Below are 144179 nucleotides of genomic sequence, written 5' to 3'. Positions count from 1 at the left end.
CAGAGTCGTGTGTCTGACACCGGTTCATCTGTTACCTGCAGAACACGAGCAGATAAGTTACGTCAAAGCTCACTGTTCGTGACCCCCTTTAGTAATAAAGTATTCTCTTTCATTACAGATTTTGACATTATTTCCCAGTAGGCTTTTAGGATTTCATACACCACAACAGCAATGCCTAATCACATAAGCGTATGGGACTCAGGCCCTCACTAACTTCACCCCGTTACTAACACACCTTTTCAACTGTTACATTTCCTTCAAATGTGTACTTGAAATGAAGAAGTCAAGTAACAAAAATTGTCATGACTCTCTTGGCAAAAAGAAATGAAAATCTAAAAATTATTCCGGAGGTCTAAAATGCCACGATGTCCAGTGGATGTTAGCAGTGACAGGAAAACTAATGTGAAGCTAAATTAGAACATAAAGACAATTTAAACATCACGCGGTGACCACAACGGATAGAAGCTTACGCAATAAAATTCCTCTGCAATGGCTTATGGGTACGCAACGAGGTCAGGGTCAAGTGAACATGGGCGCTCTACTGTAGGATCACACCATTGTCGAACAACACGCCATTGTGACATTTCTTTGGGCAGAGGGAGTGAAGCCTGCTGAAATTCAGCAAAGGATGCTGGGTGTGCAGATCAGTAAGCTGTTTGAGTACCCGGTGCCCCAAGTCATCACGCAGTGTGACATGTGCAGATACATAGCTGAGTCGTCGGTCTTCTGAGATGAAGGCGTCTGCCGTGCGATGTTGATGGTTGACCAGATAGAGCTTTGTTGGTTACACTTGTTCTTCCCACTTTAAATCTTTCTTCCCATTCATGAACTTTTCATTGAGACATGCTGTTTTCACGTCCATAGCCATCATCCTTTGGTGAATTTCAGCAGGTTTCTCTCCCCTGCTTACAGAAATCTCACAGCAGTTTCTTGTTCAACTAGATGAACGGCAGAGTGCTGCACTGTGCGTATTTCAACTACCCATAAGCCATCTTGAACATGTTGTATTGTGTCAGCTTCTGTGTAATTTTCCAGTTGCCTTTACTTTTTAATTTACTCTCATATTACTTCTAGATAGATAGATACTTTATTAATCCCAAGGGGAAATTCACATACTCCAGCAGCAGCATACTGATAAAAAACAATATTAAATGTAAGAGCGATAAAAATAACTTTGTATAATATTAACGTTTACCCCCATGGGTGGAATTGAAGAGTCGCATAGTGTGGCGGAGGAACGATCTCCTCAGTCTGTCACTGAAGCTACTCCTCTGTCTGGAGATGATACTGTTCAGTGGATGCAGTGGATTCTCCATGATTGACAGGAGCCTGCTCAGCGCCCGTCGCTTTGCCACGGATATTAAACTGTCCAGCTCCATGCCTACAACAGAGCCTGCCTTCCTCACCAGTTTGTCCAGGCATGAGGCGTCCCTCGTCTTTATGCTGCCTCCCCAGCACACCACCACGTAGAAGAGAGCACTCGCCACAACTGTCTGATAGAACATCTGCAGCATCTTATTGGAGATGTTGAAAGATGCCAACCTTCTAAGAAAGTATAGTCGGCATCTGTCCTCACTTGCACAGGACATCAGTATTGGCAGTCCAGTCCAATTTGTCATCGAGCTGCACTCCCAGGTATTTATAGGTCTGTACCCTCTGTACACAGTCTCTTCTGATGATCCCGGGGTCCATGAGGTGCCTGGGCCTCCTAAAATCCTTGGTCTTGCTGGTGTTCAGGTGTAAGTGGTTTGAATCGCACCATTTAACAAAGTCCTTGATTAGCTTCATGAACTCCTTCTCCTGCCCACTCCTGATGCAGCCCACAATAGCAGTGTCGTCAGCGAACTTTTGCACGAGGCAAGACTCCAAATCGTATTGGAAGTCTGATGTATGTTGGCTGAACAGGACCGGAGAAAGTACAGTCCCCTGCGGCGCTCATAAGACGCACATACGGAGGTCTGTCTGCAAGATAGTCCACGATCCATGCCACCAGGTGTGAATCTACTCCCACCTCAGTCAGCTTGTCCCTAAGGAGCAGAGGTTGGATGGTGTTGAAGGTGCTAGAGAAGTCCAAAAACATAATTCTTACAGCACCACTGCCTCTGTCCAGGTGGGAGAGGGATCGATGTAGCTATAGATGATGGCATTCTCCGCTCCCACCTTCTCCTGGTATGCGAACTGCAGAGTGTCGAGGGCGTGGCGGACCGGTGGCCTCAGGTGGTGAAGCAGTAGCCGCTCCGTGGTCTTCATCACATGTGACATCAGGGCGACAGGCCGGAAGTCATTCAGCTCACCAGGACGTGATACCTTTGGGACTGGGGTGATACAAGATGTTTTCCAAAGCCTTGGGACTCTACCCTGTTCCAGGCTCAGGTTGAAGATGCGCAGTAGAGGACTCCCCAGCTCCAGCACACAGGCCTTCAGCCGTCTTTAATATTTGCAAGAATAGTCTAATAAGTGATCCAGGGATCTTTCCTGTCTTTCTCTCAGTTTCTGGGATATTCTGGCAAGTGTCTGCTAATACAACAAATGTAGTGCTGTGCCTTCAGTTCTGTCTTGTTTTGAGTTGAGGCCTTGTGCCATAGCTCATGAAACATCTAAGAAATGCAGGCTAAATCTGTGAAAACTTTGTATAAATCCTAGTGACCTGCTGATTACATTTGGTGGGCGCTACAGTACCACCCTGAGGGGCCGCGTCTAAATCATGCAAACCCAACCATGGTAGGCTATAAAAGGTCCACATCTGCCAACAGTAAGCCTTGGCCTGTGAGGGACAGGTGGAGAGTTGCACGCAGCAGGCGATTCCCACCGTCTTTTCACTCAGAATCTGGGCAGACGCCGCAGCACACCGTGTTTCAGCTCTGTCCACTTACTGTTCTTGTGAATTGAACACGGTGCAAATGGCAGTCCGCATTTTGTTTCTTCTGTACTTGTTTCTCATTTTATGCTCTCATTAAAATATTTTCTTTTCATTGCCTCCATGTTGCATTCATTTTTATTACTGACAGATACCATCCTCCAGGTTTCCCTCATGTGTCCCTTCCTGTAACAAATCTTGTCTCCTCACCAACACACCAGACACTGCCAAGTCGTTTGCAGCAGGTCTCCCCATGGAATCTGAGAAGAGGAACTGAAAGTATTGAAGAAACAGAATGGCAGACCTGCATAAAGTCAAATAAAACGAGAAACGCCAGTTACCATTTTGAGATTGGGTCGTTTTGTGGTTTGCTTGATAGCAGCATCGCCAAGAATGGTTTGGCAATATCTTAAAAGAAGACGCTGTAGAGTGAACATTTTAGTGTTTTCACAGTCAATTCAGATGAAATTCAGCATTCAGCTCTTCTCCAGGCTTTACAACACTTTCCTCTGTACTTGTTGTTCGCAGGCGTTCTGTTAAAGTGCAAAGACACAGAGGGAGCCAGTGACGAAACAGCAGGGATGGCGAGCAAACACCCTGAGCAGAGCTGTGGAGGGGGATCGCAGCCAACACCAGGAAGTATTCATGCCTTGTTTACTGGGGGGGTGCTCATGGTAGTCTAGGATGATTACATGTGCACTGATGTCATTTTAGCATTTGGCATCCTCTGTACATAACCAATAAAGTCAGAGCCTTAAACAAGACGAACGAAATCTAAAACTGAAGAAAGAAAGAGCAGCGTGTGAAAAGCCTGAGATGTGTCTTTTCTCATTAATAAAGTAAAGTATTTCATATAAAGGTGTGTACTGTCTTTATATCCAGTTTATATCTGCTGATGTCTCTGTTTAGATCAGTGATATTCCTGGGATCATCAGGTGCTTCGTGCCTCCTTCTCCAGGTGACCCCACCAGACCCCCGTGTGTGTCCAGATGGCTAGCTACTCTGACCCCATGAATCTCCTCTCCTGAGCCACAGCCATCTTGAGGCTCTCCTGCCTCTTCGATGGTGCTGCGGATGGCTCTCCTCTCCCTCTCTCCTTCGATGCCCAAATTACTAAAGGCTCTAACCAGAGAACGGGCCACAAATTCCCTGCACCTGACCTGCACTGGGTGACACCAAGCTGACCATCCCAACTGCTGACCAGTTCCACGTTCTTGGAGAGCTTCCTTTTTGAAGACTTTGTCCAAGTGATCTTCCCACAGGGCTGTTGACTCCAGCAGCATCAGGCACAAAGACTTTATCTGGTTGCAGGATGGCGGCTGCAGCATGGCTGGGGAACTTCAGCTGCCATCCGAAGTCCACCAGTGCTGATGCCAGGAGGCCTGTGTGACGATGCGGGTTTGCTCCATGCACCCTTTCAGCTTCTGGGAGCCCCCGAACCCTTCACCGTCAGTAATGTTACCGATGAGCTTGGCAGTAAGGCATAACAAATCGAGCCCGGGGATGGTGTAATAGTGCAAAGTGCTCTTATTGAAAACAACAAAACAAGTTTCCAGATAAATAAAGTGCAGTTCCACAAAAAGTCACTAAATAAATAATCCATAAAATAGGTGCAGAGTGGAGGTTACAAAATCCAATAAATAGAAAAACAACAATCCTTTAAAACGAGATTAAAACAATGCTTTAAAATTCAAAGCCCTGTGTCTTCCTTTATCTGGCGGCTCCCCTGATTCTCCCATACGGACTTCTCAACAGGGGAGTCGCCTGACTACGTCCGGTTTCCTTCTGTTCCCTGGCTCTGTACGGCTTCCTTACCGGACCGAGACTTGGGTTCCTCAACGGCCAGGTCGCTCACGCTGAGGCTGACCTTCCCAAGACTCCACGACTCCCGCTGCCGTCTCTGCCTTACGCGGCCAACCGTCCTTCATCCCCGGTCACTCCGCTTCCTTCTGCCCCACCTCTGCTAGGGCTCACCGTCCAGCTGCCTGCCTGCGAGCTCTCGCTGTCACACCAGTTCTCTCTCCATACTGCTTCCTGCAACCTCCGGCTCTTTTCTTTCTTTCCTTTTTTTCTCTTTATAACGGGGATGTGATTCACCTGTGGCAATCAGCGGCTCCTGGGAACAATTACGGATGTGGACACCTCCTCACCTGTGCACTTAAGTAAGACTCACCCGCACCGCAAATCACCCCAGGAACTACTTCAGCCACAGACCACCACAACCCCTCGCTAAGCCGTGAGTGCTGTGATTATTTACTTAAAGCTGGCCCTTTGCCATGCGCTGTGGACCCGCTACACCACAGCCTGCAGATGATGATCTCTTGGTGAGATTTGGCTGCTCTCCAGCTCAGCTCTGACAAAGGTGATGGTCTTCTTGGAGGGTCTGCACCGCTTCGGCCACTAAACGTTCCTGTTTTGTCCACAAATATGAATGAGGAAGGAAAAAAGAAAAATCAGCCTGCATGCTATTGGTCAGGTGTGTTTTAGTTAAGTGTGGCTATTCTTGGTTTATTTGTTTATATTTTTCTAGTTTGTGGGGCTGATAAACGTCCATTGACTTGAAGAGTCCAAGATAAATATAACATTGTATTTTTACAGGGCATAAGTGGGTGACATTATGTCTGCCATCTGTGAACGCGGGTCTGAAAGCATGGCAAGACCTTTTCTGGCATTTTTTTGGAACTTCTGGTTTTGGTTTTGACAGTTTAACTTTTGAAGCACTCTTCGGATCCAAGTCTGGGAATGTTTGGTTTCCTTCTATTTTGAGTGTTATTTTGCATTTACACCTTTTATTTTTTGTTTGCTCTGTAGGAGCTACTTAACCTTAGGCAGACACTCGGCCTGACCAGGAAGGTCACCACTATAATCCAGGCCAGCTAGTGAAATGTGTTGTGTCTCCTGAATATTTCAGTTTTTCACGCAGGCTAAGACACGAGACGATGTGTAAACATTTCAGTTCACCAAACCAGTTTTTTTAGTCTGATGGTAAGTGAGCTACTCCACAAGACAGATCTGATTTTTGAGCAAAGATCCAGAGATTTCAAGACTATTTTTTTAGGCATATTGTTGAAAAAAAAACAGCAGGGTCTGAAGCTAAGAAGAACCCTGAGCACCACTGGCAAACCAAAATGTCTAGTAAAAATCTAGGGTCAGAAACAACAATGCAAAAGGTCTTAACTACCACCACAGAGCGAGCCATTCCTTAACTATTGTTAAAGTTCAGCAAAGATTTATGTAAACAAATCCATACACTTCGGAGGTAAATGTTGCCCGTCTCAATCCTAAATAGGAATGTTTGACAACATCACATGCAGCGCTGTAACAGCTGACCCCTGACCCAGACCGGCCACTACACTACCGAGACTTATTCCTTGCTTACCTGAGGTTTCTTGCTCTAATAACAAGTCGTACTCCTTACAAGTTGTCTTAATTTTCCCGCCATGACGAAATAACCAGAAACAGTAAACAGTAAAATTAAACACTGATATATGGAAAATGAAAAGGCAGACAAATATTCAATAATAAATATGTATATGCACGCAAACCACCACTTATCCCAAAAAAACCAGTGACCGATTACTATACTGCTCACAAAAATTAAAGGAACACTTTAAAGAAACACATTAGATACATCAGATCCCAATATGAAGTTGGATATCTATACAAATAACGACAGGGCAATGTCTTAGGAACAAAAGGATGCCAAGTCTTTTAATGGAAATAAAAGTTTTCTGCCTACAGAGGGCTCAATTGTGTAGACACCCTAAAATCAGAGTGAAATGAAGATGTGGCAGGCTAGTCCATTTTTTCAAAAACTTAATTTCTGCTACTCAAAATGCTTTTCAGTATCTTGTGTGGCCCCCACGAGCTTGTATGCATGCTTGACAACGTCGGGGCATGCTCCTAATGAGACGACGGATGGTGTCTTGTGGCATTTCCTCCCAGATCTGTATGAGGGCATCCCTGAGCTGTTGTACAGTCTGAGGAGCAACCTGGTGGCGCCTAATGGACCGAAACATAATGTCCCACAGATGTTCTATTGGGTTTAAGTCAGGGGATCGTGAAGGCCATTCAATTGTTTCAATTCCTTCATCCTCCAGGTACTGCCTGCATACTCTTGCCACATGAGGCCGGGCATTGTCGTGCATTAGGAGGAAACCAGGACCTACTGCACCAGCGTAGGGTCTGACAATGGGTTCAAGGATTTCATCTCGATACCTTATGGCAGTCAGAGCACCATTTCCTACGCAGTAGATGTCTGTGCGTCCCTCCATGGATATGCCTCCCCAGACCATCACTGACCCACCACCAAACCTGTCATGTTGAACGCGTTGCAGGCAGCATATCTTCTCCTTGTCTTCTCCAGACTCTTTCACGTCTATCACAGCTGCTCAGGGTGAACCTGCTCTCGTCTGTAAAAGTACAGGCCCAGTGGCGGACTTGCCAATTCTGGTGTTCTTGAGCAAATGCCAGTCGAGCTCCACGGTGCTGGGCAGTGAGCACAGGGCCCACTACAGGACGTCGGGCCCTCAGGCCATCTTCATGAAGTCTGTTCCTGATTGTTTGGGTAGAGACATTCACACCAGTGGCCCTCTGGAGGTCATTCTGTAGGGCACGAGCAGTGCTCAGCCTGTTCCGCCTTGCACAAAGGAGCAGGTATCGGTCCTGCTGATGGGTTGAGGACCTTCTACGGCCCTGTCCAGCTCTCCGAGAATAACAGCCAGTCTCCTGAAATCTCCTCCATGTTCTGGAGATTGTGCTGGGAGACACATTAAACCTTCTTGCTGCAGCACGTGTGGATGTGCCATCCTGGAGAAGTTGGACAACCTGTGCAACTTCTGTAGGGTTAAGGAATCGCCTCATACTGCCAGTAGAGATGATTACTCAAGCCAAAACTAGCACGAGTGGAAAACCAGCCAAAAAAGATCAAGAGGGAGAAACTTGAAATGACCTCCACATGTAAAACCAGTCCTGTTTTGAGGGTTTTCTAATTGTTGCCACTTTAGTGCACCTGTCGTTAAGTCCATGAACACCAATACAGCTGAAAGTGATTAACAATGACCTCAGCTGCTTAACCAACCAGAAAATTATCAGACAGGTTTAATTGATTTCATGCCAGGCCCAATAAAAAAAAAGTGTTCCTTTAATTTTTGTGAGCAGTGTATATATAAGAATACAAATAATTACATTAAAGCCTCCCTTCCCCCTAAACAATAAACAAAAACACACAACACAAATACAAACATGGATTGAATAAACACAGCAGTGTCCCAAAATAAAGTCTGGCGGTATTGAGACTGGCTGTAGTGATATTGTGTTTTCCCCCCGACAACAAAACGACCTCACCGTAAAAGTCCTGCCGGCAGTCGGACTGAATTCGAACCCCGGGGTTTCTCGGCTCTGGCTGTCGTTATGTAGGATCGGTAGTTGAAAAAGCAGGCAGTGGAATAAAGCAATAAACAGCAGTGATGAGTTTCTAGATGGGCGGTTAAATTGTCTTCTTTCCTCTCTCTCTCTCTCCTCGCCCCTCTGTTTTGCCTTCACTCCTCTTTTTTAAATGTAAAATGTCCCGGATGTATCTGGTGTGTAAACAGGTGATTTCCGTCTTGGGACTGCGGTCTCTCTCCATCATTCTTCCCCTCTGCACTTACAGGGACAACATTCACTGACGCACACATAACGGACAGTAAACGGGACGATGAAAACAAAACACACTCAGCACAAACATAGAATGTACTATTATGTAGCCCCGCTACATCGCTAATGGCCAGCCACTTGATGCTACAAATAACGTGGCCGTAGGAACAGAAATCAAGTCAATGGTGTCAGCCCCCACAAAGAAAATCAGCAACAAAATGGAGCCACGGTGACGTCATGGAAACACAGTTCAAAATAAACTTAACAAGCCAGACACAAAGAAAAGCCTGTGTTACAACAACAGTAAGCAGCCAATGCCTGCCTAGACTGCCCCCTAGTGGCGACCACCATGCACGCTGTTGTAGACTTCAGCTACAAATCTCAACAACAGAAGGCAGCACCCTAATAGAGGTGGGGCTGACAAATTCGATTTTTAAACATGTGATAGTAAGTTTATAAAGTCAAAAGTCGGGAACATGAAATTCTTAAACTTTGAGTTTTTATTTTAATGAACCTCAGGACAGCTTAGCAATTAGCTAAACAAACGAGCGCGATGGACTGAATGGTCTCCTCTCATTTGGCGGATTTCTTGTGTTCTCATGTTGTAACCTTTCCTTTAGTTTAATTCAGAGTCCTGCGTGAGGGCAGCACAGATAAGTTTAACTCTTTCAGGGCTGATGTTGACTTTTGTCAAAAGGAGGAGTTGACGATGGTAATTGACTGTAACCTGTGACAAAAGCAACTGTTACATTGGACTCTCGCTTGCTAGAAGGAAAGTTAGATTCATTGGTTTGACCGAGATTCCCTGCGCTCACGTGAGGAGCAAGGTGCACAGAACGGCAAAAATGGCACTGACATCTGGCGAGAGATCAACGCGAATGTGAAATGCAAAATACTCCGTGGACGATGTCTTGCCTATTATCTCTGAACTGGACTATGACTTGTCGGACTCAGATTTTCATACATGTGATCAAAAACGATTGTGAGGTTCCAGCTTCAGCTGATTGGTCCCCAGCTAGTCACGGTACTGACAATGTTCGCCAGGAAGAACTGCCAGTTAACAATGACAAGAGGTAGAATCCAAGTGCCACATTTGATTACCGAGAAGAGAAAAGTAATAGGTGAGGGTTAGTATCAAATTATAACAATCATGTTACTTGTGTTTTAGTGCTAATGACTGACAACAGAGATGCAGTCTGTACAGTTAATCAGCAGCTCTAGTCAGGATATGCTAAACTGAAGTAGTGAGTCTTCAGCAGGGACTTGAAAGCTGAGACCGAAGGGGCATCTGTTATAGTAGCAGGCAGACCATTCCACAGTTTAGGGGCCCTGTAACTAAAAGCTCGACCTCCCACTGTTATTTTATTAATTCTTGGAATCATAAGCAGACCAGCATCTTGAGATCTTAATGTGCGCTCAGATTTGTAAGTCATGATTAGTTCAGACAAGTAAGCCGGACCTTGGCCATTTAATGCTTTATATGTTAAAAGGAGGATTTTGAAATCTGCCCTAAACATAAAAGGGGGGCCAGTGTAAAGATTTAAGAACTGGAGTGATGTGTTCGTATTTTCTTCCTCGTGATAATTCAGCATTTTGGATTAACTAGAGGCTGTATAAAGAACAGTTTGAACATCCAGTGAACACCGCATTGCAGTAGTCAATCCTACTAGAAATAAATGCATGAATTTATTTCTCAGAATCCTGTTTATTTAGAAAATGCCTTCATTTCCCATTACATGGAGACAACAAGGACGTGCTGAGTGTACAGAGAGTGCAGAGTGCAATCCACCATTCAGCAAAAGCAGTGATACAAGTGGAAAGTGAAGTTACTGACAGGTGACCCGTAAGTGACGCGAGAGCACAAAGCTACACTCTGTGCCGCGCCACACTGCTTCATGGAAAGTGCTTAAGGAACCCTGGAAAATGGCCTTTACAGTACATGTTCATAGATGGCCTGCAAAATTCATAAAAATTTAAAGGAGTAGATTCTGAAAATGTGTGCAGCCATCAGTTGATACTTGCCCTGTGGCGTATACAGCACTTCTCACAAATGGTCTCCCCCCCATGGAAGCACAAATTCCGAGCCGAACACTTGTCAGTCCGCATTAGCCTTCAGTGTTTTCCATCCCATTATCAAGCCTTTCTACATTCAGTTCATTCTCTTCAGGCAGTAACTATGAGCTTCTTTACTAACAATGAACGTTTCGTCTTTCAGGTTTCAATCACATCTGGTGCCCCTTAACCAAGATGACCAGACCCTTATTCAATTTGTTTCTCTAAATTTCCCCGGCAGTACTGGGCACCTGTAGAGCTTTCACTTCTTGTACTTTTCCTTTTGAGCCCCTGCCGTCTGCCGTGATGATTTTCTTTTATTCCATCCACCCATTTTCACACCCGCCTATTCACTTGAAGGTCATGGTGTACCAGAATGAGGAAGGAAACCACTCTAAGCTGGAGCTGCCCGATTATGGGGCACAAACAGACTCGCAGTTCAGCATCGTGCACCCTCCTCCAGGTGACCCCAACGTGTGTCCAGATATTCTGACCTCATGAATCTCCTCTCCTGAGCCACAGCCGTCCTGGCTGCCACTTTATTGTGCTGCAGATGGCTCTCCTCTCCCTCTCTCCTTCGCTCTAACCAGAGAACGGGCCGCAAATCCCCCGCACCCGACCTCCACTGGGAGACACCAAGCTCTCCATCCCGACTGCTGACCAGTTCTTCCTTTAGGAAGGCTTCGTCCAAACGATCTTCCCATGGAGCTGTTGGCTCCAGCAGCCTCAGGCACAAGGACTTTATCTGGATTATCTCGTATTATAGTATCTTTAGATCAAATTTTAGGATTAGAAAGAACAAACCCAAATCGTTCCCATAAACTGGATTGTTTAATTAATAATTCAAAATGTCCTCAAGATCGGGGCTTATTTGTGCCAGTCCCCCAGTAATATGAGCGCAATGCTGCGAAGCGGGCTGTGATCTTTGGTTACGGCTGACAGCAGACACACCGCAGGACTTTGGGTGTTGTTGACCCAACAAGCCAAAGTGTTTCATTTTGTCATTTTATTAGCTGTGACGCTGTTGTCACCCAGCTCCTTATATTCTTATCTGCACAGAGCAGAGACTCCGCCACAGGACAGCGTGACTTGCGTTCAGTCTCCAGAGAGCTTCACAGACATACTTACACAGAGAAGTTCTCCTTCAGTCTTGAGGGTGTTGTACATAAATTGTAGTAAAACAGCAAACAATACAATTAATTAACTTTTATAATCACAAAAAGTGTCGGACTGAGCATCACAACCAAAATGCAAAGCACAAAACAAAGTTGAAAAGTGAAAGCCAGGAGGTCCTCAATGCTATCTTTAATTTAATTTATTCATTCTATTTGTTTGTTTTTAATCAAAAACAGATGTCACCATTTCCAATAGTGTGGCAGCGCTGACTTCAGATAAACCTTGTAATGCCAACAACAGGCAACATGGAAGAGGAACCAAGTTCAGGTCTGTGTGCAGAATATACACTGGAATGTCGGTTTGTTCCCCCTCATCTTTGACCAAGCTGTGCATAGTTACTCTCCCAGACCATATGGGCAAGACGGGCTGCCATGAAGCCTGGACATCCCACCTTCTCCCGTGATATCATCTCCTTGACGCATGAACAATGTATGAACTGATTTCGAACCAGTATTGGTACCTGGGGGGTTTCTCAAATTGTATTATTTTTCAGTTTTATTTATATTGTCACAGCAGGCTCTGTTTCATCTTATTGCTTTCCTAAATTCTTTGGAATCGGCTAGAATGCAACCACATGGGTTAACTTTGAAAACCGGACCACCAATAAATCAATAATGCATAATATTGACTGACCAAAATAATGCAATGAAACAAAGCTATGTGTGAAGAAACTGAGGCCCAATGGGCTAGAAGCGACAATTTGAACTGACAACGCTGAAGGAGAAGATGTGATCTCCACCGACGTGTTTTTTGGCTCTAAGTGTCTGCAGTATCCAGTGTGACTCGCTTTAGCTATGACCATAAATTAGGCTCCAGGGGAGCAGGCATTAACTTTGGAGGTCCATGTGCTTCATGAGGTCACCACTAGGCTGCTCACTCCAGAATGGGCCTTGTGGAACAATTAGATATAACTTATGCAATAAAGGGGAAAAATACGGAATATCGCAAATGTCACAGCCAGGAAGAGTCATGGAGCCCACAATAAACGCTGGGCAGTCAGCCAGTTAACCCCATTTAATAAAAAGTAAACGAAAGCATTAGGATTTGATGTAACCGAAAAAATGTCGTCAATCCAACCTCAAAATCCACTCTGCAGTCTGGGCCCAGAGGGAGACCCCTTTGTAGCTGACCCAGAAGAGGCGGGGCCTTCTCCAGTCTCCGGAGGCGGGGTCAGTTGCTGGGGCGCCTCTCATTACTGCAGATGGAAGTGAAACAACAGTTAGTGACAGTGCCTCCTCTCGCTCGGGGGTCACATCACGCACCGCTACTGAGCCCGGCAGGTGACCCCTAAACCTGCATGCATGACACAAAGCATTAGATGATACACTAAATGAATCTGTAAATGAAATATGACTGAATTAATCTTAATGTTACTATTTCATTTTCACATTTCTACAAATGCTGATGTTTAATATGTAAGGCGCCCAGGCAATGGCATTAAATAAAGTTTCTGGGAGCCCAGGATCTTTACAGTGCTTTTATTCTGTGACACATATTGTAGACTTCATATTTCTCAGCCCTCCATGTTGAGCTTTCACCTCTATCTGTCTTTTGGACTGCACTCTCGTTTAGTGATTTGAATACCTCTCACGTTTAGCGCGTTAACGACCCTCTCGTCGTTTTTATTACACTTTTCCATTGCATATTTGATGTGAGTTGCCGAGTGTGGCTGAGGAAAAGGGCGTTTGTCGTCAATGCTGAGACTGTTGGCCATGTGACCTAATCTCGGATAAGCGGTGGGAAATGAATGAGAACACGCCTCTTCGCGTTTGCCATTGCCCCTCCTCTTTTTTTGTGCCCCACCTCCCAATTACAAGGCATCATATAAAATGTTGTAATAAATTGATTTGGTAGACGGGCCTTTACAGTTAATATCGGCTAAACAGCCCCAAAGATTTGTGACTGTGTGTCAGCGGCATTCAGAAGCTTGTGCAGGCCGCCTGTTCAACTGAGGTGGGCACCACCTTGAGAACCCCTGAGCTGGCTGGTCTTTGTCTTTACTGTATCTCCCCTTTTTTCATTTTTGTTTTTCCAAATGCATTCTTTTCTTTATTTTAAAGGCTTATTTTTATTGACAAATATCTGCATTTGAGATCAATTTAAGCTTTTGGAAGTTTTGTTGGGCATTGTACCCTCAAGCCTGGTGGAACATTTTTCTTAAAGCTATAAAGAAGATAAAATCTGGATCAATTAACCAGGCTCCATATATTATGTCTGTTGTTTTTTAAGCAATGCCATTTAAAAGTTGAATGGTTATTTTATAAGGGAAGACTTTGAGAAAGAGCTCTATGGGCTCTGCATTTCCTGCCGGACCTGAATAGGTGTAATGCTGCATTTTATTAAAATTAATAACACACCAGTGTTTTATTCAAAAACTAAAGAATAGGAAATCTGAATATTGCCATTTGTAGTGATTGTGTTACTTTCCCAGTATTAAGAGAAGTGTTTTCTTGATAAATCGAGTGCGTCTGTTTGTCCCACTGGTGTTAGAAGTGGGATGATTTGTTTTTATTGTATGAAGTGACATTGAAATGGACGACTCGAGCAATAAAGCGCAATACTGGTGAGAGAGGTAAGACGGAGAGATCGCCAAGGCAAAAAGACAGCTAGATTGGAAGCGCCAGGCCGGGGAGCAAAGTGGTGTCTGGTGCCGTCCTTTTTGGGACCGTCTTAGCACCCCCTAAAGTGAAAGTGGGCTGGTATGATGGCACTGCTCCGTGGCAACCCTATTTTGTTCAGTTCCAGCTGGCAGCCTGGCATAACAAATGGGATTCCAAAGAGGCAGCAGTACATCTTGCTTTGGCACTGGATGGTCTGCTCACAAAGCTCTAGTAGAACTCGGACCTGCTGAATGTGGAAACCTCAACTACCTCGCTACTGATCAGCAGCATTTTGGCCGTCACTTCTTCAGTGAAGAGAAATGCCAGCGCAAGGTCCGGGAGACCGTTGGGGCGTTCACAGTGGCGCTAGATGCTTTCCTGTGCTCCTGAGAGGCTCGGCCATCGGCTTCGAGCATGTCTCTCTGCTCCTCACTCACTCTCCCAGGCTGTCTCCGAAGTTGAGCGTGTGGAGGACATTTTAAGAACGAGCACTAGAAAGCCACCCCACAGCTATCAAGTTGACGTTACATTGCAGTGAGGATGGCTTTACGCAATAAATGGCAGCACCCAATGGGGAAAAAAGGCTGCCAGATGTCATCGCTGCTCACAAAGACGCAGTAAGCGCTGTGACTGTGGGAATACTGAAGAAACAAGCACTGTAACATAATGAGGGGAACGCCATCTCCATCAGATAGTCCCCTCACTATACAGGTGGGGCGCCTTAAAGACGCGCTAGGACTCCTCTGTCTTCCATGCTGTGGGCTTGTGGACGTGGGCTCGACCATTTCTCTGGTGCACCCAGGTGTACTGCTGCCTCACACAGAATGCAGTCCAGTCAGCTTGGTGCTCAGCTTGCGCACCGTCACTGGAGCACTGACAGAAATGAGAGGACGGCGACAACTGGCTTTATGCCACCAGGTAGAGCATGAGTTTTGGCTGGCAGACATTGAAGACAAATGCATACTAGGAATGGACTTTCTTATTGCAAGAGAAGCCTGTTGATTGTAAAAGGGCATTCTACCCAGCTGTGGCATGGAAGACAACAAGTTGACAAAATTCACTTAACTCTCCAGTCACCACCAACTGCCCCTGGCACTGTTCACAGCCACTACCCAGATGAAACGCCTGCAGCCTGCCACTCATCAGCGTCAGCTTGGGGTATCAGCCAGCCACAGCCTGCTGCGGTGCCACTACCTGCAAGTTCGATCATCGACAGCAGAGACTGAGCACACCACCAGCCTGCCAATCCCCACCATCAGCTTCCGATGCCAGCCAACTGCAGCCAGCCAACACGTGACGGTGCCTGCCAACTATAGACCACTGTGTTATTGAGAATCAGAACCTCTCCAGACCTCAATCCCACCATTGAAGAACTCCGTAGTGGCAGCAAGGCTGGACTGGAGCTCTGCCAACAGCAGCCAGTTGATGAGCTTCTCCAGGAATTCGCCGTTACCTTCACTTTAAGGACAAAGACCAAGGCCGCAGCAACTTGGTTCACCACATGATTGACACAGGTGATGCAGCACCAATCAAGTGCCACCCTCATCACCTGCCTTTTGCCAAATGTGAAGCAGCAGCCTGGCAACTACAACAAAGGGTGAAAGCTGGCATCATTGAACCATCTGACAGTCCATGGGCAGCACCAGTTGTATTGGCCTGGAAAGAAGATGGCAGTTGGCGCTCCTGTGTGGACTACAGGCAGCTTAATAATGTGACTAGGAAGGATGCCTACCCAGTTCCATGCATTGCTGGTTCCCAGTGGTTGTGCTCACTGGACATGAGAGGTGGGTGCTGGCAGGTGGAACTGTCACCAGAGTATAGGCCAAAAACTGCCTTCTTCTTGGGTAAGAGGCTGTGGCAATTCAAAATAATGCCATTTGGCTTGTGCTGCACCCCCTCCACCTCTGAGTGCCTAATGGAGAGGGTCCTTGCTGGCATCGTCTGCCTGGATTACTTACTTGTCCACTCCCCAACATTTGAGGGGGCCATCTGGAATCTGAGAGAGGTATTCTTGGCCATTTGAAAAGCTGGCTTGCATCTGCACACTAAAAAGTGTTTTGCTCCAACAGAAGGTTCAGTTCCTTGGCCACATTGTGGGGCCCAACAGGGTAGCCACTGATCCAGACTGACCAGTTCCCTGCAACATCAATGAAGTGGAAAGCTTCCTGGGCCTTCTTTCATACTACCACCATTTTGTTCAAGGCTGTGCCACCATTGCTACACCCCTGCAACGTTTGACCCATAAAGACCAGCTCTTCCTGTGGAACGACAAGTGCAACGCTGTCTTTGAGGCAGTGTAAGAAGCTCTTGTGAGTGCTCCAGTCCTGGCCTACACAGATCCCAATCAACCCTTCATTGTGGACACGGATGCCAGCAATATTGGAATTGGTGCAGACCGCAACCGAGGGTGAGCGGGTCATAGACTACTACAGCCGAGCATTTTCTTTACCCGAACGCAACTACTTTGCCACCAGAAGGGAGCTCCTGGCACTCATCAGTGGCCTAAAAGAAGTCTGGCCTTATTTGTATGGAACAAGGTTCCTGTTACGCACTGACCATGCTTCTCTAACCTGGCTGCCAAGTTTCTAGAACCTGAGGGCCAAATGGGCAGGTGGCTTGAGAAGCTCCAAGGGTTTGATTTTCAAGTACAGCACAGAGCTGGGAGCCAGCGAGCCAACGCCAACACTCTGTCTCGCCACCCTTGTGCAGCAACTGACTGCCACCACTGCTCATGGCTGGAAGGAGGTGAACCACTTTTGACCAGTGCATCTTGTCTCCAGCCTGATGAAGGAGCCACACTGGTAGTACTGGACCTGGCTGAAGTAGGCAGAGCACAAGCTGTAGATCCAGTGCATTGCTTTCAAAGGTTCGAAACACCACATCATGGAGAGCTGTCACAGAGGTGGACCACAGCACAGCCTTGCACCCCGTGTGCTGGACAGTGCAGACTTTGACAACCTACTGTAACTCATTTCTCCAGCGGCCCACAGTTTTATTTTAAAACAAAGCCATTCTAAACTGGGCCGCTCTAAGTATCTAATAGGCTGTCCCACTACTGCCACGGAAGGCATTTACCTTTTTTGTATTCCACAGTTGAAGAAAATTCCAAACACAAGTAAACCGAAGCCCCTGGTTGTTAAAGGTGTTACACTTGCAGCTGAAGTGCTGCCATTTCAGAGCGTGGATGGGCCAAAGCAGAGCAGTGGGGCTTCACATTTCTTGACGTCGAGATGACTTCTAAGCCTGTGTTTCACTAAATAATTCTAAACCATAATAATAACTAAACCACATGTCCTAACATTTATTTTTATTAGATGAGGATTTCACTTTCTAGGTGCTGTACATTCAGCTAAATGCAGCGTCCCATGAATTCTGTGGAATTCACATCATTTGTCTGACGGTCACACGCCTTTTGTTAACTGCCTTTCTGTGACCTTCTCACGGTTTCTTCCCGTCAAATCACAGATAATTGAATTTGCACTTGCTACTTAAAATTGAATGTTTGAGCTTTTAAGAAGACGGGAAGATTCTCAAGTGTGTCCTGAGACGCTGAAATGGTAAATTTAGTAACATGCGGCCTCTTTGTAAAGCAGCAGTGAGTGTGAAGGTAAAGCTTGTAAAGGCTCAAGGTTGTCTTTCTAACTTTGACCATCAGCATAGCACGCATGAATATTTTAATACTAAGACTTAAAACAATAGAAAAACGCTCCGCAAACATCATGGCGCAGTGTCTGAGGTAATTCAGTGACGCTCTGGTGGTCTGAGGGTCTTATAAGCAAACGAGTGTCAGCCTGCGGTGAAGCGTCCAGCGCCCTGTCAGTTTCATTTATGGCTCCCTTAAAAATGGCGATGAAGTTACTGATGAAATGTGAGACTTGTAGCTTTTACTTAAAGATGGTTCAGGCTGACATAAACGAATGAGAGAAGAGATGGCGACAACACAGTGGCGCTCCTTCGATATCTGGTAGTGTCCTTCACTGTGGTGAACCGTCAGTCCTCTCAAGTCCATGGCTGGCATGTGATGACTGAAGGGGCTCTGGATTTGCTTTTAGTTTCAAATCTATACTGCTACTTTACACAGAAAATACAAACTCAGTTACTCTACCAACACAAAATTATGGACAAGGATAAAAGGGAGCTACACGCAAGTCAGCTGAAAGGGTGGGGTGGCGGGTCCACAAATCTCCTCTCAGCATCTGCTGCAATCTGTAATGGACCTTGAAAAGTCTACCGGAGCTGAGACTGCCATACACTCATCCTGTAGCAGGCGACCCTTACTCAAAGAGGACGAGATTCAGCCAACACTGCCAACATCCTTCCTCCAAACCACACATTTAAAGAAACCTAAGAAAAAGTCCTACATTGGGATTATATGATCATATTTGGAATATTTACACCACCTCCAAAATGAAGTAGAAGTAAACAGACACAAACCCTCAAACCAGGGCCAGGATAGCAGGAGATGGTCACGGGCAGATGATGGTGGTTTGCACCCCCCTGGTGAAACAGCCCCCCATAAAGAAATAGCAAACCAACCTAGCGGCAGATCTCAACGTGGTGTATGTGTGCGCTTCAGCAACATCGAACAGGTGAGGCACTTCATGACTTGTCCACCATTCATACTCCACAACTGCAGCTTTTGGCATTGAAGTCCTGTTTTCTGGTTGGAAATTCTTCATCGGTATAAGAATGTTAGTGTACTCCATGAAGTTAATAATGTCCACCTGAAAGACGTCACAAGCAGAGGATCACAGCGGCAGCAGGAAAGTTACAATGAAAAAGAAGCTTACAGTATTCACATCCCGTGGAATGAAGCAAGAGATGAATACAGTGATCCCTCCTCAATCGTGGGGGTTGCGTTCCAGAACCCCCCCGAAAGGTGAAAATCTGCGAAGTAAAACCCATACGTTTATATTGTTATTTTTATATTGTCACGCTTGGGTCACAGATTTGCACAGAAACACAGGAGGTTTTAGAGACAGGGACTTTAAAACACTGCAGACAAACATTTGTCTCTTTTTCAAAAGTTTCAACTGTGTTCCATGACAAGACAGAGATGACAGTCCTGTCTCACAAATAAAAGAATGCAAACATATCTTCCTCTTCAAAGGAGTGTGCGTCAGGAGCAGAGAATGTCAGAGAGACAGAGAGAGAAAAGCAAACTTTTAAAACTCAATAGGGCTGTTCGGGCTTTTAAGTATGCGAAGCACTGCCTGACAAAGCGGCCGCTATGAAGAGATCAATGTGAAGGTAGTCTTTCAGCATTTTTAGAGGAGCGTCCGTATCCTCTAGGCCAGTGTGCGAACAGCCCCTCCGTCAAGAGCAGAGAATGCCAGAGAGAGTGAGAGAGAAAAGCAAACTATCAAAAATCAATACGTGCTGTTCGGGCTTTTAAGTATGTGAAGCGCCAAGCAGGAAGCATATCGTATATCATTGAGGAGTTTTATTTAATACATAATACATGCTCTGATTGGGTAGCTTCTCAGCCATCTGCCAATAGCGTCCCTTGTATGAAATCAACTGGGTAAACCAACAGAGGAAGCATGTACCATAAATTAAAAGACCCATTGTCCGCAGAAATCCGCAAACCAGCGAAAAATCCGTGATATATATTTAGATGTGCTTACATATAAAATCCGCGATGGAGTGAAGCCGCGAAAGTCGAAGCGCGATATAGCGAGGGATTACTGTATATGGATAAGGCAGGCAGAATTGTAGCAAGGTAGGAGAAAAATGGGGAGCACACTGGAGAGACAAGACAAGGAAAGAAAGAAAGAAAGAAAGAAAAGTGAAGCAAGGTAGGAGAAAAATAGGGAGTAGACCAGAGAGACGAGACGAGACAAGAGAAGGAAAGATGGAAGGAAAGTAAGAGAAAAAAAAAAAGGCAAAATTATGTTACAGTACGTTGGAGTGAATTAATAATTCGATTTTTAACCAGGGTAAAGAACCTTGTTGGGGACAGGGAATTATTTGCACCAATAAGGACACCTTTTATATGAAAGAAAAAAAAATGTTTTTTATATAGTGCCACTAAAATATATTTGCTCTTTTTTCCTGACTGTGGTTCCTTGTGCTCTGGAGTCCACTCTTTTCCAGTACATTTTCAGCGGCTGCTTTTCAATGACATAAAGAGAAGTCTCGTTAACTTTACGCGGATGTGCGCATGATATGACCCCTCTTCCTATAAGGGGTCACTGTGCCTACTGCCAGTCAATGAAGTGGCATTCTGCAGAACAAAGTGAAGGATGATTTCTAAAGGCACACCTAAGTGATGTTTTCAGTTCTGGTCAAAGTGCTTTTGAATATTTTTGTATATGAAGGAAATCCTTTTCACTGGGCACAATTTGTTATTAAATCCTAGGCCCATATATATGACATTAGTAAAACTGACCAGAAATGTATCCAGATTTGATCATTTTCTTCTGTTTTATAAATATGTTTAGTCATTCATAGGCTGTGGAGTTAATAACATCCAACCCCAAAGCGATCCCCCAAAGATTTGCAGCATGAACACTGGCCGCTGAGCTTTATTAAAATTAAGCTGACACTTTATTTATTGGTTTCTGTTACCAGATGCACGTGTGACGCTATAGCCTCACCATGATGCTAATACACTATGGGACAGATAGATACTGGGGCGAGACTCCCAATATACCAGCAAGTTTACAACGGAAGGTTTTTGGTCTTACCCTCAGGTCGTTTGTTTCGTTTCTTTTCAGATGTTCCAGTGTTGGTTTCGGGTGCAAGCCTCGTGCGTAACATACCACTTTTAACGACCGGTGTTTTAAAGGTGGCGCCGAAGCTAAACACAGTCACAAGTGCCTGGGAAGGTCCAAAGACAGCTATAGGAGGAGTCCAGGTTGGACTAGTAGTGTACGTGTATCGTGATGTTTACGTTTGTACCTTAGTAACTTCGAGGATAGGTATAAATGTTTTTGTTGTTTTATTAAGTTATATTTTGTTGTCGGATATTTAGATTTATACTTGAAATGTACGATTTCCCCGGCAGGTCTTAAATGGTATCTTCCTATGTTTAGGCAAGCCAACCCTGGTAATGTAAAAGGCTTTATAAGTACAGTTGTGGCCGCAAGAGAGGCAGAAAATAAATAAGGGTTAGGTAGCGTAAGGCACACCAGACTAAGAGGTGCCTGGTGGCTTAGCTGCTGGTTGATGAAAAGGAGTGTGTTAGGCTCCTGAGGACCAAAAACGACTCCTGAGATTTTTTTTTTGAGGAGTTGTACTTTTGGCCTGGGCTGAAACAGAGTCCAGTTTTGTTTTATTTTAAGGCTGCTCATGCCCTTACATGGACTGGAATTGACTGTATATATATATATTAGGGTAAGAGCCTCTGTGTATACCAATTTCTATTTTCCGTCCTTTTTTTTTTTTTTATAATTAGATTTTGTTTTGTCACAGGATTATTTATGTTTTTGTGCATCCTTTTTACATCAACAACTGTTTTTTTTTTTCTCAACTCTATCGTGGAATAATAAAATGACCTTTTGTTTTGAACATCTGCCTCTCTTATCACCCCCTCAGTCCTCGTCGGTCACAAACTACTAGCAGGCCATCTGCTTTAGTAGACGGCTTGTGACACACACAGCATACTCTTTTCTGATTGGCCTGTAAAGGACCGCTGTACCGTCCACCACACCCAGTGCCGCAGCGATGATCATGCACTCCCTGCGACCCTAAAGTTTAAATGTGCACATATAACGTTTGTTCTGTTCTTGTCAATTGATTGCATGCTAACTACGTGCTTAACCTCTGTCTTCCACAGTAGCTTTCACCAGACAGCCGGCACTCAAGTGTGTATCTTGTTACCATATACAGTGATACCTTGAGATACGAGTTTAATTCGTTCCGTGACCGAGCTCCTAAGTCAAAATGCTCGTATCTCAAATTAGTTTTCCCCATTGAAATTAATTGAAATGAGATTAATTCGTGCCAGCCCCCAAGAAACCACCCCAATGTTTTGTTAAATGTTTTCAACACAAGAAAAATGTATTTATAATGAACAAATATTGTATACAAACAAAATAAAACCTAATACGAAAAAGAGAATCTAAAGAAATAAACAGATGTTGGCAGAGCCGATTAGCGTATTGTATTAATGTTTTCTTTCACTTCACTTTTGTTTAACTTCACTAGTTTTTTTCTTTTTAGCCACACTTTCGTCACTTTCATTCGCAGGGCGTTTCAATAGAAACCTGTCCAAGGAGCTTTGTTTAGTCCTCCCCTTTAGAATGTTTCTGAAATGAGTTAGGCAAGTGTCATTAAATAGCGCCGCTGCACGACCAGTTGCAACTTTTTCAGGGTGTTTCTTTTCAATAAAGTCCAAAACTTTTTCCTACATTGCCAACACTTGCTTTATCTCATTTGAAGAGATAACTTCCTCCACCTCTGACTCCTCTGGGATACCGATCTCCTGCAGAACCTCCATATGTTGAGGCGTCTGTAGTTCATTCAACTCCTCCGCCGTCAGTTCCTCAGACTGCTCTTTTGATGGCTCGTATTTTGAATTTTGGCTCGTAACTCAAGAAAAAAAATGTGACCTAGTGACAGCTCGTATCTCAAGGTACCACTGTAAATGTAATAATTCTGGGAAATAATGTAGTAATTTATTTATTATTTAGCAAATTGGGAACTGGCTTTGGTAGTAACGCAATAACACATATCTTTTTTTTTTTAATTTCTAAGGAACACAGGTGCAGTACGTTTACTTCAATAAAATATTCACTTCATTATGCTACATGTCAGATTACTTTTTAAAGTAACTACATAACGCATCGTTTTAAAGTGTTACCCTTAAAATTAAGGAGTCACAAGATTTTCGAGTCATTGCAGTTTCTTTAACATTTCTGGAACCTCCATTGCTCTTAAACCGTACCTTTAGGCTTTACCGTAATCCCTCCACTGCCACATTCCCTTGAATGATACCCTGAGAAATGTCCAGGTTCAGTTACTGTGCCTAATTGAATGGAAAGTCATCCCAAAGAAAGTATTTTGTGATCTGACAATTTAGAAATAAAACGCCAGGATCCCCAAAGTTTTTTTGTTTTTTTTTGTAATGATTGGTATAACTGCTCCTTTAATTAGCTCAAAGTTACCCACTTTTCACTTAAAAGCACTTGGAGATGTCAGTACGCGGGTATTGTGGTGCTCTTTAGAAGCTGGTTAGTGTAGGCAGGCACTCGCACAGGCTAGTGGTTGGTTACGGCTCGTCACAATCCCAGCTACAATCGCATCTCTTACATCATTTTTAAGAGTGTACTGTATCTTTGTTTTGCTGTATGTTTCATTTTTTGCAAATTTTGTCATTTTTTCCTCATTTCTTCTTTGTTTATGCTTTTTGTGTTTGTTTGTAATTTTACCTCAGCCTCTTTTCTACTAACAGGGCCTTCATGTGTGACCTGAGAGGCCTGAATAAGCCTTGCTTAGGCATTAGCTGCTCCTTACTTTGGTTGTTCAGATCCCATTTTTGTTCCTCTTACTGGCCACCTTTCTAAGTTTTTTTGATCACCGACTGTTTGGTTTGGATTGTCTGGTTTAAACCTTTTGTCTCTTGTTTATTTCTTTTGATTTTGTGGACTCGTATTTAGTAGTAATTTCTATGAACATTTCTTTTGCTTATTTAGCATTTAGTTTTCTTTGGAGGTTTTCGTTTTCTCTTTGTATATTTTGAATTTTTTGAAATCAAGTTTGTTTTGTTAGATTTTCAGTTAAATTTAAAAGGAATGTTGGTGGCTCCCCTTTCCCTTTTTGGTTTTGAGATATTTATACTTTGTAACATCTTTCGAGTCACAATACACTATAGCTGTGTTTTTGGCTGTAGGCTCCAGCTTTTGCCAGTTTTGTTTAATAATAATACTCAGTCAAAGTGGACGGTGCTGGTGGTCCAGACTTGAACTTTTGTGCAAGATGATAAATAAACATCCATCCATCCTTATCCAACCCACTATATCCGAACTACAGCCAACAGAGGGCACAAGGCAGGAAACAAACCCCGGGCAGGGCACCAACCCACCGCAGGGCGCACACACACACACACACACCAAGCACACACTAGGGACAATTTAAAGGGGGATGTGTATGTGACTTGGCCCACCTGGTGTAATGCCTGTAATGGTCAACCGAGTACCAAGTGGTTGACAAGTGTATCAGGTGGGTGGAATGGACTCCCTCCCTTTTTGGTTTTTAAAATTGAGCCAGCAACCCCATGGTTAAGAAACTCTGCTCTATAGGGTCTCACACAGGAAACCTGGCGTGAGTAACAATCTACACACGAAGGGGTGTAACTGAAGCTGCTAGACAAACACTGCCACTTTACTCACACTGACAAAGACAGGAAAGGCAAACAGCTAACTCTCTCTGACTTATTTTTCTTTTTCACTAGGGGGCTCTGCCCTCTGCTCACTTCACTCGCCAACCCCCAGGTTTGGTTTACCGATATACAATATAAAGAGATTATGTTCATGGGAATTGTTACATATGCATTATTTTCACTTTTACTTTAAAGCTTTAGTAAAAACAATATTTGGAATCAACTCTTATTCAACATCGCATTGAGTTTTGATTCCGTGTTTGGACTTACATCGTGACAACGCAACGTATAACTGCTTGTGAGTGAATATCGTTTATTTCTATCTAATAAGTAAAACTACTTTTTCTAATGTTTGTCCATGGTCTTTCTTCTTCGCTTTGTCGTTGATGTGTCATCTAGAGCGTATAAAATTTATAAGACCTGAGAGTGTTGGAATTGTGTCTGACAAAAGCATTGACACGACTGAGGTTAGATGACCGTGGTCTTGTTTGAAAATAGCTGTAAGTAGGGCGTGACTTGACAGAGTCTCATATTAACAGTCTCTGTCTCACAGGACTTCATACCACGCCAACGTTTTGGAATCTTTTAATTCTTGCTGGCAACGCAAATTAAACGATCTACAAGTCTCCGACTTAAAGTTTAAATCCAAACAATATATTCAATTTCTTTTCGCTGTTCCGTTATTTCACCGAGTAATAATTTCCGTTTGTTTGCGCTAATGCGAGCTTTCCTATTCTTTTTTTTGAGACTTCCAGATTTTCGTACTACCATTATCTCTAACCTGCTCTGCATGTGTACCACACCAACATTTTTGAATTCTTTACGACGTTCTACTTTGTCATCTACTCTTTGTCCTTTATTTCCGGCCCTAGGCGTGGTTAAATCTCTTTCTTGTGGGTTGTACAAGTGTCTCTCCGAGAAAATCACATCTTGTCTCATTCCAAGATTTTTTTTATAATGGAGATTTTTTTTTTGTAATAGAGCGATATGTACCATTAGGTTCAGTTTTTGCTTGAGAATCTTCACCAACCTTTGTGCAAGTTACTTATCAAACAGCAAGTGTGCGTTCTATTTTAGATTGTAAATGAATACAAGCACTAGATGATAGCAGAGAATATTTTCACCTTTAATGAATCTACATATTCATTTTTGTCCGTCTTTTTGGATGCAATTCTTACGGTATTTGCTGCAGGTCTAATTCTTTGCTTGGCTGCATTATTTGCCTCTTAATTGGCCTGTCAGAGTGTGTGTGTGTGTGTCTGACATTTTAGTAATGTGGAGGTGTCCGTAAAGCCCCTTCACTGTTTCGGAGATAACAGAATCTACAGAGTGAATTATGCACACTGATTCTGAATGCTGTGTGGTGGGCTTCTATGACCCCTGGTGGATATTTTTGTTAATGTTTAAAGATCTGCTAAAGCCTTTTCAGATTGCCCGCAGTGTATTACAGATAAATATGAATATTACCGAAAAGCAGAATTGTGCAGTATAGATATGTCATGGGGTCATTTAGAGGCCATTAGTCCTTCATAAGGCTCACCTTATTGTCTGCGGACTTTTCACTCAAGTCAATTACAAAGTTGAAACCCGCAGTATTTGTTCAGTTTAAGCAGCCAGTAGTGGGAGTTGAACTGACAGCCAGTAGCCATTGGATTGCCCTTTCATGCCACAAATATTTAACACATTTGAAGAAGCAATTGCTGCCCAATTAAGCTGTCAATTATTTGAAACCATTAGGGAAATTACTTAAAGACAGGTTGAGCGGGCAGGGTTGGGGGGTTTCAACAAGCCCTGAAATGCTGCTCACCTTCTAAAACCTCGAGCATATGTGTTAAATGTATGTGTGCCATCATACTAAGGTCCTCAGCATTCCTTTGTGTTTTCCATTTTTCTCGATCTGCTGCTGTCTGATTTTCAGGAGCTCAAAATGAGCCCCCCAAGTCGTGTGGCTTTCTTTACCAGCAACGTGCCTCTGATGTCACTCGACAGCTTGGTTTGAATTACTGTATAAGACAGGTAATATATCAAAGAAAGCAACAATCACAAGGGCTTTTCTCACTTAGTGTTTTGACCAAGAGAAGTCAGATTGTCTAAGGAAAAGCTTCAGCACACATTCATGTGAGGCCAGTGCAGGCCACTGCCCACCCGAGCCCTGGTCACCTTTCTTCACCCAGCAGGCTGTGTCTTCTGTTCAGTCTCTTTGACATTTTAGTCAGCTGTAAATGCAAACAAAGCTTGTGTAACAAAAGAGGGAGAGTTATTGGTGAAAAACTTAAGAAGAACACCATTCTTTATGAACATTTCGATTACTAGGGTGTGTGAACTTTCCTAACTTTCATAACCCCACAGACATTCAGGTTTGGTTCATCTGGGCGTGTGACTATGCCCCTTGATGGGCTGGTGCCCTACCAGTGCTGACAAAATGGCTTCTGGTGCCCCATGACTGGAAATTCAAGTGAGCAGGCATTAGATCTTATACTTTGTACATTCATATTGAATTCTCTACTCTTCGCAGTAAATCTAAATTTTGTACACCACACGATTAAACCTAACACAAGTAGTGGTTAGTGAAGCCGGAAAACTACAAATCCACGAGGATTTTAATCCAAATAAAAACGACAGAGGAAGAAGAAGAACCTCAAATAAAGACGTTATCAGTACAAACCTCCTCAGAACATGCCAGCCATCTGGTGAGGCACCAAGGTACACACATGGGATTTCTCCCTTATAACTTCATTTTACTTTTAATTGTAGAAAGTGAGAGGAATTCAAGTTTTGAGGAAAAGATTTTGGGAACAATTGTGACAAGAAAAGGCCATTCAGCTCATCTATCCTGTTAATCTCGACCAGGCACAAATCCTCTCTTGGAGGTCTGCAGTGGGTTCAGATTTTCATTTCAACCACTTTTGTGATTAGACGCAAGGCCTTCCAGATAGTGAAATTAATTATATGGCTTGTTACTGGGTTTATTCTTCCAACACAAATTTTTATCACATTGTTGATTTTTCGTTTTCTGGGAAGGTTTTTGTTCACTGGTAGTCCAGAACAGATTTGTACTTCTTGGTCCTTCCCTTCGGTCTCATTTAATAATAATACATTTTATTTATATAGCACCTTTCCCATTTCATTCAAAGCATTGTATTAACACAGATGATGCATGTACATGGGTTTAAATGGAAACACGTTAGCTGGAGAGTTGGTGGCTTCTTTGTTATTTTCACCTCATTATCAACTGATGGCTGGTTAAGAAAACAAGGAACAATTAAAACCTAAATGAAGCAGTTTAAAACTAAAATAGGGAATTATGGGTTCAGAATCGTAACAAACCCTTCATTTCTTGTTTTAGCTCTTGTCCCTGGTTTTTGTTGCTTCTTGATTTGTTTACCATCAGTCAGCCAGCAGTTCTCGTATGAGGTTGTTCCATTTACACCTGTGTGTGTTTTCAGCATCATCTGTGTAAAAAAATATTTGAAAAGAAACGGAAAAGAAAAGAGAATTCACCACCTACCCTGAGCTACAGATTACATGGGTGATATCGTCAGAAAAGGAAATATCTGCAAAAAGGAATAAAAACACTGACAAGCCCTAAAATTAAATAAGCTTCATTATTAGCAAAAATTGACTTCTAAATAAGCACTTTGGTTGGAACAAAAACCTAGAGCCACTGTGAAACCATAAGAAATTTGACAAATGAGAGGAGACCATTCAGTCCATCAAGACTAATAGCTAAGCTGTCCCAATGCCTCCTTCGGATTGTTCTTAAAGATTGTGAAGGTTTCTGTTTCATCTTCACATCTCAGTAGTTGTTTGTTCTAGAGTCTCTTTGGCTTCAGTTTTAAATGTACTTCCCCTTAATTTCCAAGGATGTCTTTGAGTATGTGAATAACCCTTACAATGAAAGAATGTTGCTGGATCTAATTTATTAATGCCTTCGAGGATTTAAAAAATCTGGATTAGGTCCCCACGCAGTCTCCTCTGCTCGAGTCTAAACAGGTTTAATTCTCTGAGCTTAGGACATGTCCTTAAGTCCTGGGATGTTGTGGCACCAGCAGAACTGAAATTGAGGACCCCACCATTTGTGGTGGTGCTCAACGTGCCGCTGTTGGCACCAGTTCTGTGCTCCTTATTGTATTTCCTATTACAAAAGGATAGAAAACTGTAGCTTCTCGACTGGGAGTGATTGATTGGCTTAGCTCAGAGTCCTATCTTGGTGAAGTCCTAAGGCAGTAGATTATATTCATGGGTGTAAGTGTATTGCAAGTGTGAACAGTATGTCTATAGAGGATGGTAAGTATAAGAATAGACAAATAGGGGTGTGACAAATTAATTCTGTGCATTTGATCAAAGGGAAATTATGTTTTATGGTAAGATGCCTTCCAAAGCCTTTCTCATGATAAAACATTTTGCACTGCGAGAAAGAGAACAGAATCATTTGACTTCACAGTGCGTTAGAACAACTCTCCATGATGGACGTGAAGCCCAGCAGTACAAGAGGAAATCATACTGGAACCTATGAGATGTGCAAGTCTAGAATTTAACTCCCCGAAAACCTTGGGAGAAGGTTACCACTTTACTCAGATCATTAATTGCTTACTAATTGAATATTATTTTGCTTACATATAAAAGTACTCCCTGACAAAAGGTCCCAGTTTTCGTTTCATTAAATTATGTCACAAATTGCAATTTTCTCATGAAGAACTAAACGCCAGTCCTTGCACGACTGAGCATTTGGCACTGCTGCTCTCAGGTTAAACCATTCCCTACTGCTTTATATCCCACTGCATATGCTCCCTGAAGATGTGTTCTTGGAGAATTTTTGCCATAATTCAGCCATGGGTAGAATATAAAGACAAGAAAATAAGCTACTAAAGAAAGAAGCCATTTACTGTAGCCTGCTTGTTAAATTCTGGTTTTACTCACATATACAAGCAGCTGAAGAATACCCATAGAACTGTAAAATTGTCCCGAATTAACGTCATTGAAGACCATACTGTGAATTATTCTCCTGGTCAAAGGCAGCATGGGATGCCATAGCTCAGTCCATAGGTGAGTTTCAGATTCACTTACTGTATTTCACATCCTTAGAGTGGCCAATGTGTTCCAAAAGGAATCAGTTACTGTAAATAGGACCAATACTACACATTACATCATTAACTGTAATGAAACTTTGAGAACATGTCTCAGCAAACATGACTTTACACATCTTTATTAAGATACATTTATTACTGTAACCTACCTCAGTTTTGTGTAGTTAATCCTATGGATCTCAAGTTATTTGTTTTCCATTTTTCTTTGGCTGCTCTAAAGCAGAAATGCTCTTCTGTTCTTCATTTCAGTTTACATGCCTTTACTGGAATTAGAAAGCAAAAGAACACCCGATTCCTTATCTATGTCAGTGGTCGACAGGCATTCTCATTCCCGTTCAAAGGCAACCAAACACACACATCACACTGACATTCATCTTTTTTTTTCTTTTTTAAATCTGTGACCACATCAAACAAATTCTATGATTTCTCCATGTAAAAACGAACTTACAAATTGTGGTTTTTAAACAGTCACTTGTGCTCAAATCTTTTGTATTAATTTGTGAAATCTGTTTATTAGTTATCTTCTTGTATGTCATCTTTAACTTATATAGAGACAAAGTGCTTAATAAATAAAAATTAAATTGTCACATTTAGAGCTCATTCACACCTTACTTCCCCACCTTCCTGTCTGAAATATTAAATATCACCTGCTGGACGTGACCCTTCAAACTCACAATGTTATTCGAGTATATTTTGACATATTTTAATTATTTGTTTAATTAAACAAGAGTTTTACAGGGTCGGTACATAAGTACATCTGGTACCTCCATATCAGTCATCTATAAGTATTCAGGTAGAGCAAGCTCTGTATGAGTGAATACATTATACTGAAGTGAAGGTCAACATGAAAAAATGCCTTTGTGATAGTCAACTTGGCTACTGCCAGCAATGAGCTCAACTCACAACAATACCAATTCTCCAATACCTCAGGACCACATCATCTGAGCTCCACAACATGCTTAAAAGTCAATAGGTAAGGAGGAACCAAAACGAGTTTTGAGCGGATGGTGCAGTGGTCTTTAAAGTGTTCTCGAGGGCTAGGAAAAAGTCTGTCAACTATGCTGGACTGATTATTGTCACCAAATATGTGATATGACCTGCCACTGTGCTCAAACAACAAAGGTGAAGAGTGAATGAACACCACAAACAAAATACAACAAATGGCCACAAACTAGCAATAAGTAAATAAAACATACGTCATTGCACTCACACACTCGGTCCATGAAGCGGTGGCATGGGACTGGCTTGTTCTAGTGTTTGAAGCGGACTCCAGGTGCAGCAAAGAATGTCTTTTTTGTTTTCCATGTATCCCTGCAAATGCTGTAAATTTTGGAGAAACGCCTTATATATAGTAATTATTTACATGAATAATTAGCCATGACGTGCTGTGCTGCCAGTGCAAAATCAGTGTTACCTATCTAGTGACAATCTTTGTAATATTCACAATGTCAGCTAATATACTGTTCAAATATATATATACATATACAGGAGGAGAATGAAACCTTTGTGGCCCATTTTTACCTTTTTGAGTTCACTATCCTACCACATACAAGGTTTCTGGTGGATTTGAAAAGTCCACAAGTAGAAAAGTGGGGGTTTCCTTTGGTGAAATGAGTGCGATTAGAGACAGAGAAAAATATCAAACAGCAATGTCTAACAATTTGGCTGACAGGGTGGGGAGGTGGTGGTCTCAGAGCATCTCAGTAGCATTCATTCCTTTTCTTTTTTTCCTCTCACCCGCTTGCAACCCATGGCATGTTTGAAAGTTCTGCCCATAGCTGACGTCATGCTGGCCTCGAAAAGCATCATAGGGCATGTAGAAAAAAGTTTGCCTATAGGGAAAATTTGTCTTTTTAAAGAAGCAGCATTGATCATAATGGTACTCAAGTTTTGTTTTAATTTTCTCACTTGCTACTTTCTCTGGGGGTGCCCAGAACACCGATGCATAGAAAGTGACAATGCCCATCAAAGATTTGTGGAAGATGTGAAGGATGTCATTTACCCCGTTAAAGGAACACAGACTCCTATGGAAAAAGAGCCTGCTCTGCCCTTTCTAATACAGTTCCTCTGTGTTCTGAGATTAGTTCAACCTGTGATTGATATGAACCTCCTAGAAGTTGTAGGTGACCACTTTTACATCCACTCTTGAAAAAGTGACCAGACGTAGAGGCTCTTTGGTGCAGTGAAAGTTAATAACCAGTTCCTTGGCTTGGCAGCTGTTTAGATGCAGACAATTCACTTTGCACCAAGAAACAAAGTCATCCAATCAACTTGTATACTCTTTGTCTCATCGCCCATGTCAATATTCCCCATAAGTTCTGAATCACCTAAGAATTTGTGCAAGTGGCATGATCTGGTATTATATTTATAGTCTGAGGTGTACAGAGAAAAAAGACAGGAACGTCCCTTGTGGTACTCCAGTGTTGCTCACGGTGAATGCCAAACAAGTGCACAGGTGAACGTAGCATATTCATTGTGGAAAAACCTCTTTGTTGAATTTTGCTGATTAATACTGAATAAAATCATAATATGACAAATCATTTTGTAATGATACACACAATTTTGTACATGACATTTTTCAAACTTTCATTTGGAAAGCTCAGAATTAGACCTTACTGTACTGGGAATGATCCAGTGGTTAATGTTGCTTGCCTTCTACAGCTTCAATATAGATAAACCTTAGCACCACCTCACAAAGGAAAAAAAACTCACGATAGGCTCAGAGGAAACGCCATTTAAAAACTGCTACTTTGTATCATTTATTTGTATTTATTCCCAGCCAATCAGATGACTTGTACACTATAGGTGATGCTTCTACAAGAAAGTAAGTGTATGCACTTTTGGGTATGGCCCATCCAAAGGAAATCGATGACTTACTAGAAGGAAAACAACTGTCATCTAGTCTGCAGCAACTGGAAAATGCAGTTGGAACACAGTGAATTACAACCCCGGTAACCTGGGGGAAAAAAAACAGATGACAAGTGAGCACATAACACTCACTTAAGATAAGATAAAGCTCATCTTTACTAGCTTAATAACCACTTTCATTTTGGCTGGCTGCCCACCTATTTTTCTTCTACATTCTCTGTGATTGCAGGCATCCTTAGGGCCAGATTCACAACTTTAATATCTGACACCATCTCCAACTAGGTCTTCTTTGGTATTCCTCTTGGCCTCATTATTCAACCCAGCCCTTTTTCCATCTTTGTACACCTCTTCGCACAATCATTTTCTTTTGCTCCTCATGCTCAAATTACTTTAGTTAGTATATCCTCAGCACAACACGTCACCTCCAGATCAAGACATTCTCGTAATTCTCATTCTTTAACACATATCTGCTCATCCTCATCTCTGTTCTTTTCAACTTTCATTCTCTTTCATTGAGCACATTTTCATACAGCTTTTTTGACCCTTTAACATAAACATAAAAACAGAACCCTAAAGCAGACTTACCTCAGGACTTTCACCATGCCCATACCTCTACTGTGTTGATCACCATTTCTGCTTCCTCAAATACAGCACCATTCATTCACACCTAAGGCTCGAGTCTTACTGCTATTTAAATATTCTACAATAAAGAGGCACATTTAAAGAAATGCACGCTAGGCACATTTTACAGGAAACTTTATTTACCAAAGGAAAAAAAAATAAAAAAAAAAGCTAATCGTAAAGGTATTCATGTAGTGTTTTATGCAAGCTGATATAAAGATAAAAATAATATACATTACTGCATTATAAAACCCAACCCAATAATGATTAAACAAATACATGCAAACAAATCAGTAATAAAGTCAACCACTGAAATTTAAAACAAATACTGTATATGTGCAACAACTGTTTAGATTGTCCTGTTCATTATCATAAATATTTTGATATTTCACTTTTTTTGATCAACCCATTTAAAGTTTATTACAGGTCTTCTTAAATCAAATTGGTCCATTTCTGATTATTTATGTAATTCAATATGAGATATTAAAATTGTTGCTTGAACACAAAAGAAATGGCAAAAATAAAACTGAAGGGCTATAATTTCTTAAAAATGTGTGCAACCATGGAAATGGCTTATGGCAAATTACACACATACATTTTACACTAAGGACTAAAGACATTAAAAGATATGTAAATTGTATTTATGCAAGCATTTTGCGAATTAGCATGAAATGTTGCATGAAGGGATGTGCAAAGCAGGGTTTTACAGATACAGGCCTGCTGAACATTTTAAATTCCTCAAGTCCATTAGAAAATGTCTGCAGGACTTATTTTGTTACATTAATTTTTTTTTATACAAGTCTTTGGTGAGCCTCCTAGCAAATGCTCATAAACTATAGCAGTCACAAATTAAACAGTTCTTAAGGGTTTAAGCCATCATTTGAGAGTTAAAAAATTAGCGACCAATATGTGCTACACAAAAGTGAAATTCAGATCAAGGAATGTAACGCCAATAATTCTGTTACATTATCAAACAGTCTATATTCCAAATCAACACATTCAATTTTTCTTTGTGATAAGAAAAGATATTGCAGCGGCAAAGCTGAACATATTTCTATGACACCTGTCACATGATTGCTTTGATTCAATATGGCTCGAAATTGGAAACAGCATTTGCTGATCAAAAACCAATATGCGTCATACTAAGTGCTGGGCTCTATCTGGAAAACAATGAAACAAATATTTGCTTATGGAAGTTACAAAGTGGCACAGCCAACATTAAAGAAAAAAGTTTTGCTTTAAAGAGAGATGTGTAGCATTTGGAAGCAGAACTGCATATTATTATTATTATCATTATTAAGGCAAAATCCACTGAATGGCAAAGTGCATTACTGGCGGAGCTCCACATAATTAGCAGGGAAGAGCCCGTACGCTCCTTTACATATGCCTCTCCACCAGCCCTCATCGATCATTTCAATATTAGTAATGATGTCATCGGGATCAAAGGAAATCTCATCATCACCAGCTAAAAAAAAGTAATGAAACATTAATACAAAATGAATCATAGTTCTCATTTAAGTTTCTGTATAAAGGTTTCACTCAATAAACCATTACATGCATTATTGAGAAACTTACTTTTGATTTCAAGCAGCTGTAAATTAAGCAATTACAAAAACTGCTCACATAAAGACAAAAAAGTTAAAAGTCTAAAATTTTTATGACAATATATTTATTCCATGACATATTTACATAAGCAACATCTAAGCATATGCTTTGTCATTTCAAAGATACATTTTTGGTGTTTTGGCAATTTGTTTGAAATTTGTTTGTTTACCTTTCACTGGTCTGCAACAAAAAGCATCTCATTTTGCTAGAACGTCATGACCACAAACTCTTTCAAGGAAACATCACATTCAGTGATGCTCAAATATTTCATACTCAGAATATTATTTTAAGTACATCTTGAGCTAAAAAATGGCAGTCCTCCTTGTTCCAAATATTAGCTGAGGTGGAAACAATCCAAAATGAAGTATTTACTAAATAATGTTTGCTCTCAATCAGTATTTTTTCTCTCTCTTTTCTTTCTCCTTCAAAATAGTCAGGAAAATATATTTGCAAGGTGACAAATATGCCTTTTTATTGTCCAGAAAAATTAAAGTTGTAGTTTGTGGTTATTACAGTAATATGCTAGGTTGGATTGATGCATCCATTATCTTGCCCATGTACTGTAATAAGGTAAGCAAACAGAAAAAGAATATAATCCTTCCTCTGAAAATAGGAAAAAAAAAAGCATGTGCCAAATTTTCTTTGTTGTACAAAGGTGGAAAACTATGAGATGCTAGTTAAGAAGCTCCTCTCTTCCTGCCTAGCACTTGGGTGCAACATGACCTTAAAAACTCCTTTCCTACACCCACATGTTTTTCGAAAACAAAAACCCAAATGAAAGTGCTTTCTGATGAACACGGGGAGACGTTCTACTAGGAAATCACTCAGATGGAGAGCCTTAAAAGTGGAATGGAGAGTGTATCTTTGTGGGTCATTCCATGCTGAAATACTTTCAGAAAATCATAAGGGGAAAAAACCAAGTGACTAATATATAAAACAACTAGCAGAATACCCACGCTTCGCAGCGGAGAAGTAGTGTGTTAAAGAAGTTATGAAAAAGAAAAGGAAAAATTTTTAAAACGTAACATGATTGTTAATGTAATTGTTTTGTCATTGATATGAGTGTTGTTGTCATATCTATATCTATCTATATACACTCACCTAAAGGATTATTAGGAACACCATACTAATACAGTGTTTGACCCCCTTTCGCCTTCAGAACTACCTTAATTCTACGTGGCATTGATTCAACAAGGTGCTGAAAGCATTCTTTAGAAATGTTGGCCCATATTGATAGGATAGCATCTTGCAGTTGATGGAGATTTGTGGAATGCACATCCAGGGCACGAAGCTCCCGTTCCACCACATCCCAAAGATTCTCTATTGGGTTGAGATCTGGTGACTGTGGGGGCCATTTTAGTGCAGTGAACTCATTGTCATGTTCAAGAAACCAATTTGAAATGATTCGAGCTTTGTGACATGGTGTATTATCCTGCTGGAAGTAGCCATCAGAGGATGGATACATGGTGGTCATGAAGGGATGGACATGGTCAGAAACAATGCACAGGCAGCCCGTGGCATTTAAACGATGCCCAATTGGCACTAAGGGGCCTAAAGTGTGCCAAGAAAACATCCCCCACACCATTACACCACCACCACCAGCCTGCACAGTGGTAACAAGGCATGATAGATCCATGTTCTCATTCTGTTTACGCCAAATTCTGACTCTACCATTTGAATGTCTCAACAGAGATCGAGACTCATCAGACCAGGCAACATTTTTCCAGTCTTCAACTGTCCAATTTTGGTGAGCTTGTGCAAATTGTAGCCTCTTTTTCCTATTTGTAGTGGAGATGAGTGGTACCGGTGGGGTCTTCTGCTGTTGTAGCCCATCCGCCTCAAGGTTGTGCGTGTTGTGGCTTCACAAATGCTTTGCTGCATACCTCGGTTGTAACAAGTGGTTATTTCAGTCAAAGTTGCTCTTCTATCAGCTTGAATCAGTCGGCCCATTCTCCTCTGACCTCTAGCATCAACAAGGCATTTTCGCCCACAGGACTGCCGCATACTGGATGTTTTTCCCTTTTCACACCATTCTTTGTAAACCCTAGAAATGGTTGTGCGTGAAAATCCCAGTAACTGAGCAGATTGTGAAATACCGGCCCGTCTGGCACCAACAACCATGCCACGCTCAAAATTGCTTAATTCGCTGTTCTTTCCCATTCTGACATTCAGTTTGGAGTTCAGGAGATTGTCTTGACCAGGACCACACCCCTAAATGCATTGAAGCAACTGCCATGTGATTGGTTGATTAGATAATTGCATTAATGAGAAATTGAATATGTGTTCCTAATAATCCTTTAGGTGAGTGTATATATATATACATATATATATATATATATATATATATATATACACACATACATACATACATATACATATATATACATATATACATATATATATATATATATATATATATATATATATATATACACACATATATATAGATATATTTATATATATATATATATATAGATATATTTATATATATATATATATATAGATATATTTATATATATATATATATAGCAAAATACCGTGCTTGGCAGAGGAGAAGTAAAAGTATATATATATATATATATATATATATATATATATATATATATATATATATATATATATATATACATATACACACACACACATACATACTGTACATGTGTACATATATACACACACACACACACATCCTATGGGGTGCCAAACAGGCAAATAAATTGATTTTGTGAATATATAAAGTCGGCGTCAGAATATATAAAGTCAAAACTTGAATATATAAAGTCAGCGTTGGTATATTAATTCAAACTTGTTTCTGAATATATAAAGTCAAAACCTGATTATATAAAGTCAGCGTCGGAGTATATAAACTCACTCCTGAATATATAAAGTGAAAGTCAAGATTTATTGATTGAAACGACTCTAAACTGAACTAAGTTAACAAAAACGTATTCAGAAAAATAAATTAAAAAAACACTGTTTGGTTAATGTTTTGAAAATGATGCATGTGCCCTGCCCAGGATTGGTTCCTGCCTTGCGCCCAGTGTTGGCTGGGATTGGCTCCAGCAGACCCCCGTGACCCTGTGGTCGGATTCAACGGGTTGGGAAATGGATGGATATTCCAGCGCTGACTTTGTATATTCCGACGCTGACTTTATATATTGAAGTTTTGACTTTATATATTATTCCAGCTCTTTATATATTCCAAAATATTCCAACGCCGTCTTTATATACTCAGGTTTTGATTTTATATATTTGGGAATGACTTTATATATTCAAGTTTTGACTTTATTTATTCCGACAGTGACTTTATATAATCAAGTTTTGACTTTATATAGTTAAATTTAGTCATCATTGCATAACTTTTTCTTTACCATAGAAATTTAAAGACTAAATTCAACTTCCATTCCTAACAAAGATATTTCTGGCAACTAAATAGAACCTACTTACATCCAAATTCGAGCTATTGAGCTGTCGCCTGCCTGCCTAAATATGTCACCCTCGCTTCGCTCTTACTTTTTTACCGTTCATTTAATCATGGCTAGTGGCGGAAAAATTATAAAATGGAAGGAGGATTACACCGAGTATGGCTTTACCAAAACAATTATTGATGGCGAATCGATTATTCATAAAGCTTCAATCGGTGATCTGTTTTTCTGTGTTAACCTCATATTTTTTCATACTACTTCTCAAAGCAAGAAGGGGCGCGAGGCTAAAACGAATCGTGAAGCGCTGATCAATGTAATCGGTGTACCAGGAAATCATGCATTGACAGAAGTTCCTCTTTGCTTGGAATGCAAAGTGTGATTAAATGCGTGATTTTTTAACGCGTTATGGAGCACATGCATCGAAGCTTCTCAGCTGTGCTTGTGCGAAGAAAAGAAACATTTTAAAAATAACTTAATACGATTGTCAATGTAACTTTTTGTAAGTAGTGCCTGGAGGATTCAGTGTGGAGAAACTGTAGAGACAGCGTGTGTATTAACTTGTGGATTTTTCTGTATTTGGTGGCAGCATCACAAAATCGATTCCGTAACACTGCGTTAGCTGCGGAGCTCAGCTCAGAGCGAAATGAGGTGAATGGGAGGAGAGATGATGACATGACTCCCCCACCCGACTTTACTGTCAATCCCTCACAAACACAGTCTCTCGGAATTTGCATAGGCACAGCCCTTCACCTGCAATTTTAACTTAGATACAAAGTGATCAAAACTCTCGTTTATATCCTGCGTCCTCTCATTAAACTTGTATCCCGTATTACCCGTGGGCATGACAACGCCAGCGGCAGCCTGTCTATGAACTTAATTTAAACTTTAGGTTTACACCGTGCTTTGTTTCTAAAGTAGCAGCACTCATGAATATGGTGGTATATGTCACTCGCTCGCTTCTTATTGTTTCGCTGCCTTCTCAATTGTATAATGCATGTTTTCTTCAGTGCTTTTTGGAGCTCTTCCTGGTTTTCTACGTATTGCGTTGACAGTCAGTTCACGTGATTACGTGGGAGGTGTGATGATGTCACACGAAACTCCTCCCCCCACGGCTTTCGAGCTCAACTCCATTACAGTATATAGAGAAAAATAGCTTCCAGTTATGACCATTACGCGTAGAATTTCGAAATGAAACCTGCCCAACGTTTGTAAGGAAGCTGTAAGGAATGAGCCTGCCAAATTTCAGCCTTCTACCTACACGGGAAGTTGGAGAATTAGTGATGAGTCAGTCAGTTAGTGAGGGCTTTGCCTTTTATTAGTATAGACTAGCAAAATACCCGCGCTTCGCAGCGAGAAGTAGTGTGTTAAAGAAGCAATGAAAAGAAAAGGAAACATTTTGAAAATAACGTAACCTGATTGTCAATGTAATGTAATTGTTTTGTCACTGTTGTGAGTGATGAGTGTTGTTGTCATATATATATATATATATATATATATATATATATTTACACACACACACAAACATATATATATATATATATATACATATCTATACATATACACATATATAAACACATATACATACATACACACACATATATACACACAAATACATATATATATATACATACATACACACACACATATATAAACATATATATATATATACATATACATACATATCCACATATATACACACACAGCTATTTCGTATCAGTGCAATACTCTGTTTGTTAAAACGGTTGACTCCGCTCTTACGTGCAATAACAAATCAAATCATTCAGTTGTCTTTGCTCATATGTCATTTTAGAGCTGGACACCTGGCATCTTTTTGGCCACAAGTTCGTTTCTGTTTGGTGTGAGGTTCTGTGTTGTGGAGATTCTCAGGATGGATTGCAGGTGCTCATCAGTGAGGCGACTCCTGTGTGCTGTTTTGTTAGTCTTTATCACTGAGAAGAGCTTCTCACACAGATATGTGCTACCAAACATGCACAAGGTTCGAGCCGCATGTAGACGGACTTTTTTTGTTCTTCAAAGTCACCAAAGCGCCGTGCAAACTCAGTGCGCAATAACTCTAGCTTCGCAATAACTTGCAGCATCATAAGGTAGACTTGATTAACGCGTAAGTGTTCGCAAGGCAGCTGAAGCGCTGCATTATGGGATCTGTAGTTTATTGTGTTACCAGCGCTTCATATACCCGGCTTTAATAACAATAATACAGTATATAAAATGATCTCGGGCGGATATAATTACGCCGGGCGGATGTGGCCCGCTGCCCTTGAGTTTGACACATATGGACTAAATAGAACTTGAAAAGATATATTTTTCAAATGTGATCGCGCAATTCAGATAGAGTTGACGCCAAGACTACAGCCTGCATGCCTCAATGAGTCATCCTCCCTCGCTCTTACTTTTTTACCGTTCATCTAATGAATACACTGAGTATGGCTTTACCAAAACAATCATTGATGGCGAATAAAGTATCCATTATTCGAGTATGTAGAGCGGGATATATATATATACATATATATATATACACGCGTATCGCAGCTGAGAGGTAGTGTGTTAAAAAGGTAGAAAAGAAAAGGGAACATTTTAAAAATAACGTAACATGACTGTCAATATACAGTATTTGTTTTGTGAGTGTTACTGAGTGTTGCTGTCATCAAGGATTTGATTATCATTATTTCTTTCAATCAGGTTCGTATTTGTAGGATGTGTTGTGTTCAAGTTACATTCCGTGTTTGTCAATCGTTGTAAAGATGACAGGTTTCATTCATCGATTCGTTTCTTACTGCATCAATAAACAGCTCGTCTTCTTCTTTATCTGAGACCTGACACACTGCATGCACAGGTTTTTACACTGTCTTCCTTTAGCGGGACATTGACTTTTTCCACCGTGTGCTTTTTTTCCACAGTAGCTGCATTTATGAATATGCTTATCAGGCGCTTCATATTTTTGCTGCCTTTTCAATTGTGTAATTCGGTTTTGTTCAGCTCTTTGGAACTGTTGCTTTTATCTGTGCACTGCGTCAGTTCCGTGAGCCACTCGGTGTACTTGCATCGAAGGTTCCCAGCTGTGCTGGTGCCATCTCGTGCTATGTCCATAGCTTTATTTAATGTTACCTTAGTCCTGGCACTTAAAACTTTCTCTCGCAGTTTCGCTGAGTTTGTGTCAAACACCACCCTGACCATCTCATCTTCCTCTCCATAAACACAGTCCTTCACCCGTGAATATTTACCCGTGGCAGTTTGCTATTGGATTGCCGCTGACGGACGGCCTTATATGGGCAGGCACTAAATTACAAACGCCAGCGGCAGCCTGTCTATGAACTTAATTTAAAGTGTAGGTTTACATCGTGCTTTGTTTCCGAAGTAGCAGAACTCATGAATATGGTTGTATATGTCACTCGCTCGCTTCTTATTGTTTCGCTGCCTTCTCAATTATATAATGCATGTTTTCTTGAGCGCTTTTTTGAGGTCTTCCTGGTTTTCTATGTGCTGCGTGATTACGTGGGAGGCGTGATGATGTCACACGAAACTCCGCCCCCACAGCGTTGAAGCTCATCTCCATTACAGTAAATGGAGAAAACTGCTTCCAGTTATGACCATTACGCGTAGAATTTCGAAATGAAACCTGCCCAACGTTTGTAAGGAAGCTGTAAGGAATGAGCCTGCCAAATTTCAGCCTTCTACCTACACGGGAAGTTGGAGAATTAGTGATGAGTCAGTGAGTCAGTCAGTTAGTGAGGGCTTTGCCTTTTATTAGTATAGATTACATCTGTAACTTAACATTTTTACGTCTCAATAACAAATTTTAAAAATATACTACTTGTTTCTCTAAAGTGTTTTTTGATTTTGAACCATCATCTGTCAAAAGGAATTCTGATGCCATATTTGGATTCAGCACCCTCAAAAAAAATCTTTCAAAAACAAGCTGGTAATTCGGCTGATAAAAGTTGAACTATAACTACTTTGTCTGACACTTGCCTCCTCTAAATCCTACATTAAAAGCAGTATGTTGTCTCAATTATGCACAGGAATACAAGGCTTGTGCAACAATATAAAAAAAATCAGCATTCTACACTCTACATTCAACCAATAAGGGCAGTAGCCTTAAAACCACTGTAACATTAAAATTACAATCTTCACTTCATATGAATTATGACTACATGGCTTTAAATTAGGAAAAACAATCCTTGCACTCAAATAAAGAATGACAATAATGCATTGTAAACAAGTACAGATACTGTCAATAGTACTTTTTCTCTTTCAGCTGAAACTGAAGGAACTTTTAGCAAGCCTGGATGCAATGCACTGCAGAAAATCTGAGTACAACAGGGGCTCTAAAGGAAATATTTCAAACCACTTCACATAAGAGTGAAAATCTGCTTATAAGAACATCTCAACACCTTTGAAATATTTATTATCTTAGCAAGACATTGACTTTTATTTTTTTTCCTCCATTCTATGAGTTGGGACACTAAAGTCAACTTCCCAAATGCAAACCAAAATACATTTTTAGAATAGACATGCACATCTTACCAGCTTGGTAATCATACAGTGCTACTGCTGTCAGTCCAAGTTCATCTGCATATTCTTCGTAATTCTGTTCTTCTATTAAATAAAATACATATATTATTTTTTCATGTACATGCTTTTAAAATATAACCCTTTATTCTTAACAATATTTAAATCCGTAAGGGCTCCTTAGTAATTTCAAGGACCTCTACAAGGAATATTCTAGGTTTTTGAAGATGAGGTGGTCCCTTAAAGAAAAACAGCTGTTATGGTTATTTCAAGTACATAGGGGTCTATTTAAATTCCCGCTGGCAAAAGCCCTTCGGTTATTACTCATCAGATTTTCTTTCTTGACGCATAGTTCTAGCCCTCATGAAAAAAAGAACATACTGCAGATAACAGCGCTGCAGGGAAATTCTATACTCAGTCTCTACAAATTGTTCAAAAAATACAGCACACAAAAAAGGTTATTTAGTAAACAGATTCTGATTTCATAATAACAATAATAATACCATTCTGCAAGTTGCATGTTTGTATCAAGTTTTCATTATTAAAGCAAAAGTATTTTTAATGTTTAATTGTGCAAGCAAAAGGAGTATTTAATTGACTTCAGCACTCAACTACTAATGCATTATCAAGCAAGACTAAATCATGCAGAAATCTTAAATCTGTGAACAACAAAGTTGAGACCAATAAAATCACTTCTGTGTAGTAATGGTCTATGGTGTTAATTCAGAAATGGAGAATGATAAGCACAAAAGATCCAGCAGTACCATGAGTGCATGAGGAATATTTTTGTAGTCTGAAGGTCAATGAAGGGCACATCTGTTAGGCAATATCACTTACAAAGCAACATAACGGAAAACATATTTTCTCAACAAATAACACATCAGCCATGATTAAAGTCATATGTAAAGCAAATTTATATACAAAGCAATTACAAAATCTGAAGTTCTGCAACAAGCATTACACATTTTCTAAGAAGAAATTTCGAGGGTTAATTTGATGCCTTGCCAATAACGAGCTGTAGGTATACATTGGTATAATTAACGGATGTTGTACTGTATATCCATTGTATATTTAGTTTACTTTTCCCTCCTATTTGGTGTCTGAGAACAGATTTTAGGTAATAAACTTCTGTCTGGAGCAATTGCTTAAATAAGCATAACTTATAAAAAGTGAAAATTTATTTAGTTTATAAAACTTTTAAACCAGGAATGGCAGAGGACTCTTGTTTAAAGAAGTTATATTTGAGATTAAAGTTGGATTAATTCCTATTCATTTATAACAACAAACATAACATAATTCTTCTGTTTTTACTGTCTGTAACTTTGTGTCCATCACCTCTAGCATCCTTTCAACCATACTTTGGATCTTGCCTTAACCCTCGTTATAAATCTGGAGTCTAGCAGTTCTGAGGGTCTGGGTATTTCTGACTGCCTTTGAACTCAGGTCTTGTCTTGCAGAATATGAACAGCTCTTGCATCCTCAAACAACTTTCTACAGGTCATTTTCAGGAACTTTTTCAGCCTGCCTCTAACTTTTTTTCTAAAAAAAGAGATTTTATTCTTAGGATTATGTCCACTACGGTAAATTAAATTAGTAGACATAATCATATCTTATTTGATACTATCAGTAACATTTTTACTCCTGCAACCCATGTACCTATCATAGTCTTCATTCAAGGAAATAATTTCCTTTTCATTTAGTACAACTAAGATTTGTATTGTTTGTGCAAGCATTCCTACCTTAACTAATCATACTCCAATCTACTGTCAAGCTATTTTGTTTCAAACCTCTTAACATTTCACAATTATTAAGGGCACTATATCTCTTACTTATAGAATAAGTTCAGTATTTTTCAAGTCAATATTTCTTCACAATCATAGCATATATTAATTTGCCACACAAAACTTCAGTCTAAAATGAAGTGTATTTTATAAACTTTAAAGGTCTGTTCTGTATTCTTGCAGCTTGCAATGGGGTTAATGGATACACAGGTTAACAGGTGAATGAAAAAGCCTTAAAACTTACCAAATACATTTTTGGGTTGAAAAATGGATGTATTAATCTTTGTCATGAGATTGCATACATATTGCCAAAGATAGTATCCATGTCAATTTAAGAAGGAAAAAATATTGTAACATTGTTCTACCATTTTAAAAGGAGACCATGCATTTTGCCCTAGCTTGCTTTCTTTACAATTTGAAAATTTCTCCAATTATTACCATTATCTACATACTTCAACTTTGACAAAATGTGTCATTTTCTTTCCACAGTTAAGCTGGTCAGAAATTTCACTTTAACAAATCTCTGCATTTTAACTGAATTTAACTGAATGTGAAACTATCTTCCCTTTTAACATTTTGCCATTAATTTAAGTGTGGTCATATAAAACTATTGCTAGCTGTTGTGTCCAAATGGTGGTGGAGAAGGAGTGTCCATGAAAATTATTTTCTCATGTAAAAAGTGGTGGATTTTACGTATGTAAAATGAAAAGCACCTTGGCAGGAAGTGTTCAGCTAAAAGGGAAAGAACTTTTAAAACCACCTACCTCTTACATAATGCCCATCTTCTTCTGTGTTCTGATAAATGTCTTGCTGATATGTTGACTCCGACTCTTTCTCATAGCTCGGCTCTTGGTGCTCTGACTCTTGCATTCCATAACTGGGTTCTGACTTGTAAGCTTGAGATGAAGAGGATATACTTTGATCGGACTCATCTACATAAACATGTTTTTCCTGGTGAAAATATATAAAAGCAGAATTCAGTTAACCATGGATATAATCTGCAATTAAAATAGGTGATTTTTTGGTTTACAAGCAAATTAATATACCTCATATGAAGGGCTGGCAGGTGTTTCTTGGAAATCTGGTTCTGATACTGAAATGGGAGTCTCATTTTCCTTTATCGTACTAGCCTCCTTCAAAATACAGTAAAATCCAACTATTAAACTCAGAGTCTCTCTCTATATTTAAGAAGCTAACAAGACCAACAAAAATTATTACTTTAATTAGATAATTAACAGCAGAAAGCTCATCAAAATGTTTTTTTTCACCAATAGTCAGGTTTTCAGTTAATATTAGAGAATACTACTGACATTTATAATCCAAACCACAGTAGCAGAGATTTTAGGTGTAAGATGCAGAAAGCCCTTTTCATTATTTGGTGGTTGTGTAATTAAAGATGAAAAATACCTCCTGCCTGTTCCTGGCTTCTTCTTGCTCTTGTTTTTCCTTAGCAAGCCGACGGGTTCGTTCTTCTTCAGCTTTCCTTCGGTCATCTTCCTCTTTTTGTTTTGCAATATTTTCAAATCTGGCTTTTATGCTGCTAGTGTTGCTTGAAGCTGTGTGTGAACAAAAAGTAATGCATTTAAAAGTCCATCAGTTTTAAAAGCAGTTATATGCAAATTTGTGCAATCTGGATTACATCCTTTAAAAATCAATAGCAGATGCAAGTTTGCATAAACATCTGCATATTTGAAAGGCATCCATCAAAATATATTTGATCATATACTGTATCTGGTATATTTTTTGCCACTAATTAAGCTCTGCATTTTGTTATCTTCATTTAAGTGTTTCTACATTTAATAAAATACTAATGTTTCAAAAGAAGGTTCATTTTCCAAGCGCTAACTCTGCAACAACCAAAATTATGCTTCACTTGTATTTAACACTAAAATCCCTGAAGCCTATGAAAAAACTTATAATCCTGGGCCACCTTAAATTCCTTTGCACCTCTCCATCAATGTATTCTGTTTTGCAAATTTGTCAATCAGCACAAGCAGCCTGCTATCCCATTCCCCCCACCGTCAGAGCAGAGTCTGTCAGAAAATTTTCACAGCTCAGGTCTCTGTATCTGCATGTGAGGTGCCTGGAGTTATATAGGGTAAATAATATATACTTATTTGGAATAAATACATTTCGTGTGTGTTCCGTGTCTACATCAATCTGTGACAGTGTAGGATGACAGCAACTGCTGAACACATAGCTAAAACAGAAACTTTTCCATGTTATACTAATAATGATTATGAAGTGTATAATGTGTGAAGACTTTTGTCCATATATCAAATAAACATGTGCATTTTTATTCAATAATACACTCACCTAAAGGATTATTAGGAACACCATACTAATACGGTGTTTGACCCCCTTTCGCCTTCAGAACTGCCTTAATTCTACGTTGCATTGATTCAACAAGGTGCTGAAAGCATTCTTTAGAAATGTTGGCCCATATTGATAGGATAGCATCTTGCAGTTGACGGAGATTTGTGGGATGCACATCCAGGGCACGAAGCTCCCGTTCCACCACATCCCAAAGATGCTCTACTGGGTTGAGATCTGGTGACTGTGGGGGCCATTTTAGTAGAGTGAACTCATTGTCAAGTTCAAGAAACCAATTTGAAATGATTCGAGCTTTGTGACATGGTGCATTATCCTGCTGGAAGTAGCCATCAGAGGATGGATACATGGTGGTCATGAAGGGATGGACATGGTCAGAAACAATGCTCAGGTAGCCCATGGTATTTAAACGATGCCCAATTGGCACTAAGGGGCCTAAAGTGTGCCAAGAAAACATCCCCCACACCATTACACCACCACCACCAGCCTGCACAGTGGTAACAAGGCATGATGGATCCATGTTCTCATTCTGTTTACGCCAAATTCTGACTCTACCATTTGAATGTCTCAACAGAAATCGAGACTCATCAGACCAGGCAACATTTTTCCAGTCTTCAACTGTCCAATTTTGGTGAGCTTGTGCAAATTGTAGCCTCTTTTTCCTATTTGTAGTGGAGATGAGTGGTACCTGGTGGGGTCTTCTGCTGTTGTAGCCCATCCGCCTCAAGGTTGTTCGTGTTGTGGCTTCACAAATGCTTTGCTGCATACCTCGGTTGTAACAAGTGGTTATTTCAGTCAAAGTTGCTCTTCTATCAGCTTGAATCAGTCGGCCCATTCTCCTCTGACCTCTAGCATCAACAAGGCATTTTCGCCCACAGGACTGCCGCATACTAGATGTTTTTCCCTTTTCACACCATTCTTTGTAAACCCTAGAAATGGTTGTGCGTGAAAATCCCAGTAACTGAGCAGATTGTGAAATACTCAGACCGGCTCGTCTGGCACCAACAACCATGCCACGCTCAAAATTGCTTAAATCACCTTTCTTTCCCATTATGACATTCAGTTTGGAGTTCAGGAGATTGTCTTGACCAGGACCACTCCCCTAAATGCATTAAAGCAACTGCCATGTGATTGGTTGATAAGATAATTGCATTAATGAGAAATTGAACAGGTGTTCCTAATAATCCTTTAGGTGAGTGTATAACCAAAGAAAAAAAATAATTAGATTTTCATGAAGCTGTCAAGGAGTTAAAAACCCATTTGTCAACTGACAGGAAGTTGATATGCATACTTGAATGGTGTAGAGACTGCTGCCTTATAACGCAAAGGTTCCAGTTTGAAGGCTGGGCGCTCCGCGTTTTGGGTAGTGAGCAGCAATTACTATTACTATAAGATAATAAAAACATACATTTGATTTGAGTCTAACACACCCAGTGTAAATTTTGGATACTTGTAAAAGTCAGCACTTGTTTGTTTATTATTAAGTTTTAGTCTGTCACTGACATTCACATGGCACAATGAACTTGCCTCTCCCTTTTCTGAGTAGATGGCATTTACCTCCATTCTTTTCACAAGAGCAGTGATGACCACAGTGCTGTGATTGATGCCTGCTCAGAACTATTTGTTGTACCAACAATCAAAGATACAATGTCTCGTGACAGCTATCAGACTACAATGAGAGCTCATCATCAGGCACATTCATAAACAATTTTGTGCACATTCACATGCAGCATAAGCTACTACAAACTGTTATATTAATAACATTAATTATTACTGCTTATATGGCATTTCACATTATAAATTTGGATGTATTAACAGCTCTATTTTCCTTTAACCCTTAAAGTGCCACATACCTGGGGGTTAATGCACCCCTGGACGCCAAGTACTTTTTTGATGCATTTTTTAAATAAATGTCACAATTCATAAAGGAAAAGTGAAATTTTAATGGAACACATTTTTTCATGCAAAGAGGATTACAATTACTTGCAACACTGATCATTTTACACACTGCCAATGAACTGCAAAAACTAATTAAAAAAAACTACTGGAACAATATATACAAGGTGCAACTGACGCCATTGATGAAATTCAGTAAATCACCGACCCAACTGCACTTGAACTGGTTGCATGCAAGCACACAGAGATAAATGATGAGGCTTGAAGGCTAGTCTAGTGCAGCGACTGAATCCCATGGACAGTAACGCTGCAGGGCGGCAGTGGACATGAGCTGGCTGCTCAATGAATGTATGGCACTGATTGATTAGCTCCGGCGTGCTGGCCAATTGCACAGGGAAGCAGCTATAGCCGGTTGCGGAGCTCAACAAATGCATGTTGCCGAATATACTCAGCTCTGGCGTACTGGCAAATTGCACTGGGAACCAACTTTAGCTGGTTGCGAAGTTCAATGAATGTACTTCGCCGAATGTATGTCACTGAATATACTCTGCTCTGGCATACTGGCAAATTACATTGGGAACCGACTTTAGCCAGTTCCGGCGGTTTAAGGGTTAATATGAAAGTTGAATGGGACACATTTTTTTTGACATAAAAAGAAACTTATTTAAAATCACTACTTTAACAAAAGAGAAAAATAAACCCATTTGAGCTACATTATTTGTATGAAAATCCGCTATATAAATAAAAATTTTTCTTAAATTAGGGTTAGGGTTTGATTTTTCACAGTTCATGCAATGTTTTAATTCACTTTTTTGCATATTTAAATCTTCCTAACACATTCCCTTTCATGGTCTTATAACAAACAAAAAGACTCATTATGAGCAAGAAAAACAATTGATAATTAAGGGTATCTGAAAAAGCCCATTATTTGGAGCCTATAAATTAAATTACCTGCTTCCAAAGGTTTTGTTCTCTGATAGGCAGGACTTGGTTTCTGAACATCATCAAAGGTGCCTGCACTCTGAGAGGAAAAAGCAAATGATTATTATCTATAAATGTCAGAAGTCATTTGTTTTGTTTCATTATTTCATTATTAAGATAAAGTCAAAGCAAAGAGCTACTTGTGACTTTGTGTAAAGGGGCCTTGGTTTTTCTTTTTGTGTTTGTGACAAGTGCTTACATAGTTAACTGTTGCTCATTTGGAGGCAAAAGAACAATGGCAAAATATTAATAATAACCTCTCTCTTAAATGGCAAAGCTTCTAATTATGTTGTTCACTTCTGAAATAAAGCATAATCTTTGCAAGTGTGCTTTATTAAAAACACCCTATTGCATTTGCACCCTGTATTTCATTTAGTGTTACCAATTAAAACATTTTATTGATTTTTTTTAAAAGCAAATAACATTCCATACAAGCAATTCAAATTTTACAAAACTAAGTTCACATCAAATCAAGCCCCAATCAGGAAAACACAGAGCTAGGCCAACAGAGTAAAACTTTAATAGTAGGAAAAATAAGTAAATAAATAGATAATAACAATAATAATTAAAATAAAGGAAGAGAATCCACTTCCTCAATTTAAATGCTTATTGAAAATGTTATTGATTAAATCCCGCCAGATTTTTAAAAAGTTCTGCACAGATCCTCTGAGAATCTGATTTTTTCCAATTTCACATAATATATAACATCAGTCACCCACTGACCTAAAAAAGGTGGTTTAGGATTCTTCTAGTGGAGCAAGACAAGTCTATGTGCCAATAGTGAAGTAAAGGCAATTACAGTTTGTTTGTCCTTCTCCACCTGAAGTACACCAAACAGCTGTTCGTGGATTAGGAGGGACTGTGACACCAAGGCTGTCTGAAAGGCATTTAAAGATTTTGATCCAAAATAATGTTAATTTGGTGCAGGCCCAAAACATATGACCTAATCAGGTTAGAACTTGATTGCAACATTTGCAGGTTGGATCTTGCCCTGGAAACATTTTGGACAATTTTAAACGAGACAGATGTACTTGACAGATGATTTTTAACTTGAATAATTGTATGCTTTGCACATATGGAAAAAATAGAGTGAATTATGTGCATCACTGCCTTCCACTCTTTTTCTGAGATGCTGTGTGAGAGATCCTTTTCCCACTGTACTCTGGAATCTTTGAAAGGAAGGGACTTTTAGTTTTGTATATTACCGAAAAGCTGTCTGAATCCTCAAGATTGATCAACATTTTTTCTGGAATAGAAATAGGTGGGAGGTGAGGAAAATTGGGCAGGTTTTGTTTAGCAAAGTTTCTAATTTGGAGGTAGTGAAAGAAATTTGTTGCTGGAAAGTTAAATTTGGAGTGTAATTGTTCGTAGGATGCGAAGATGTTGTCTATGTACAGATATCAAAGTGATTTTTGCCAAATGTTTTCCAAACATTAAAAATTGCCCTTTGCAAGAGAGCGTGGAAAAAGGTGGTTAAGGTGCAGTAGTGGCACAGATTAAAGCTTCTCTGTCTTGAAATACTTCCTACATCGGTTCCATATTCTGAGGGAATAAAGCATAATTGGGTTTTAAGTATATTGGTGATAACTTGTATTTACTGGGGTACAAAGCAAGGAATATAAAGAAGCGCTGCAGAATATTTTTTCCATTGCAGACCAAGCCTGTGTATATTCAACTATTTGTGTCAATGTCCAGGTACAGTGGGTACGGAAAGTTTTCAGACCCCCTTCAATTTTTCACTCTTTGTTATATTGCAGCCATTTGCTAAAAATTTGCTAAAATTTAAATTATTTTTTTTCCTCATTAATGTACACACAGCACCCCATGTTGACAAACAAAAAAAAGATTTTTTGAAATTGTTGCAGATTTATTAAAAAAGAAAAACTGAAATATCACATGGTCCTAAGTATTCAGACCCTTTGCTCAGTATTTAGTAGAAGCACCCTTTTGAGCTAATACAGCCATGAGTCTTCTTGGGAATGATGCAACAAGTTTTTCACACCTGGATTTGGGGATCCTCTCCAGTTCTGTCAGGTTGGATGGTAAACATTGGTGGACAGCCATTTTTAGGTCACTCCAGAGATGCTCAATTGGGTTTAAGTCAGGGCTCTGGCTGGGCCATTCAAGAACAGTCACAGAGTTGTTGTGAAGCCAATCCTTCGTTATTTTAGTTGTGTGCTTAGGGTCATTGTCTTGTTGGAAGGTAAACCTTCGGCCCAGTCTGAGGTCCTTAGGCACTCTGGAGAAGGTTTTTTGGAAAGAGGTGTGTGGCACTTCCGATATCTATGGAAAAAGACGAAGGGCCAAGTCCTGGTGCTTCCTGTTTTGCTATATGATTATGAGACATGGACACTATCCAGTGACCTGAGGTAAAGACGGGACTCCTTCGGTACTGTGTCTCTTCTGAGAATCTTTGGCTACTGCCGATTTAACTTTGTGTCAAATGAGCAGCTGCTCACAGGGGAGGGACCGTCAGTAACGGCCACGTGGCACTATTCCCTGAGGTTGATCCAGCTTGCAGGATCCTCACTGTTGAGGACTCAAGCAGCTGGACCAGGCCAAGGGGGCGCCCACATAACACCTAACTGTGGCAGATAGATGGTAATTTCCGGAGGGTGTAACTGGACTGCGAGTCTACCTGGAGGGTGGCGAACCAGGATCCCAAGCTATTTCGTTGTGTGCTGGGTGCGGCAACACGCTGTACCAGTGCATGCTCCCCAACCTGACCCAACTCCAAATCCTTTTGAATATCATCATCCCCAAACCACACTTAACACTACAATTACCACAACCTAAGGAAAAACTCATAGATTTGGCCTACCTTAAATCCATTCACACCTCTCTGTCAGCATCTTTTGTTCTCTAAATGTACCGATAAAGACAAGCTGCAAGCAGCCGGTTATTCCATCCCCCCAACGACTTAGAACATGCACAAACTTCTCACAGCTCATGTCTTGATTGATTATCAGGGAGTGAAGTGGAGTTTTAGAATGGAAATAATAGATTGTTATTTGGAACACACACATTTCATGCGTGTTCCATTTCTACAGTAATCTGTGTAAACACATTTATAAAACAGAAACGTTTTTCATATTTTAGTAATAAATGACAAAATGTAGGCATAAACTATATAATGTATGAAGCCTGAAGTCCAAAGATCACAAAAGGTTCAACAAAAAGACAACAGCTCCCGTGGTGTAAAGGTAAGATTTGCTGACTTGTACTCAAGAGTCCCCGGTTCGATCCCGACTCACTCTTATATTTGCCGTTTTCAGTAGTGAGCTACTCTTATTGTTAATATTATACTGTACACACATATACTTGGTTTGCATCTTTAACACACGAGGTACATTTATAGGACTTGTAAAAGTTAGTTTTTCATATAGCGCTGAACTTACTGCTCTGTACTATTCTGTCCTCTGCATGTTCTGGAGCACAAAAGAAACAGCATACACCAACATGTAGGGACTGGAAAGATCGGGGAACATGCGGCCACCGATTACAAACCGCAAGATGAAAGAAAGAGACAATATATGTGAAAACTTCATCACACTAATGCAATATAATTTGAAAATGAACAGTGTCAGATCGAGTTTTAATATATACGCCCGATCTGACGCTGTTCGTTTTCAAATAATATTGCATGTACTGTGCGTTGATCCTGCTGCACTGAATAAGCTCACTCCTTCTGTAACAGAGCCAGCATATATTCAAACCCGATCTGACGCTGTTCGTTTTAAAATAATATTGCATTAGTGTGATGATGATTTTATACCCAATGTCCCATATATTTGTTTCTTTCTTTTTTCTTCATGCTGCGTCAGCATTGTGCACCAGAAGGCGGGAGCTTATTCAGTGCAGCAGGAACACTCAATCAAAAATAAAGTGACGGTGAGATACGAAGAAGGCAGATTCAGCAGCGTTTGTGTGTCAGCTTTTATCCCTCTATATCAGAGAATGTCCAGTTCCATTGCCTCAAAACACCACTCACATCCACAGTTATTCTCAGTTTCAAAAAAAAAAAAAAAAACTAACAGCGTCAGATCTCTAGGGCGATGTATGTATGGTGATCGTGACTGGGACAATAAAAGTGGGAAAAAAAAAGGTAACTTTTACGAGTACAGTACTATAAATGTACACGGTCTGTTACAGATGCAAACCAAATGTATGTGTGTACTGTATAATATTAACACTACTGAAAACAGCAAATACAGGAGACAGTCAGGATCAACCCAGGGACTCTTGATTACATGTCATCAAATCTTACCGCTACGACACGGAAGCTGTTCTATTGTCCTTCAGCCTTTTGTAAAAAGTTTTTATTTGATCTTTGGACTTCAGGCTTCACACATTCTATAGTTTATGCCTACATTTTGTAACATTTATTACTAAAATATGAAAAAGCTTGTGTTTTAACAATATGTTTACACAGATTACTGTAGAAACGGAACACACATGAAATGCATGTGTTCCAAATAATGATCTATTATTTTCACTCTAAAACTCCAGCAGTTCACTCACTCCCAGAAAATCAAACAAGCCATGAGCTGGGAAAACTTAGTGAACATTCTGCGACGGTGGGGGATGGAATAGCCGGCTGCTTGCCTTAATCAGCACAATTACAGGACAAAAGATGCTGATGGAGATGTGAGGACAGATTTAAGTTTTCTTGTAGGCTCTGGTAATTCTAGTGTTAATAAATCCTGAATGCTATTATCCTCCATTTTGCTGTATTCAGCTCCATCTTTACCAATAACTTTCCAAACAACTAATAGCACCAGTATTTGTGGTCAACCCATCAGTACAATTCATCACCTAAGCCACTCCCACAATAGTTCCTGTTTGTACGAAATGGACATACAGTACTCTCTCGCTATATCGCACTTCAACTTTTCCGGTTTCACTCCATCGCGGATTTTAAATGTAAGCATGTCTAAATATATATCACAGATTTTTCGCTGGTTTGCGGATTTCTGCGAACAATGGGTCTTTTAATTTATGGTACATGCTTCCTCTGTTGGTTTGCCCAGTTGATTTCATACAAGGGACGCTATTGGCGGATGGCTGAGAAGCTACCCAATCAGAGCACGTATTACGTATTAAATAAAACTCCTCAATGATATACAATATGCTTCCCGGCGCGGTGCTTCACATCCTTGAAAGCCCGAACAGCACGTATTGATTTTTGATAGTTTGCTTTTCTCTGTCTCTCTAGACTCTCTCTGACATTTTCTGCTCCTGACGGAGGAGGTGTGAGCAGAGGGGCTGTTCGTGGCCTAGAGGATACAGATGCTCCTCTAAAAGATGCTGAAAGACTACCTTCACATTGCTCCCTTCCTTGCAGCTGCTTTGTCTGGCGTTGCTTCGCATACTTAAAAGCCCGGACAGCCCTATTGATTTTTGATTATTTGCTTTTCTCTCTCTCTGTCTCTCTCTCTCTCTGACATTCTCTGCTCCTGACGCACACTTCTTTGCAGCGGAAGATATGTTTGCATTCTTTTAATTATGAGACGGAACTGTCATCTCTATCTTGTCATGGAGCACAGTTTAAACTTTTAACTAAAGGGTGTTATTTCATGTCTAGAGGGCTCTAATAATGTTAAAAAAGCATATTTAGAAGGTCGTAAACAGGTTTTCTATGCTCGAACTACGAAAATATTCGATTTATAAATAAAGAATCCTACTTCACAGAAATTCATTTATCGTAGTAGAGTCCGGAACGGATTAACCGCGATAAACAAGGGTTTACTGTACAGTAATATGAAAAAGTTTGGGAACCCCGCTTAATTCTTTGGATTTTTTTTTTATCATTGGCTGAGCTTTCAAAGTAGCAACTTCCTTTTAATATATGACACGCCTTATGAAAACAGTAGTATTTCAGCATTGACATTAAGTTTATTGGATTAACAGAAAATATGCATCATAACAAAATTAGACAGGTGCATAAATTTGGGCACCCCAACAGAGATATTACATCAATACTTAGTTGAGCCTCCTTTTGCAAATATAACAGCCTCTAGACACCTCCTATAGCCTTTGATGAATGTCTGGATTCTGGATGGAGGTATTTTTGACCATTCTTCCATACAAAATCTCTCCAGTTCAGTTAAATTTGCTGCCGAGCATGGACAGCCTGCTTCAAATCATCCCATAGATTTTCGATGATATTCAAGTCAGGGGACTGTGACGGCAATTCCAGAACATTGTACTTCTCCCTCTGCATGAATGCCTTTGTAGATTTTGAACTGTGTTTTGGGTCATTGTCTTGTTGGAATATCCAACCCCTGTGTAACTTCAACTTTGTGACTGATGCCTGAACATTATCCTGACAAATTTGTTGATACTGGGTTGAATTCATCCGACCCTCGACTTTAACAAGGGCCCCAGTCCCTAAACTAACCATACACCCCCACAGCATGATGGAACCTACACCAAATTTGACAGTAGGTAGCAGGTGTTTTTCTTGAAATGCAGTGTTCTTCTTCCGCCATGCAAAGCGCTTTTTGTTATGAACAAATAACTCAATTTTTGTCTCATCAGTCCAAAGCACTTTGTTTCAAAATGAATATGGCTTGTCTAAATGAGCATTTGCATACAACAAGCAACTCTGTTTGTGGTGTGAGTGCAGAAAGGAAACTACAAATGACATGAGTTTCTGCTGTGGAAATGTTACAAAAGTTCCTAAAAAAGTTTCTAAAAAATACCTGGATCCTGAAAAAAGTTCCTGCAGTTGGAAAGTACCTACAGAATAAGTGTTTGCTGTTTTAACTTTGTAAAGCAGCATTCTGCCACAATTCTCAGTTGTCAAACAACCGCTTACAGGACCCTGATCAATGACTTACAAAACAGAAAAAAAAAAAACCATGTGAACTCCCCCAGTCTCCCCTCCAATAAAAAACCGCCAAGACTCTGATCCAAGATATTAATTGTTAAGCGCTCAATTCACTTTTATGGTACCCAAGTGTACTTTTATTTAACAGTAAGAAGAGGTCAGAATCTTAAATTTTCTTGCATTTTATTCTGAAAATGAAGCTTATGGCTACTGATTGCATTTTAATTAATACTGAGACTGAAACTGACAACCATTAAAAGAATTGCAATATTTTCCTCTGGCATATTTAGTGTTTTTATAAAGCAAATAAAAAAAAAATGCCAACCAGCCCTACTTCTGCAATCAGCAGTATTAAATCATTACAGCTAAGTGATAGTCATAATAAAAAAAAAAAAACTTGATGATTGTACTGTAAGTACTTCATGAATAAATTTGCCTGTGTAATGTTTATGAATGATGGTGGAACTGTAACAGCAGCAACTAATTTAACTTAAAAATAGAAAAATAGAGTCATATAATTTACTTTATGCCGAGGACATGAAACATACATTAAAGCTTTTTTGTAAGGAGATCAGCACATTTATCAGTTAATTATCTCACCATGTCTGAAATAAGAAAGCAAATGCACATAAATACCTTGTCCATTCTGTCCTTCTGCACTCCATATTTTCCACCAAATCCCTTAGCATAGTCTAGAAACAGAGGAAGACATAATGCTTTTAGTAGGACATTTAATGATAGTAGTGTAAAATCTTCTCAAAAACAATATTAATCAATGTCAGGAATAAAAAGGTTTTACTGTGATATTACAAGCTATAATTTTGAGAAGACTTTTCAAAGAACTGCTATTATACACCATATGTTTAAGTGGGGCTGTAAATACAGTACATGCATACAAGCATACACAAATATTCAAGAGACAAAGCACTAGCCCCCTGAATCCACTTACAAATGTATATTCGATACTTCATTCTGATCAGTAGCCTTGGACAAACTTTAATGTCTAAAATACTATGGAACTTCAAACAGCAACATAACATTATTACTGTCAACAGGCTTTGGCCAGAAGAAAAATGGAGCAATAACTTTCAGTTATTTAATTTGGATATTTACCATATATACAGGACAGTAGAGAACTGTATTGGTTATTGGCAATGTACAAGAACTAAAATTTTTTTACTGAACTATAACAGACATGGGGCCATGTCTGCAGTTTATAACCACACTGAATAAAGTCATTTATTGACTGACAAAGATTACCCTTTAAAGACTGAAATGCACTTAGCCTCAGGTTCGTTAGATTAACTTATTAAAATCAACTACTGGAGGAAACTACAAAATAGAAAAAGAAAAACAGCTTTCAAATACAAGTATTATAACCAGACAACCCTTATGGGTTTAAACTGGAAGGAGCTTCACTAAAATACAGACAATTTATAAGGAGCCAAACATATACAGTAAATACTGATTATTTTTCCTTACATTTCAAAAACTAACTTAACACAGGAGGATAGTCATTTAACTATAAGAATCATAGATTCAGGGAGTGGTGCAAAGAACACAGAAGATTATAATAAAAAGCACTTTTTTCCTGCAATGGGAAGGTGGCGCAGTGATAGCGCTGATGCTTTACAGAAAGAAGTTTATGGGTTCAATTCCTGGGTCCTCCCTGCCTGTACAGCGCATTGAGTAGTGAGAAAAGTGCTATATAAATGTAAATATTATTAATATTAAGCATACTGGGGCTGCAACACTTATAATTCAAATAAAGTAACTGGATAAAAATTTAATAAAAATGCTTACGTTCCAAGTTAAAAGGAAATAAGGAGGATTAGGAAATATCAAAGTCATCATAACCCATGCTGGGCACAATTTTAAGGGAGACAGAGTTTGAAGCTAAAAAGCAAAACACACACCAACAATATTAGAGTCCTAATTAACTACTAAAAAATGGCGGTATGAAGTGCAAGTTTCAACATGTTATACTTAGGCTGAATAGTGCACTTGTGAGACCACATTTAGGATTGTGTCCAACTGTCATCTCCAAATTATTAGGACAAAGTCTTAGACTATTTCTAGAACACAGACACTATAACTGTTCTGGCAACTAGAAAAAAACTGAAGGACCAGAATTTTTAAGCTTGAGCAAAATAAGACTGGACAGAGACAAGACAAGAGAGAAATACCAAAGCTAAAGGAAATGCTTAACCATTTAACCTGCTGTTAAAACCAGTTACACATGAACACAGGGAAACTGATTAAAAGCTGCTTACTTGTACATTTGTTGCAACAAATTACTTCACACAGAGAATAGTATATGCACTGAGTAATGTGTGTATCATCATACTTAAAAAGTAGCATTTTGCACAATTGTCAAATTTTGGCTCAACAAAACTGGGTGAAAATGAAATGAATTCTTAGGTGGAATGCCCTGTTTTGTATCAAAATGGCTTAAACATGATGATACATTCTCAAACTTGCTTACTGATTTGCCTAATTCAATTAAAGAACGTGAACAGGTCAGAGCCTATGCTGGCAGCACTGGATGCAAAGTGGGAAACAACCCTGGACAAGGCACCATTAGATTACAAGGTCCACTCGTGTACACATCTAAATTAACAAATGGCCGTGTAATAATTGCCATTTAACCTAGCACACATTGTTAGTGATTCTAGTGGCAAAACAGAGTATCCAGAGGAAATCCAACGCAGGTACAGAGACAACATACAGAACCACACGGATCACAGGGTTCAAATACACAATGCAGAACCTATCATTATGTTAATTCTTAAGACTTTTTACATATAACTTTACACCAATATATAACAACATTAATTGTTGTTTTTGATGTTTGAGTTATTATGTGTATTTTCTATTATGTTTATTATTACGTACAGCTCTTTTAAAAGTTCCTGTGTTTGTTGTAGGTGAATCCCCAAGAGGCTGTGGGAGCTCCAGCTGCTGATCAGTGAAGCTGCTGGAAGGAGTTAAGGTATTGGTTTTCTGCATTCTTTTTTTTTTTATCGCTTTGCTCTGTTTACTGGATGGTGTTTTGGACTTGTTTGCTTGGATATTGCCTTTTGGCAACTTCTTACTCCTTATTGTCATTTTAAGCACCTTTTGTGACTATATTTGCTCTTTAATAAAATATTCCTCATTAATTAATGATCCTTGTTGCCTTTTGGCAACAAGCAAGAGATTTTAAGGCCCTCCTTGAAAGCACTTTGAGACTGTTTAGATTTATATTGAGCTGTTTAGACAATTTTCCATATTTGTGCCAGATTGATGCCTCCTACAGATTTCCAGGGCAAGCTGGTCTGAAGGCAAGTCACTACTGGGCTGGCTAGTGAAGGTCTTAGCCTGCCTTATATGGTTTTGTGGGGGCATCACATGCACTTTTGTCCTGTTCCAATTTCCTTAACACAACAAATGCAATGGAAGTTAAAGATAAAACTACTACAGTGTTGCATTTCCACTCTCCCTTCAAGTCTGAGTTTACATTTTTGTTGGTGTTTCATATATAATTCTAAACATGTTTCTTAAACTGTTATTCTTGAAAGCCTCCTTCAGCAAATGCAGTAAAAAAAACAATTTAAGAGTTCTACTATTGGATATTCAGTAATAATTATTGCAGTAAGACAAAACATTTTGCAAATTTTACATGCAATTTCTTTAAAATAAGCTGTATCAAGAAAACAAATTACATGCTATAATCCCCTAGCTAAGAACTATTCTTTAAATTCTGTATGAAAATAACAGCTTTCTTTAAAAAATTACTACCTTAATACAGTATACTACCTGAAAAAGCTAACATGCGGCATTATGCAAATAACAGAAACATCACACTTAATTTATCATTAAAAGATAATATAAAACAAGTGTCAGTACTTACCACTTATGAAGGTCTTTCTAGAGCAAATACCAGTATTGACATTGACCAAGAACATTAACCAAAGTCCTTGAAATTCTCAAAACTAACTATTCATAAACTAGTAACAAGTTACTTACAAAAAACTCAAGAAAAAGAAAAAGGAAAACAGACAGATGATCCCAATAGCCAGTAGCTGAACGACACCATAAAGAAAATACCTTTCTGAGACTCATGCAGTTGAAGCTTTTCTTGATGATCCCAGCCGAGGGCAGACTTGTCCTGTCTGTCTGTTTGGACACCAAACTTCCCTCCAAACCCTTTAACATAGTCTGCACACATAATAAAAACATTATGTGGCAAATAGGAAGATGAGAGAAAGAAAAAGAAAAAAAAAAAACAAACATTCACCATAGCAAAATAATTACATGCAAGTAAGAAAGAAAAGTCAGAATAAGAAAAACGTTTAGTTATATATATTAAGAATTTAAGTGCCTAGTAAATACCATTTCCCCAACACCAGCAGAACAAAAGCATGCTTCCTCACACCATGCATTTCAACTTCAGTATGGCCCAGAGTATAATATCCAAGTACTTTTCACAGTTCCCAGTATAACAATTTCTGTATCTTTTTCGAGGGAGCCCAGGACCCTTCTTCAAGCAATGTTCAGACAAGAAGAGGGCCTGAGTTCCCTTAATAAAAGCTTGCATATTGTAACCTTTATAGTTAGCCAATAAAATGTGTCATTTTGCTTGACTCCTCATTGCATATATTTTTTACACCAATTTGTGCATTTTGAGCTTAAAGCAGGAAGTCAAAAGGCTAATGAAATAACTTATTAATTAGTACCCAAGTTCTTAAGTACCAAAAAAAATAAATGTATACGTAAAATGTAAAAATAAACTGTATAAATATACATATACACACACACATAAAATATATATATCAAAACCTGAACATATTTCAGTTTAATATACTGAATAAGCTGTTCAGAACATAGATCCACAAAAACCCAATTTCCAGAAATATGGTATACAACAGAAGTGACACTGACCACCAACCCTGAGCTACACATGACACTTTATTCTGTCTATGATAAATCCATGTTTTCCTGAGGGCAAATTAAGTTTAAAACGGTAGGAGTATGTAATGAAGTTCATAGATCTAACCAAATGGCTACTAATTGCAAGCTTTTAAACAATATAAAACAACATTTCCTCCCTTAATAATTTAAAAATTTGATAAACTGACAAAGAAGTGTATTTTGATACCTATAATTGCATTTGCAATGCATAATATGCATAATACCAAACTGTATAAATCCTGTAAGAAGCAACATACCAACAGCACAGCATGCACAAGTTCACCTAATGGATTCTCTACCACAAATATTTTGAGTTTAAGCAAATCTTTGTCTGCAAAATAGATCATTGGGCCCTACTGAAATGAGCTTTAACAATATGAAATACACCCCTTTGCTGTGCCCAGAGCTACTTTTTATAAAGCATATGAGAATGCCAAAAGACTAAAATACAAAGCAAACTCTAATGGGATACTGCAATTCAATCTAATTTTTGAACACTATTATTATGGTAAAATAAAATGCAGCTTTCACGAGGCATAAACACACCAACTATATAAGAAACAAAGAACACACCTTAGATTATGGGCACCTACAGGTTGCTTAAATTAAACAAGTTTTGTGAATTAATATTTGGAAAATTTGATGTTAATATTGACAACTCTGTATTTTATTATACAGAGTTTTCACAAAAAATTACATTAAAAACTTCATGCAAGTGTACCCGGTAAACTATAATAATGCTTGCATGAAGGCAAGACAAAAATCAGTTAAAATACTTATATAAAAAAGACAGAACAACTTCTTTAATAAATTCATCAACAAATTGTGCACACTGTTGAACGGGAAAAAAAAAAACCCACCAATCTCTTTGGTTCTTGTAATAAATTATGCAGCTACAAAAGTAAACATAAAATAAAAGTAATGGGGAACATGGGCAGCAAAAATATAAGCATCTGGCACATCTGCCAACATTTCAGCTAACAGCAAAGAGACAAAAAGTGAATCATAACCAAGCCTCTTTTTTCTGCAGGAGGTATAAAAGTCAGAATGAACAGTTCCCACTGTGATCAATACCTTTCTTTCTACAGCTTAGACATTGCAATATAACAAGCTTTAAGAAAGGCTGATTATGACATTTACGATTTTTGAAGATGGAAGTTACTTTTCACAATTATGCTCTTTTACCATTTTGCCCAGATAAGTGAAGCTGCACATAATTATAAACATTTCCCTAAGCATCCTTAAGATGTGGACAAGAACCGCACAAAAGTCAAAATGTGAAACAAAGTAATTAAAAAAAGAAAAAAAAGTCATAAACACACTTTGACAGGAGATCAAGCACTTGGGGTATACTTTGCTTTTTCAGCATGATGATTTTATTTTTCAAAGGCATAATAAATAAACAAAAAAAAAAACCCATGCACTGGGTTTTATGTCTGCATCTATAGAGTCAGCAGCATTATGATTGTGTCTGCATTTTTCCTCCCAAAATAATTTGGCATGATTTGCAAGATGGACTGGTGTCCTGTTGAGTGTTGGTTTGTTTTAATTTCATGTTCAGACTGGAGATAAATTAGTAATCTGCTTGGATAGACACTTTTTGCCTTTATAGTGAAATCCCTAAATTATTCTTCAATAAGACAGCCTAAGTTACAGAGCTGATTTATGTTGCTCAACATGACTGAATTTGTATTGATGTATTTTATTTGGAAACACTACAAAAATAAAATTGATAAAAATGCATTGCTCATCAGTATTTAAAAAACTGCTTTGTAAGAGTTAAATCAATTGCTAATTACATGTGTGTCAATCATAGTGCAGACTGATGTACAAACAACATAACATGTAAAAATGCTAAAAAAAAGTTGCACACATTTTAACAGGTATGATGTCCTATGTAATTTATAAACCTACTCAGTTAATGCATTTGTTGTGAAAGATGCAAATGGTAAGATATATATTATAATTATTATATATTTAAAACAGACTGTTGAATCTAACCTACTCACTCTACCCATGTTTATTTTGATGTGCATGAAGTTTTTGCTCATTATTACAAAACTTGTTTTCCTTAATAATTCTTGGCAATGATCTTTTTTTTTTTTTAAACATGCCACTGATTTCATATTTAGCAAGTAGCAAAAAATTAGGTCTGATTAACCACTCACTTAACTGCAAAACCAATATAAAGTACTAAACTTTTTGGTTGGCAAAAATATATTATGGTGACTGGAAACAACTGACACCAAACACAGACTATATGATACAAAACTGAAAACGAAAGATTATAGTACTTTTAAAATTTCAGTGTTCTCTGCTAAACATTTCAGCTTTACTCATAACAGAAAGCAGCTGGAGTGCAACATCTGACACTCATTCCTCATGTTAGACTCAAGGCTGTATTGTATTTGAGAAGGGAAAAAACCCATAAAACGTTATTAAAAAAAAGTATTTATATTTTGGGGATACATGCATTTTAAAATATACATTGTACATGTACCACAGTGCATTTTCAATCCTTCACTATTGATAAATGTACATGTATTTTTAAGTAATATTATAAAATGGGGACATTAATATTTGTAAATTTACAATGGCCAATCACAGAAGATTACAAGTAATTTCACTCACCTGCTTATTCCAATGCAGGGCAGCAACCTATTATAGCAGCATTAGATATAAGGCAAGAAACAGCCATAGATGGTATTTCAGTCCACTGCAGGACACACTGATGCAATAAATTAGCCTGCATTTATTTTAAATATGGGAGGAAATAACTACTGTTTATGTGTTCATAACTCTGTATATTTGTGGTAGTGAACTACATGGTCTGCAAACACTCTTTATTTTCATAGAGAATAAGACAAACCACCCTGGATTATTCTGGAGCTATGTACTCTGATGATCCAGGATTCAAAATAACAAGTAACACAATGAAAAAGATGCTGCAACTTTTTACATTTTACTTGGTCCATTGGTAATTTTGTCCAAGTCTTGAATTTTACTCATTGTTATTCATATTTTTATAACATTACCAGTATGAGCCTACAAACTACAAAAAATATAAATTACATATTTGTAATAAATATCTGCAATACAAAAATAAGACAATGAATTACCAACCTTTTTGAGATTCATGCTTTTCTGTTTTACCCTGATATTCATATCCAACAGCACTTTTGTCCACTTTGTCAGCTTCCACGCCAAATTTTCCACCAAAGCCTTTTGAATAATCTGCAATTAAGAAATATCTGTATATCACTTAAATAAGAAGGCTTTCCAAACTGAGCAAAAATCACTTGAAAGTAGCTGATACTAAAAGAACTTATGTTTTAATAAAATGTTTATAAAGATGAAAAAAGTGAAAGACTGAGAAGCACTTATCTGCTTTGCTCCAACAAACATTTTAATGAAACTTCAGATAGAAAGACAGACAGACCTAAGCCTAAAAGTGCAACGATTTTATGTGACTTTTTATGCCACTTTTTGTCACACTTTAAATCGGACTTATTTTAAAACCTACATGTTTATGTTTGGTATCATTATTTTCAGAATTTATCGAACTTTAATGGGATGTTGTTAGATTTTCAGACTCTTATTCCATTTTTAAATTATAAACTAAAATATCAAGAAAATCATGGTTTTTATTTTTGATCTATTCATAACAGCCATGGTTGAATTTAGATGATTTAGATAGTTGAAGGTCGAGTTACAATGACCCACTGTATACCAATTTAGTTTTTTACGTCATTTTTCCTGTTATTTAAATGTAATTTTTTAAAAAAAGTTTTTTTATCTGTAAAAATGTCAATTAAAATGAATGGATCGTTTATTTCATCTCTTATAAATACTCATTGAGCATAGTGGACCTCAATTTAGCAGGAATATTTTGTTCTTATTTCATGATTTTTACTACATTAAATAATTTTTCTTTTGTACATTTACAGATTTTACTAATTGGGGGACTAGCCAACCTAGTGTGTGTGTGTGTGTGTGTGTGTGTGTGTATGTAAATACATATATACATATATATGCATATGTACAATTTTGGAACTGCCTTTGTGGCAGAATGAGAGCACTATAGACAGCAATACAATGAATTAAAATTTTTACTAACAGCTTCTACTCCTGGCTGAACATCTGCTAGCTTGCTCTGCATATTATTATTGTGTGGCTGCTTTGGAAAAAAGAAGCAAATGTTGAATCATAAAAAGGAAGTAATTTAAAATGAATGCAAAAGAAGCCTGTTACGTTTAGCGGCAGTAATTACCTAGTAATTTAAAAAAGTAGCTGTAAAAAAACCTGAAGACACTGCAGCCCTACATGATCTCCCCATTGCTTCATATATCACACAGTTATTTGTAATGCCAGCTAATAGAAAATATTAGCTGGCATTGCCTTGAGTATACTGAAATTGTAGTTTTATTGGGAGAGTTTAATGTTCAGCAGCAGAATAAACAGAGGGGCATGATAAGAATAAACAGCCAAATTTATTTTAATCCAAAAGGTGAATAGATACAACTATTTGTCCCTGGGAAGAAATTGGGCTTTTTACAGAAGCTTTTTAAATGAATAAATATATATGCACACACACTACACTACAGTCTGAACACATGCCAGAAGGAAGAAAACTTCTGATTTGGCAGTCACAGTTAAGACATTACACAGTTCCTTGGTTTTGATGATGTTAAACTGCAGGCAAATCTGACTTCTATACTCTGTCTTATCCCCCTTATTATTATACCCTCTCACATAAGTGAAGAATCATACGAGAATTCTGCAAGTGACTTGACCAATTGCCATATGTATAGTCTGAGGTGTGCAGAGAAAACTGGAGTCTGGAATATTCCTTTTGGTGCTCCAATACTGCTCGCATCCATATGAGAAACACAGACCTGGAGTCTCACAAACTGTAGTCTGCCCAACACAGAGACCATTATCTAAGACACCATAGACTCATTCACCTGCATATCTCTGAGCTTACTTCTTGGTACTGAAAAAACAACATGCTTAAAAACAATGTTGTTACTGAAGTATACTTTATACTTGAATACTTAAGCAAAATATGTGCAAGCAAAGCACTGATCAATTCTTACGATGTGTCTGGGAGAGATATACAGTGCAGCACACAATCAATCAACACAAGTGACCCACTTAATACTACTCCAGCTAACAGTCCTGCAGCTTTCGTTGTGAGGTCAGAAACAAGCTGCCAGAAGCCATGCTACAATTTCCAGTATTAAATAAACAACTCCATTCGAGAAATACAAAATATAACATAAGTTTTAGCTGACAATGAACTACTTTTCTTTTGTGTTCAAGAAAAGTACTTGTCTATTTAAAATTTCCTTTTCTTTTCGTATCAATGGTAGAGAACCAGCCCACAATGAAACCAAGCTACAACAGGATTCTGTTTCTAAGTGAATGAATTCTCTTGAATCATGCTTACCTAATGCAGTGATCTGGTGTGAAGTACCTGTGCCATGAACTTCACTAAACTTCTCATATCTCTTTAAAGTTTGAAACAGAGAATAACAGTGCAGAATTTATTAAAGTGATGCAAATTAAAGCCTGTTTTGCACCACAGAACTCATGCTTAGTATTAGAATTTGGATATTTTGAAGATGAATTTCAATATTACTCTCATCATTCTGATTTGGAAGATGGCCTACACCAGGGGTGCCTAATGCATCGATTGCCATCGACTGGTAGATCGCAAAGGTAGTGCAGGTAGATGGCATTGCATTAAAAAAAAAAATTTTAAGCGTTAGTCTATCATATATCCTCCCTGTGGCATTTGCCACTTGATTGACATACAGGGCAGCCAGTCTGAGATCTCTTTTCTTCTAACACACTGGTCATCACGCATACACGATTAAACGCGCAAGCTACTGCAAAACACCGGCTGTGATGTAGTTAGCCTTCCAATTTATATCAACTAAAGAAGGTATAAAAAAATAAAAAAATTGTTTGGGGAGGGTATGGGCTGGATGTGGAATTGGAAGAGGATTTTTTTTCTCACAATCGAAGTGCGTTTGTCTGATCTGTCAATCTATCATTGCTATTCCATAGAAGGAAAATGTGGAAAGGCACTTTCGAACTATTCATAAAAACAACGAAACTGACTTCCTTCCGAAAAGCAATCTGAGAAAGAGAAAGGAGAGGGAACTAAAATCACAGTTAATCAGACAGCCGTAATTTTTCACTCGGCTGAATTCAAAAGCTCCTTGACTGCATTATTCAGCTCTACTTATTTATGAGAGTCTGCCTTTTCCCACATTAAGATTAATAAATCCAAATACCATAGTGACCATAAATGTATTGAATTGTTATTGTGCCATAAAGGTTATTCAGTTATGCAAAGTACGACAACATATTTTATGTATAAAGTATACTCAATGTATGTCTGTGGGGAAAGTACTCAGACCCCCTTCAATTTTTCACTCTTTGTTATATTGCAGCCATTTACTAAAATCATTTAAATTAATTTTTTTCCTCATTAATGTACACACAGCACCCCATATTGACAGACAAAAACAAGAATTTTTGAAATTTTTGCAGATTTATTAAAAAAGAAAAACTGAAATATCACATGGTCCTAAGTATTCAGACCCTTTGCTCAGTTTTTAGTAGAAGCACCCTTTTGAGCTAATAAAGCCATGAGTCTTCTTGGGAAAGATGCAACAAGTTTTTCATACCTGGATTTGGGGATGCTCTGCCATTCCTCCTTGCAGATCCTCTCCAGTTCTGCCAGGTTGGATGGTAAACGTTGGTGGACAGCCATTTTAGGTCTCTCCAGAGATGCTCAATTGGGTTTACGTCAGGGCTCTGGCTGGGCCATTCAAGAACAGTCACAGAGTTGTTGTGAAGCCACTCCATCGTTATTTTAGCTGTGTGTTTAGGGTCATTGTCTTGTTGGAAGGTAAACCTTCGGCCCAGCCTGAGGTCCTTAACACTCTGGAGAAGGTTTTTGTCCAGGATATCCCTGTACTTGGCTGCATTCATCTTTCCCTCGATTGCAACCAGTCGTCCTGTCCCTGCAGCTGAAAAACACCTCCACAGCATGATGCTGCCACCACCATGCTTCACTGTGGGGACTGTATTGGACAAGTGATGAGCAGTGCCTGGTTGTCTCCACACACTGAGGAAAGGCAAGACACGACAGCCTGCATGGAGTTTGCTAAAAGACACCTGAAGGACACTGAGATGGTGAGAAATAAGATTCTCTGGTCTGATGAGACCAAGATAGAACTTTTTGGCCTTAATTCTAAGCGGTATGTGTGGAGACAACCAGGCACTGCTCATCACTTGTCCAATACAGTCCCCACAGTGAAGCATGGCGGTGGCAGCATCATGCTGTGGGGGTGATTTTCAGCTGCAGGGACAGGACGACTGGTTGCAATCGAGGGAAAGATGAATGCGGCCAAGTACAGGGATACCCTGGACAAAAACCTTCGCCAGAGTGCTAAGGACCTCAGACTGGGCCGAAGGTTTACCTTCCAACAAGACAATGACCCTAAGCACACAGCTAAAATAACGTAGGAGTGGCTTCACAACAACTCTGTGACTGTTCTTGAATGGCCCAGCCAGAGTCCAGACTTAAATCCAATTGAGCATCTCTGGAGAGACCTAAAAATGGCTGTCCACCAACATTTACCATCCAACCTGACAGAACTGGAGAGGATCTGCAAGGAGGAATGGCAGAGGATCCCCAAATCCAGGTGTGAAATACTTGTTGCATCTTTCCCAAGAAGACTCATGGCTGTATTAGCTCAAAAGGGTGCTTCTACTAAAAACTGAGCAAAGGGTCTGAATACTTAGGACCATGTGATATTTCAGTTTTTCTTTTTTAATAAATCTGCAACAATTTCAAAAATTCTTTTTTTTGTCTGTCAATATGGGGTGCTGTGTGTACATTAAATGAGGGAAAAATTAATTTAAATGATTTTAGCAAATGGCTGCAATATAACAAAGAGTGAAAAATTGAAGGGGGTCTGAATACTTTTCGTACTCACTGTATATAGCATTTTTAATGTAAGTAGATCACTTCGACCTGGTCATTTTAGAAGTAGCTTGTAAGCCACAAAAGTGTGGGCACCCCGGCCTACACAATGGTGAACAGAGGTCCCGAGCTGTCAAAAGATTACCAGTTTCATAACCAGTGTAAACTAAGAACAAACATGTGGACTTTAGTGCTGGTAGGGATAATTCTGCATACTGGCTGAGATCTGATCTAGTTCAAGACCTCAGCAGCAGTGGAAAAAACAGCACGAAAATTCAACCCAGAAGGTTGCTGGAGCATACCATGGAGGAAATCTTAAGATGCACAGGTACATGCCAATTGGAGAGTTAATATAGAGTAGCTTTATTTTGTTTTTAAATATGTGTACAAGTATACAAGTCTGTACACTTTTATCTATTTCCGGAGTGTGGGGATGGGATGAAGAGAGTCAGAAACCACCACTGAACAGGATACCATCAGATGCACTATGTATAGATATGAAGGGCCAATTTAGAGTCACTAAGCATGTGAATGGAAACCTCAGTAAAAATGAATGTGACATGCAACAACTCAAAAGAGTCAAACTAGTATCCCAGTGCAGTGAGTGAGTGTGCACACATCATGGATTATCCAGCACAGCCAACACCATAGCTGGGAGTATTCCCAATCCAGAATAGAACTCCAAATTGCAAGTTGTCCTTCACACGGTGAGTGAAAAATACTGCATTAGCCAGTCAAGACAGAGAGAAGTACTTTCCTTCAGTTAAATGTTTGCTCTTTTTTTTTTTTTTTTTTTTTAAGATGAAATGCAGCAAAATGTTTATTATATTCTGCAGATAAAACTTACTTAATTTAAATCTATATTTTTAATAATTAAACATGAAAATGATATCACGTATACATCTCAGTATTTTAATTATTCAGAGAGCTGTAATATCACGAATGTAATGGATTCTGTGTCCTGTCGGAGGAAGAGAAAGCCCGCTTAAGAAGCGCGTAATGATTCACACACATAGAGCACAAAATCAAATACTGTACAAAACAAAGCATTTAACGTGCTACTTTAGTTACGATGGGATTTGAGAAACTAGTAAATTAAACGATTTTAAGATGAAGTTTATGATGTTCTACTTTTTTTTTTTTTATTGCAGTCATTCCATACAAATAGATCAATTTTTTTACAAAAAAATAGGATTGAAAAACAAGTCCCCCCCACCCAAATGTTTGGTCTTCTGAATGAAAAAGCACATATTGTACTTGCAGAAGACTCACTTCTCTTAAGCACTGTTAAAAGTGAATGCAAATCCTGCTGAAAACCTGAATATTTTATGCATGCCACCTATTAATGCTGCCTAATGCTGGACTTTCAGGTCTTCAAAATGATCAAAGTCATTGAGTTCAGAGCAATGAAAAGATATGGATCATTAAAATAGCTGATTCATTCTTACTGTTTTAAGATGTCTCTGTCTTACTCTGTCATACCACCAACCACAAAATGTCCCCCTACTCCATTTTAACCCAACCAGAAACAATGCTACTATGTGAGCAAAAAGAAGAAAGTGGTATGAAAGAAACTTGTACTATATAAAATTACAATAATAATAATAAATTCTTTGCATTTATATAGCGCTTTTCTCAGTACTCAAAGCGCTCAGCAATTGCAGGTTAAGGGTTTTGCTGAAGGGCCCAACAGAGCAGAGTCCCATTTGGCATTTACAGGATATGAACCGGCAACCTTCCAATTGCCAGTACAGATCCTTAGCCTCAGAGCCACCACTCCGCCTTTTGTTTTAAAAACAAAACCAAAAAATGTAAAATATATATTTGACAATGAAAAATGAATATGGTAATATTCTACCCTTTCTGTGAACTGCATGTATACATTTATTTGCGGAGATGCAGTATATACACAGAATCATTCAGCTGCTTTCAAAACTAATCATGAGTGAGGGCACTGCTCCAAAATTAGATAATGAGCTTAACATAAATCTGTATAAAGTAAAACCAAATGTGAGGCTAAGATAGTATATTTCTACACTCAAACTTAAATTTAACTTGCACTACTGAAGTGACAAAAAACTTCAGGACATTCTTCCCATCTGATGTACTGAAGTCTAACCTTTAAATTAAAAATATTACAAGCACTAAATAATTACATACAACTATGACAGTTACTTAAAAAAAAAATTAAACTGCAATAAACTCATAAGATGTGCAAAAACTGTGTGACATTTATAAACAAACAGCTATTTTCTAAAATTGCATATATGACAAATGTGGAAATATATTTTATAAAGGACTGGAACTGCCAGGATTAGTTCCTTACTTGTGCCCATTGATGCTGCAACTATTGAAAGCAAAAACCAGGTTCAGAAAATAATTGATCGATTACAATGTGTCATTTGTTATTTTCTACATGCAATTATGAACTTGAGAAATTCATAACCTGCAGTTAGATGTCTAAAATTAAGTTATTCCAAAGAAATTTTAAAATAAACTTATAAGAGGAAAGAAATATTTTCATTTGAGGAATGGTCAGATGCTAGTGTCATTTTCCTTCCACCAGCAGCAGTATTTACCTCAGTTATAAGTGGATTAAGGGTATAATCATCACAATAGTAGTACTATTATAAAAAAGGAAATTACATATGCAACATATACAAGAAGCTTAAAATGTAAAAACTTAAAAGTATGTTAACCAGTGCTTGAGTGATGTAACAAAAAGGTAGTCAACACAAATTGCACCTTTTTGAGAAGCGTGCTTTTCAGTCTTCCCAGTATATTCAAACCCAACTGCTGACTGCAAAGAAAAAAAACATTGATAAAAAGCTTTAACTGACTGATTAAAAAAAAGTTAATAAAGTAATTTACAAAGAACTGCAATGCAGTAATTCCAAGTAAACAATCCAGAAATATGATCAAATAATGCAGTCATTTAGCCTGCTGGCCAGGAGGTGGATGCCTTAAACATACATATAGGTCCAAAAGTATTTTGGCAGTAATACAATTTTCATAAATTTAGCTCTGTGTGCCACCAAGATGGATTGAAATGAAGCAATCAAGATGTGATTCAAGTGTAGACTTTCAGTTTTAATTTAAGTGGTTTAACAAAAACATTGCACGGGCCATTTTTATACATAGTCTCCCCATTTTCAAGGGGCTCAAAGTATTTAGACAAACTAACAACCGTGAATATAATGATCACTTTCAATTTAGAAAGTTGAAAGTCCTTTCCAACCTATGACCATCTCTTAGTGCTTGGTTTCCAACCTACGGTTGCTGCTTGTTTGATGGACTTTCTGCCTTAAGCTTCATCTTCAGCAAGTGAAATGCACATCCAGTTGGGTTGAAGTCAGTTGATTGGCTGGGCCAATGAAGAATATTACACTTCTCTGCCTTGGAAATCACTTGGTTCACTTTTAAAACATGTTTCGGCTCACTGTCTATCTGTACAATGAAGTGTCATTCTATCGGTTTTGTAGCATTTGTCTGAATCTGAGGAGACGATATAGCCCTATACACTTTAGAATTCATCCTGCTACTTCTACCAGCAGCCATATCATCAATAAACACTAGTGATTGACTTCCATTGATAGTCATGCATGACTATGCCATAATACTGCCTCCACCATGTTTCACAGATGATGTAGTATGCTGCACATCATGAACCATTCCTTCCCTTCTCCATACACTTCTCTATCCATCATTCTGGTACATATTGATCTTCGATGAATTTGTCCAAAAAAAAAAAAAACTGTTCCAAAACTGGACAGTTCTTTTTTTCTGGTAAAGTCTAATCTGTCCTTCCTATGCTTGAGGCTTGCCAGTGGTTTGCACCTTGTGGTAAACCCCCTGTATGTACTTTCATGAAGTCTTCTTTTGATGTCGACTTTGGCAATGATATGCCTACCTCAAGAGATACTTCACCAAGGAAAGAATTCTGTGATCATCCAGCACAGTTGTCTTCCATGGTTGTTCAAGCGTGCTAGTGTTGCCAAGCTCTCCAGTGCGTTCCTCCTCTAAGGATATACCAGATGGTTGATTTGACTACTGGCATTCCTACTCTCTCTCTCTCATGGGTTGGTTTTGTTTTTTCTACCTAATGATGGACTGATTTATCTTGCATGGAAAGCTCTTTGAGCCTCATATTGAGAATTAACAGCAACAGTTTCCAAATGCAAATTCCACACTTGGAATCAAATGCACACCTTCCACCTGCTTAACATTTAATGAAATAATGAGACCCCTGTCACGTCTGGCTATGGAACAGCTTGTCAGTCTTGTCCAAACAGTTTTGAGAACACTGTAAATAGGTGACCATCTATAAAAATGTCTGTCATTCCTAAATGACTCAAACAATACTTTTATTAAACCCTCTGAATTATTGCTGAAGGCTTACACTTCAACCATGTAATGATTTCTTCATATCAAATCCATTGTGGTGGCACACAGAGGCAAAATTACTAAAATTGTGCCACTGTCAAAATACTTATGGGCCTAACTTTATGATCAGTTAAATGATGCAAATCAAAGAGATGAGATAAACATAATCACTTGAATAAACGCTCAGTTCTTCAGTAATCCTAACACTTGGCAGGTGATTCAAAGTTCCTTCCAAGTCTTATTCTCTCTGTCACTTAAGTCAGAAATTATTATTAACACTTCTAGATATTTAAAAATGACAATAAGTAAAAACAAACTGGTTATACTTTAGGGAAGGTGAGCTATACTTAACAGTTCACAGCATCTCCTACATTTAACTGTCATCTACTAATTGGACACTACTAGTTATTTAAAAATAAAACACTACACAAAATCAATCAAACTGGTATAAATATTTCTTGGCATATTACAGAGATATAAAATTACACTGAATGTAGAAGTTGTTTATCCATCCTGAAGCAATTTTCAACATTTTGTGTAGAAAAATCAATTTTACCTGGTCAACTCGATCTGCCTGGACACCAAATTTTCCCCCAAATCCTCTGGCTGAATCAGTCTGAGAACAATGTTTGGAAAGTTTACTCTGGTACTCATGGCCCACTGCAGACTAGAAAAAAATGTATTTATTTAAATTTCATGTCTGAATAATTAAAATACTCCAAAGAAATAACAAAACCTTGCAAAGCATAAAAATTAGACATATAAATGTCTACATGTAACAGTAATATATATGAACTCACAAATGGGAGTTGAAAAATGCTTGATACATTTCTTTATAGGAATTCTGATCCTGATTGGAATATGTGCAAATGTTATGATATCTAAACTAGAATGAATCAGCAAAATTTTTTAAAGCAAATATCATCTAGTAACAATTAAAATGACAGCTATTTCGCTGATGAAATCAATTTGAAAGCGACAGAAATTCTCACAAATAAAATGGCAATAAAAATAAAAACTAACATTTTGCAAAAAATGTGTTAAATATACAACATTCTATTTGTATTTCTGCATTATCTGGGATCATACAAATATTATAACCAAATTAATAAATCATTTGCTACTTTGTTCTAGGAAGGGTCATGTTCCAGCATTCACATGAGACTTAAGTTTTATTTAGTATCTCACAGGTTTCTAGGCCAAATTTATTTCTCTCTTCCTCGCTGCCCATTACTTTGAGCAGCACTCTTTTCTAAATGAATTGATGTTATAAATTGCTATAAATAAATAAATAAAATTACAAGTCAGTCATACAAACACTACTAAACCTTACTTCGATCAAATCTAATGTTCCCTCAAATATGAGATCCTAACAGATTTTCAGGTATGCAGTATTCTTAATTATGTCCAAATCTAGAAAGTTTATTCAATATGTTTTTAATTTTATGCAAAAAATAGGACACCCTTTTACTAATTGCACTGATGATAGCTGGGCTAGGATTCTTCAAGATGAGCAAGAGAAGCAATGTGCCAGTAATATAGTGTAAAATGCTACAAAACTGAGTGTATTTTAATTGGAAAATTACCTCCATTGATTAAAAATTCCCATTACCAGTTTTGCCTTAGGTTAGTGCTGGGCGGTATGATCAAAATTCTACATCATGGTATGTTTCAAAATTATACCGTTTCACGGTATTCAACGGTATTTTTATTTCCCCATGCATGAGTGGATGTTAACCACATTTTCCACTGTAACTACTGCAGTAGACTGGCCAAGAATAATCAATTCCACTGTCATGAGAATTGTATATTGTACAAAAAAAATGTTAATGTGCACACAAGTATTAATGCAGGTTTGCATGGCCCCATAAAGTGAAGGGTGTGGCACAAATGAAGAGAAGGAATGATCTTTACCAACTGAACCATCATTAAGGCAAATTGCATTAATATGGACCTTGCTTCAAGCTAGGCCAGCAGGAATGCACGGTGGATTGGCTGCCTGGCTATATTTGTGAGTCAGGTGCGCAGTGGTGACCGTTGCAGTGAGACACAACATGGTTTGTACCTCGTGTCACTGTAAGTTTCGGTCATCCTAGGCGAACGTTGCCATGGGTGCATCAGCTACAGGAATTTGTTCAGCACCAGGATCAGCTGGGGACCGATCACGGAACCTCACTTTCATTTTCAATCTCCATCTTCAAATCACTTGCTTCAAAATCGGAGTCCGACAAGTCAGAGTCTGATTCAGCGATAATACGCAAAAAGTCATCCACGGATTATTTTGCTTTGAGCATTCACTTTGGCATCTCTCCACATGCCATTTTAGAAGCTGTTTGCTACTCACGCATGCGCAGGGAAGCAAGGTCAAATCAATAAAGCTAACTTTCCTTCTACCAAAAGCGTATCGAAAAGCACAGTAACAACAAGATCAAGGATATCTATCAATCGCTGGCAAGACTAAGGAATCTCACAACGTGGGAGTTTCCGGCAATGTATCATATTGCATTGCTTGGCCCACAGAAACGTTCTCTTGCCACGCCAACTTGAAAATGTATATTTTACACAATTTTATATAAATTGTCTCGCTTTAGACATCGTAACTTTGAAAAATCTAAGTTGAACCATCGTAAGGAGAGGACTACCTGTACTGACTGATAATAGCGATAACAGAAAACTGATTATACACACATTCAGTCAATATTTCTTATTCTATGGTATGTTTTTACTGCCATTACTTAAAATGGTTTATTATTTTAACAACTATTACATACCTATGGCTGTGTGAAGCCTGTGACCAAAGCATGTTTACGGCTAAGGTGGTGCAGCAAATTGCTCCTGTTGCTGCCACCGGTGACAACTTTAGCATTTGTAGTAAATAGTTGTTTGGTACACATCCGACCTTTAAAAACCAAAGTATCTCCTTACAACAGAAATGGCTCCTTTTTTCGGCAAAAGGTCTTCTGTGTCATCATGTCTGCTACAGCTTCAGTTTCGGAATGTTCTCTGTCCATTTTCACCTCCACTAATGCATGTACTCCGTTGCATGTGTGTTTAGCGGTGTAGCAGTGAAAAGGGTCCCCCCTTAAACAGTTTCCCGCTGCACCACGTTCCGAACGTTGTTTAGGCTATTTAAACCGGTGTTGAGGTATAAGAAAAATCCATATCATAACAAAAATAAAAAAACGGTTTTCAGTATGAACCGGTATACCTCCCAGCACTAACTCAGGTATTCTGTTTTGAACAGAGTGCATGTTTTTGAAAAAGCTGGTAAAGTCTGAAGATTACGACTTAGTGTGTATCTGTCTACATTGGTGCTAGGTATTATTCACGGCAAATATTGAGGGAAAGTTACGGGGTTTCTTTTAGCAAATAACTTCCATGTACTACAGGAAACACATTGATGAAAGGTTACCAAGCAACAGGAATTAACAAATAAGTAGTTTAGGCATGGTGAAGTATGCAAATGATAGTTATATCTCAGCCTTAAAATGTCTCCAGTACTAATAATGTATTCTGAATAAGCAATGAACTGCAACATTTTTGCTTAGTAATAATAACAGCATTAGCGGTTACTGGTTTGTACAGCAAACAATTAGTTGAAGAATCTGGACAGAATTCCCTCTCTGTGGCTAACCATGCCAGCATATTTCTTCCGGATTCCTTCTATAGTCTCATCATATATTTATTTGCAACCTAGTAGAAAGGTTGGAAAAAAGTAACTGGCACCACAGCTTTATCTCTTTAAATAACTGATGTTTATCTGTGATTGCTCTGTTTCAAATGAAGTTACAATTTTATAGTTTTAAAAAACAATATATACAGGGAAATTCTGAAAAAAAGCCCATAAAATATGTTAGAGGGATATTCAGTATAACAATTGCCTATTCGACCAACTAATAAGAGATGGGCACCACAGCAACTAAAAACTTCTTGCATAACACCTTCCATTAGGTTAACGTACCCTGCAGCAATGTGGGAGGAAAACACACACAATACAAAGTTGTGTGCTTCAAATCCAGGACACTGGATTCATGACTCTGCAGCACTACTCACTATCCCACCCTTATTTTATTGATATTCTATTTGTAGCAAAAACCTTTATCTATGAAGACTTGAAGAAATCCACATACATGCAATACCACTTAACTGTGTATGCTTGAATGTGGCCAGTGAGACCTTTTAAAGGAAAGAATAGATTCTACCCTGTGCATCCTGATTAATCCTGCCTTTCTCTTCAAAAGGGCTAAACCTTCAATTTATCAACATGCAAAATATATCAGATTTCAATCAATCTTTATTTTATACACAGTGTTATGAAAATGTATTTGCCCCCTTCCTGATTTCTCTCTTTTTGCTTATCTATAACACTTAATTGTTTCTGATCTCAAAACAAATTCTGCATAATATAATAGACAACCTGAGTAAAACACCACGGTTTTTAAATGACTTTTTGATCAGCAACAACTGAAATCAAATGCTTCCAGTAACAAAAGACCAGTCTTTGGCATCTCTGTGGAGAAATTTTGCCCCACTCCTTTATAAAGAATTGTTTTCATTCAGTCAAATTGGATGTTGTTTGACTATGAACTGGAAATTGAAGGTCCCACCATAACATCTCAATGGTGTTCAAGTCAGGACTTTGACTAAGCCACTCCTAACCTTAATTTTACTTTGTTTTTCAACCATATAGAGGTAGACTTGCTCTTGTGCTTTAGACCACTGTCTTGCTGCTTAACCCAATTGTGGTAGAGCTGCAGATCCCAGACTAACAACCGGACATTCTCCTTAAATACTTTCTGGTTACATGCATCACTCAGTTATGGCAAGTTGTCCAGGCTCTGAAACAGCAAAGCATCCTCACACCATACCTCTACCACCACATTTGACTGTGGGCAAGATGTTCTTATTGTGGAAAGCTGCATTAGATTTACGTGGGACGTAACAGGACCTTTCAAGAACTTCCAGGTTTGAGTTCTCAGTCTCCAGAACATTGCCCCCAAAATCTTTAGGGGCAATGAAGCAATTTTTTGGCAATTCTTAGATGAGTCTTTATGTTCCACTACTGAGTGGAGACAATAATCTTACCACTCATTACTCCCAGTTTGAGTAGCTCACTCCCATAAAAGCACAACAGGAAAACAACAAAGTTTTAATGTATCAGATTTTGCAAAGTATCTTCAAACATCATAAAATTCTGTAAGTTTTTTGTTTTAACACGAGTTCTTCATTGGACAAACCTTCTAGAATTAATATATTCATGATCTGATGTTTCTTGCTTTTCTTGATTTAGTATCCCAATATGTTACTTGGATGAAAGGCCACATATTTTGCCAAACAATTTTTCTTGTCATTAGACTGGTTATTTGTATTCTTTTTCTGGAATTAGTTAAAATAAACTTTACAGATCTCTTGAATATCCTTCCCCTAAATATATGTGCATAAATTTACATACTGTACCTTACAAAATTATTTGGACCATTTAGAGGTTTTTAGAAAGTGACTGATGATAAATGATACTTTCATATAATGAGGAGTATGTATTTTTATTAAAAAGTGAATTGGAAAGAAAATGTTTAAAAAACAAAATAAATAGTCAGGAGATATCTTTATCAAAAACTAAAACATGTTTGGCGTTGTAGGTTTCCTCCTATTCTATCTTCAGTAAAAAGTGCTACATAAAAAACTGGAAATTAACTCAAAGTGCCACATATTCAATGGGCCGCATTTCACACCAACAACTGATCAGACTTACACCTTTGTTAAATAATGCCCTTTTTAATTAAATTATCAATCAACAGAAAATGAACACCTTTGGTACACCACTTTTCAAAAAATTACCTATACAAAGCCTCAATCAACCAGTAACTTTAAACAAAGAACAATAGTTACCACTCAAAAAACACCCCCTTTGAGCAAACAATTCTATAATGGAACTCTATAATGTTGTAAAACATGATAACACCAATATTCCCAACAAAGAGGCAATTAAATGTGTATGTGCTAAATAAACTTTCAATTCAAAATATCAAATAATGACAAGCAATTCAGCAGAATTTCACTACCTTATCCATTCGATCCTGTTGAATTCCAAACTTTCCTCCATAGCCATGGGAAGCTTTAGGCATATTTTCCAGCTCAACCTGCTTCAAACTCTGATGTTCTTCTGAAACATTTTCCCTCAGCTTATGAATGCTATAATTAAATTAATATACGATTTAAACCTTTTATTTTAAAATATTATAGTTCCACACTTTATTGCATTTTCTTAGTCTCTACATTAAACTTAAGGTTCATTTATTTAAAAAAAAAATACATTTTTACTAGGACGTTCCTGCTAAAAGCTTTTCTAAAACAGACTGTATATCCATAATTACTAAAACTATTAAAAAGAAATTAAAAAAATAATAATTTGCAAAAGGGAAAATTGTGAAGCAGTGCGAGTGCTACCTCATATCATGACTACTGAATGATCACTTTTTTTGTTCAATAAACAATTACATATATTAAGAATAGAACTATTACTAAAGAGTTACCATGAGATTAGATTGACTTGTTTTACAAATAAGGCAGAAACTTCATGATGAAGCAATACAACCATTTGATCAGATGGATGTATAATTTGTATCTATCTTGATAATAAACTTTTAAAATGTATGGTAAGAGGGGACTGTGTTTGGAGAAAAATAACTCAAGGTGTAGTGTGAGGATGGGTGATTTTAAACAATCAAAGATTAAGTGTTTATTCTGAATAAAAGTGTTTAAAATTATGAACGGAATAGGTACAGTAGATGCCATCTGTTACATTAAAATTATTTCTTTAACTATGACATAGGATACTGATGTAATAGGATTAAGAGTAAAGGTCATAAATATTAGAATGCATTTATTATCACAATTTATGCTTGAAATAAAAAGCAGCACAACAGACAGGTATTGTGGGATGCTACAATTCTTTTTTAAATATGAGATTAAAGAGCTAGGTTGAGCTAAATGGTTTATTCTCTTTAAAGGAGTTGTGTGTTATTATCAACTCAAAAGTAAAACAGACACAGGGAGAATGTGCAAACTCTATACAGATGCTGACTAGGCCAGGATCCAAAGTCTCCTGGTACTGGCCAACTAACACATATAAAAATGGGATGATTAATAAATGGATCAATGGATGGATGAAAGGGTTAAGAAAATAAATACCTGCAAAAGTGAAAAATAGTATCAAAACTGAATATTAAAAAATTTACACATTACAATGGAAAATTAGATATGCATATAATTGGGGCTATACATTAACAACAACTTTACTTAATGTGCTCTTGGTGTCCAGATCCCTCCACTGTTTTGGCACCCCATCGCTGTTCTTTCTCAGACACGTCATTCTATTTGGAGAAAACAAAAATATTAATTAACAACGCAATAACACCACTAAAATATTATTTGTGAACCAAACTTGTTTGGAGTTTCTTGCCTTTGACTGTAATGATCAAGTAGTTGCATAAGAAAACCCATGGGCTAACAAGATTGTGTTTAGGATCTTAAAATCTTCCTTTTTTACATATAAAGCTTTAAATGGACAAGGCCCATCTCTTCTGTCTAAGGTTGCCATTACATTCAAAATGTAGAACACCACAAAGATCACCAGGTGCTAGCCTACTAAAGATTCTTAGGACTAAGAAAATAGTAGGTCATCAAGCTTTTAGCTACAGCCATTGCTGGAATGATCTGCCTGCGTATATAAAAGATACCTCTTCAGTCACAGCATTTAAATCTGGGCTGAAGACTCGCTATTTTAGTTAAGCCTACCTTGATAAGAGCTGCTGATTAACTGAACAAATATAAATTCAGTATGTATTACAATAATTATGAATATCTACTAAATGTCCACTATTTGGTTTCTGTAACAGCACCTGTGACTTTGTTATAGGTCTTTTCGTTGTCACTCAGCAAGAAATAATATACAAACTGAAGTACACACATCAGTAATTATCTTCAAACTTCCTTTCATTTTCTTAATGCTTAGATCTTCATTCCCATTTTTACACAAAAATGTTTTTACACTAAGTTCAGCAAAATAAGAAAAAAAAAATATCTGAGAAGTGAAAGGCATCTCCTTCACTTAAACATTATATATACGATTGACTATTATTTTTGTAAATACAGGCAGTCCCCGGGTTACATACGAGATAGGGACTGTAGGTTTGTACTCAAGTTGAATTTGTATGCAAGTTGGAGCAGGTACATTATTTTAATAGATGCTATTGTTGACCGACTGTAACCTAGTGCTCTGCCAATGAATGATGGAGCTTCACCTCTCTCTGACCTCCTTATTATTTCTACTTTATTTTCCATGGTGATGGTTTTTCTCTTCTTTACTCTATCACCAGCACTTGCACCAGATTTGTGTTTCACAGACATTGCTGAAGGGTGAAGACAAAAGGTACAGATGACCTCTTCTGCACAGCACCGTACAGCAGGAAGGCACCCCTCGTCAGAAAGTATGATGTACTGACAGGAGACAACTTCCTGCTATGTACATAACAGTACAAGCAGGCTTGCTAATGAGAATGAAAGGGGGCAGCGATGGGCGGTTCATTACCAGCCCACCTCACAGTCACCTCCACTACAGTATGCTGCCTGCAGCGTCCTCTTACCGAGAACGAACATGGTGCGGCCACCGCTCCCATTCAACCGGCAGTCATCCGAGGCACACTACAATGCTATCCCCCGCCTCCCCTTTCACCTTTAATGGCCTCCGTTCAGCCACAACCGGGTCACCGCTTGCAGCATTACCAGCTGCCCACCTAGAATGAACGGGCGGCTGTGTGAGGTGGGGGGGGGGCAGTGAAACCGCTTGCCGCCGGAAGCCGCGAGAGGTACGGCACACTACACTGCACAAGCAGCGAAATTGCCCCCCTTCAGTCTCCGCCCAGCCACCGCTTGCAGCATCCCCAGGCCGAAGTTGATGGAGCAGCAGTTAACTGAGGCGCATGCGTCACAGCTGCAGCTTCGTTTGTAAGTCGTAGGTCGGACGTCCGTAACCTGGGGATTACCTGTATAACGTAGTAATATAACAAATGCTATATAAACACTGTATTAATCCCTGATATACTGAGTGCATACATTCACATGAACTGTATAGATAGTACACACATACATACTGTATATATGCTGCATTCTATGCAAATAAAGTATTATTCATCCAACCATTTTTGTATGTGTATGGATCTTTGTTGGTACAGGAAAATCCCTGTTCTTAGAAGACATACGTGATTACTTGGTTAACTGTTTTCAATTTAAAAACTCAATTCCATGAGACTTTAGTTTCCTGCTTATGATGTGTGCAGATTATTCTGGAAGTATATATTTAATAATATTTTAGCAAAAAAAGCATGTTTTAGAATATTTTGAGCATATAACTGGATAACAGACATGTTGATTAAGTGATACGAGTAATAGGATATATTTTTTTTTTGTTCCTCCATCAGTTTTTCGTATCGTTTGCAGTGGTACGGCATTGGTCATTTAAAAAAAATAAATAAATAAATAAAAAGCAGTTCTGCCCTAATTAAACAAACTACTTCACTACGTCATTATTACCACAACTCCCTAACACATACAGGGCATGGTGTCAACATTTGTTGCATAACTTATTAAACAACTTCTTCCAGCTGCTACCATTAGGGGTCGCCGCAATGAATCATCTTTTTCCACATATTCCTGTTTTTTGCGTCTTGCTCTGTTACACCCATCACCTGCATGTCCTCTCTCACCACAGCTATAAACCCCCCTTCCTTAGGCGTTCCTCTTTTTCTCTTACCTGACAGTTCCATCCTTAACATCCTCCTCCCAATATACCGAGCATCTCTCCCCTACACATATCCAAACCAACTCAATTTCACCTCTCTGACGCTGTCTCCCAACCATCCAACCTGAGCTGACCCTTTAAAGTACTCAATTCTAATCTTGTCCATCCTTGTCATACCCAAAGCAAATCTTAACATCTTTAACTCTGCCACCTCCAGCTCCTGTTATGTGATTTTTGGACAGTGCCACCGTGTCCAATCCATATAACATAGCTGGTCTCACTACCATCTTGTAGACCTTCCCTTTCACTCTTGCTGATGCTCTTCTGTGACAAATCGCTCCAAACACTCTTCTACACTCACTCCACCTTGCCTGCACTGTCTTCTTTACCTCTCTTCCACACTCCCTGTTATTCTGTACTGTTGACCCAAGTATTTAAACTTATTAACTTATTAAACAATAGCCAGTTAATGAAATAGTATTATCTATCCGTCTCAATGCCAATATTCTGCTTTGAAAAAATTTTTTTTTTTATATACCAATTCTGGTACTCAACAAATAATAGACTGCTGATACTATGCAGATGTCCCTTAATTGTACACTGAACAAGGTGATGAGTAAGTGAATTTAATGCTGCTGATCACAGCTGTGTGAACTAGCTGGCAACAACATGATAATATAATGCATATACAATACAGATCAGAACTTTCAGAACAAACTTAGTTTTTATGGAAATACATACGTTAATATTTAATATTTCATGAAATCAAGGCATAGAACAAATAATGGCAAACAAAAGTGTACAAATGTTTATTCAAATTTTTGATTGATTACAGCAGCCACCTTTTGCTAATAACAGCCAAACACTCAAGTGTCATTTTTTTCTATAAGGGAAAGCAAACATTGATCAGAAAGATCTTCTCAACACTGCTGCAGAAGTGCCCACAAATTTGTTGCACTTGTAAGTTGATTTCTCTTCACACTTCTGTACAGTTCATCCCAAACTTAATGGGGTTTAAGTCTGAAGACAGGGCTGGCCAGTCCATGTTTTGAGGTGTACCTTCTTGTTCTTTTTGTTTAACATAGTTCATCCATAGCCTGGAGGTACATTTTAGGCGGTCTTATTTTGTCCTTTAAGGAATGGCTTTTAACTACTACTTGCCCTGTCAAACCTGCAGCACAAAGTTTCCTCTTCACAGTAGAAACTGAGACTTGCTAAGCTGGGCCTGAAGCTGTTGTGCTATGAGGCACCTAACACGCAAGCTGGTGACCCTCGGAATTGGTTGCGACTTTGGTCTGCTAAATCTCTTCCCATCAGAGTTTCTTCCAGTTTCCAATTGCCTTTGGATTGTGTAGGACTCCGTACCTTTATCAGTTGAGAGTGCACTGAAGTAAAATAATGCTTCCATACACTAACTAAATAAGATTGCCTAATCTGTTAAATGCACTTGCTAGTTTAATTTCATGTTTAATATTTACCCTTTTCAGATATTTATGCCAGGGTAAGGACTTAAAGGTGAACAAACAATGTTTACATATGTATCGTCATCCCAGCTCATCACCATTTTCATACATACAGTGGTGTGAAAAACTATTTGCCCCCTTCCTGATTTCTTATTCTTTTGCATGTTTGTCACACAAAATGTTTCTGATCATCAAACACATTTAACCATTAGTCAGATATAACACAAGTAAACACAAAATGCAGTTTTTAAATGATGGTTTTTATTATTTAGGGAGAAAAAAAAATCCAAACCTACATGGCCCTGTGTGGAAAAAGTAATTGCCCCCTGAACCTAATAACTAGTTGGGCCACCCTTAGCAGCAATAACTGCAATCAAGCGTTTGCGATAACTTGCAATGAGTCTTTTACAGCACTCTGGAAAAATTTTGGCCCACTCATCTTTGCAGAATTGTTGTAATTCAGCTTTATTTGAGGGTTTTCTAGCATGAACTGCCCTTTTAAGGTCATGCCATAGCATCTCAATTGGATTCAGGTCAGGACTTTGACTAGGCCACTCCAAAGTCTTCATTTTTTTTTCTTCAGCCATTCAGAGGTGGATTTGCTGGTGTGTTTTGGGTCATTGTCCTGTTGCAGCACCCAAGATCGCTTCAGCTTGAGTTGATGAACAGATGGCCGGACATTCTCCTTCAAGATTTTTTGTAGACAGTAGAATTCATGGTTCCATCTATCACAGCAAGCCTTCCAGGTCCTGAAGCAGCAAAACAACCCCAGACCATCACACTACCACCACCATATTTTACTGTTTGTATGATGTTCTTTTTCTCAAATGCTGTGTTCCTTTTATGCCAGATGTAACGGGACATTTGCCTTCCAAAAAGTTCAACTTTTGTCTCATCAGTCCACAAGGTATTTTCCCAAAAGTCTTGGCAATCATTGAGATGTTTCTTAGCAAAATTGAGACGAGCCCTAATGTTCTTTTTGCTTAACAGTGGTTTGCGTCTTGGAAATCTGCCATGCAGGCCGTTTTTGCCCAGTCTCTTTCTTATGGTGGAGTCGTGAACACTGACCTTAATTGAGGCAAGTGAGGCCTGCAGTTCTTTAGACGTTGTCCTGGGGTCTTTTGTGACCTCTCGGATGAGTCGTCTCTGCGATCTTGGGGTAATTTTGGTCGGCCAGCCACTCCTGGGAAGGTTCACCACTGTTCCATGTTTTTGCCATTTGTGGATAATGGCTCTCACTGTGGTTCGCTGGAGTCCCAAAGCTTTAGAAATGGCTTTATAACCTTTACCAGACTGATAGATCTCAATTACGTCTGTTCTCATTTGTTCCTGAATTTCTTTGAATCTTGGCATGATGTCTAGCTTTTAAAGTGCTTTTGGTCTACTTCTCTGTGTCAGGCTGCTCCTATTTAAGTGATTTCTTGATTGAAACAGGTGTGGCAGTAATCAGGCCTGGGGGTGGCTACGGAAATTGAACTCAGGTGTGATGCACCACAGTTAGGGTATTTTTTAACAAGGGGGCAATTACTTTTTCACACAGGGCCATGTAGGTTTGGATTTTTTTTCTCCCTAAATAATAAAAACCATCATTTAAAAACTGCATTTTGTGTTTACTTGTGTTATATTTGACTAATGGTTAAATGTGTTTGATGATTAGAAACATTTTGTGTTACAAACATGCAAAAGAATAAGAAATCAGGAAGGGGGCAAACAGGTTTTCACACCACTGTATGTGACAAGAAACGATCAAACAGTAAGAAATCAAATATCAAGAAGTGGTCTGCAAATAACCATATACCTGTAGAGTGTTGCTTCAGTGGGTATCATTTATATTTCACAAACCCACATGATGCCAAATATACATCACTGAATCTGCACATCAATAGACCTCCAATGATGAGCAAAAACTCTGGACAACGTTTTCCCTTGCCCGGACGCAGGTCACCGGGTCCCCCCTCTGGAGCCAGGCCTGGAGGTGGGGCTCAATGGCGAGCGCCTGGTGGCCGGGCCTGCACCCATGGGGCTCGGCCGGGCACAGCCCGAAGAGGTAACGTGGGTCCTCCTCCTCATGGGCTCACCACCTATTGGAGGGGCCAAGGAGGTCAGATGCAGTGTGATTTGGGAGGTGGCCAAAGGCGGGGACCTTGGCGGTCTGATCCTCTTGGGACGTGGAATGTCACCTCTCTGAAGGAGCCTGAGCTGGTGCGCGAGGTCGAGAGGTTATAGTCTGGAGTTGCCCCCGGTGAGAGGTGCCGAGCAGGTGTGGGAATACTTATTGCCCCCCGACTTGGAGTCTTTGCATTGGGGTTTACCCTGGTGGACGAGAGGGTGGCCTTCCCTCCACCTTTTATGGGGTTGGGGGAGGAGGGTCCTGACTGTTTGTGCGTATGCGCCGAATAGCAGTTTGGAGTCCCTGGAGGGGCTGCTAGAGGGCGTACCTTCTGGGGACTCCCTCGTTCTGCTGGGAGACTTCAATGCTCACATGGGCAATGACAGTGAGACCTGTAAGGGCGTGATTGGGAGGAATGGCCCCCCCGATCTGAACCCAAGCGGTGTTTTGTTATTGGACTTCTGTGCTCGTCACGGATTGTCCATAACGAACACCATGTTCAAGCATAAGGGTGTTCATATGGGCACTTGGCACCAGGACACCCTAGGCCTCAGTTCGATGATCGACTTTGTGGTCATGTCGTCGGACTTGCGGCCACATGTCTTGGACACTCGGGTGAAGAGAGGGGCGGAGCTGTCAACTGATCACCACCTGGTGGTGAGTTGGCTTCGATGGTGGGGGAAGATGCCAGTCAGAGCTGGTAGGCCCAAGTGTGTTGTGAGGGTCTGCTGGGAACGGCTGGCAGAGTCCCCTGTCAGAAGTAGCTTCAACTCCCACCTTTGGCAGAACTTTGACCACGTCCCGAGGGAGGTGGGGGACATTGAGTCCGAATGGGCCATGTTCCGTGCCTGTATTGTTGAGGCAGCTGACCGGAATAGTGGCCGTAAGGTGGTTGGTGCCTGTCATGGCGGCAATCCCCGAACCCGTTGGTGGACACTGGTGGTGAGGGATGCCGTCAAGCTGAAGGAGGAGTCCTATAGGACCTTTTTGTCCTGTGGGTCTCTGGAGGCAGCTGATAGGTACCGGCATGCCAAGCAGAATGCGGCTTTGGTGGTTGCGGAGGTAAAAACTCGGGCATGGGAGGAGTTTGGAGAGGCCATGGAGAATGACTTTCGGACAGCTTCGAGGAGATTCTGGTCCACTGTCCGGCATCTCAGGAGGGGGAAGCAGTGCAGTGTCAACACCGTATATGGTGGGGATGGTGCGCTGCTGACCTCGACTCGGGCGCTTGGGTCGGTGGGGGAGTACTTCGAAGACCTCCTCAATCCCACTAACATGCCTTCCAATGAGGAAGCAGAGCCTGGGGACTCTGAGGTGGGCTCTCCCATCTCTGGGACTGAGGTCACCGAGGTGGTCAAAAAACTCCTTGGTGGCAGGGCCCCGGGGGTGGATGAGATACGCCCAGAGTTCCTCAAGGCTCTGGATGTTGGGTCTTGGTTGACACGTCTCTGCAACATCGCATGGACATCGGGGACAGTGCCTCTGGATTGGCAGACCGGGGTGGTGGTCCCCTCTTTAAAAAGGGGGACCGGAGGGTGTGTTCCAACTACAGAGGGATCACACTCCTCAGCCTCCCTGGAAAAGTCTATTCGGGGGTTCTGGAGAGGAGGGTCCGTCAGATAGTCGAACCTCGGATTCTGGAGGAACAGTGTGGTTTTCGTCCTGGTCGCGGAACAGTGGACCAGCTCTACACCTTTAGCACAATCCTGGAGGGTGCATGGGAGTTTCCCCAACCAGTCTACATGTGTTTTGTGGACTTGGAAAAGGCATTCGACCGTGTCCCTCTAGGAATCCTGTGGGGGGTGCTCTGGGAGTATAGGGAACCGGACCCCCTGATAAGAGCTGTTCGGTCCCTGTACAACCGGTGTCAGAGCTTGGTCCGCATTGCCGGCAGTAAGTCAAGCCCGTTTCCAGTGAGAGTTGGACTCCACCAGGGCTGCCCTTTGTCACCGATTCGGTTCATAACTTTTATGGACAGAATTTGTAGGCGCAGTCAGGGTGTTGAAGGGGTCCGGTTTGGTGGACTCAGTATTGGGTCACTGCTTTTTGCAGATGATGTTGTCCTGTTTGCTTCATCAGGCCGTGATCTTCAACTCTCTCTGGAACGGTTTGCAGCTGAGTGTGAAGGAGGAGTTCAAGTATTTCTGGGTCTTGTTCACGAGTGAGGGAAGAATGGACCGTGAGATCGACAGGCGGATCGGTGCGGCATCCGCAGTGATGCGGGCTCTGCATCAGTCTCTCATGGTGAAAAAAGAGCTGAGCCGTAAGGCAAAGCTCTCAATTTACCAGTCGACCTACGTTCCTACCCTCACCTATGTTAATGAGCTATGGGTAGTGACCGAAAGAATGAGATCGCGAATATAAGCGGCTGAAATGAGTTTCCTCCACAGGGGGTCTGGGCTTTCCCTTAAAGATAGGGTGAGAAGCTCAGTCATCTGGGAGGGGCTCAGAGTAGAGCCGTTACTCCTCCGCATCGAGAGGAGTCAGATGAACTGGCTCGGGCATCTGATCAGGATGCCTCCTGGACGTCTCCCTGGTGAGGAGGTATTCCGGGCACGTCCAACCGGGAGGAGGCCCCGGGGTAGACCCAGGACACGCTAGAGGGACTATGTCTCCCGGCTGGCCTGGGAACGCCTTGGGATTCTCCCGGAAGAGCTAAAGAAGTGGCCGGGGAGAGGGAAGTCTGGGCCTCTTTGCTTAAGCTGCTGCCCCCACGACCGGACCCCAGATAAGTGGAAGACTGGGCCTCTCTGCTTAAGCTGCTGCTCCCACGACCCGACCCCGGATAAGCGGAAGAGGATGGATGAATCTGCACTCAAGATTAGAAAAAAATAAAAATGAAGATGTCTTCACAGCATCTATGAATAAGCACCAATGCACAACTTGATGCTTATTCATAGATGAGCTTAATTTTTTTTAATAAATGAGTAATGAATGTACATATACAGCATATTTATACTCACAGACCACTTTATTAGGTACACCTTTTTAACTTCTTGGTAATGCAGATATCTAATTAGCCAATCATGTGGCAGTAACTCGATGCATTTAGGCATGGGTGACACTGACTCACCAAAACTGGACAACACAAAAACGTTGCTTGGTATAACAAGTCTCGACTTCTTCTGTGAATTTCGGTGGTAGGGTCAGAATTTGGCATCAACAAGAAGAAAGCATGGATCCATCCTGCCTTGTACCAATGGTTAATGGTAGTGGTGGTGGTAATATGGTATGGGGAATATTTTCTTGGCACACTTTGGGATCCTTAGTACCAAATGAGCATTGTATAAAGGCCACAGCCTACTTGATTATTGTTGTTGACCATGTCCATCCCTTTATGATTGCAGTGTACCTATCTTCTGATGATTACTTGCAGCAGAATAACATGCCATGTCACAAAGCTCAAATCATCTCAAACAGGTTTCTTGAACATGACAAATTACTTAATTGTACTCAAATGGCCCCGAAAGTCACCAGATCTCAATCCAATAGAGCACCTTTGGGATGTGGTGGAACAGAAGATTTGCATTATGGATGTGCAACCGATAAATCTGCAGCAACTGTGTGATGCTATGATGTCAAAATAGACCAAAATTCCTGAGGAATGTTTGTACTACCTTGTTGAATCTATGCCACGAAGAATTATGGCTGTTCTGAATGCAAAAGGGTGTCCAACCTGGTACTAGCAAGGTATATCTAATAAAGTGTCTGGTGAAGGTATATAATCATTTATGTACAGTCACATTCACAAGGGTTAACGACAGGATATCCCTGTGAATGTGAAAATTATCAAATACTACTTGGGCCCTCTTTACCATGGTTTATTTATTAACTGTTTGTGGAGTCTATTTATTTATTTATTTATTTTTAAATGACGTCAAGAGACGCCAGCATTCACGTGCATTTAATGAATTGACTCCTATTTAACAACGCGGCAAATGCATGACCTCAGTTGGGGTTGAAAGCACAAATACAAAGAAGAAAAGCAAGTAAGAAAGGTGAGAAAGAAATCTGGAGAATGTAAATAAATAGTTAAGCAAATGAGTATAGGCTAAAGAAAGGCTGGGGAGTGTAAGCAAGAGAAAGAGGCTGTGACCAAGAAAGATAAAGAACGAGAGCGCGAGTGAGTGGAATGTGAACCAGTCTGGGAGGAGATGTCCGGATCTGCTGAATAACTAACCAAAACTGTGAATGTCAAATCCACAAATCTGTAGGGATAATTATAAACTGATTACATAAGATACATTTGTTTCTGAGCCTACATGTAATTTCTAAAAATGTACATCTTACACTTATCTACCATCTCTTTCAAAATATAAAAAAGGCATATGTCTACTTTAAACCATTTGGATAAAAATAAATGTTTGATTAATTCTTTAATCTGTCAACTATTTTATCAATTATTCATTTACAAAATAACCTTAGTGGCAACTTTAGATTAAAAAAAAAAAAAAAAGAGTTTAATTTTAATTCCTAATAAATGGAAAAGGGCAGCAATTAAGAAAACATTGGCTAGAGTGCTTGTAAAACACCAATTGACATATAAGATAATTAGTATAACTAAGTAACAAACAACTCCAGTCAAACAGTTTTTAATTGGATTCTAAAAGGCAGACTTTCCTACATTGATCAAAAGAATAACAATGTTCAACAGTATCCCATATTGAGCAAATACACACAAAGTTACGTACCACAAAATCAGGGTCTGTCTCCCAATCATCAGCTGCTTCATCTACAGTAACAGAAAGAGAGCGTCCAGCTGATGCTTTCCACATCTGGGAACATAAAATGCTGATGTAACTGAAAGCAAGTACTAATGCAAGGTAAAACAACAATTAGTGATGGCATTGCTATCGTAAAAACAAGTAATTTTACTTTAGATTAAAAAATTATGACTCCTTTTCAAATTAAATATCAATTCTTGGTCTTGTTTCACAAAAACCACTGTAGTACAACTATTGTAAGCTCAGACAACATACTGTTACAAATACTCTCACCCACTAGGGCCAATGACATTTCTCTCCTACTAAAAAGGCACTCACAAGTAAACTTACGTATGCATTTGCAGTCCAATGAAGGAAAAGTGTGTTTATTTTTTCGTTTTTGCGCATGATCAATGTACTTACTGTGTTATTGTAGGCTACTAAAGAGGAAGGCACAGCGACTTCCATTTCCCGTGACACAAACAATGACTAATGCTACATTGTGAACAGTGCTTGTCCTTGCACTCGATCGCAATCATTTTATCTTTCTGCCATGCAGCTACTGTCCATCAAGGAGAAGCTTCACACTAACAGGTTTTTTTTTTTTTTAAATATCTAAATGGACTGCATATGTGCATCTGTCCTTGTTGTTTTTGTCAAAGTTGAAAAAAATGTTAAAAGTACAGCACCCTATCTTTAACTGTGATTTCATTTTTATGACAAATTTAAAAAGTGTTTACGGTAGATGCACTACTACAGTAGATAACTTTTAAAAGGCAGTGATTGAAAGTATCAACTATTTGGTGGCTGAACATACTATAGCGTGCCATTCTGAACAAGTGTAGTAGACAGCTTTACTCTGAGGGTAAGGAGATGTTAATGTATTATAGTATTTAGACTCTGAAACATTAAACATCATTTCTCTACCAATTAATAAAAACCCTATTAATAATAAGATTGTCTAGTGTTGTCAAATTATACAAAAATAAGGGACTGAATGTTAAATGCACTCATTACATTAGTAACCGCACCCCGCCCCCTTCTTCAGCACCACCACTATATTTTTGGTTGTTTTTTTTTTTTGGATCTTTGGAGGCGAAAAAGTGAAGTCAGTGCCCATCTATATTTTATATAAAGTTCGAGGCACAGTGAGTCTATTTGTATTTCACAAATGGAGTTCCTAAATATTGCAAATGCTGTATTGTAATAATCTTTCACTTTCATTAACAGAAACTTAAAAAGTCTACTACTATGCAAAAATAACGTACATCAAAATTTTAAAACAAATCACAAGAAACAAAAACAATACTTCTAGGGCCCTGAAAATGTGTTTAAAACTGTTGCCCGTGTACCTGTTAACCAAAAAGAAGAGCAGTAGAAAAATCTTCCTGTTTTATAATTACCAAAACAAACTAACAAGTAAAATTTATAAAAATGCTGACCATGGAAGAGATATGCAAAACACATTGCAGCAGAGCATGCCTAGAGTAACACAAAGCCAAGATTAACCTGAAGGCATTATGGAAGAAGTATAGCACTATCTAAAAGAATCTCTAATACACAGTTAGTCAGGCAACCCTTCTGCGTGCTTGTGGCTGCAAGTTTTTGTTCCAACCAACTTCCGTTTTTTCAATTGGACTCCTAGCCTTATTAAATGAGTCATTATTTCCCACTTTCTGTGTTGGGGGTCAATGTAGGAATTACAAAACTAATTTTGGTAACGCTTTAGTAAAAAGCACTAAGCAGTTATATGGGGAATACAGATTTTTTTTTTAACAGTATTTTTATCCCGATTTATTCTGTTTTTCCAGGTGTTCTGGTCATTTAATTGATTACTTACTAATTAGCGGATCTGACTCTGAAGTAGGTGAAGCTTTCTTTTTTGCTTGTTGTTATCACTATTAGGGTTAAATGATGGGAACAAACTACACAAAAAGGGAGAAATAGGAATATAGCAAAAGACAATTAAGCATTTATAGCTTAAAAAATATATATTTCTAAAGATCTTTTAAATGTAAAAACCATACTGCTGTCCTTTTCTAAATGTAGGGTGTAAGGGATATACGGAATAAGTCTAATGGCATCAGTTGTTATCGATTATTATCACTTAAATTTGAATCTGGTTGGAACAAAAAACTGCACCCACAAGGTGTCTCCAGGAGTGAGTTTGGTTTAAACCAAGCGATACAGTATTTGGCTTGTCCACCATCATCAGTGCTCAGTAAGCAGGTGCTCGGTGTTATTGCCAGCAATTATGAGGACAAGATGCTCTCTCCCTCCATGGTATAACAACAAACATATTAAAATAAGGATAGATTATTTTTTCTCTCAACAACAGTAACTGTATTTCATGAATCCTTTTTGTTAATGAAATGTTCCTCAATAATCCCAGATTCATAGGGCTATAAATTCATATAGTTTTTTTTTTTTTGGCTGACTGAAGGACTACTGGGATGAAAAATTATATTAGTCCCAGCCATCCTGTAGTAGTCCTTTCTGTAAAATACATCAGACAAAATGTCAAGATAAAGAATATTGTTTAGTCTTTATGTTACACATATTTTTGCAGAGGTCAAAGTCTTACTGCATATGACAATACAGTAAGCAGTTTTAACATTTAATGGTGTATAAGTGTATTGTGATGAGTCAAATTGCACCTTAGATATCCAAGATTGAACTCTGGCTAGTCAACATACAAATATATTTTGAATAGTTAAGTTTAAAAATACATACATAATTCAATACTGAATGGTCAGAATGCAAACAGAGACATCTATAATGAACTTTTTTATTAAATGCAAAAGAGGAATGTTTCCCTTTCACCAATATGGAACTTTTAATTAGAGGAGTGGTTCTTGAATTCCGCTCTGGAGACCCCATGGTGCTGCTGTGTTTACCTTTTAATTTTATCTCTAACTAATCTAAATTGAAGTAGCAAGTCTTTTATTGTCTCTTATTCAGTGTTCAGAATAGCACAGCTGTGTGCATTTACAATTGATAAGTCATTTAGAAATATTTGTATTTTTGCTATAGCTTTAAATGTTTAACTGTCTCTTATTGTTTTCCTTTTAATTATCCCTTTTCTGTGTAGTCTGCTCCTGCAATTGTATTCTAATAAAGACAAGCAGAAGACATACCTGGCAAGTGACACTGAAAGGCCTCAGCCACTTCAGTGTCAGGCATATTGATATAATCATTATTAAATAATGGATTAAATAACCAGAAAATTTGAAGAAGCACAATAAAAATAAAATGAAGAAAATCTTAAAAACCAAGAAAAAAATCAAATATGAAATTACCTCCATGTAGCACACATAAAAGCTTGCCATATCCTAAAAAATTACAAAAGCATATATAGTATAGTAATTGTTACACTGAAAAATAACAGCTTATTTAATCAGGCTTGGAGTTCAATTAAAAACAAATATTTGTTGTAACAGAAATCCACAGCAAGAGGAATTTAAGTTTGAGAATCACTAAATTAGAGATATCTATAATTATATTTTGACTTTAATGTTCAAAAGAAAAATAAAACAGTTAAAGTGCAAATATCTATGGAACAGAAACTAGTGAGAATTGACCACTTACAAGTGAACATACAGGCATTCAAGGACAGACCTGATGTAAATAGAGCTTAATTCAGTGTTTCCCAACCTCGGTCCTGTGCACCCCCTGTGGCTGCAGGTTTTTGTTCCAACCAGCTTCTGACTTTAATTGGACTCCTGGGCTAATGAAGTGAACTGTTATTTCCCAAGTTCTGTGTTTTGGGAACAATATAGAAATTAGAAAACTAAGTTTGGTAAAATATATATATATATATATATATATATATATATATATATATATATTAAAATGTACCAAGCAGTTATATGGAAAAATAATGTATTTTTTTCTTTTTAACAATATTTTCATCTTGATTTTCATTCTACTTTTCTAGGTGTTCTAATTAATTAATCCATTATTTACTAATTAGTGGGTCTGATGCTAATGTAGTTGCAGCCTTTGATTATTCAGTGTTGTTTTCCAGCGTGTCTGCTCTGCTAATTTTTAATTGTCATTAATAAGATACAACGAAAGAGAAAAACTGCACAGAGAAAGGGCAAAATACAATGAAATCAACAAAAGATAGTTAAGCATTTAAATCAATAGCAAAAGCAGAAATATTTCTAAATGTTTTATAAATGTAAACTTCATGTTGCTATGCTTTTCTGAATGTAGAATAAGAGAAAACAAATACCAGCTAATTAAATGAGATCAGTGTTATCAGGTGTTCAACTGATTAGGAATCTGGTTGGAACAAAAACCTGCAGCCACAGGGGGTCCCCCAGGATGAAACAATTACAAATAAAATGTACTGGTGGCAGCTCAGGAAAACAGAATGAATCCAACAACATTTAGCTTTTTTTGACTGTTGATTAATTACTGAGGGCGGCACGGTGGCGCAGTGGTAGCGCTGCTGCCTCGCAGTTAGGAGACCCGGGTTCGCTTCCCGGGTCCTCCCTGTGTGGAGTTTGCATGTTCTCCCTGTGTCTGCATGGGTTTCCTCCCACAATCCAAAGACATGCAGGTTAGGTGCATTGGCGATTCTAAATTGGCCCTAGTGTGTGCTTGGTGTGTTTGTGTGTGTCCTGCGGTGGGTTGGCACCCTGCCCAGGATTGGTTCCTGCCTTGTGCCCTATGTTGGCTGGGATTGGCTCCAGCAGACCCCCGTGACCCTGTGTTCGGATTCAGCGGGTTAGAAAATGAATGGATGGATGGATGATTAATTACTTGAGAACTGCAATGCTATGGGTTGAAGATGAAAAATTTACCTTCCACAAAATTTGCTGTAATTTTATCAAAACTAAATTACAGCATTGTTGCAATAAGAGACTCCTTTGAAAAAAAATATTTTATTGGTACCTAGTTAAAAAGACAGATTATGAACACTTAAGGACTTACCCTGCAAACACAGCAAGAAAACACCTCTATCAATAGCAGAGTTGTTAACAGGAGATACCAAAGAATAATATTCATGACTTTGTTAGATTAAAACAGAGCTACATCACACATCTCCAAACACCTACCTGCACAAACCCCAGCCCTCATTCCTTGACCTGCATGCTATTAGAGCATACGATTTTGTAGTGCCACCTGTCCTATTCAGCTGATCTATCCATTTACGGAGAATTCCATGAATGGTCTATTTTAACAACATTACAAAGAATTCTGCAGGACCCTCATCAAAGGTTATATCACTGAAACATCATACTAGCCCATCAGATTAACAAAATTACTAAACTAACTAGGAACTTTTCATCCTCAGAATAGCCAACTACTGCTAGCCCTAGTTCACCCTTTTCAGCTGTACAACTAAAACGAAAAGAGGCAATTAGAAAGGACTGAAACCAAATGGTTTTATGTACATATTCAAAACAATTTGTGAGGTAAAAATTTTCAGAGGCCCTGCTTTATTCTGTTCTTGCCCCATGCCCATACTGTATATTTAGTTGATTGCTAATCTTAACTTCTGCTCTGAGAAAATATCACTGATACCACTCTAAACTTATATAAGGTAGTATAGTTTTGTCAGACTGAGGCAAAAATAGCCATTACAGATTACAGTATTCAAATCGAATGTGTATTTTATTTAGATTTTTGTTTTATTTTGGAAAAACAAAGAACTCTTCAGTTTAAATCAAAGCAGCATTTTTCCAGACACATATGAATATTGCTAGATTATTACACATGCATTAAACTTAAAAACCTGTCACCCATACCTGAATTTCACCATCTATCCATCCACCACCTAATCCTCTTATCAAGTTCAGAGTACAGAGGCTAGTGACAATCCTGGAAATATTAGGCCCAATGCTGGAAACACCACCAATAAGATACCAATCCATCAAATGGCAAACTCTAAAACACACCAAACACCATTTTAAAAATTACCGTATGGCTTAAGAAACTACAGGCCTTTAGGATGTGTGAAGCAGGAAAAAAGTAAACACCACAAAGAGATTCATTGTTTAGGCCCGGATTTTTCCTAAGAATCTGAAGCTGTGAGGGAGGCACTACAGTTAACCACTGCATAACCATACCACCTTTTATTTGTACTAACTCAGTCCTGAACAACTGCAGTAGTTTTTGGTCTTCAGCCATTAAACAAGTGCCTCTCATAAAAATTACAGGTTAAGGTTATTTTACCAGTAAAAAATAACACTATTTCTTTAACAGTACCAGTGTGAAAGGTGTCCTGATGGCTTGGGTAACAGGCACAGGGCGTCCATGCAACATTCAAATTGGAAAATTAATCTCACTGTATTAGCCTAGGCATTTTCCAATGAACCAAGCTATCTGGAAAGGAGGCTGATATTTTTCATTACTACCTTACATTTTATAAAAGACATCTACACTACCATTTAAAAGTTTGGATACACCAAGATACACCAAGATAGTCATATTTTTAAAAAATAATAAATGTTTTAATCAAGATATGAATACATTAATTTAACCACTTAGGCAGGCCCATGTTATCCTGTTGGCAGGACACATGCATTATTTTTCAAAACTGTTTTGTATGTTGCAAGAAACACACAAGTCAAGCAAAAGTATCAGTTGTATTTTTAAATACCCATGGTTGTCTTTTTTCACAAAAATCATGTTTTCAAGTGGTTTGTTCTCTTTCATTAGTAAGATATGCGATTGCACATGTATATACCAAAGGAGACAGTGCATCACTGCTGAGAAAAATTGCTTTATTAAAGACCCGACCTGTGCCCAGCTATAAAAAGTGAAGTTCTCATTGGTATTGAACAGCTGAGGTTCATGCCATTTCAAAGCTGTACAGTGGTCTATAATTTGTCATTAATACTACCTGTCACAGATGTGACCAATAGGAATGAAATAAATTGGGTTTCAGGAAGCTCAGCTCTATGCACCATTATGCTTGTTACCCACTAAGCTCCGGTGACAGTGCAGCAGTGAGAACATGATTGATTGTGAAATAAGATTTGTAGTCTGTACTACGGAAATAAACGTCTTTATAAAAAAAAAAAAAACAACCCAGAACATACAGTTGAGGGAGTCCTAGGAATGTTACAGAATGCCAGGCATACCGAATATGAAGGCCACGAATCAGGATCCTATCACAGTTTTGACTCTACTGATAATGACATGTTTGCCAAAGGACTTATAGCTATGGTTAATTTGTAAGTATTGCTTTTAGTTAAATTCTGAAGCTGAACTTTGGCAGGAGGCAGTCCAGGTATCATGGGTTTAATTACCATACATGGATGCTGCTTACTGCAAGTGCTCGCTTTGTAAATTTTCTGAGCAGTGCTCATCCAATTTCAACTTTGAGTAACAGCAATGTTAGCTTTTACACTGTACCCATGACACTTGAAATTACATGGGGGACCCCCACTGAGGCCTGCTCTTCAATTGAATGGCAAGGTGTTGCAGCACTCATTAAAATTTAACGGGAGATCAATGTTCTATCGAATTTACTCGTTTTGCGGCATTCAAAGTTTCATGGTGACACTCCAGGAAGAAACGTTCCAGTTATCTTATGTTCAATGTCTGTATTCTTTTGCCTATTTTGTCCTTTTCTTTTTAGTTGCCAGCTTCATCTATGGCTTTTTCTTTGAAACTCTGAAACTTTCAGTTATTTAGCAATCTGTTACATGGAATAACCTTTGATCTACAAAAAAAACTGACATGCTTCTTAAAAAAGTTCTTTCATTTTGGCCATTTTTGAGCTCAAAGCTGGAATGCCAGTACATTTCAACCCCAGGGAACAAAACAACAGGTTTCAGCAATGCTACTGCAATTTCAAAGGTTTCACTAACAACCAGTCAGAATTTAAACATGACTAATTAAGGATAATATAAGGGATTTTACCATATAATAATGATCAGTGAATAATAAACCAAAGATTAGTAATTTCAAACAGTCATAGCTATTAGAAACACTTGAAATGTAATGGTTGCCTATTTAAATCAATTTAATGGTATAGTGATGGAAAAAATATCAATTTCTTTCAAAATCATAAAAATTTCAGTGTTTCTCCAAACATATGACTAGTAGTGTATTTTTGTATATGAAACTCAATTTTTTTTAATTATACATTTGTGAAATTATACTATTACCCCCTTCCAGATTTTCACACCTAAAACTTGAATCACAGGCAGCATTAATGCTTCATAGCAAGGTTCAGTCTTCTAATCACCTTTCCTATTCCTCGAAGAGGCTGCTCTGTAACAGGAGATTTATGGAAGTGCTGAAGTGTTAGGGGAAATTCATTTACTATACAATTTAATATTTCACAAAGTCTTTAAATAGTAATTTGGGAAATGGAGTTCATCTACAGTTGGTAAGAAAGATTCCGCCTATGTGACTACATATTTGTTGCTTTTGTCACAACATGTACAAGTTTACTGTTCAAGAGTTACATATGGCCAGAGGCAAGTATTGCAGTTCAGCTGAAACATGCTCACACAAAAAAAAAAAAGCTTGAAGGATAATATTACAGAAAAAAACAAAAACATCTGTTTACATTAATTTAAAATTTAAAGACAAATCTTATCCAGAAATAAACCAGAAAAAGCAAAGATGCTCTGTTTTTACCTTATTTTAAATATAACAATAGAAAAGTCTAGAGACAATGCACTGGACATTTAGGCAGTTAAGAAAACACACACAAGGAGTGTAAAGCTGCATTTAAACATGTCTGGTTCACTAACAAAATTGTGCTGGGTAAGAGCTTCCAGACCCCTCAAACAGCAAGGCCACACTTTTGTAAAAGCTGCACATTTTTCAAAATGACTCAGCTCTGGCTTCCAAAAAAGGGGTGTGGGATGTGGTGGCTGTTTCTGGCTGCAATTCTAGCATTTATCTGCTATGGTATCCCACACCAAGAGACAGTAGAAATATTTTCAAAATGCATGTCTGAAAGAAAAAAATTCTGTATTTAGTTTTCCACAAGGGTTTTCTAAAAATATATTTCCTAAGGTTTTGTATGACAAGACAATACTAAAATTGTACAAAACAAATCTATGAAAACCTGTATTAGACTAAGCATGGATTTTTCACACATACTACTTCAGCACTGAACCAATGTACAGTATAATGAACCATTTTTTTTCCTGCCTTGTGCCCTGATGCTTGATGGAATAGGCCCCAACTTCCCCACAGCTCTATTCAGGATAACCAAGTTTGGAAAATGGATGGATAATTAAAGCTGCAGCCATTTTTTACAGAATTAAATTACAACCAAACCCATAAACCCTTGTCCCTTATTGCTTTACTCAGATCACATTCCCTTTTGACCAAAAGAAACCTGGCATAATTTTTCAATTTTCTACCAGCTGATGTAAACAAATACTGAGAGAATTCCTCCAGTGTACTTTAAAATAAATGATAAACTTGGTACATTTCTGAGGAATACTCCAACCAACCTTAACATCTTCACATTGTACTTATAGTCATTAATTTTTGTTTTACCTTTGGTAGCACAATCCCAGTTAATTCGGCTCATCCAATTTTTTCATAGCTCAGTCCTGAAATTGAGCCTTATATCAGATGCTTAACTTTGTCCAGTGCTGCCACGTACTTCTTGAAAAATGGAGACAAAGCTACACAGGATATTCTAGACATCAGAATATTAGAAACACTTTTGATGAGAACAGGCCATCCAGTCCAAAAAAAGCTCACCAATCCTATTCACTTAATTCCTCCAAAAACTACACTGAGGCAAGTTGAGTTTTGAATGGCCATCAAGTCCTGCTGTACCTCACATTACATTTAACTTATTCCATTGGTCCGTCGTAAAAAAAAACCTTCCTAAAGTTTATGCGTAATTTACCTTTAACAAGTTTCCAACTGTGCCACAGGGGGTTTCTTGAACTTGAGCCACTGTACTATTTCTTTTCCTTTTTAAAACACCAAACCATTTGTCCTCTTAATCTCCACTTGCCTAAATTGAAAAGTATCAGCTCCTTCGATTTTTCCAACTAACACAACCTCTAAAGTCCCATAATCAGCCTAGTCTATCTTCTCTGAATTTTTCTAGCTTGTCTAGGTCTTATTTTGAGACCAATACAGGAGGGCATCATAATGTTTCTGATAGATCAAGACCATTTAGTGACCAACACTGGACAACCTCAAATGATGTGAAAAACAATCATGGATAATATCAAATCCAACATCTGTCTGTCTGCCCACTTTTCACAAGAGAACTACTTAACGGATTTAGATTGGATTTTTTCTATAATTTGCTTGAACATTCTGATTGACTTTGTGACTTCTCTCATTGTGCGAAGTATTAGAGTTTGCTTGCAGCAGTGATTTATTCGTGCTAATCCGAGACAGGCTGCAGGCCCAGGAGAGGGGGAGGCAGGACCTCAGGATTAGGGAGCCAGGTGGAGCCCTCCTCACTCATGCACCAGCCTCTGTTCGACTCACTCTACCTTTCGCCACATGTTGGAGTGTACCTTGCCTCAGATTAGCTAGTGATAACGGCTTGTTTATTGATTTTTAAAGTTTGTCCTGTTTCACTACTACGCGGGGTTCAGAAAGTTCATATAACCCATGTCGTATAATACAGTTCTTTGCTCAAAACATGCAAAACGCATGATTTTTTGATAAAATATTAGTAGTTACTTCAAGATTAACCAGAGCAAATCATAAACGGGAAACTAAAAGCTTCATGGGAGGCATTTCTGAACTGAAGACAGGACTCAAGTTATAATTTGTTACTAACCCTCACCTATTCTGTTTCTCTTTTCAGTACTCAAATGTGACACTCGGTGCCATGACCCACCTGCCTAAGGTAAAGTCATTCCTGATGGAGGATTGCAGGAATCGTGCGGTAGAGGGGTCCTTTCATCGGATTGGTTGGCCCAGTGCTTTTTCAGCTGTGGAATGGCCAAATGGGGGAGCTTGATGGATGATGTCTCCAGGACTCTAAACAAATCCAAATCATATTTTATATCATCTACTGTTAAAATTCTGCTCCGTACTTCTGAAATTTTTATTTTTAAACTGTATTGAGGATTTGTTCTGTTCTGTGTATTGTATTGTATTGTATTGACCCCCTTCTTTTTGACACCCTCTGCACGCTCAACCTACCTGGAAAGGGGTCTCTCTTTGAACTGCCTTTCCAAAGGTTTCTTCCATTTTTCCCTACAAGGGCTGTTTTTCCTCGTCTTCTTAGAGAGTCAAGACGGGGGGACTGTCAAGAAGCAGGGCCTGTTAAAGCCCATTGCGGCACTTCGTGTGATTTTGGAATATACAAACATAAATAAATTGTATTGTATTGTACTCATGACCAAAGAGTGAGGGGAGAGTCAGGTCTTCAGTTCAAAAAGTTACTCCCATGAGGCTTTAAGTTTCCTGTTTATGGTGTGCTCTGGTTAATCTAGTAATCGAGTAACTATTTAACAATATTTTAGTGAAAAATGCATACATTTGACATGTGGATTATGCAGCATTAGTAATGCGAGTCATTCTCCAATGGGCGTCTTTTCCATCGTTTGGCATTGTCTACTGCTGGTCAGTATTGGGTCCCATTCTATCAGAAACATTAAGATGTCTTTTTCCCATGACAAGACAAGATTTTCTCATCTTTCAATAGAAACTAAGCAGGGTTGGTAACAAATTAAAAAAAAACAAACACTCTGGGTGCAGTTTTCTTTTAATTTCTTCTAAAAACAGCCTGGCAGTTGGAAATAACAAATCCATTATGCCTCCTAGGTCCTTTCTTTAGGCATGATTTGAAGTTTCAGACCACCCACTGTATATCCAAACTTAACATTTTTATTTCCTGATACTTTACATTTAGTTACATTAAATTTCTTTGCAACAAATCTGCCTAAGCTTGTATGTTGTCCCTGACCCTCTGTAATGGTTCAAGGTTTTCTCAAATATCTGCCAATTCATCTTAGTATCATCTTCAAATGTATCCAGCTTGTTGTTGATGTTCCTGTCCAGCATATAGATGTGGCCTTGTAGTCAAAGGTGTACAATATAGAGTACAATTTATTTTCCAATGGGTTTGCTCACCAAATCTTTTTTCTGAAAGTTAGTTTATACTCTGAAGAAGCACATCACCAAGTTGTAGATGTCTGCGGTTAATGCAATGAATGACCCCCTGCTACACACACACAGACCCTGCAGGAGGTATTTCTCACACTCACACACTGCTCAGACTGGCATCACACCCAACATCAATTTATATTCGAGGAGAGATTATTAGAAACGCTGGACAGCAATTCTGAATGAACGCAATACGAAATGACGGGGGCCATTCAATTGAACAATGGTTTCCTTTCAATACGATTAACATCGCGGGTGGGAGCACCTGGGCTACCCTAAAGCGACACGCACGCCTTCAGCGAAGGTAACTCTCCGCACTCGGCCCTCTCTGCGCCGCTCCCTGTCTTTCTGGCTGTCCCTCCGATGTATACGCGCAATCTCGGATCCCAACGCCCAATTTCCTGCTAGATAACTGAAGCGCAAACCGGGCCGGGGCTTTAATCAACGGTGAGCTCCTCTCACACACCAGCGACGCCCACATTCCAAAGTGTAGCTCGCCGTCACCTACAAATAAAAAGACAGCGCAGAGGCTTTTCGCTCCTTTCACCCTGTCATGCTGTGGTGGCCGTGCGCTTTTGTGCCACTCACCTTTTTTTGTCTTTCTTTTCCTTGGTGCACAACCGGGTAGGATAGATGCAGCACACTCTGCTCCGCTCCACTTCAAACTCCACAGTATTTCCCTGCTTGCTTGTCCCGCCGCTTCCGGTTTTTCCACAAAGCCAGCTTCCTGTTACGCGCTGGTTACGCAGCGACAGCGACAAGCTGGAGAAGTCCCTGGACTGGGAGGTGAGGCGAAGCGAGACCCACCCAAAATGTCAAAATGGAGGTCTTTAGAAAATAAGCGATCGTTTACACCAGTTCGGTAATTACTTAATCTTATGGACATTTGAGAGGCACAGAATGCGAACCACATGGTGGTGTTGGGAAGAGGCTCGTGCGCTCACTCATCTTTAGGGCGATGTGGTCTGGAGCTCCAGTACTGTGCGAAGCCGTTCTGTAAGGCACGGATGTGCTTTTGTAGAGGAGGTTAACCGGGCAGTAAGTCCTCATTTGCTATTCAAGCATGTAGCATTAAAATCCACGCAAACAAGAATGACAATGACATCTTATGTTTTCAAAGGAAGTCTCTATTTTACGTGGCCTCCCTAAAGATGTGGCAATTTTGGCACACTGTTATATTTTTTTTTCAAGCAATCCTGTGGCACAGTCAAGCAAGACTCCAGTTCAGGGGTGTCAAACTCCAGGCCTGGAGGGCCGCAGTGGCTGAAGGTTTTCATTCTGACCCTTCTCCTAATCATTGACCAGTTTTCACTGCTAATTAAACCTTCATTTTAATAATCCTGTTTTTAAGGATTCAGTCCTCTGAATTGATTCGTTTCTTCATGAAATGGCAGCCAAACAGAAATGAGATGTGAAACGAGCCAACAGATGAGCAGCTAAACTGGGATTTCAAACTCCAACCAATCTATTAATGAGAAGCTGATTTTTGCTGTTAATTAATTAAGCCCGTTATTTAATTTTGTGGTCTGTTGCTGCTCTCATTCTGCCACAGCAGACATTTCCAAAACTGTTGATTTTCTGTTCGTCAAAATGTTTTGGTGACTTGAGAGATCAGCCTTACTGAGACCTTCACTTTTCTTTATTTTCAGATATTGTGTGACGGGCACAGGTGAGCTGGTCATGGGGCAGCTTGTTTTATGTCTCATTATTGTTTGGCTGCTAATTAAAAAAAGAGATAACTAAGGGGCCTGAGTCAAGTTAATTAAAACTAAAGCAAAAGAAGTTAATTAGCAGCAAAAACTGGTCGCTAATGAAGAAGATGGTTAGAATGAAAACCTGTAGTTCGACACCTGTGCTCTAGTTGGATTTGTCATTATTCTTATTTTCATTCTGTTTTGTATTCTTATTCCCTATCCAAGCAAATCCACGCAATTTTAGTTATGTTTTCGTTTAGGCTGTTTTAAGATGGCCAGTCTAGTATTATTAGTGTTACATTTGCAGCTTATTGCTCCGACTAGGTTTTGATTTTATTTACAGTGTGTTAGAGATCATTATCATCCTGAGAGGTAACGTTTTTGTGGATAAATCTTTCCCCCAAAGAGATTAAAGACCTTTATTGTAACCTCCACTGAATAGTGATTTTTTTGGGCCACAATGACGCCTGGTGAGTATAAACAGGCAATAAAATAATAAGATGATGTATAATAAGTACGTTCAATAAAAAAGAGCCGCAGAATAATGGTCTGGCATGCACAGTACAAAAACACTGTGTTAGACGTATACTAGATTGTGTTACACAACAAAAAAAAATGTAGAGAGCAGTACACTTGTAACATACAGCAGAATTGCGTGTAAACCAGCAGGTGGGTACAGTCCAAGGCAGGTAAGTTGAAGTTACCAAGAATTCAATCACCTTATAGCCTGGAAGGCCTAAGAGATGGTTTATGGATGTTGTGAGAGAGGACATGAGGGTGATGGGTGTGACAGAGCAAGATGTAGAGGACAGAAAGACATGGAAGGAGATGATCCGCTGTGGTATCCTGTAATGGGAGCAGCCGAACAACAAAGAAGAAGAAGAAGATAGCCTGGGCAAAGAAGCTGTCCCAAAACGGGTGAAGCGTTTGCCGAGCCTTTTGTAGCAAGAGAAAACAGGATGAGCTGGATGGCTGGCATTAGTGATGCTGGATTCAGCTCCTCTCAGACATCTGGCAGAGTAGATGGTATGAAGCCATGGAAGGTCCACCCCAATTATTTTTGAAGCCGCACAAACAGTCCTTTGGAGGAGTGTACTATCTTGGGAAGTCAGGGTACCAAACCAAAGTCAGGGTGATGCATCGTCAGGATACTTTCAGCAGTGCAGCGTTATAGGTTTACTAGTACTGAATATTGCTTTCCATCTCAAAGCTCAGAGAAAAAGAGCCTTTAATAAGCTTTTCTGAGGCTGCAGGTGTGTTGACAGACCACGGAATACATTCGGTACCATCCAGGAACCTGAAGATGCTAGTTGGGGGAGCCGTTGATATTGAGTAGAGCGTCAGTCAGTCAGTATCCAACCTGCTATATCCTGACACAGGGTCACAGGGGTCTGCTGAAGCCAATCCCAGCCAACACCGGGCGCAGGTCAGGAAACAAACCCCAGACAGGGCTCCAGCCCACCGCAGGACACACACACCAAGCACACACTAGGGACAATTTACAATCACCAATCCACCTAACCTGCATGTCTTTGGAATGTGGGAGGAAACCGGAGCACCTGGAGGAAATCCACGCAGACATGGGGAGAACGTGCAAACTCCACGCAGGGTGGACATGGGAAGCGAAGCCGGGTCTCCTTACTGCAAGGCATCAGCGCTACCACTGTGCCACCGTGCCGCCTAAGTAATCTTCCTCTGTCCTATATTTTGGAATATCTGTCCTCTAACACTCCAAGTTGTAACCTTAGATTTCGAATGGAGGCCTGAATTCAAAAATGACTTCTGTTGTTTTGTTGACATTCAGGGAGAGCTGATGAATTAAAATCTATTCATATTCACATCCATTGTTTAATTGTGGACGTAATCTTAAGTGGTGTCCCCTCCGGTGCACTATGTTACTAAAATAAGTCCCAAATAAAGGATATTTTTTCCTCAGTTTCTTAAGGCTACAGTTAATGTAAATAAGTTAACAACGAATATGGTGCATGGTGAAGCATTGGGAACACTTCTGCCTCGTAGTAAGGAGTCTGGGGGTTGCTCACCAGGTGCTTCCTGTGTAGATTGCACTCATTTCCTCCCACAGTCCAGAGACATGCAGGTTAGGGTGAAATGCCAATGTGAAATTGTACCCTGATGTTCGCGAGGGTATGAGTGTTCACTATGCATTGGACTGGCGTCCTATCCAGGGGGTGTTCCTGCCTGTGCTTGTTCCTGCTGGGGTTGAGGTCTGTCCTGCCAAAAACAACTCTCTCTTGCATATCACCTGTCCACAAATAAAAGTTTTTCTGTACAATTTCAATTAGAGATTAGTTTACTCCTAAAGATCAAGCTTGAGAGAGGTCACTTTATCTTATATATTTTGTATATGGTCTTTTCCACATTTATACATCTGATAGCCTCTCTTGTCCACGTGGGCAATTGAAACAGCTGCAGGGCTGAATTTAGTTTTTTTTTTATGGTTCGTCTGGCCCCCCACGCTTAAGTGTGGCTCCACACATGGTTTAAACCAGATTCCCCACACAGCTGGCTGAAATGCACCTCCCCACCATGACAGAGCTGCCACTATGTTTTGGTGGCTTTGTAAACTAAAAATTCCACAATTGTACTCCTTTAGACTTTCTGAAACTGGTTGTTGCCCCTGCTTTAAGGTCTTTTCATGTACTATAATTGCATCTTATTGTTGCCTTTCAGCAAGAACAGTTTCTTAGCTGCCACATGCCTAAAGGCCAATTCTTTTTTAGACCTATTCACACGTTGAAGTGTGTACTTTGTTACCAGATTCCAAGCAAGCACTTCATTGGGTTTCCTTCTGTCTCAGAAGGTGGTAATGTTTACTGCTCATGAGATGCCAATGGGTTTTGAGATCTTCTGCTACATTTTCTTTGTTCTGCTAGACCAGTTTCTTTAAATGTCTGCATAACACCACATGTTGAAAGTCCTGTTTGGTATGTTGTTGCTCTGTGATTGCCGTCTTACATGATTACTGTGATGTTACTGTATGTCCTTCAAAGTGTCTTAGCTTAGCCATTTACAAGCCTCTCCTTGAGGTATCATAGCATTTGTAGTTACCATCTTATATACCATTTATTTTTAAAACATGCCTGGTCTGGTAAATTTGATTCTGCTATCCTATATTTTTGGAAGCAATTTTTAGTTTTTTTTTTTTTAATTTTAAAAGAAAAAAAGGGAACAGGTAAATGAGGAACGTCCGTGGAATTCCACTTCCATTCTTCCATTTGGTGATGACTGATAGAAGAAGCAGATAAGAAAGACACACTGTGCTAAGGGGTCACCATACTGCACATTTTCATTAAATGAAAAACAAATATTGTATTCCTTTATACATGCAACACCCTTTTCAAGAGATGATATGCTTACTGAAGAGGAGCGTTTAGTGCAAGCAGCTGAAAGTTCTGTTACAATATAAATTCAAATCAGGTATCCTGTTGATGCAATTTAACAAATAGGTAACTGCTAGGGTGCTTGAGGTAAGGCTTGGGACCAGAATCTGTGTTATTCTAGTCATCCTACAAGGTAAGTTTTTGGAAAGCAGAAGCAATACCTGTTAGATAACTAGCCTTATAAAGAATTTTCTTGATTAGCCTCTTAGACTTTTGCAAAGTACTCTGTTCTTGGTGGGATTGCATACAATGTCAAGTTTGTTTCAAGAGTGCGGCAAGCTAAGTAACAATTCATAATTGACTACCATGATAGGCGATTCCAGTAAGAAATTCTAGTCAATCTTATTTCTTTAGATTCCTGTAGTGCATGAAATCACGTCATAGTTGTTGTTTCAGGTCAGTCATTTATATTTAACCAGCCAGTTTTAAAGTTGTCCTCCAACATCACAAATTCATTACACATCCTTCAACAATGGACCAGTAATCTGTTTACCTTGGAAATATTTATGACATCAGTCATTTTTTTCTCCAAGCTTGGAGGATTTAGCATTTGTTTCTGTGAATGATAAAGGAAGGCTTTTTTTTTTTGGTCCAACAGATGATTATACACACCTTTTCATTTAGTCCTTCTTTATGGCATTCGAGGCAGTCTAACGTCAAAGCTAAAAAGCTGAAGATAAATAACTGCAGAATCTTGGGATGACAGCTTTGATGAAGTTCCAGAACCAACAAAAACCAAAGAAAATGGATCTTTCAGCAGAACCTTGTCTGAAACAGGGATACTGGAGCCCCCTTCTTAGAGCCCGGTGCAGGAGTGGTGCTCACCACTGAGTGCCCAGTGGCTGGGTGTCCCATAAAGTCCAATCAGGTTCAGGTCAAAAAAGTATCATATGAGTAGAGATTGGGTGCCATACTAGTCACGTTACAGCCAAGAGTAGAATGGATCCAGTCACAGTAGGCCTTGATAATGGATGTTAATCCCTGGGACATGTGTCAAGAAACCAGACCACCCTGGTTTGTGATTGGCACTTTTGAGCAATTACAGATTACATCATGGACAATGCAGAAATGACAAAGGCACAATCCTGGTCAAATTTATTTTCACGGGGATGTCAATTTATGAACCTTAGGGGTTTTTGAAGTTCCTCTGTTAAGGCCTGAACTGAGCAATTTTGTAACTTCTTGTGGTAAATAGCTTGAAAAATTTGAACTAAGTGGTTTTTCGGTTTCCTGTGTGGGATTGGAGAAAAACTGAACTGCTTTATTACTCAGACATTATTCTTTAAAATATGATTAGATTTAAAATCTAAATAGTGCTGCTTAAATAAACACAAGTGTAAAGCTTGAGATGCCTATAATCAGAAATAAGTAAATATTAACTATGCAAAGACATGAATATTATAATAATATATTTAATTGGTTGTTAACTATAAAAAGGATTTGTTTATTTCAAAGTAGTACCGAATATGGAAAGAGAAAGTCCAGGGTGGAACAAAAGCGAAGTAACAAGAAGGAGGATTTGAATAGTTCTTGACAGATTTTCTTACTTACATTTTACATTTAACTCTTTTTTTTTTTCTTTAATAAATATGTTAAATGCTTTTAATATTGTTCATATATCTTTCTGGTCTCATTGGTTCAGGTGGAGGGGAGCTGAGGGTGGGGTGGGTCACCCTAGGGTTTTCATTGAAGGACTAAACTGGGTGAGGGATGTTAAGTACATGGCTGTTGGACAATAGCCTTCAACAGATAACCACACTTGTTAAAGTCTCAAAACTAGGTACTAGGACCAGAGATCTGGAACTGCAGGGCAGACCTTACAAGCTCTAAAGACACCATTGGCTCCACATCTCTTGCCCTTTGCCCAGGAAACACAGACGGATAACCTGGGTAACCCTCCAGGCCCGGATCTAGACACACGGAATGTATTTTGGAACCAGAACTTGTGTAGGACATTGCAGAATAGCAGGTAGGCTAGTCTCAATTTACAGCACTGGTTCTGGATTCATTACCTAAAGAGGTGAGATTTGGAGGAACAAGTGATGAATCATTACTGGATTTCTGAAATAGTTATGGATCCCCCCTTACACACAATATGTATGTTCAAACTCAAAGTTTGCTCATACAGTAAGTGTACCTGGTATTAAGAGGACCATGTCCAAAGGCCATTGATCAACATTGTAGTTTTGTCATCTAATCTGAGCTTGCATGTCCTTGACACTCGGCTAAAGAGAGGGGCTGAGCTCATAGCCAATCACCAGTTGATGGTAAGCTAGGTCAGACAGAGGTATTTGATCGCTTGACAGACTTGGATGACGCAAATGAGAGTAAGCAAGGAGTTCAACTCTTAACTTCAGAGGAGCTTTTCCTGCACCTCTGGAGAGTTCAATGAACTGGGATGTAAATGGACAATGTTTGATACCAGTAGAGGTGGGGGCAGCTGAAAGGATTTTTTTAGCCTTTAATTGAAACAACCTATGATCTCTTCGTGGATACCAGTGGTAAAGGAAGAGGTCTGGTTAAAGAAAGAGGTCCAGTTATACTTGAGAGTTTCAGGATTTGGTTGAGAAGTAACAGTAGGCCAATCTACAGCAGTGACCAAAACAAAGGTACAAGTCTAATTGGATTTTGAGAGGCCAGAAACAATGACTTTCCAATGTACTTGAAGAGATCTGGCAAACCATTCTGTGGTTCTGAAAGGGTAAGCAGCATGTCCTGAACTGGGTATATTGTACATAGGTAGAAGGAGCACTTGGAGAAACTTCTAAACTTGGTGGATATGCTCTTCTGTTCAGTGGCAGCAGAAGCATTGGTTGGGGTGGGATCAGTCTCTGTGGTTTACCATCACTACAGTGTTCAAAATGCTCCTCAGTGGGAATGCTGCAGAGATAAATAAAATCATGTCATAAATCCTGGCTCTTCTTTTTTAGAACGGGCTCATTTGGGCTCTTTGTCTCACCCAGCCACTAGAAATTGTATGGTGGGCACCACCTAGGCTTGGCCCCAAGCAAGATTGTCTACCGTGGGGTGTTTTGCCTTATATGGCTTTTCAGTATAATATGGAAGGTGAGAAGAGTGCGTTGGGACTGCAAAATTGGGATGGTGGGCCCAATTTTTAACAAAGAGATTGCATTTCAGTTATTTTCCCAAGGAAAGCCAATCCCATTGTCTAACATATCATAGCATAGCTTGAAGTTTGGAAAGATCTGGTTTGTTAATCGAAGTGCTGCATCTCTGCTATTTACAGATGACGTTTGTCACCTGGCCACATCAGACTGTGATCTCTGGTACACTCTGGAACAGTCTGCCACTGACTGCAGGCGAGATAAAGGACCAAATCGGAAGCCGTGGTCCTTTCCCAGAAATGAATGTCTGATTGTGAGACTGACCAATGAATCAGGGCAGTGACAACATTTCTGCAGACCTTATACATGAAAGTGGTGTTTATCCAGAAGCTAAATCTTCTGACAAAGCTTTCAGTCAGTTTACCTTTACTCCCACATGTCATCATCGATACTCATCATTTGGATGAATCTCAAAGAACAATTATTTACTATTGCTAGTATTAGTTAGGGAAATGATCTATCAGAACCATCAGGGACTTTTTATTTGCGTTTTTGGCCTAAGAATATTGGGTGATGTTTTAATCTTGGCATTTACAACTTTGGTATTCCTCACCTAAGACTCATGATGTTTTTCACTATTCTTTATTTTCAGCCTTCAGATTCTGTTTATCTCCTGATCTTTTGTCAAACCATATTATCACAGTCTTTGACCTGCCGTTTCCACTTTGTCTTATCTGCATCTTTAAAATACAAATTTTTCCCCCATAATGATGTTATTTGTGTGCAGAACCAGAGCTTGTTGTTGTTATATGTACTAATGAAAAAAGGGTCGTCCTGAATAGAATACTTGCTGATGGACCAGGAAGTGCCATTGAAGCAGCAAACAGAAAAATGAAAGTAAAAAAGAAAATACCGAAAAGAAATAAGTCAGAACAATCTTCAGATGGCAGGGAAACGTCTCAACATGAGGTGAGAATACAATGATACCATGTCATACTGAAAAGAAACTGCAATCGGTCAAAGCAAGAGTTCTGAATGAAAAAGCAAAAATAAAATGTGCAGTTATATATCATGTCAGTTTCATAGGTCACATGACAAAAGTGTATCAAAATTGTGTCCATATCTATCTATTATATAAAAAAAAAATCCTGCAACGAGACAAGACTTTTTTTGAAAGATTTTCTCAAGTTCCGCGAGACGAGACTTTTGATATGAGATTGTTTCAAGTCATGCCTTCCTCTCAACCATATTCACACACACACACGGCCCTCTCACCTCTCATTCGTGTGAATGCTTTAGACAGACACATTTCCTGCTCTCTCAGCTCTTATAAATTTTTACATTTTTTTTCTCACTTTAAGTTTCCAATTAAAGAAGACGTATTATGTCCAAATATTATTGAAGAATTTCATCCCGAAGGGTTATCAACAGAAAAAATGAGTGCACAGGCAATCCTAGCTCCGAGAAACGATGAAGTCAAACGAGTTAACGCAAAACATGAACTAGCTCACCGATCAGGTATTTCTCAGTCATCACGGAGTTTCGCCATGCCAGCTGTATGTGATGGTATTATCCATTTGTTTCCAGATATATGAGAGATCCTTACACTGTGGTTGAACAGGTAAACATCAAAGCACAGTTTACTGCACACACATTTCTATAATGGCACCTTCAGCGAATGAATTTGCAAATGAAAACAGAAAGCATTTCCACTCTAATGTGCAAATTATCTGTGATGCAAAAGTACATCTCATTAATGTTGTGGCAAGATGGCCTGGCTCAGCTCATGATTTATTCATTCTGAGAAATAGTAATGGTGGGAACAAACTTGAAAAAGGTGTTGTGTGTGATGGCTGGCTTTTCGGTAAGACATTTAATATTACCCCTTTGGTCAAAATTGTGAGTTATTTGTATGATATAATCATGTAACATAATTACTTAGGTGACAGCGGGTACCGGCTGAAGATGGGGCTTCTCACCCCACTTGCCAATCCACTGGCCTCCAGTCTCAGGCCTGGGTGGTGGTAGAACGTACTATAGAGCATCTTAAGGGCCGTTGGCGCTGCCTGGATAAGACTGGTGGAGTGCTATTCTATAGTCCACTGAAAGTGTGTTGTATGGGGCAAGCATGTAGCTGGATCAAGTGACACACAATCGTGGCTTGCCCATACCTGAAGAGCTGTGGTACGATGAACCTGAACCGGACCCTGACCCACCAAATGATCAGCCAAATCGGACAGCGTTACAACTTTGGTTGAATGAAATTAGCAGAATGTTAAAACAGGTAATCCGATGCAACATTTTTTTAATCACTTCATTTAATTTGTGGTCAGTCTCACATAGTACAGCATGTATTGTACTGTATATTCCTTAGCATATTGGCCGTTCCTCTTACAGCATCCACTTTTGCATTTTGTGACTCCAGAACAGCATCCATCTGCACATGGCCAGAAAGTCACCCTGCAGTTTCCGAGGCAGAGGGGTGTGTGCAGAGCTAACGGCCAAAGTGCTGTTTGGAACAGCAGCACCGTCACTTGCTGTGGTCACCTTTTGTAACATTGTCCGAAACACAATAAACAGTAATACCGCATCTGCTGCCTAATTGTCTTATTAAACATGCAAATTATTTACATGAGTATGGAAACGGATAAGCCAAAAAAAAAATAAAAAAAATGTAAAACATCTACGGTAATGTCAGAGTTCCCATCACCAGCTGGTAAAATGCCAGTTAGAAGTGTCTTGTTAATAATTGTGTGAGCCCTGGAATTCCGGTACCTCCGCCAGTGGTGTGGACACTCAGATGGCAGGCTGCATCTCGCCTTTTCATGGCGACTGTGATATCAAAGCACTTTTTTTTTTTCTGGGCATGGTGCAACTTTGTGAACCCCCTAGCACTACATGCTAGCTACTTCGCGGATCTGCTGTTCACGTATGCAGATGTACAATTTAAACAGATTGTTATTTTCATGGGAATTGTTACATATGCATAATAGAACAAATCAATGAGTAATTAACCATAGTAAAAAAAATAGTAAAATGTAATAAACTGAAAGAAAATGTTTCATGTTGCATTAGAAGTATTCGTTGCGTTATACGTTTTTGTTCTGTTTGGCTTTTTTCACTCTCACTGTAAAATTTCAGTAAAAATTTTTTTTTGAATGAACTTTTTGTCAATATCACATTGAATTTTAATTCTGTGTTTGGACTTGCATTGTGACAATGCAATGTATAACTGCCCGTGAGTAAATATCATTTCTTTCTCTCTAATAAAAAAAGCAACTTTTTTGAATGTTTGTCCCTGTGATTTGTTAATTGTCAAAGCAAAAGCTATTCTAACAGGAAACTGTAAAAGTTTTAATACAAATGGCACATCAAGATCTCCTCTGGCATCTAATGTTATCTGTGGAAGATGTTCTACATTACCTTTCTTGTCACCTGTTAAGATTTTACATGTCAGAATTATTCGACCAATTTTGAGTACAACTAATCTTGTCCTATTGCAAAGCCCATCATTCATACATAAATTACACAACAACATTACGATACACCCTTCTATCAACAGTAATTCAGCTGCTGGAAGACCGGGCGGTGTTAATGGTTGTAGATTTTCCATGGGATATTGTAAATTGATGTTTTCATCTTCCGCAACATCACCACCAACTGTTTCAGCATTGATACGCATTTAACCAATTTGCCATGTAACCGATCCAACCATTTTCATGCTAATTCGTTTGACTTCATTGTTTCTCGGTGCTAGGATTGTCCGTGTTCTCATTTTTACTGTTGATAACCCTTTGGGATGAAATTCTTCAATAAGATTTGGACATAAGAATTCATCTTTTATTGGGAACTTAAAGTAAGGAAAATGTACAGTAAGAGCTGAGAGTGCAGGAACTGTGTCTGACAAAAGCATTCACACGAATGAGTGGCGAGAGGACCGTGGTTAAAAATGATTGAGACGAGGGCGGGACTTTAAAAATAGTCTTGCCACAAGATTCTTTTATAATAGAGAGATATCACTGCTTAAGCAACCAAATAGTAGGTTTCTCCTTGCCTCCACTTTAGTGAGCAGACTTCCATTTCACATTCAGTGAAATCTCTCTTTTTTTACATGTGCTTTTACTATTGTCTTTTAACAAAACACTGAACTGAAGGGGCTATTTATATTGATTTGCATATTCAAAAGTCACACGTGGACAAAATTGTTGGTACCCTTCAGTCAATGAAAGAAAAACTCAAAATGGTCACAGAAATAACTTTAATCTGACAAAAGTAATAATAAATAAAAATTCTATGAAATTTAACCAATGAAAGTCAGACATTGATTTTCAACCATGCTTCAACAGAATTATTTAAAAATAAACTTTTGTCCAGGCCTGGACAAAAATGATGGTACCCCTAGAAAAGACTGAAAATAATGTGACCAAAGGGACATGTTAATCCAAGGTGTGTCCACTAATTAGCATCACAGGTGTCTACAATCTTGTAATCAGTCAGTGGACCTATATATAGGGCTCCAGGTAGTCACTGTGTTGTTTGGTAACATGGTGTGTACCACACTCAACATGGACCAGAGGAAGCGAAGGAAAGAGTTGTCTCAGGAGATTAGAAAGAAAATTATAGACAAGCATGTCAAAGGTAAAGGCTATAAGACCATCTCGAAGCAGCTTGATGTTCCTGTGACTACAGTTGCACATATAATTCAGAAATTTAAGATCCATGGGACTCTAGCCAACCTCCCTGGACGTGGCCGCAGGAGGAAAATTGATGACAAATCAAAGAGACGGATAATACGAATGGTAACAAAAGAGCCCAGAAAAACTTCTAAAGAGATCCAAGGTGAACTTCAAGCTCAAGGAACATCAGTGTCAGATCGCACCATCCGTCGTTTGAGCCAAAGTGGACTTCATGGGAGACGACCAAGGAGGACACCATTGTTGAAAACAAATCATAAAAAAGCCAGACTGGAATTTGCCAAACTACATGTGGACAAGCCACAAAGATTCTGGGAGAATGTCCTATGGACAGATGAGACAAAAATTGAACTTTTTGCCAAGGCACATCAGCTCTATGTTCACAGACGGAAAAATGAAGCATATCAAGAAAAGAACACTGTCCCTTCTGTGAAACATGGAGGAGGCTCTGTTATGTTCTGGGGCTGCTTTGCTGCATCTGGCACAGGGTACAATGAAATCTCAAGACTATCAAGGGATTCTAGAGAGAAATGTGCTGGCCAGTGTCAGAAAGCTTGGTCTCAGTCGCAGGTCATGGGTCTTGCAACAGGACAATGACCCAAAACACACAGCTAAAAACAGCCAAGAATGGCTAAGAGGAAAACATTGAACTATTCTAAAGTGGCCTTCTATGAGCCCTGACCTCAATCCTATTGAGCATCTTTGGAAAGAGCTGAAACATGCCGTCTGGAAAAGGCACCCTTCAAACCTGAGACAACTGGAGCAGTTTGCTCATGAGGAGTGGGCCAAAATACCTGCTGAGAAGTGCAGAAGTCTCATTGACAGTTACAGGAATCGTTTGATTGCAGTGATTGCCTCAAAAGGTTGTGCAACAAAATATTAAGTTAGGGGTACCATCATTTTTGTCCAGGCCTGTTTCATGAGTTTATCTTTTTTAAATAATTCTGTTGAAGCATGGTTGAAAATCAATGTCTGACTTTCATTGGTTAAATTTCATAGAATTTTTATTTGTTATTACTTTTGTCAGATTAAAGTTATTTCTGTGACCATTTTGAGTTTTTCTTTAATTGACTGACGGGTACCAACAATTTTGTCCACGTGTGTATTGAAATTCTGGGTGGGGCTGTAGACTCGTGCAGGTGTGTTAAAATTCAAATTGATTGGGTTTTTTAAAGGGAAAGTGTGTGGAAATTTGCTAAAGCAGTTTTACACACCCAAGTTTTTTTGTTTGTTTGCACATTTCTAGTTTTGTCCAAATGCCACGTTTATAGTGTGAGTTCTACATGAGGCACCAGGTATTTTCACGAAGTTGCAATGGAGCACTGCTGAAAGACGCTCAAGGCCAAATACCGTGCTACCCACATAACTATATGGAAATACTATCAAGAACTTCAGCATTAGAACATTGTGACTGACAACAGGCTACTCAGTACAAAAAGTCTGTCCATACAATTAATCTTGATTGTCCAAAATAACATCACGTGGAGATTTGAAGCATCCTAAAGTCCTACTCTCTGCCACTCCACCTGGTAATTTATTCCATGGGTCTATGGTTCCCTATGGGAAGAAAAATGTAACATTTTTGTGAAATCAGCCCTTAAGTTTCAAATTGTGTTCCCATGTACTGTTGTGCAATTTATTTTAAAGTAATTTTAAAAAACTTCACTCCTGTTACCTCCCTTACCCTCCTTTGGCCTAAACTCAAGCTGGGGATGAACCCGTGTGGTGTGGTCATACTACATATTCCCAGTAACACGACTATCTTTGAGGATTACCACAATTGCAGCGTGCCCCACACCTGCAGACCAACAGTGGACAAAGACCAAGACGGAGTGCGAAGCCTTGGTAATTGTGTTAGCACCGCTGAAATATGCTATTCTATTCAATAAAGCACATAAATAGTCTTTACTTGGGTTTACAAGGTATTTACGGGTCTGCTTTTGTTTGACAGAATGGATGTTCTTCCATGGGACAGACTGCCAAGAAATGGACAATTTCATACAAATGTATCCACTACTATCTTGATAGAAAATGGTACACTGGATATAACAGGAGCAGAAAAGAAGAAGTGGAAGGCCCAGACACAAATAGGCAAGAGGAGATGTACATGTTGTACGGGTCCATGCAAGTCTATATGAACACATTTTCAACATAGTCCATGTCCAGTCATTGATGTCGCTTGCATTTCACTTAAATGCTTTGGACGAACTTTTAAACCCTTTATCCACATCCCAGTGGGTGAAATCACATCTATCCCAATGTAAAAATATCAACACCCACATTTTCAATACAGATTTATGAGAAAGGCTTTAAGCTGTAAGGATTAAAAATGAATTCCCGTCATTCAGAATCTTTCCATCTGATGTACTGTGTTTTTCATGTCCTCTACGTTTCCATCCTAACAAATGCTCTTTACAGTGAACACTATGCCAAGGAGGCTCACCAGTTCAGAGGTGCCATTCTGCTTGCACTGCTCCATGACTTGCAAATACAGTCTCTTAGCTCAAGGCCCCACAGCTAGCTAAGCAAGTCTGTGTGGTTTTTTAAATTAGTTTGCATTATAAAATCCTTGGCATAAAATAAATTAATCTCAATTTTTGTGAGGTTGTAATCTATTAATAAAATAATGCTACATCACAAAAGAAATTCCACCTGTCCCTAGTTGTTCAAACCTATGATAATATTCCACGATTTAATAGTCAGATGTAAAACAGAAATTCCATCCATCCATTATCCAACCCGCTATATCCTAACTACTGGGTCACGGGGTCTGCTGGAGCCAATCCCAGCCAACACAGGGTGCAAGGCAGGAAACAAACCCCGGGCGGGGTGCCAGCCCACCGCAGGGCGCACACACACACACCCCAAGCACACACAAAAAGGAACACTTAATGATAAATCAGTAAGTCAGATAGAGGTTTTACCAAAGACTCAGTCTTCTTTCTTTATTGGCAGTGGAAAATAAAAAGTTTCAGTATTTTATTGAAAGCAATAAATAATACTGTGATAAAAATAGCTCATAAGTACTCAGACTGTACATATTTTGTTACAAGTTTGTGAAATGTAAAAGGAGAAACAGAAAACATTAAATGGTACAATAACAAATAAATTGTACATATATATATATTTATAATCTTAAACTCCAAAAGTAATGGAAAAGAGTAACATCAGTATACAAAGAAACACATCGGGTCTTTTTCTATGGGATTGTCCGAAAAAATCCCCAACTTAAAGTAAAAACACTGAGGAAGCTGCTCATCTGAATGAACCAAAATACACATTCAGAAACACTTGAGCCATTAGTGTGATTGTGGAAAAAATGCAATTATTACAAGGAAAATATAACAGAATTAAAAACAATATAAGGCTTGATTAAAAGTCAGTGTACAATAGAAACTTTTAAAAACTGTGCATTATCTGACTCGCCTATAAAGTGAGGCCACAGTGAGTTGGAATTGGTCCGTTAAAGACTGAAAACCCATTGCATCAGCTACTTTAGGCAGGCTTTCAGTGACAGGACAGGAATGAACGTATTCTGCCTCTGTGGTGTGCTGAAGGTTTACTCCGGGGGAACTTGCAGCTGACTGGCATCTTCGGTTGTGTACACAGTATGCGTGGTCATTTCTCCCCCTTCAATATCAACTTCTTTGTATGGCTTTCCACAGGTACATTTTGGTATCACAGTGAAAGAGTTTATAGGATATAAAGAAGCAATGACAGGCTTAATACCGTTATTTGTTTTTCACATTATCCACAAATTTAAGGTATCTGAAATCAGACATACCACTTAGTAAAAAAAGTGCCTCAAAGACCAAAATAATTAGGCATTTCCTTACAATAGGCCACTGTATTGGCAGATTATGTAAAATAATGTATTTTTAATCCATAAAAACTTGTATAAGTAGAGGAAATGTGAAAACCATGGCTAACGGACAACCCCTGGTCACCCGCAAAAAATTAGTGTTATAAGAACAGGATTATTACTTTCAAAATTAACATCCCATTGTACATTCATTTTCCTTTTTAAAGAACTACATTTTAAAAGGTTAAATATCGCTATAAAAGTCAAAAAAGTCCCCCCTTAGAAGGTAAAGTTGTATGAGTATTTAGCAAATGGAAGCTCAAAATAGAATATTCCATCAATTTACATAAATAAAAGCAACATTTTTGTAAAATATTTTCTCTATAGTACTCAGGAGATTTGAGAACTTGCTATATAGACTTTGAATAAAATATTTATAGTGTCCTTATAAGAAGTATCATTACATCACAAACTCCTTCCTCCTGAATTCTGAAATGTCACTTGACAATGCTGTATCACCTATAGAAGTAGTGGGGATAAACTAGAAAGAAAGAAAGAAAGAAAGAAAGAAAGAAAGAAAGAAAGAAAGAAAGAAAGAAACAAACAAAGAAAAATGAATCCTGCAATATGAACCAAGTTTGTCATAGAAAAGTATAATTCTGCAGTACAAGCAAAGGGTGACATTCTCTGAAAATTACTAAAGATTTCAAATTTGGAGGGTTGTAAAGTACCGTGTGGCCATAAATCCTCCTGAAAAGAGCAGCGTAAGAACCAAACCTTACTACTTAGTAATAGTACTTAAACAAATTAATGCGTTCAATTCTGAATTCTGCCAAAGATGTTAGCAACCAATTATGAAAGAGAATAGTTCAATATACTGACGTTTTACTTTGATTTACTGTATAACTTAATTGATAAAAATAAAAAAAGTAAAATGCACCAAGGGAAGATGCTAAATTGGAATCACCTAATTGTTGGTGCAGAATTGATTTTCATTACTTTAACAGCTACAAATGGGAGGAGAAAAAAAAAAAAAAATCACATAATTATTAAATATTCACTCACCTACAGGAACTGTTAACAGGAGTAGGTCCTTACTGTAGCAGAATCCATTCTTGTAACCTCAGATACACAACCTGATTGCCCAACCAAAGGAGAAAAGCATGCAAATTTGAACATGCGGTTAATACATTTCAAAATGTTAGCAACCTACTAAATGCTTTCAGTACCTTATAAAATAAGCCACGCAGAAAGAAGAAGAAGAAACAGGATCGGGGGGACACAATGAAACTACCTGGCTGTTTGAGTTGCATAAAAAAGTAACCGATTCTGAACATTTCACTTCCTGGGTGAGATTTATGGATCCAAAACAGTGCAACTTTAGCAAGTAAACTTTGACAACACTCACATTTATCTGTGAAACAAAGGTTTACTGTTTCAGTGGACATTTAAGGCCTTTAATACTATTTATGATTAATTATACTGCAAAAATGAAGTTTTTTGTTTTGTTTTTCTACATCAAGTCATTAAATCTCATTATTGTAAGATTTATCGGCTTATAAAAATGTGTACTTAAGTTTATTTAGCTTATTTACAAAAAACCCTATCAAGTAACATCTGCTTACCCTGTTGGCAGATTTTACTGCTAAATAAAATCCTCCGTGTTTCATGTTTTTGCCTATGCATTTGTGTGGTGTATGCATTAAATTATACATTACCTACAACAACAAACACACTGCAAAAGCCTAACCATTTCCTTTTTAACATTTATCCCACCAGCAGTACATGCAAGGGGATGACTAAATCGGGGCAAGCAGTCACTCAGATTGTAAAAGTGAAAACCATAACAGCTGATCGGTTTACAAAATACACAACTTCAGCATTTAATGTATTAAAAAAAGAATGAAAAAAATCTGAAAACTGAAGTACCCTTTACAAGAAAAACATGATTCTGCAAAAATGTTGAAAAAACTGTCTAGCTTATTAAAGCATATTTAAAAGGGAAGCACTGGTGGCTTGCATTAACCACCCTCTTGGGAATTAATTAATAAAGAGAGGAAAAAACAAACCTCACATCACTCAGCCACAGACTAAATCTAAACACTATATACTGCACACATCTCACATGGATTACAATCTATCAGTTAAGGTGTAAATATGTTGGCATTAAATAATAAATGTTAGTTTCTAATATTTAATCGTGCACTACTGAATTTGAGGAGAGAAAAGTTAAAACAACACTTCATAATGAAACTTTAGCTTCATGCACTATTATAAAATAAAGGGCATCGGACAACCCAGGTAAACCTAGATAAGAACTGCTGAATGAGTTATCCTTTTTGCCTTTAAGTTTTACAAAGGGGAAAAAAACAAACACACACACAAACATAATTGATGCAAATCTACTCATCTGCATGCTCTTGCACAGAGAAATTAGCAATTATTTTACGTACCATCCATCTGCATTTTCTTTGCCTGCATAGAAGGGGAGGACATTGTGGAATTGACTCTGAAGTTTGCAGGGAGTGTTTCGGCTGACCCAGGGCTCATTCCTCTAACATCTTTTGGTCTGAACTTCTTCCTCCAAGAAGGAGCTCTCCTGAAGTTCTTGTCATCATCCTGAAAGAAGGGAAGATGCACTGTGATGTTCTCGGTTTAGTCTTAAAACAGATTTTTAAGATTGCAATACTATTCAGCTTTGGAATAAAACAAAATAAATATTAGGTCTTAAAAGACTGCAGTAAGTACTAATTATTGTTTAAGGTGAAGCAGGTACGTTTTTTCATATACACATTATGATTGATTAGTGAGGATAAGTATGCTATTTATTTCATGTCAAAGTAATATAAAGTCAGTTAGGTATACTTTTCTGTTGATATTGAAGTATATGAAGATTATTATATTTTGTTACTATTCATTTTTTGATATTTAAGTATAAAAAATGGGATTGCAATTTCTTCATTTACAAATGCTCTAAATTTTGCACACATTTACACCTTTAAGTATTTTTTATGCAAAATAAAGGACAATAGCTGTGTAAGCCATGTTGCTGTGTTCTCATCTTATAAGCTCATCACATATTTATTTGACCAGTCTGAGCTCCATACTTGTAAATCATCATTGTAAATGAAGAGGAGCATTGATTAAAATAGCTTATTTAAAGCTTAGCAATTGTGTAAAGGGAAAAACAAAAAAACCATAATAAAATTAGCAAAAGCTACTACATTAACATACTTTATGGTAAAAAATATAAAAAATGCCACTCAACAAGGTGAGATGACCGCAAGGAACACCAAAAGTATTAGCATTCGAAAGTAGATCAAAGTAGGTATGAACTGATAACATACGTGCTTGTCAGAAGTAAATAAACCAATACAGTCTAGTAAATTTGAGATACGACTCTCAGCAGGATGATGAAAGAACAAAAAATGAAAAAGATTAAGCAGAAGAGTAAACAGGAACAAGTACCTACAAGAATGGTGCAAAAGATTTTCAACTTTCGACAGAGCATGAGAATGCTCATACGAGACACAACAAAATGAACATAAAAAATAGCATTACAGAACACTTGCAACAACTAGTTTAAACGTTCTATAATAAATGCAGGCTTGTGGAAATGCAGCCTTTTAAAATATACGTTTAAAAACTTTTATCGTTGCAGTTTCACAAATGCTATGCATTTTTTTCTGTTTTAGAATAGCACTCATTCCAAAACACTGGCAGGATTCATGATCATAGTTTATCTTCTAAAGAAAGCCATTTTAAAACTTCTTTTCTTTATTGATGACACTTATTTATTGTCAACAATTTCAAAATTGATAAAGAAAAAAAATGAATGCATAGAAGTAAACCATGTACACACATTGGATCTGTTGATTATTTCTCACTTATGCAGCAATGGGCTTTAATTTTGATTATTTTACTGTTCTCAAGAGCATTCACATACTATGAAAAATAAAATCCAAAATAAAGCACTGCAAATATTTACTAGTTAAAGAAAGTAACAGCAAAGTTGCTATGACAGGGAAAGGTTGAGATATATTACATCAATAAGGAGCAAATCATATTGCCATGTTACTAATGTAAGCTTCAAATATTAAGTTGGAATCTGTAGTGCATTCTAAATTTGTATAGGGATACATTAATAACTATTACAGCAGTGTCAACATCAGAACAAAATAGTTCAACCAGAAAGAATAGAACCGGGTCACTTCTATGAGAGCTCACATATCAAACTTCAAAGCCCAAAATGATGAGACAAAATAAAAACAAGAGAAAAGAAAACCAGATAAAGTATGTGACAATGCTGCTATCTGCTGCATGAATCTGCAAATAAAAAAACAAGAAATTTGACAAACGAGATGATACCATTCAGTCTATCAAGCCTGTTTGTTTAGCCAATAGCTAAGCTTTCGCAATATCTCATGCAGCAGCACATGTCCTTAACTCCAGTGGTGTACCTGATTGCTCTCCTCTGCACAGCTTCATGTGCTGCTATGTTTATCTTACACCGTGGTAACCAGAACTGCACACAGCTCTCCAGATGTGATCTCACTAATGCATTATATAGTTTAGGCATTACATCCCTTGACTTAAATTCAATAGTTTTATGATATAATATTTAATATAATCTTTATTTGCCTTTTTAATTGCTTCTGTGCACTGCTTAGTTAATGAAACTGTCCGTTTCAGAGGTTGCTTTCCGTATGAAAGTGTCGCTCATCATGTATTTATAATTGATATTTCTTTTGCCCGCGTGTAGCACTTTTCTACATTACATTGCATTTTTCGAGTGTTCACCCAGCTTTGAAAGTTGTCCAGGTCTTTTTGAATTCTTTTTGCTGCCTCATCAGTGTCTGCCATCTCGCCAAAATTAGTGTCATCTGTGAATTTGACAAATTTACTAACTATACCAGAATCAATGTTATTAATATAAATCAGAGAAAGTAATGGTCCAAGGACAGACCCCTGAAGGACTCCACTGATCGCATCTCTCCATTCTCTTATCTGTACTTTCTTTTTGGTTAACCAACTACAGATTCACATTTTGTAGGTTACCTCTGATGCCTACAGCTTCTAGTTACAGAATTAATCTTTGGTGTGGTACTGTATCAAATGCTTCTTGGAAGGCTAGAGAAATCGTTGTATGCTTCGTTTTTGTCAATTATTCTGGTTGCTTCTTCAAAAAAACCTAAAAGGTTGGTTTGGCAAGACTGTTCTCTAAAAACCCATGCTGGCTGCTATTTAGAATATTATTACATATAATGGTCTATTAATTTTATAAAGAAAAATTAAGAGCCAGGTCCTACATCAATATGAAAATTACAAATTACTAGTACTGTAGATCAAGTAATGTATGTCAATGACAAAGTAGTATTTAGAATACTCAAAAATATGATTTCATATTAAACTAAATAATGCACTAAGTAAAGAAACTGGGTGAAACTGTCAAATCTGTTTAAAAATTGTAGCCAGGCCCCCAAAGTTTTTTTTTGTTTTACAAGAAGCAATTTATGGATAAGTAAAATCCAAAGAGCTACTAAATTTAAAACCTTAGTCTTTCAGATTGTATCAGGTCTCAAAATGAAAGAGTGGGATGTAAACCTCCATCTTTTGTGAATAAGCAGGGCCACATTTATCGGACATGCTTAAAATTAAGTATAATACATATTTTCACTGCACATTATTTGTATTATACTTTCCTGGGTGAACCTTTGTACAAATTATTATGATGTCCCAAACTTGTTTTTAGTGCTGTTGGACAGACTGGCATTATCCATTTTGTCAGGTGTTTGGCTTAGCAAGCCATTGCCAGACACTCTTAATGTCAGCTTTTTTAAGTGATCTTCTCATTGGAATGCAGATTTCAAAACTTATCTGATAAAATACCAGACCATTCAACATTGTCTGGGAATCACTTGGAAGAACAAGCAGACACCCAAATTCAAACAAAGGACCATAACTAAAGAATGTGTAACAATGAAGGACAGACTTTTGCACCAATAGTTAATGAAAAGGATGAATTTATGTGCACCCAAGAAACCAATAAGGACTCGCTTTCCTTTTTAAAACCTCAAATACACCTTAACTCAATGCTTCCTCCATTAAGCTGACTGTTTAACCTGGTTGTGACCACTGCTGTATAGCTGAGATCCCAGAGCTGATAGTGTGTGGCCGTAATGAAACGGGAGCAATCCATTCTACTCCAAAGGGTAATTGGGGCTGGAATGAAAAATGGAAGACTGTCGACAAAAGGAATTGGACAAGGGGTGCCATTAGTCCAACCTTTGTTAAGATACCAAGTGCCTCTTCAGGGAAAGACCATATACAAAAGGCCACAAAATTGTCTTGCTGAAAACAGCAACTGCCTCATCCCTAATTGTCCAGAAAACATGATTTTGCTAGCAACAAGAGGACTGAAATGGCAAGTCTGAACCTCAAAAAGAAATTGCAACACTGCCACAACCAGAAGGTGTGACCAAGGTGAAGAATGAGACAAGCTGCTAAAATAAAGTGCATTGAAAATCTTTCCATGTCTGGAGAAAGTTGATCAGGAAATAAAGTATAAGATTAAACCTGCAAATGTATTAGGGTGTTGGTGACACTATAACTGAAAGATAATAACCTTGTGAAAGATAATTTTGGCCATTATGAGTTTCTTATGCTAATTCCAGTAAGAAAATAAAAATTAGTATTTCACACACACTTAAAACAAAAAAAACTCTGGGTTTTGGGAGTACTGGGAGTGTGTGAGCAAATGCTTCTTGAACTCAAGAATTGAAAGAATAGAACTCATAAGTTATGCGCCTTTTTCTCTAGGAGAGAAATTTTTCAGCTAAGCTTTTATAACTGTATGTTTTGTCCTTATCTATCGATCATTAAGAAAGCGTAATCTGCACAAAGAATAATACAGAGTGTATCACCTAGGTTTAAAAGACTGTGATAAATTGCTTTAGTACTGTTTTTAACTGCTTGCTTTGAATTTTATCCTATAGAGTGAATCTGAGAAAATGAACTTGGTTGAAATGCTTGTTGCTTGACTTTCAAAATAATCTAGATTTTCCAGAGAAGAAAGGAAGCAGTGGTTAGGTTTTAATAACATGGAACAGAACTGAACTTGCTGAAGAAGCAAATCGGTAAATGTAACTAAATTACTTCCTCGCACTGAATTTGTTGAGACAATCCACACTCCTGAAACTGGAATTGCCAGTTCAAACAGTTGAAGATGGAGACAGGGATCTTGTAAAAACAGTGCAAGACCCTAAAGACACTGTTCCAAACCGTGTTTGATGATACACAGGCAGTAAATCAAAGACATGCAAGGATCAAGCTGACAATTGATAGGGAGAAACTGTATTTTCCTGTATCTCAAGCTGATCCAGAACTGCACGTGCCCCCACCTCAAGCAGAAGAGAAGTTCTGCTGGCTAGTGTGTAGGAATAAAGCTGCTGCACCAAGCAATCACCAACAGAACTTATAAAAATAAGCACTGAACGTTTTGCAACAAGATCAGAGTAAGACATTTGAAGCATCAGGGGCCTCATGTATAACTGCTTGTGTAGAATTCACCCTACAAAATGGAATATAGACAAAATTAGAAATGTGCATATGCACAAAAAATTTAGATGCATAAAACTGTGCTTAAGCAAAGTTCTGTTCAGTTTCTCTTTATAGGTCCCAATCAATGTGAATTTTAATACACATGCACGCGCCTACACACCCACCCTGACTTAGAATATTGCCTATTTGTATATGTCTCTCTAGTATAAAAAGAAATCCTGTCCTGGAAAGCAAAAGCAAGGCTACGATACGTGATCTTCTCGGAAGACATTTAAAAGACCCACAAGACCAAAAAACTTGCCACAGTGGTCTCGCGGGGACCGTAAACATGAGATTCTTGCAAGACACGCCATACTTACAATCTATCAAATAGGACAATGGGGGCAGCAAAACATTCAGTCTTGTGAAGGATTTTGAGCACATACAGATCAGGGTCTTAGCGCATATAAAGCGTATAAGGACATATGTTATAAAAGAAACATCGACAAATAAGCGAAGAAGAAATGAGTGCGGAGAAAAGACACTGAAAAGCGTTGGAAAGGAAAAAGAAAAAAGTAATTATCAGCCCGTAACAAAAAGTGGAAATTAAATAAAGCACGCACAATCAGGCTCAGAATTAAAAGACAGAGTAAAAGACAAAGTAGAACTTCATAAAGACATTCACAAATGTTGCCGCTATACACATGCAGAGCAGATTATGAAAGCATAGCATTCGAAAGGCTCAAAAAAAAAAAAAAAAGTATGCGCGATTCAAATGTGGAGAACGTTAAAGAATATGAAAGTAGGAAAATTAGAAAGTATAAAAAAAAAAAAGTAAAGATCGCAGTAGTGCAAACAAACGGAAATTAATACTCAAAAAAGGGAAGATAATCACCACGGACCAGGGGCCTCATGTATAAACGGTGCGTACGCACAGAAATGTTGCGTAAGAACTTTTCCACGTTCAAATCGGGATGTATAAAACCTACACTTGGCGTAAAGCCACGCACTTTTCCACTTTAAGGACATGCTGTCTCAGCCACTGCAAAACGTTTTAAAGCCTTTCCTGTACAGACCTCGCGGTTCAGAAACAGTTTAATCCCAAGAACTTTAAATGCATTCAATCAATTGCTCCTTGTAGAACGGTTTGTACTTGTAAGTACAATCACCCCACTGTAAACTTGCACTACAGTTATATCATCTCACAACCTGGGCCACTTTATAAAGCGCGTATTTACATATTTTTAAGGTGAAATGCAGCAAAATATGTTTGTTAAATTATACACATAAAACTTTAACTTCATTTAAATAATCTATATTCTTCACTGGGAGTGTCGTGAAGGATAGAATAATTAAACATGTACTACGAAAGATATTTCAATGTTCTTTAAACGTTTTGAAGAATCGGCGCTAAGCTTACAGATGGCTTAACGTCTATTACAGAGCTGATTGTATGGCGATCGGTTACTTGGGGAAAGAAAAGCAAGGACTCTTGGGCGCACCAATATATATTGAATATAAAACAGAAAGAGAAAATAACAACACAGCTAAAAACGCAGCGACAAATTTCGACAAAAGATAAATGCTTGTCATGAGCACGAGGCTCATGAAACACATGTTTAATAATGTGCTTTAGCTCCTATCATCATGAAAATGACATCACGTATACATCTCAGTATTTTAGTTATTCAGAGAGCTGTAATATCACAAATGTAATGGATTCTGTGTCCAGTTGGAGGAAGAGAGCCAGTTTAAGAAGCAAGTAGTGATTCACACACATAGATCACATACGAGTAGAAGATCAAATACAAAACAAAGCATTTAACGTGCTACTTTAGTTACGATGGGGTTTGAGAAACTGGTTAATTAAACAATTTTAAGATGAAGTTTATAATGTTCTACTAAATGACAAAATAAACTACGTGATTAAAGTGGAAATGTCGAGATTGAAGTTGACATTTCGTGCTTTTTCCCCACCGTGTGCCTTTTTTCTCTGTACCCTAATAAACTTTCATATGACACTCAGACAGTGGGCTTACAACTCTTCTTTTCACGGCAACTTTGATATGTGACTTCTTTTTTATTTCCGGCACTGTGCGATTTTGTGAATGTGAGCTTTCAAGTTTCTCCAACACGCTATGTCACTCGATCAACTTCATTTTGTTGATTATACCACGGTTTATTTGAACAAATAGTATGTTTTTCCTTTGCTTCCACTTGGTATTCGCTGAAATTCTTATATTTTCCCCCGTGCTTTTCCCATTGTCTTTTCACAGAAGGCTGCGCTTAAGGGCGATTTATATTGATTTGCAAATTCAAATAGGCGTAATTCTGGGAGGATTTGGGGCGTTACATAATGCGCGTGCACGAGCGTTAGTTTTCACGCTGGTCGGGATTTATGTAGCGGAAGAACGTGGAAGTTGGAGTACGCACAGATTCCTGCATCTGGATTTTTCTGTGCGTAAGCACATTTTGGCTTTTGTGCTTACGCCATGTTATAGTGCGAGTTCTACGCACGGCGTTATATATGAGGCCCCAGGTGTCATTGAAAAAAAAAAGCAGGACAAAGTGAGGTCAGAGGTAAAAGACAGAGTAGAAAACAAAGTGAAAAGTCATAAAGAGGTTAAAAAACAAAAGGGCCAAACACCAGCAGAGCCGGTTAGAGATAACACAGCTGTACTTATCAATAGCACCTGATGACTCCGACTCTTTCGATACACTAACACAATGTCTTACTGGTATTTCTGAATGGATGAATTGTAATTTTCTCAAACTAAATAAAGAGAAAACTGAAATTTTAGTAATTGGCAATAATGGATTCAGTGAGGTTATCAGAAATAAACTTGATGCACTAGGATTAAACGTTAAGACGGAAGTAAAAAATTTAGGGGTAACCGTTGACTGTAATCTGAATTTTAAATCGCATATTCATCAGACCACTAGGACAGCATTTTTTCACTTAAGAAACATAGCTAAAGTTAGACCTCTTATATCATTGAAAGATGCGGAGAAATTAATTCATGCTTTTGTTTTCAGTAGACTAGATTACTGTAACGCACTCCTCTCAGGACTACCCAAAAAAGACATAAATCATTTGCAACGAGTGCAGAATGCAGCTGCTAGAATCCTAACTGGGAAAAGAAAATCCGAACACATTTCTCCAGTTTTGATGTCACTACACTGGTTGCCTGTGTCATTCAGGATTGACTTTAAAATACTGCTTATGGTTTATAAAGCCTTAAATAATCTCGCTCCATCTTATATATTGGAATGCCTGACGCGTTATATTCCAAATCGTAACCTTAGATCTTCAAATGAGTGTCTCCTTAGAATTCCAAAAGCTAAACTTAAAAGAAGTGGTGAGGCGGCCTTCTGTTGTTATGCACCCAAAATCTGGAATAGCCAATAGGAATTCGCCAGGCAAATACAGTAGAGCACTTTAAAACACTGCTGAAAACACATTACTTTAACATGGCCTTTTTATAACTTCAATTTAATCTTAATACTGATACTCTGCATGTTCAATTCTTCATAATAATTATTCACAGTGGCTCCAAAATCCATACTGACCCCTACTCTCTCTTCTGTTTCTTTTTCCGGTTTGTTTGTGGTGGCGGCCTGCGCCACCAACACCTACTCAAAGCATCATGAGGCACCAACATTGATGGACTGAAAGCCAGAAGTCTACATGACCATCATCATCAGGTCCTTCCATGAAAACCCTAAATACAAAGAGGACTGTTTGACTTATGTTAGGTAGATTGCCCAGAGGGGACTGGGCGGTCTCTTGGTCTGGAACCCCTACAGATTTTATTTCTTTCTCCAGCCTTTGGAGTTTTTTTTTGTTTTTTCTGTCCACCCTGGCCATCGGACCTTACTCTTATTCTATGTTAATTAATGTTGACTTATGTTTATCTTTTATTGTGTCTTCTATTTCTCTATTCATTTTGTAAAGCACTTTGAGCTACATTTTTTTGTATGAATATGTGCTATATAAATAAATGTTGATTGATTGATTGATTGATAATTCAGGACAGGTTTCTCTGTTTGGAATTTCAGCACAGACAAAACGATCTACATCATCAGCAGTTAATAATTTTTTTTTTTTTTTACAAAGTAACCAATAAATGCATGTGAGGTAAACCACATTTTTGAAATTTTCTGACTTAAACTTCAAAGCCTTACAATATTTACATTCTTCTGATGTGTCACCTATGTCCATATATTCGATCTCTATTTGCCTTTTCGTTATTTCTTCGAGTAATAATTTCAGTTTTTTTGTGCTAATGTGAAGTTTAGTTTTTTTTTTGACACTCTTTTTCCTGCTTTCATATTCAGTATCTTGCTCTGCATGTTTTTTGCGCCTACGTTTTTTGGGGGTCATTTGAATTCCAGTTTTCATTATCTCTAACCTGACAAAGTCATTAAACACATGTCTCACTGACCTCATTTAAAAGATTCAGCATATTTGGACTCAAAAGATTCCAAATATTGTTTTTACAGAAGTTCTGAAATAAAAGTTAAACTAATGAAATAGCAACAATTCAAAGAAAAAAAATCTTAAAAGTGTGTCTGGAAAACCAAACATGGGAGTTGGTGAGCGAAGCGAGCAGAGGGCGAAGCCCCCTAGTAAATCAATCTAAATAGCCCCTTCTGTTCAGTGTTTTGTTAAAAGACAATGGCAAAAGCAAGTGTAAACACGAAAAAATTCAACAAATACAAACAGGAGGTCCTGCCAAGTGAAGTGGATGCAAACAAAAACGTACCATTTGGTGGCTTAAGCAAAAGTAATTGCTGGAGTAGTACAGTGTGGTGAAGTTCAAGTTCAGAAAATTGCAAAGTGCTCAAAATAAAAAAGAAGTGGTCAGATATCAAAGTCAACATGAAAAGGTGAGTTGCAGCCCACAATCCGAGTGTCATATGGAAGCATATTAAGGCCATAGAGAAGGAAAAGAAAAATAGGGACACTAAAGAAAAAAAGGTCTCTGTCAAGATTAAAGTCGAAATGGCAACTTTAGTGTCATTGTTAATTTTGTCATTAAAGTTGACAGTAGTAAACGTCATCTTAAAATCAATGTTTCCTTTACTAGAGTTTCTCAAACTCCCTTGTAACAAAAAGTAGTACGGATGAATATAATGGGACAGGACCCAACGCTAACAATATGATCCTAGTAGTGGGCTAAAAAATAGCAGAAAACTTTTAAACATAAAATGGTCATGCTGAAGGAAACTAGAAATGTGTCAGAATGTTCATGTCTTAAAGGAAAATGTTTTTTGTATGAACTTGTATGTGGCCTGTGTATAATATGCAAGCCAATCCTATTAACAGTATTATCCAGAATGCTGTGCAGTTGATGTAAACAGGAATGATTGTAGAATCCACATGCAATGATGTATCTCTGTTAGCATCGGCAATGAACAAGCAAAAGTTTTTTTTTTTTTTTTTACTAAATATTTAAATGAATGGTTTATAGGAATAAGTTAGCTTTTCAAAGTGGGGGAAGCCTGTTTACTTGAAAAAATTAGTAAAATACTTTGTTGTTTAGAAAAATTAAAGCCATCTTAATATACCCTACAAATCTGCAGAGGCATCACAAGCAGTCTTTTCATTTGCATAGTGAAATTTGCAATTCAACATTATACAGGGGAATTACTGTTTTGGGTTAAAATATATCTAAAAATCACTGTGTGTGCTTTAAACATTCCCAGAGTAAGAGTAAGACTTGCACTGTTCATACTATGTACATGTTTCAAAGAGTAAGTACAAGCAAAACAATATTCCCCCCCAAAAAACTGGTTAAGTTATTCTGATTACTAGTAAGGTTCTCAAGAATAATGTATGAAATTGTATTGGTATAAACACATCCTTTGTGCAACAATAGTTATTGTTTACCTCATCAAGTCTTCTTTCAGTACCCAGGGCAAGAAGATTATTATATTCTCTCTCCAAAACAGATCGTGCCTATTAGAAACAAAGGAAAAATGATTTCAGATATCCCATAAATTCAACTTTAATGAGGGTGTTCTGATATTTACTGCTGCTGTTTATTCCTGACCAAAAAAACAAAAGGCTATCATGGCAAATCTCCAAACCAATCTCTGTCTTGTCTTCTCTTTTTAACTTTCCCCATGACATATGTTATGAGAGTGTGCGGTCATAGCTAGTCTTCCCCTTTTTCACTTTCCTTAACGGTTCAAGTGGTGTGGGAAATTATTTGATTCTCTACACAACATGTGACCAACTGCTATCCATTTTCTAAGCTTTGTGGTACTTGTGACAGGCACCTGACGCATTTGCCTCCAGAGAGCTTAGAGGATTTCATCTGGCCAATGGAATTGCAAGGTCTGTCAGAGACAAGTGTTTACAGACATGGATGAAACTATTAGTACCCTTGCATTTTATTAAAATATTACACCATTCCTCGAGAAAAGTATTGAAATTAAAAGATATCTTATCATCCGTACAAGAATTTCTTTAGTTTCAACTGGAACAATATGTTCCAGTGTTTACTCTGCAAAATGGCTGGACAAAATTATTTGAACTCTTTGGAAATCATGTGAAATAGTGACCTTTCAAGCAATGATTATCACAGGTGTCCTCAATCTTATAAATACTCATTCAGTCAGTTCAAATGGAGAAAAGAACACATGGGTAAGGAACATGGCATAAATGGAGTTCTCCTTCGGCAACAGGGTAATACCAAAGGGGCTTTGGCAACCACGGTCTTGGAATCTGACACCACCAGACTTCTTTCTTTGGAGTCTGCCCAAAAAAAAAGTCTATCAGAACAAGTCTTGCACTGTGGAAGATTTGAAGAACATCCAACGTGAAATTGCTGCTCATCCTAACGGGAGTTACAACAGAATATTTGGGGCGTTGGGTGTGAGAAAAATTGTATTCCATGCCAGTTTTGCTATCATTCAGGATTTCTTTGTTTTAGCAAAAAAAAAAAAAAACATGTTTAATAATGGAATCAGTTTTCCACTCCTATGGCACCTTCCTGTCATCCCATACTTGCTGTAGTAGGGGAAAATCATATTATTTACAGTCATTCCAGTGTCTATCTTAAGTGCTACAGGTAGAATGTTATCAGGTCTTGGGCTTTTCCAGGTTTGATTTTCTGGACTTACTTGACAACTTCTCTTGTGACATAAGTAAACCCATTCCTCAGCATTAAGGGTATAATCAACTGGCGTACTACTGAATACAATATTTATCTAAAGTAAATCTTAAATTATAAGGGGAATTTAAGTACTAATATGTTTTCTAACTTCAGTTGACGGCTTTGCACCTTTACTGCACATATAGGCTTCTGCATGGTTTAACAGATGCAATAATGTTCACCACTCTTTGGTATATTCCTCCCATGTTTGTCCTCATGCACTTCTGATGTGAATACATATTAACTAAACATATTTTTAAAGTTTGATATTTGACATGCACATTGACATTAATGCAATTACGCATAAACAAAAAAAAATAAAAATAATAATAATAGTGCACACAAAGCAATGACTTACACGATACCAGATTAAGCTCTAAATAATGCCTTGTATAAAATTATCATCTTTTACTAAAAGGAAAACAAAGTACATCAGACTTTGCTAGTATATATTTAGCAATAACCAGAAATTTAAAAAGACCAAATTAACAACTGTTCCATTTTACACATCATACATAAATTCTGAAAAAAGTATAGTAATTCTCAAAGGAAACTAACAATTTAAAATAACTCATCAGAAAAAAAATCTAGTAGATTTACAGGACTGTAGCGGATAGGTTATGCTTTAAAGTCACAAATGTTTTTAACCAGGTTTATCCTTTGTAAGCAAATCATACAATTTACCACTGAAGCATCTCCAATTTGTAGAAAATTGTTTTAGCATCTGCATTCTTGTTATATAGTTACAACACCCATCTGGATAGATATTTTCATGAAGGTGGTCTCCAGTGCCCTTGTACAAAGACAGAATAGTTTTTACCGTACCTGTGTGTTTTGCGTGGGTATTTGCAATAACAATGCTAATGCATTGTGATCAAAAGTTTCATCTAAGGCAATAAGTGCACCATGGACTCCACTTTCCAGCAGGTTGTTTGCAAACTCCTTAAGACCAATTGATTGTATCCAACGAGTGACTCTGTCATTGCTCCAAACTAAAACATCTAGAAAGTAAACATATTGAAATTTTTAAATAAAAAAACTAATAAAAGAGCAAGTTACTTTAAATAAGATCATCATAAAAAATATGCACCTTTTTAATTCTCAACAAATCAATATTTTTTTTATATTATATCAATATATTAACCTGCCTCGAACACTACAGTTTGTGTTAAATCGATTTAAAAATTATTATGTACACTATACAGACTGAACATCATTGCCATATGGGACTTAAATTACATATAGTTCAGACTGGAAAAGGAATCAAGTCACCTGTGAGAAGTAGGCTTATTAAACCAAGGAAGTATTAAATAGATAACAAAAGGGATCTGAAATCAAAAAGAACTGTCAACATGGTCTTCGAAGATGATCTGTCCATGTCTTGAGAATACTGGTGGTAAGGTGGAAAGGCACAGGTTTATAGGGTAGTTGAATAACTTTGGAACCAGGGTGGGTTCCATTTGAATCAGAAGGGCACTGATGTATTTAAAATAATATTTAGTTAGTTATGGCCTATTAGAATAGGTAATGATGGATGGGAAGTTTAGAATAGTTTAAATTGTAAAGTATTAAGAGTATGTAAGCTTATCGAACATTGGTATTGATCAAACATAAAAGATTATATCAATACAAGATTATAAATTGCTTATCCCAATACTAATGTATGCAATTATGAAAAAACAGCAAAGACTGAAATGTTTACTTCAAATGGGAAATGAGACGCATCTTAGTGAAGGAAAAAGTGGTTGGGCAAGCTCTAGAAACAATTAACCTGGTGACACAGACCTGTGAAGACTATAACAGCCAAAAAGGGTTCCTATCCTGTATCAATTTAAACCCTACTAAATGTAGGCCAGCTACCATAACATGTATTACAAAAAAATAAACTGACCCTATTATGATAAAAACATATGAAATATTTAGATGGGAGAAGTTAAATTTCATTAATATTCACAAGTTTTATGAAGTATTAGATAAAATTAGTATTTTTATGGAATTACATGGTGTTAAAACTGCAGCTCTTTAAGTCCCAATCTCAAGCAAACTATTTCCTGATCACTGAAACCCTAAGTACCCAATGCCCACACTCCTCTCTTCTTCTGTCAGGACATAGATGCAGCATTTTACAATTACACCTTCATTCTCAGTACTGACTAACATAATAATAGAAGTTTAACACAACCCTTCTACAAATGTATCATGCAACTATGAAGCCACATCTGGCACACAATGTGCAATTCTGATCTCCATATTACAAAAATTACACAAGGACAACACCAAAGAAGAGCTACTAGACTGACTGCAGGCCTGCAGTTTATGGACCCAGAGGAAATATCAGAATATAAGAATATTTACATTTCAAGCTGCAAAAAATTAAGGGACATGACAGTGTTCCAAATCAGGAACAGTTAGTATTATATATGCTAGCTCTTACTTGAAAATGTTTTCTTCAACAGGAAGACAAAATACAGAAGAAACATCTATTTTGCACCAACTGATATTTGGACTTCAGTTTTTATACATTCACAGCAACATAATTTAAACAATTAATTTTTATTTGGTTTTAGTCTTGAATAAAAGCACACTTGTTATACATTTTGTGAAAGTGTTTATTTGAAAATTGGGCTTCAGTATTTACACATTCTACACTTCACGTCAACATTATGTCGTTATTAATATAACATAAAAATGTTTGTTTTAGTTATGTGTATAACACTTCTTGCCTAATATTTATTTCATTGTACCTTCACAAAGATCATATGCACTGACACTGAGCAAACATGAAATGTATGTACTGTATTTCAAATAACAATATATCATTACCTATATAATTCCTTACAACTTTGCTAGATAAAATCTTCAGAGTAGAAATTCATGCTGGGGATGATAAATAGAGAGGGTTACTGTGTCAGGAAGAGCATACAGCTGGCTGAGTGGGGAAAGAATGAGTGCAGGCGGAGTGCCACTAATTGATACATTTGCAAAACAAAAGCAGTTATCGGCAGGCAATTGGTGAGGCGATAAGGACATACGAGTTTCCTTGCGTGTATGTCAGGAAAAGTAGGGTTATCAGGGAGAATGAAATATTTCTAGGTATTCTAGTGTTAAGAAACAAAGCCTGTGCAAAATGAAATTACCTTTAACTTCATCTTGACATTCTTCTCTTCTCCTTTCAAGTTCCTTTCTGTCATAATTTAACCTTCGTAGACACATTATTCCACACTGGAAACTATTTCTGTTATGTAAAAATGTGTAAGTAAAATGAAAATACAGATCATAAAAGTAATATGAATTTTAAATCAGTGTCCATTCAGAAAGAGGCAAAAAAAAAAAAAAAAATTTAAAAATGAAATTCTATTACAAATGCCAACACTAGCTTCATATGAAAACACAATTCAAAATAACCTTAATGCTATGAAAGAAAACAGCAGCAGAGTTCCATTTTTCCTATATTCTTACCTATATTATTTCCTTTTTTTATTATAATTTTGGACTGTTAACATATTTTCAATAATTTTATTTGCTCATTTTCAGTAATCAGTATTTTTTTTACCATAAAGGCTTTTGTTAATCTTTGTTTTCAAACAGTAATAAAAAAAAACATAATATGAACCATCAATATTTCTGGATAGCAATTGTCAGGTTTGGTGTAATTTTTTTTAACAGGAAGCTTGAGGACTAAATCATCATCTTGAATATTTGATGCTTTTGATTACATTAGCTGCTAGTGAAGCAAAAGAGTTTAAAAAGTTATTAAAAATCTGTGATTTAGGAAATGGGATGGAACTTCATCACTTGGTACGGGAGCTCTTAACTTATTTTTTGTCTGGAATTTTAAATGCATTATTTCATCTAACCATCAGACTTAAAAGGTAAGTTGAAAGATCTTTATTATCTGCCAACTTCAAAACCCTTTAAAACCCTTTACAGAAACTAGCACTTGCCTATGAAAGCTGTCAACCATTTTAAGCTGTCCACGCAAGTCTTTCTTTGTCAGATGGTCCAGCATCCGGGCATCAACAAGGCATTCCATGAAGTAGCTTCTGTACTGAGGCAGCCCTAAGCTGGGTAGCCATTCATTCCCTATCCATTCATGGTTCATATCACCATATGCCAGGGTCTAGAGTAAAGAATTGCAAGAGTTGGGTAAAATTACATAGCACATCTTAAATGAGTCAATCATTTTGCTGTTTATATAAAAACAAGCTCCTTCAAGATGAATTAAGAACAATTAAGAATTTCTTTACATATTACCATGTGTTAAGAGGTCACTTTAACTATTATAATTGGTATTTTGTTTATTCCTTTAAAGATCTATGATTGACAATGTTAAACCACCATTAGAAAGAGACCATAAAATTCTGGAGTTGATCAGCATGTTCCAGGCTGATCGACTTGTAGAAAACTAATACCCTCTTCATATACACAATGCTAAATAAACAAAAGGATAAGCTTAAACATTTACATTCTAAAATGTGTAAAGCCATAGAAATCAATCTGCTACAAGTAGTGGCTGACCACTAACTCCAAGTACAGTTACTGCGCTCAGTCAGACTGTCACTCACCAAGAAGAATGAAAAGGAAAAATTTCACAATGGATTGATATCATATAGAAAAATGCAAACCTGGGCCCAGCTGCCCTCGTCATCCTCCTGATGTTAGCATTGTTAGATGTGCAAAGAAGAGATATTAAAGACTGTTAGTTGATAAGTAATGAACATGAACAATACACTACAGGTACATGTCACCAAGAACAAACAGCACTAATAAAAAGTGATTAAACAAATATGCTATGTAATTCACCCTATTTTCTGCTATACTCACCCATCATAAAAATGAAAATCAATGAGGCATACTACATTCTCTGTGGAAATTAACATGATGGAACATGCATCAAGATGAAAAAGGCAGGCCCTAAACATCTACTGCATTATGCACATATTCTACTAAAACCAAACTGGGACAATTAAGTACAGCAAACTAAGAAGGGCTCTTACTGCTTAAAATAACTTTATTCATGTTCACTACAACACAATAGGAAAATTAAGAGGCTAACAGTACTATGTGTTAAAAAAAACTAATATGGGGCAATTATGCATTAAAAACCAACCACCACAACTAAACAAAGGAAACAAAGGAAAGTGACACATGCAAGGCAAGGCAAAGAGGTGGTTAGAATAAAATAATAAAAAAAAAAAAGCAGAAAAAAAAAAAACTAACCGTCTGAGGTGTGGCTGCAAGATTTTCCATCTCTTCATGCGTAACCCAAACATTTCCAGTGGACTAATCACAACACCCAGTGTGAGTTTTACATATATATATTTAAGGGGGGAGGGAGGGAAAAAAAGCGGAATATTTAAGCACAAGAGAGGTTAATTTGCAGCAAGCTTTTAAAATGAAGTATTTCAAATAAATAGTATAATTTTTAGGCATACATATCATGCTAAGAGTTTTGTTTTTTAGGTATATGAAAATCACATGCACACCCTTGCGAGAATGTAGTGCTTTGGTTAAAGACAGAATTTAAAAGAACAGATTATGACCAATACACATAGCAACAGTACCCACTGTAGACAAATCTGCATTCATATCACTTGAACAAACTACCTCTGTTTGAAAATACCAAAGACTTAATTTTAACAAGACATTAAAATTGAGAGCATGGGAGTACAGAGACCAGGAAGAACTAAGTCATTTTTTAAATATTTATATATTGTTACTGACTGAAATTCTGGGTGTGAACAATTTACTCTTGATATCAAAGTTGACATGTCAAGTTACATTTAAAAACAAAACATACTCAGATTTCTGTAACCCATCCCTGAAAGATTTCAGCTTACTTGTACAGAAGATGAATAGATTTCATGTGCTACATGACTGCTGTTAAATTATTCAGTATTACATATCTTAGGTTAATCAGAAAAGTTAAAGCAAAACTGCTACTGGAAAACTTTAATTATTTTATGTCAAATTCCTCCAAATGTAGCAGATAAATATTTCACCAAGTGGGTTATTATAATTCACCCAAATGCCTCTGCATACAAGATACTACTTTATGGGTGAACAGAAAAAACTTGTATACTTTTTCTGTTACAAGCACTATTTCTTTACAACAAAACAAAAACACTTGATGTCAACTTAAATTTTGATACCACTTAATCAACTAATTTCCATAATATTTCAGTAGTAAGAATATTAAGCACATAAACCTACAATATAAATAACATAATATAGTAATAATAAGCAGATAAAACTACATATACTCAGTGGGGTAGTTCAAAAAGTTTAAACAAAAAGTCACATATGCCAGACATAAGAATGTCTCATTACTGTACTGCAGGCAATAAAGATGACAGCTACACATACCTACACAAACTGAAGCATTATGCATAAATAAAAACATGTTACATAAAGGGGGAGGGGGGTTTGAGTAGTGACATTACATGGGACCATGCTATTCTTTCTACTTCCAGAAGTCTCCTTAGAAAGATCTCTAATAGGTATCAAACACACCAACACCACACATTCACCTAGAGATCAAACTCATGCAAGTACCCATTTGAAAAATCTATGCTCTAAACAATAAAAAGTGATTTGAAAAAAAGGAGCTAAAAAAAAAAGCTTTTTTGAAGTTTTTCATGTTTCATCATATTATTTAAAACAAAGCAAAAAAAATTTTTGCTACTAAGTGACTCATTAAGTATCAGTAGGTGGTATTCCACTCAAAGACGGCAGATGTATACTACCTATCATGGCAGTTGCATACAGTCATATGGAAATGTTTGGGAACCACTCTTAATTCTTTGGAGTTTTGCTGATCATTGGCTGAGCTTTCAAAGTAGCAACTTCCTTTTAATATATGACATGCCTTATGGAAACAGTAGTATTTCAGCAGTGACATTAAGTTTATTGGATTAACAGAAAATACGTATCATAACAAAATTAGACAGGTGCATAAATTTGGGCATCCCAACAGAGATATTACATATACCAGCCTCTAGACACCTCCTATAGCCTTTGATGAGTGTCTGGAATCTGGATGGAGGTATTTTTGACCATTCTTCTATACAAAATCTCTCCAGTTCAGGTAAATTTGATGGCTGACGAGCATGTACAGCCTGCTTCAAATCATCCCATAGATTTTCAATGATGTTCGAGTCAAGGGACTGTGATGGCCATTCCAGAACATTGTAATTCTCCCTCTCCCAGAATGCCAGAATTTGTAGATTTCAAACTATGTTTGGGTCATTGCCTTGTTGGAACATCCAACCCCTGCGTAACTTCAACTTTGTGACTGATGCTTGAGCATTATCCTGAAGAATTTGTTGATATTGGGTTGAAATCATCCAACCCTTGACTTTAACAAGGGCCCCAGTCCCTGAACTAGCCATACAGCATGATGGAACCTCCTCCAAATTTGACATTAGGTAGCTGGTATTTTTTTTTTGGAATGCAGTGTAATTTTTCCGCCATGCAAAGCGCTTTTTTTGTTATGACCAAATAACTCACTTTTTGTGTCATCAGTCCAAAGCACTTTGTTCCAAAATGAGCATTTGCATACAACAAGTGACTCTGTTTATGGCATGACTGCAGAAAGGGCTTCTTTCTCATCACACTGCCATACAGATGTTCTTTGTACAAATTGCGCTGAATTGTAGAACGATGTACAGATACACCATCTGCAGCAAGATGTTCTTGCAGGTCTTTGGAGGTGATCTGTGGATTGTCTGTAACCATTCTCACAATCCTGAGCATTTGTCGCTCCTGTATTTTTCTTGGCCTGCCAGACCTGGGTTTAACAGCAACTGTGCCTGTGGCCTTCCATTTCCTGATTACATTAATTACAGTTGAAACTGACAGTTTAAACCTCTGAGATAGCTTTTTGTAGCCTTCCCATAAGCCATGATACTCAAAAATTTTTGTTTTCAGATCTTTTGAGAATTGCTTTGAGGATCTCATGCTGTCACTCTTCAGAGGAGAGTCAAAGGGAAGCACAACTCGCAATTGACCACCTTAAATACCTTTTCTCATGATTGGACACACCTGTCTATGAAGTTCAAAGCATAATGAGCTAATCCAACTAGTTTGGTGTTGCAAGTAATCAGTATTGAGCAGTTATATGCATTCAAATCAGTAAAATTACAAGGGGACCCAATTTTTTGCACAGGCAGTTTTTCACATTTGATTTAATTTCATACATCCAAATACTGCTTCACTAAGAACCTTTGTTCGGAAAACACCCCAGTACTCAGATGTTCCTAGAAAATGAAAGACATACCACTGTTATCTTTTTTGTTGAAAGTAGAGTCAATTATTATGCAGGCTGAGAGGGGTTTCCAAACTTTTTCATATACTGCATGTTACTGTGATAATTTTGATTCTTTATCTGGTAAAAACGCAAAATTGCCAAACGGGAATTTTTAAATTCCAATCAAACTGTACACAAACCATACAAATCATGCTAAAAGAATGATCGTGACTGGCAGGCAGTGATCACCAGGCTGTGAAAAACCTATTAAACCCATTATTCACGCATTAGCAGAAACATACATGACTTCCAACAATACCAGGTAAATCACTACAATATCACAACTGGGTTCCAATTTCTACCACATTTAAACCAATGCACTCCATGAAATATTTTCAACAGACTGTGAGAAAGTTTCAACCTCCAAACTATCGCTCGAAGATGACATTGTGAGGGAATTTCTTATTATAAGTACCCCATAA

The 144179-nt window shown here is 38.4% G+C and overlaps 2 protein-coding genes across 21 annotated transcripts in view; both read right to left on the bottom strand.

The window, feature by feature from the left end:
• Window positions 1-33319: 33319 nt before the first annotated feature.
• LOC120526111 (src substrate cortactin-like) lies at window positions 33320-104809 on the bottom strand. 2 transcript variants are annotated; one of them, XM_039749037.1, is made up of 15 exons: window positions 104680-104809; window positions 92005-92088; window positions 81241-81314; window positions 80004-80133; window positions 74498-74608; window positions 72304-72358; window positions 64680-64790; window positions 60693-60803; window positions 57240-57295; window positions 49742-49811; window positions 45971-46119; window positions 45610-45696; window positions 45328-45514; window positions 42798-42869; window positions 33320-34687 (listed from the first exon to the last, which is right to left on the bottom strand). In XM_039749037.1, exons 2-15 carry the CDS (start codon window positions 92086-92088, stop codon window positions 34551-34553), a joined length of 1434 nt encoding a protein of 477 aa, XP_039604971.1. In that variant the 5' UTR covers window positions 104680-104809; the 3' UTR covers window positions 33320-34550. The 2 variants fall into 2 exon arrangements, with proteins under 2 accessions (XP_039604971.1, XP_039604982.1); XM_039749048.1 differs by lacking the exons at window positions 60693-60803; window positions 104680-104809.
• Window positions 104810-119859: 15050 nt separating this feature from the next.
• The window catches only part of LOC120526032 (liprin-alpha-1-like), a 175019-nt gene continuing 150699 nt past the window's right edge, over window positions 119860-144179 (bottom strand). For 9 of the 19 annotated variants that reach the window (XM_039748942.1, XM_039748962.1, XM_039748998.1 and 6 more), the window contains 9 exons: window positions 140670-140732; window positions 140075-140101; window positions 139394-139569; window positions 138587-138684; window positions 136275-136450; window positions 134180-134248; window positions 123201-123366; window positions 121813-121883; window positions 119860-121288 (listed from right to left, as the gene is read on the bottom strand). In XM_039748942.1, the coding sequence (XP_039604876.1) occupies window positions 121825-121883; window positions 123201-123366; window positions 134180-134248; window positions 136275-136450; window positions 138587-138684; window positions 139394-139569; window positions 140075-140101; window positions 140670-140732 (834 nt within the window). In that variant the 3' untranslated portion in view covers window positions 119860-121288; window positions 121813-121824. The remainder of the gene's footprint in view (window positions 121289-121812; window positions 121884-123200; window positions 123367-134179; window positions 134249-136274; window positions 136451-138586; window positions 138685-139393; window positions 139570-140074; window positions 140102-140669; window positions 140733-144179) is intronic. The other 10 variants (XM_039749025.1, XM_039748921.1, XM_039748936.1 and 7 more) reach the window with 5 other exon arrangements.

This window comes from Polypterus senegalus, chromosome 1, assembly GCF_016835505.1.
Source record: "Polypterus senegalus isolate Bchr_013 chromosome 1, ASM1683550v1, whole genome shotgun sequence".
NCBI classification, from domain to species: domain Eukaryota; kingdom Metazoa; phylum Chordata; class Cladistia; order Polypteriformes; family Polypteridae; genus Polypterus; species Polypterus senegalus.
Note: the sequence above shows the minus strand (reverse complement) of the source record. Positions and strands in the feature narration are given on the sequence as shown.

Coding starts and splice junctions, on each gene's coding strand:
- LOC120526111 (XM_039749037.1), bottom strand. CDS start 92,088: ATGTGGAAAGCATCAGCTGGACGCTCTCTTTCTGTTACTGTAGATGAA. Junction 64,791..72,303: donor AAAGCACGCTTCTCAAAAAG/GTGCAATTTGTG, acceptor TCTTAATTGCAG/ATTATTCAAAAGGCTTTGGT. Junction 46,120..49,741: donor AACAAAACCTTTGGAAGCAG/GTAATTTAATTT, acceptor GTTCACACACAG/CTTCAAGCAACACTAGCAGC.